Source organism: Gymnodraco acuticeps, unplaced genomic scaffold (genome assembly GCF_902827175.1).
Source record: "Gymnodraco acuticeps unplaced genomic scaffold, fGymAcu1.1, whole genome shotgun sequence".
In the NCBI taxonomy this organism is placed as follows: Eukaryota; Metazoa; Chordata; class Actinopteri; order Perciformes; family Bathydraconidae; genus Gymnodraco; species Gymnodraco acuticeps.
In genome coordinates this window covers 1-144,179 of record NW_022990081.1, presented here as the reverse complement: position 1 = coordinate 144,179, position 144,179 = coordinate 1, and the positions used below count along the sequence as shown (strand labels likewise).

General features: G+C 41.4%; 5 protein-coding genes and 2 pseudogenes across 5 annotated transcripts; 6 read left to right on the top strand and 1 right to left on the bottom strand.

Annotated features, from left to right (window-relative positions):
• The first annotated feature begins 2,774 nt into the window (after positions 1-2,774).
• Positions 2,775-13,669, top strand: LOC117546091 (nuclear factor 7, ovary-like). Its single transcript, XM_034216179.1, has 3 exons — positions 2,775-2,791; positions 11,141-11,248; positions 11,358-13,669. Exon 3 carries the CDS (start codon positions 11,654-11,656, stop codon positions 13,082-13,084), a length of 1,431 nt encoding a protein of 476 aa, XP_034072070.1. The 5' UTR covers positions 2,775-2,791; positions 11,141-11,248; positions 11,358-11,653; the 3' UTR covers positions 13,085-13,669.
• Positions 11,596-36,085, top strand: LOC117546090 (annotated as a pseudogene).
• An 18,323-nt stretch (positions 36,086-54,408) lies between these two features.
• LOC117546093 (nuclear factor 7, ovary-like) lies at positions 54,409-57,073 on the top strand. The gene is made up of 2 exons (XM_034216181.1): positions 54,409-54,517; positions 54,627-57,073. Exon 2 carries the CDS (start codon positions 54,923-54,925, stop codon positions 56,348-56,350), a length of 1,428 nt encoding a protein of 475 aa, XP_034072072.1. The 5' UTR covers positions 54,409-54,517; positions 54,627-54,922; the 3' UTR covers positions 56,351-57,073.
• On the top strand, positions 54,834-108,912 carry LOC117546087 (vacuolar protein 8-like). Its single transcript, XM_034216176.1, has 14 exons — positions 54,834-54,880; positions 86,341-86,589; positions 88,588-88,707; positions 89,001-89,120; positions 93,078-93,197; positions 93,371-93,490; positions 95,542-95,750; positions 95,900-95,945; positions 103,247-103,380; positions 105,818-105,949; positions 106,023-106,137; positions 106,257-106,391; positions 106,474-106,599; positions 108,164-108,912. Exons 2-14 carry the CDS (start codon positions 86,394-86,396, stop codon positions 108,322-108,324), a joined length of 1,734 nt encoding a protein of 577 aa, XP_034072067.1. The 5' UTR covers positions 54,834-54,880; positions 86,341-86,393; the 3' UTR covers positions 108,325-108,912.
• On the top strand, positions 77,377-79,935 carry LOC117546094 (nuclear factor 7, ovary-like). The gene is made up of 2 exons (XM_034216182.1): positions 77,377-77,517; positions 77,627-79,935. Exon 2 carries the CDS (start codon positions 77,923-77,925, stop codon positions 79,333-79,335), a length of 1,413 nt encoding a protein of 470 aa, XP_034072073.1. The 5' UTR covers positions 77,377-77,517; positions 77,627-77,922; the 3' UTR covers positions 79,336-79,935.
• LOC117546088 (golgin subfamily A member 6-like protein 22) lies at positions 100,310-102,750 on the bottom strand. Its single transcript, XM_034216177.1, has one exon. The coding sequence runs from the start codon at positions 102,212-102,214 to the stop codon at positions 100,577-100,579; it is 1,638 nt and encodes a 545-aa protein (XP_034072068.1). The 5' UTR covers positions 102,215-102,750; the 3' UTR covers positions 100,310-100,576.
• Positions 108,913-126,711: 17,799 nt separating the features above from the next.
• LOC117546095 lies at positions 126,712-128,915 on the top strand (annotated as a pseudogene).
• Positions 128,916-144,179: the final 15,264 nt, after the last annotated feature.

The window sequence follows — 144,179 nt, the reverse complement described above, 5'->3', positions numbered from 1 at the left end:
TCAACCAACAGCAATGTGCGTAGAACGGCTACGTTTGTGCACATTTTCATCTTATACATGTCACCTGACATATAGTACATAACATATTCTGTGTGTGTAGATGTCCAATCAGTGACTGACTCCAAATCTTTAACGATTGGATCCAAATCCCTCTATCTATCAGTGGGCCCCCTGGCTAGTGAAATGTGTGGACCGCCCCTGGGATTTGACACAGTTTGTATTGTGTGGGTGTGAGTGCAACAGGAACCAGCTGCGCAGCGAAACCCCAAGCTTAGTTTTAAGCATGAGCTCCTCATTCACACATTCTAACAGAAAAACTCATCATAGCATTTACACAGATTAACAACATTAACAACGTTAGCACGTATAATGCAAATGAGAAGCCTCCATGAACACAGCAGGTGGAAAAACACGTTGATCAGTCAAACGCAACAACGCCTGAGAATCAGGATATGTCAGCAGCCATTTAATACACATTCACACAGTTCTTTATCATCAAAAGTTTTTGAACCATCGTAGGAGATGGCTGCCGGACTTTAAACCCCTCATTTGTGGAATAAATTAGGCCTAAGCCGAACCGGAGTTTCAGATCTCTGCCCAGTGAATGTATTAGGCAGACGGAGGATAAAATAAACTGTTTTTTTTACTGATGTGGGAAATGGATTGACTATCATCACCGTTATCTCTACTGTGAAGTGATACAAAAACTTCTCCTTTACAGTCACCCCAGCCGCTCCCATTGAGTGCATTAGTTAATGAGTGCATACATCTACCACTAAATTTGCAATCAGGCAAATCATATTTCAAATATGTACCCTCTTTAACCACAGGCATGTCTTCTACATTTTCCAATTTTCAAAAGCATGATGTGTGTGTATGTATTCACTTCCCTGGTTCGATGATGCTGGCTGAATTTCCATCTCGCTCGATCGGGTCCCCTCCTCCCCATCTGGTGTAGGTCAGTCTGATTGTGAATGACGTCCTTGCTGTCCCCCTCTCTGCCTCCACTCGCCAGTGTTCTGTGAGCAGTCCCATAATCCAATGTTCAACACTGCCACACTTGAAACATCTTTCTCAAATGAAGGTCTTGCTTCTCGTCTTCTGCCTCGGAAAACCTCTTCTGCCTCTCCCTCGGTATTGTGACCGGCCAGCATTCTGCGTAGCTTGCGCTGTGTCTGTGAGTCCGTTGAGAAAGGCATTACTGAGGTGTGTTGCCCAAACACTTGCTTGGGCTTGGGTTTGTTTATCCCGCTGTTGTCCCCATCTACTTGGGCTGATGGGGGTGGCGAGCTTGGAGTTGACTGCATGGCTGGGGCTTGTAGTGGCGGTGGAGGTGGAGGTGGGCCAGCCGGATTGCCAGGGTTGTACCCCGGGGGAGGGAAAGGATACCCAGTCGAGGAGAGGTCATTCAGGCCTGCAATGGAAGAACACAGAGATGTCGGGTTTACATGGTTTTGGAAATAATTTATTTTCCTTCTTTTCTTCACATTCATCTTCAACCTTAATATTTTCTTTAATGCCCAATGCCAACTGCCTTCTTTCACGGCATTCTGCTTAATCCTCCCAGTATTTATTATAAACACTTTCTGTGAGTGTCCAGTTTTCTATATAAGTCTTTTACTTTAACTTTATTTGTATCTCTACTTCTTTCTTGAAGAATAAATGTATTCTTTAGTTTCTTGATTTTTAATTTACTCAAAAACCTCCCTTTGGAAATCCGAACATTTCCGTCCATATATGTAATTTAGACAGACTGTTTTCACCATATTTTACTCTCATGACGTCTACAATCGGGCCCTCAGGAGGGTGTACAAGCCCCCTACTTTGCCTTGCTCCCATGACAAAATCACCATTTGTTTCACAGTACAAATCGTGCAAAAAACTAATCGTAAACCCACTTTCTACGACGGGATAACCCCTATGTGATGTTTGTTTCACAGTACAACTCACGTAAAAAACTAATCGTAAACCCACTATCTACGACGGGATAACCCCTATCTTCGAGCAGCCCCTTTCATAAACGTCATGGAGTTTTAATTACGTTTAACTTTAAACAATTTAGACATTGTACATCTCACCCAGTATTGGAAAGCCTTTCTAAGTCCGTTTGGTCTCGTGAAGTCAATCAGTTCCACCCCCGCCGCTGGTCCTCTCGTCCCGTACTGTTTTTGTCGCGGGGTAGAGGGAATCCGAGGATCCTGTAGCTACCAACCAGCGTCCGGAGGTGTTCCCAATCGAACTTGCAGAGACCCTGCTCGCAGCGCCAATTGTTATGGAAATCTAAAAACCCCAATACTGTAGAGTACAAGTCAGAAAACAAATAAATGGTGAATCCAACAGAGTTGTCTTTCTGGTGATGTTTATTCGAGGCCTCAAACAAACATCAGATACAATAAAATATAGACACAGGTCTCACAGAGTATAGGATAGTCTGCGCGAGTGTGCGCAGTTTAATATAATAGCAAAGCAATATAAAGGGAGAGTAAAAAGGTGGGGAGGAGAAGAAATCTTCACACGGTCACATTGTTATTAGACACCTGGCCTTGAGCTGTAGAAGTTCTCGTGTGACTTTGTGTGAGTCAACTCAGTAGCCAAAACAGCTCTGTGGCCTTGAAGTAGAGAAGATAGAGGAAAACAGCACAGTAACCAAATGAGAAGCATTTGGTTACTTTGAACATATCAGGATATAATACAATTTCCACTACAGGGTCGACACGTGACTTCAGGAGGCTGGGGATCTGCAGGGAGAGGCTTTTGAGGAGGACCTGAAGAGAGAATAATATCACCTTTTGTAAGAGCCATTTAATAAAGTGTCATGTTTGGGTTCAAGTCGTCACCATTTTTTGTTTTTTCGCTGTGTGCCATTAGTGTGTTGTTATCCTACCTAGGGCACAGGTATTTAAGGTGTGTGTTGTCTCCGGATTGGGTGTGACTGACCCCGGAAGGGCATATGGTTTTTGACCGTCTTAGCGCATGTACAGTTGCAAGAAAAAGGATGTGAACCCTTTGGAATTACCTGGATTTCTGCATAAGTTGGTCATAAAATGTGTTCTGATCTTCATCTCAGTCACAACAATAGACAAACACAGTCTGCTTAAACTAATACCACACAAACAATTATATGTTTTCATGTTTTTATTGAACACACCATGTAAACATTCACAGTGCAGGGTGGAAAAAGTATGTGAACCCCTCGGCTAAAGACTTCTTCAAGAGCTACTTGGAGTCAGGAGTCAGCCAACCTGGAGTCCAATCAATGAGACGAGATTGGAGGTGTTGGTTAAAGCTGCCCTGCCCTATAAAAAATACACACCAGTTTTGAATTTGCTATTCTTAAGAAGCATTGCCAGATGTGAACCATGCCTCGCACAAAAGAGCTCTCAGAAGACCTACCATTAAGAATTGTTGACTTGCATAAAGCTGGAAAGGGTTACAAAAGTATCTCTAAAAGCCTTGATGTTCATCAGTCCAGACACATTGTCTATAAATGGAGAAAGTTCAGCACTGTTGCTACTCTCCCTAGGAGTGGCCGTCCTGTAAAGATGAGTGCAAGAGCACAGCGCAGGATGCTCAATGAGGTGAAGAAGAATCCTAGAGAGCTAGAGACTTAAAGAAATCTCTGGCACATGCTAACATCTCTGTTGACGAATCTACCATACGTAAAACACTGAACAAGAATGGAGTTCATGGGAGGACACCACGGAGGACACCACGGAGGAAGCCACTGCTGTCCAGAAAAAACATTGCTGCACGTTTGAAGTTTGCAAAAGAGCACCTGGATGTTCCACAGCACTACTGGCAACATATTCTGTGGACAGATGAAACCAAAGTTGAGTTGTTTGGAAGGAACACACAACGCTATGTGTGGAGAATCCAAAGGGTTTCACATACTTTTTCTTGCAACTGTACAAGGAGATGTTAACATCTGATCATTCACATTTACTCAGAGGTGGAAGAAGTACTCAGATCTTGTTCTTGAGTAAAAGTAGAAGTACTCAGATCTTGTTCATAAGTAAAAGTAGAAGTACTCAGATCTTGTACTTGAGTAAAAGTAGAAGTACTCAGATCTTGTACTTGAGTAAAAGTAGAAGTACTCAGATTATGAACTTGAGTAACAGTAGAAGTACTCAGGTCTTGTACTTGTGTAAAAGTAGAAGTACTCAGATCTTGTACTTGAGTAAAAGTAGAAGTACCAGAGTGTAGGAATACTCTGTTACAGTAAAAGTCCTGCATTCAAAATGTTCCTCAAGTAAAAGTAGAAAAGTATTCTCATCAAAATATAGTGAAAGTAGCAACAGTAAAAGTAGTCGTTGTGCAGATTGGTCCATTTCAGAATAATATATATGATATGTTTTATAATGATTGATCATGAAAGTGTTCTCAAAGCTGGTGAAGGTGCAGCTAGTCTGAATGACTTTGTATACTGCAGGGTAGCTGGTAGATTTACTCCAGGTGGAACTAAAGTCTGATTTAACACTTGATTATATTTCACATCATTCATCCAGATCTGTGAAGTAACTAAAGGTATTAAATACATGTAGTGGAGGAAAAGTACACCATTTACCTCAGAACTGTAGTGGAGGAGAAGAACAAAGTAGCATAAAATGGAAATACTCAAGTAAAGTACAAGTACCTCAAAATTGTACTTAAGTACAGTACCTGAGTAAATGTACTTTGTACCTATGAATTTAATGATATAATGTGATCATTTAATTTTCATTATTTTCAAATTCACACTGTATATATTTTAATAGCTAGTGATACCTGGATACTATAACTAACTTATAAAACAATGAAACGAGTTTGTGTGCTTCAACCCTTTTAGTTTTTTGTATTTAGCTATACATCACTCTAACCTTATAACAGATAAAGTATGCAATATTCAATCATGATATTGGTTGAAAAAAACACATTTAGATTTTCCATGTTTTGAATAATATTTAAAAAATGTGTCTGTGAGAGCCAACCCCTTTGTATTTATTTACAAAATAACAACAAATCAGTCTGAATCAAACAACCAATCCAACCCGGTATCACGGCAAGACGTGAACATGTGACGATTTACCACGCTGGGAGACGTGAAGATGTCACGATTTCGTCCCTTCAAACGTGACAGTTACACGGTATTGTTAACATGGCCCAACCAAGCCCCCAGGAAGTGCGCCGGAGTCTGATGAGAATATTCGTGCTGGTCAAACGGCGGTACTACACTTCCTTTTGGTTGCTGGGCCCGGAAACACTTTTTCCCATTGACTTACATGGGGAAAGAGTGGTCTGTAACTCGTTGGATAATTTTTTTTAAACTAAATAAACTACCCAGTATGAACGTTTGTATAGCCCTTATTAAAAACATTCGTTCCTCAAGTTGTACAAATGTGCTAATAACGTTATTCTGAGGTATTTCACTCGGCATTATGAACGCGCATCTAACCCACGGGACCGCGCCGCCCGGCACGTTCATGTTACGTGTTCAGTACTACATGAGTTTCTCTTTATCCATGGATGCACAATAACAACGGACCATATCGCCTTACTGCCAGCCCACGGAGCTGTAATAATGGATATATTGCACATGTTTGCTGTAATTCATCATTTGTAAAATATTATACTACATGGGCTGTATGATGTAAATCTTGTACCGTAAATGTTGTATTAAATAAAGTTAATATTACCGACGTAGATTAACGTTCCTGTAGCTTCTTATTGCACTTGCAATTGTTTTAGTTACTTGTGGGCTACTTAACATGAATAATCACAGTTACTATCCTTTTACTCCATCACATTTCAAAAAGAAATAGGCTATTGTTATTTTAACTCCACCACAGTAATCCATCATCAGCTTTACTTTTTAGATAAAGTTTTAACTCACAATTGATCATAACAGGCTTCAACATATACATTTTTATATATTACCAAGTGGTTTCATGTACAACCCACACAAGTATCATGCTAAATGAAGCTCTGTTGCTTGGATATCACTAGATCCTGATGTCAGCGTAATATAAAAGTACATAACGATTGATGTGTAACTTAGCATAATTTACTAGCTAGCCGCTAGCTGCTAACTGCCGCCTCGTTAATATAAATCCAGTACCATGCTGTCATGAACGCGCGGTGCTGTTACGTGTACGCAAATTCACGTGCTTAATGTGAACGAGCCTTTTGGGCGGCGTGGTTAAAGTTGCGCATGCTCTATGAGTGCACATACGGGTACTTCTCAGGCATGCCGGGTAATCTGTGACGTTTCGCTCTCTCAAAAGTTGGGCCATTTTGTCATCATGCGCCATTGAGCAACTCTCATAGGAATGAATGAGGCCCCGCCTCCCACGCTGTATCCAGTTCTTATTATACATCCATGGGCCCAACGAGTGGAGAAATACCCGGAAATGCCGAGCAAATAGAGAGGCGAAGTCCCTCCCTTTCCGGTGGACCTCCAAGGGACCTTATTTCGGAAAAAATTAAGTATTGAAGTCAATGGCGAGAGAAACGTTATCTTTCCATCCCGTTTGAATTGTGCCACGAATTACACATATGATGTTTGTCAATTTAAAAGATAATTTTGCAAGTAAAAAAAAAATGTTTTGCCGTAAAACTGTGAAGTAAGACTTTTTTTGTGTGAAACCGCTCAATGAACTACATCTCTGGTCTCACACAAAACACACGTCACCAAGATGGCCGTCACTATTGTCTTGCCAAACAAGGGATTGACTACCCTCACTATCACCACAATGAAACACGTCCAGAAGAATGTCATGCAAAGCTGCCTGCCTGCCTTCAATTCTTCCTGAACGGCCTGATCTTTTTAATGTTCAATGTTAACCATTTGTGCAGATAGCATGAAGTAATAAAAGATCACCAATGCTAATGTTGCATTAGCATGTCTCCCTCGGGGGGCATCCGGGCTTAAAGGTGTATTATAGAATGATCACACCGGCGTGACAGTACTCTTCAAAGGGTTCACGAAATATGACTACGACTCTTGTTAGAAATTAAAATCAATGTTTTGATGGCATAATGTACCTTAAATGTACCTTCAGTTTAAATGCTGTTTTATACTGAAAAACCAGAAAATTATTGTGCACAACCAGTTAAGCTTTTATTCTGAAAATCCTTCATCTCCGGTTAGCATGTGGCTAGTTTACCATTTCTTATAGAGGTTAATTTAGTAGCGAAATGACACCGAAACCTACTGATTTTAACACTGCAACTATAGACGTATTATTATTGCTGAATATTAAATGAAGGTATAGTTTATTTGAATAAAGTTATTGTTTACAGTAGGGCCGGGACTCGATTAAAAAAATTAATCTAATTAATTAGAGGCTTTGTAATTAATTAATCGAAATTAATCGCATTTTTAATCGCATATACATATTTGACCTAAGAACAGTGAGAAGCAATTTTTTTTCACATGGATTTTAGTATACCATTAGGCGCATTCACACCGCAGTACTTTTCCCACAAAGGTTCATGAGAACTTAGTTCATGAGAACTCTTTGAACCTGGGGGAGGATTAGGCAAATGAAGCCGCTGACGTCACTTCTTCTTCTTCTGCTTTGGGTTTACTGGCAGGCCGCAAATCACTTCACGGCGTATACTGCCGCCCAAAGTCCCCGGCCGGAAGTCCCCGGAGTTGGGGACTGGCTTCAGTAGAAGCTGCTGGGAGTCCCAGCAGCCTTCCGAGTAAATCGCCAGAACGCCGACACCTCCTCATCTCCACCGCTCCCATGTTTTATTTTGTGTTGCCATAAGTTAGTCTCTCTGCGTTTCTGCGCTGGGCTAATGCTAATAATGCTAATGCGAGGATAATAAAATGGCGGCTTCACAAAACTTTTTGGGAGTTTTACGGGGCGTGGTTTGCAATCCGCCCAGCCAATCAGAAATATAGCTCTTTTCTCACAAGAGAGCCGTACGAAAGTCCCTGCTCTCTAGCAGCTCTCTGCTCTCTAGCAGGGACTTTCGTGGGGGTAAAAAGGTTCTCATGAACTAATTTTAGTACCGGCTCTTTTTGGTGTGAACGCGATAAAAGAGGCTAGCTTCCACGCTAGCTGCTATATGTTTTGCATTGAGGTGATACTTGAGGCTTGATGTGCTGCGGTGATATGCGAATTCCGTTTTGCATAATTTGCACACAACCGTGCTCTTATCGACGCTTCCATCCGTCCGTTTTTTAAAACAACATATCCCACTGTTGTTCACTGTGGTTTGTTGTTGTCTGAAGTCATGAACGTTAGTTGGTGCTCCAGTATAATCGGTACGCCTGAAACTCATCCAGTGAGAAACGTTCCGCGGTGCAAAAATAAGTGCGATTAAAATGCGTTAATTTTTTTAACGCGTTAATGTTTGTGTAATTAATTAATCTTAATTAACGCGTTAAAGTCCCGGCCCTAGTTTACAGACGTGGGTAAGATGTGACAACATCCGGAATGACCAGAAACCAAACCAGCCGTGAAGTATTTTCTGTATTTTTTAGAATATTAACTACAATGTTTAGAATGTGTTAAAGGAAAAGTGATGAAAGACAATATGAGGAGAAGAGGCGTGTTTAAGTATGTATTGAATGTACAATGCCTGAATCCTCTGTTTAAACGTAACAACGGACATTAAGATGTGGAGGGCCGGCCCGCAGGGAGGAGCCTACAGAAGCTATATAAGAGCAGCACCTGAGCGGTTCGGGCTCTTTTCTCTGCTAGCGGGGAGCCAGAGGCAGCTGCTTTTCTGCCAGAAAATATCCTGTTTGTGACTTTACCGCGCCTTTTTTATTAATTAAAGTACCAATTTGAAAACATCTCAGAGACTCCATTTAGTCTCCTTTTTAAGCTTCTCTTTCCTGGACGCGAGAATAACCATCACAGTTAACACTCTACTGTTTAACACTTTGGTTAACTTAATGTTACTTCATGTTAAGGCTGATCAAAATTACAAGGCTAAGCCGGCTGTAATGCTAACTAACGTGCTTGCTACTAGCTAGGTAGCTAACTTGATCCAGCCAGCCACTCCTGGTCCTTTCATCAGACGGGAAGCGAAAGAACGAGTAAGACCCATTGTTGGTATGATTACAGCCTGGTACAAAGCACACAGGCATATTGTTAAAGTGATCTTATATCTCTTATATTTAGTGGAGGAAAACAATTATGACATCACTTACGGGACTCTGGGATTTGTAGTCTTTCTAGTTGCGTATTTTTCATAGTCTTTACGACAAACTCTGACTTTTTTGACATGGAAATGATTTTAAAGATTGACAAACATCATATGTGTAATTCATTGCACAATTCAAACGGGATCGAAAGATAAGTTTTCTCTCCCCATTGACTTCAATAAATAATTTTTCCGAAATAAGGTCCCATGGGGCGGAAGTAGATGGGCGGGATTACACCTTTCTATGCTCTACCACGACGGTCGGTTGTTATTGTCAATATTAATATAATAATTATTTATTTTTTAATAGTTAGACTCGATTTTGCGGATTTTCTTGTTGCCCCAGCTGGTCAACACCTCTTTTATCAGAAACAAAGGCTACATTAATGTATTAAATCGATGTTAATCTATGTGTGTGGTTGTGGAATTAACGGACGTGACGTTGTGCGATTGCGTTGTCAGGCAACAGCTTGGGTTCATGTTAATTTACAAACTCTTCAACGAGAACCCTAGTTATATCTAAAAACATTGTAGAGGGCCTCACGAAAGACTTTAATGTAAATTTAAATTTAAATGTTAAGGAATGTGTGTATAACAAAATACATCCGTCATAAACAATACCGGAAACAGACGTAGACAAGATCCTCAGCTCGGTGATTGGATGTTTGAGTCGCAATGCATGCTGGGATATGGTGTTTATGCAATGTGAAATCCGAAAACATTTTTTAAAAATGTGTGCTTGCTTTTCTCTTTGAAAGTCATCACATAACGGCATTGTAATACACGGTTCGGCTGCATTAAATATTACATATCTGCCGTAGTTCTCTATAGAGCCCTGATGAGAAGACTTCTAGACAAACAGGAAGAACTGCCGTCAAAACTGAAAATGTGACGTGGATCATAAATATAACATAAATATAAACAACATCTTACATTTCTTTTCACACAATACGTCTCCTTGCAGTATCAACACAAATTCGGCTGACTTTTATATTTGATCCAATTGGTAGATAAGCTGTATTTACACCATAACGGTGCACAGCTGATAGAAAGGGACACCTAGTGGTTAAAGCACGTTATTGAATTTTATTACAGCAAAAACACGTGGGTTTGCTATCCTGGCTCCTAAATGGTGGAATGAGCTCCCCATTGACATCAGGACAGCAGATAGCTTACACACCTTCCGGCGCAGACTGAAAACTCATCTCTTTCGACTCCACTTTCGAGCGATAGAACTATTAACAAAGCAGCACAATCAAAAATTACTGTTACAACAAATGTCATGTGTGCAGAGTAAAAATGCCGACGTTTAAGCAAGAAATAGAACTTAAATATAAAAAATAAAAGTACTATCTAAAGTGTTTACATTCAAATCATCAATACACATTTATATTTTATACACTGATCATAAATATGACATATGCATCTCAAATGAATGAAAGCAGTCATATAAGATGCACTGTAGTAAAAAAAAAACAATACATAACAGGTAAATACCTCAATCCTTCAAATGTGTACTTAAGTGCAGTACTTCCTCCACTGTAACTACATCATGTGTCATGTTGGGTAGTATATGAAGACTGATGGTAAATAAACTCTTGTATATTTAAAGTGTATTTAATAAATAGTTTTACGGTTTTTAATGCAGAATTAAAGAGAAACTTTACAGCAGGTAAGAATCTTGTTTTTGTTGACCTTCAGTGAGAAAGTTGATGGATAAGCGGATAGATCATGTGACTTCATTATGATGACTGTCCTCTAAATCCACACAACTGTAGGCCGTGAAGGAAGGAGAAAGCACAAGGCCCATTTTAATTTACTAATCATGTTCTTAGAATTATTTCAGCTTAAATTGTTGAAAAAGCTCGACTCTTTATTGTAGTTTTTTAAAAAGGACATATTATTCTCATTTCACGTTCATATTTGGATTTTGTGCTTTTACTGTGACATGTTTAAATGCTCTAATGTTCAATAAGTGCTATATTTCTCTCACTGCCAGATTCTCCTTCCATTGGAATGAAGATATAACGAAGTGAGTTTTTGTTTGTGTCTCTGAGCTGCAACCACAGCTTCTGTTCGAGCTGCCTGCAGACATTCTGGGAACAAAGTAAGAACACAAACTGTCCACTTCAAACTTTTATATATGAGCATTTTCCTTTTCATCCTACGTTGTTGTTTTTTAAACGTGTTAAATTGTATGTGTTTTTCTTCAACAGATACCTGGACAAAGTCACCGTCCTGAACTGAATACCAAAGGACATTTCCCTCTGAAAGACATCCTGACTCCATCTGCTGGTGAATAAATGACATAGCAGCATTTCCTGATGTTGATCATTCACCCTGTGACGGAGGTGAGAGAAAACGAAAGTGGATTTAGACATTGTTGAACAGCGCTGAGACGCCATTACAGGGTGTGAGATTTCTGCTTGGAGACACGTTTGGAGTATATTTGGGGAGAAGTGGAGAGACTGTAAGTTGGTGAGTCCTGCTCTAGAAATAACTTTAATACCAAATGGCTGAGAAAACCGCTCTTGTTGAAAGTTATCTGAGCTGCCATGTTTGTTCAGAGACTTTCAGAGATCCTGTGTCTCTGGGCTGTAACCACAGCTTCTGTTCGAGCTGCCTGCAGACATTCTGGGAACAAAGTAAGAACAAAAACTGTCCCATTTGTAAAAGAAAGTCCTACAAAGATCTTATTGTGGTGAACTTTGGACTGAAGGAACTGTCTGACTCCTTTGCTGAGAGACAGAAAGCTGGATCATCTGAGACAGAGAAAGGAGAGAAGAAGGTGGAGGTGGTGTGTAGTAAACATCCAGAAGAGCCTAGATTGTTCTGTATGGATGAAGAGAGAGCTGTGTGTCCTGTCTGTGAGTTTTCTCTCCACCAGAGTCACAAGGTGGTTCCTGTAGAACAAGCAGTCAGTGAGCTGAAGGACCTGCTGACATCTGACTTAGAGTCTCTGCAGGACAAGAGGGACAAATACAAAGGAGTGGAGACAACATACAAGGAAGTGATTCAAGTGTCCGAGAAGCAGCTGCTGTCCACAGAGAGGCAGATCAGAGCAGAGTTCATCAAGCTCCATCAGTTCCTGAAAGAGGAAGAGGAGTCCAGACTGGCAGCTCTGAGGGAGGAAGAGGAGCAGAAAGGGAAGACTATCAGCAGAGAGATGAAGAGCATTCAGGAGCACATCTCCTCTCTGTCACACAGTATCTCTGCTGTTGAAGAAGAGCTGCAGAAACTCAACGTGCCCTTCCTCAGCAGTTATAAAGCCACTCAGAGCAGAGCCAGAGTCCAGAGCTCACTGTCAGACCCACAGCTGCTCTCAGGAGCGCTGACAGATGTGGCCAAACACCTGAGCAACCTGTCCTTCAGAGTCTGGGAGAAGATGAAGGACCAGGTCCACTTCAGTCCTGTCCTTCTGGACCCAAACACTGCAAGCAGCTGGCTCTCTCTGTCTGATGATCTGACCAGTGTGAGACGTGGAGACAAAGATCAGCAGCTTCCTGATAATCCAGAGAGATGCACTAAGTATGCTGATGTTCTGGGCTCTGAGGGCTTCAGCTCAGGGAAACACAGCTGGGAGGTGGAGGTGGGAGATCATCCTGACTGGATTATAGGTTTGACTAAAGAGTCAGCTGACAGGAAGGGAGAGATACCAGGTGCCTCTCCAAAAGATGGAATCTGGTGTTTATCACACAGCAGTGGAAGATACTCTAATGGTGCTGGTGAGACTGTCACAGTGGAGAAGAATCCCCAGAGGATCAGAGTCCAGCTGGACTATGACAGGGGGGAGGTGTGCTTCTACGACCCTGAACACATGACTCCCATCTGCACTCTCAGAGACACTTTCACTGAGAAACTCTTCCCATATTTCAGTATTGGAAAAGCTAGTGATGCTAAAACTGCTGATATGAAAATCTGTCAAAGTGAGATTCCTCTGTGATGCTCAGGAGTGTTGGTTCAGACTTTATTCTGACTTCACTCTCCGTCTACATCTCTTTGGAACATTCAAGAAAATAATCAACAGATGATGAAATATTAATCTTTGCATGACATTTTTACGCATTATAATCAAAGAGTCAGTCAAAGACAAACAAACAACTTGATTGTTTATTGAGTTTATTTTGCATCAAACTTTATTACAGTGTGTTTATAGTTTTCATTTGACTCATTTAATGATCGATGAATGTTCACATTTTTAATCCAAGAATCTTTAAATGGATGAATTTATTTTCTGTTATTCTTTGTAATGGATGAAATGAGAATGTTTGATTAAGTTTTGTGTGAATTCTTGAAGAAATGTAAGAAGTCTGTATATCGTGCTGAAACTTCATGACATCAACCAAACTAAGAATCAAAGCTGTCAGTTCTCCTTTGATCTAGTTTCGAGTCAAACATCACGTTATAGCAGTATACGTTATCAGTTTAACTTCTAACTTCTCTTTCACTCGACCTCTCCTACTCCCAACTCTATGTCAGTAGAAGAGCTGGTCTGTTGCCTGTGTTATTAAAGTGACCGTTTACCGAACCCTTTGTGTACATTGCTAAGCTAATTTGACCTGTCTCGAGGACACGCTTTGTTTAGGAGTGAGAAACCCTCTTTTTGTTTGAACCTGTTCTTTTTGTTTACTGATAAGAGTAGGTGAGAAGCCTGTACTTTATTCCTTTTGGTTAGGCAAGTTTTAGAAAAATGTTATTGCTGCGCCTAGGTTCCCCTAGACCTGGGCCTAACATACATTTCTAATGAACCTAAAGGTAATTATAGCTGTACAAGTAAGTGTAGTATTTGTAGATATCTTGTGTTTAAATAAGCAGCAGTTTAATTCAGAAATGTGTCGATGAGGTTGTTTCTTCACGTACATCTGTCAAATAGCCATGTGACAAATTACAGAGAATATAAATGATGACAATTGTACAAAAATATAAATAAATAATCGTAATGATCTAATCTCTTATTTAATTAATTGCATCCCTTCAAACATCTGTTTTAACCTTTACATTCATAGATGCCAAACTCATGAAATCTGTTTGCTTGTGTGAAGTCATGTGACGGATGAACCTGCTGTAAACAAAGAAGCTCCCCTGATGAAGGACACTCAGCAGAAAACATGTGAGGGGTAAAGCATGGCATACTGGAGCTGTGCAACGTGTCTGATTTGATGGAGTTGTTTTGATTCTCTCTTAGAAACTGTCATGAGTCACATTCACATTATACAACTCCACTGCAGCATTATAACAAATACAAAGTAGCTTCAACACTAAAAATAGTAATGCATTACAATCATTTCCTGCAAAATACGTCTTTAACCCTCGTGTTGTGTTCGACAGCTGTTACCGTTCATGGTGGTCGCGGGTCCATTTTGACCCATGATTTATTTCAGTCCAAAACACACACAAAAAATGACTATCATCCAATATTGCTTTAACTACATCATAACTAACTTATTATGCATTCATAACCGTACAATCCTGATGTAATTTAATGTTATGGCCCCAAAACACATTACACCACATATTGCACACGTGCATGTGTGTTCAGGTTCAAGTGTTAGTGTACATATTCTTTGAGAAAGGTGGAGTTCCCGTGGGGGGAGGGGGGCAGAGGGAGGGGAGACCAGGTGCATGTTGCAAACAATTATTGTTACAGTTGATGAAGGGGGGGGGAGGGGTGTCTGAAGTCAAAGATGAATCTTGATTGGGCCAAATTTTACCCAGAGTCTCCAAAAACAATTCTGCTGGGTCTCCCCAGACCCCAACACCAAATTATACACTTTTTTTTTTAAGAGACCTTCAGACTTGGCTAAAATTGTCAAAATCAGTTTTGTAGTGTTTATATATCTGCTGTGGAGGATATCATGAAGCTTTGTTCCGGTAAAAAAAACTAGAGCGTAGTTATTATATAATTCTAGCTTGAAACGGGTCACGGGAGACCCGAACACAACATAAGGGTTAATCACTTTGATAATTTGTCGGCATTTACTTCAAACCCAAATGATCCAGTTGTTGATCAGCTGTGTTATTTAAGGTGTAATAAAACAGCCTCATTGAAGAGGACATACTGAGGGGTTATACACATAGATGACGGACTGTCTGAATGATTTGCTCTGTAGGAGAGTCTTCACTCAAGATGTACTACTTTCACTATAACATGTATTCATTGTGTAACCTCCAGTCTTCAAGGAGAACATGTACAAATGTGCAAAATGTGCTCCACATCATAATATGTGATTGCATGGTCACGTCTCACTTCCCGTAAACACCACAAGATGAAGACAAAGTCAAGATGTGTTTAACTGCTGGATCATTTTGAACACTGAACATGTCATTTCTTTCACTTATTCACATGAATATTATTGTTTCATGCACAGGTTGATCAATAGCTATCTTTATTTTAATACATATCCTTCATAGAAACACCATCCTGTTTGACAGACATACTGTATGTCCAGGGAACCTAAGAAATGAATCTCTGCTGTGGCTATCGTTGTGGCTTCATCAGGCACAAAGTGGTCAAATCCTCTCCAACACATTCTTCAGATTGCATTATATCTTAGACACGAGTCTTTCAGCTCTTCACAGTCCAACTGTTGTTTTGAGCTGCTATCATGAAACCTGGTTGTACAACTTATTAACAGAGCACTTTATAAATACTTTTTGCAACAATCTTTTCATGTTCTGTGATCTCATTCCTTCCTTTGTTAACCGGAGTTAGAGAACAACTCAGCTGCTACAAACCTACTTACAGGGCAATATAAGTATCTGTATGAGTGCAGTTTGTCTTTCCTCATGACAAACACTTTACACCACAAACATTTACTGTTAAAATACAAATCAGTGTCAGCTCCTGCACGTTCTCTTGAAGCACCGCCTCCACGAAGTAATCTCTGTTTAATGAGCCAATTAGGCTTTCCCCTCTCATCCTGAACAGGTCACCCTCCGGTCAAACGTCCGAGGAAGGCCGAAGATGGGAACTCCCTCTTGAAGTGTGCTGGTGACCTTCTGATGTGACCACTCAAGCTCTGCTATCTCCTCAGTGTAAAATAATTGTTGATCTAATTCCTTTATTCATCACTATAAACATAAAAGTATATTCAAACATTAGAGTCTATACATGTTCTGATCATAATCTCTTGATGTTAGGACACATGTAAGTACGCCTTGTTTACATATCTCTCCCTGTGTCAGATTTTTCTCTCCAAAACATAGTCACGTGACGTAGACGTGAAGAAGTGTGGGCCCACAGCTGAGAGGAGATACAGAAAGACTGGCCCAGTGTCCTCTGCCATGGCGGGGAGATAGAAAGTCTTCAGGTTCAAATCAGAGACAGTGATCATACGGCTGTCTTGCCTCTTTAGATTAAGAAGTGTATTGCTTGCCCTGTCTACATCTGTCTGCGTTTGACACTGTTGACCACAACATATTACTAGACCGACTAGAAAACTGGGTGGGACTTTCGGAAACAGTTCTAAATTGGTTTGAATCCTACTTAAAGGACAGATAATACTTTGTTTCTATAGGTAAATACACATCTGAGTTGACAAATATGACATGTGGGGTTCCTCAAGGCTCCATCTTGGGGCCTCTTCTCTTTAACATCTACATGCTACCACTGGCTCAGATAATGAAAAACAACTAAATAAGTTACCATAGCTATGCCGATGACACGCAAATGTACGTAACAATTTCACCAGGAGACTATGCTCCAATTCAAACACTGAGTAAGTGCATTGAACAAATCAATGACTGGATGTGTCAGAACTTTCTCCAATTAAACAAAGATAAAACTGAGGTAATGGTTTTTGGAGCCAAGTCAGAACGTATAAAAGTTAGCGCTGAGCTTCAGTCTGCAATGTTCAAAACAACAGATAAAGCCAGAAATCTAGGTGAAGTCATGGACTCTGACCTGAGTTTCAACAGTCACATTAAAACAGTTACTAAATCAGCCTACTATCACCTAAAGAACATATCTAGGATTAAAAGACTAATGTCACAGCAGGATTTGGAAAAACTTGTCCATGCTTTTATCTTCAGTAGACTGGACTACTGTAATGGTGTCTTCACAGGTCTCACTAATAAATATATTAGAAAGCTGCAGCTGATTCAGAACGCCGCTACTCGAGTCCTCACTAACAGGGCTGGCCTGGCCCGTAGCACTGGCGTTATAGATGTTCGCCTAGGGCACCAGATCTGTGGGGGCTCTGCGCTGGTAGAAAAACATTTTTGACCATTGGCGCTCATCCTAATTTTCGGCCTTGATGTAACAATATTCATAATTAAGTAAATGTAACACCCTTTTCATCCCGGTTACACTTTTCATTTGCCCTGTACGATGGGCGCTGTAAGTGATGAAAATGGGGGATGTTGGCTTATCTGGTGCCCCTAGCTCACAGCCAAAGTGCGAGTGAGCGTGGGAGAAAGGGAGGGTGCACCGGTACCAGCGCTGTTGTTATTAGAATCTGGTGCTAGCTGCTCTAACGGATATAAGAAGAAGATGTTTCTACAATAATGTGGAGGGAGAGTCCTCTCCAGTCAGACTGAGAGGCTGATAACTACAGCTCAGTGAGGTAAAGGACTCTCAGTGTTTAGATAGTTCACTTTAGTCTAAGTTGTCTCAGTGGGTCTCAAACGTTTTGATCACAATTTATGTAAAGAAATATTTCCAAGGCACTCCTTTATAATTATTGGGATAAAAAGGTTTGAAATCATTTCAATGTATACTATAGGACAGTAAACCAAAAATATCGTTTTAAACTGGAGAGATAAAAAAATATACACGAATAAATAAATGTTAATAGGTCAAATAAGATATGAAAGAACAACAAAATAAAATAAGTTACATTTATTTGTTATTGGCTATGGTAGGTTATTGGTTATGTTCACCTACTTATTTGATTATTAAAATGTAAACCGATCTTTTTCATATGGGTGTTTAGAGTTGTACCCCCTAGATCAGTGTTTCTCAAACTTTTTCATTCCAAGGACCACTTAACCAATAAAAAAACACTCGCGGACCACCTAACTCCACAAATATCAAAAAACACATCGTTTTTCTAGAACAGATTACAAATCGCCTGAAAATGGTACAAACAAGTGGCAACATGTGTGATGAAGGTGTTGCGCTGGGCTATATCATGTAATCGAAAGTGAAACTTAACCTCGCTCCATTGCGGAGATATTCCCGCAAGAGTGCGGAAAACTTAAATGTATTTATTTATTTCAAATGTGAAATGTTACCAATATACTCGCGGACCACTAGGGGGCGCTCACGGACCACCAGTGGTCCGCGGACCACACTTTGAGAAGCACTGCCCTAGATCTAGTAGTAATTCTGCTCAAAGTGCACCAGATTGAAGCATTTTACTTTAAAATGTTCAAAAAATTCTTCCCGGGGGATTATACCCCCGGACCCCTCTAGGATGTGACGTCCACCCCCCATTCCATTGTGTGTTCCTTGGATACTCTATTGATCTTTATATGTTATATTGTACGATTCTCTGGCTTTGGCACCAGCTCAAATTACATTTACATTTGGAAAGAGAGAGGCAGTGTTTCGGCATTGATGATGGAATATAACGTAAATGTTTATCCCCTCTTCTCCTTGTGAAAGATCCAACAATTGTCATGATTCTTGTGTTATGTCACGTTTTAGTTTTGTATGTCTTGTTATGGGTGTGTTTCTGTTCTCTCTGTCATGTTTTCCTCCTTGTGTATTGTCTGGTCCCTCTCCCTGGGTTTTTCCTCCCTGTCGTTAGTTTCCCTGGTGTGTCTAATTGTTTGATTGTGTTCACCTGTGGCCCTTGTGTTTCTCCTTCCCTGCCCGGCTGTTTCTCGTCTGGTGATTACCCCTCCCTGTATTTAGTCTGGTCTCTTCCTGTGTTCAGCGTTGGTGCTTCTTTTGTTTGTGACCTAGTTCACCGTAAAGTGTTTTGTTTGTTTCCATGTGATATGTTCGATAAGAGCCCTTGAAATTTGAAGTATTATCAGTATTATCTGCGTTTGGGTCCTACCTGCTTCACTCCGCGTATCAGAAAGCACCAACCAAGAAATGGACCCAGCGGATTTTCAGGAGTTTGAGATGGATCTGTTCGATCTAGACTCTTCTCTACAATGTTATCATGCTGAGTGGAAAGGAACTTCTTCTAGAAAGGACAAAGAGGCTATTCTCGAGAAGGCACGAATGGAGGTGGCCGAAATGCCTTGGTTGAGGAGTTCGTTGCCGGAGTGGTTACAGCTTTTCACAAGTTGTCCTGAGGATTGGTCCGACGCTTCTAACCCTTTCCTCGGATCCGACTACGGTCCTGTTGGAGGTCCACGGAGTCTCCAAAGAGCCTCTAGGAGACGCAGGGCCAGGATTCCAGCCCGTGCTCCAACAGCCATGATTCCGGTGTGGGATTCCCGGCCTGCTAGCCCCAGGCATGCTAGCTCCCTGGCTCCCAATAGACCTATCGCTAAGCCACGCCCCCTTTGAAAACTCGGACAAACAAAGCCGACCGTGAATGACTGTTGACAATGGCCGCGGGGGGAGTTCAAGTTAAAATAACATTAAAATAGAAGCAATAGCTAATAAAAGCAACAGCAGATGAAAGTTAACAGTTAAAAGCAAGAGTAAAAAGGTAGCCATGTATTTCTTTATATAAAATATCTAATCTTGTTGCCTATCGTGTGTAGTGGTGACTGTTGTGTAACCATTGAAATGATAATATGATGTTGAATGTTATCAGTGGTGGTCACTACATTAAATCTATAACTATAACTGTCCTTGTTGGTCATCATTTTCACTGTTATGCACCTGGCTGACTGTAACGTTACCTTTTTTTGGGGTGAGGGTCTGTGTATTTTCGGAGCAGCACACACGAGAGCCCGGATGGGATCTGGATATTCCAGAGTTGGCTTCCCATCTCTGAAGTGCTTTGAGGTGAAAAGACAGTTCGCAAAAGTTAGCTAAAAACACCAGCTAACTAGCGAGGACGAAAAGTCAGACAGCAAACGTTGATGTTGATAGCCAGCTAACTAGCTACAGTGTTAACAAGTTGGCAGCTAACGTTAGCTAGCTGGGCTGGATATACGCTAGCTAGTTGGCAGTCAAAGTCAATCGTTAGCAAACTAATAGTTTGGTCTACGTTTCTAATACATGCCGTCAAATACTATGTCTTTATGAATTGACCTTACCTTTGAGCAAACACAAGTGTCCTTGGTAATTGTCTTCACATTCAGTTGTGTATGTGGTCGACGACACAGCATAATCCACCGCTTGCATTTGTCGAGTTTTCTTTTGGGCTTCGGAAAAGGTACGAAATATACTCCTCCATCCAGTCTTTCAGGGTACCTGGTGTCCAAATTACAGGTACCCCACGCACAGCCTTTCACCATCAGATATTAGCTAGAAACTGAACTCTTCACAGTGGTTTCGATCACAGACGTCTGGTTTTGGTTTGATGCGCCCCACAAACGGCTTTTCTGGTGATGTCCGAGTTTTCTGCCAAGAGGGATTTTCGCTGTGATATGATTGGACAAATTATATTTGGGGCGTGGTTTAGCGATAGGTCTATTCCCAACCTGGCACCATACGCCTTGGTGGGTTCCGCCTACACTCAACCCGTGCTTCTGCTCCAGTTCCTGCTCCTGTCCAGGAGTTGTATTCCGGAACTCGGCTGGCTTATGGAGGTCCACGGAGTATTCAGGCGGCTGCTAAGAGGAGTCGTCGCAAGGCCAGGCTAGCAGCCGGAGCAGCCACAATTCCGACTCCAGTACAAGCCCCAACAGCCATGGTTCCGGCTCCAGTGCCGGACCCAGCAGCCATGCCTCCATGCTCCAGTACCGGCCCACGCAGCTTTGCGTCCATACTGGATTACCTGGCGTACACAGCCAGGGTCCAGGCTTCCACACCGGACCTTACAGTCATGTTTCCGGCTCCAGAACCGGACCTTACAGCCATGTTTCCGGCTCCTGAACCGGACCTTACAGCCATGTTTCCGGCTCCAAAACCGGACCTTACAGCCATAATTCTGGCTTCAGTACCGGCCCCAGTAGCCATGGTCCCGACTCCAGTTTCGGCTCCAGGACTGGCGTACCGGCCAACGCCAGCTCCCCGAGGCCTGTCGGTGTACCGGCCGACTCCAGCACCTCGTCTCCTGCTGACTCCCCAGCCGACGCCAGCTCCCCGAGTCTTGTCGGCGTACCGGCCGACTCCGGCACCTCGTCTCCTGTTGACTCCCCAGCCGACGCCAGCTCCCCGAGTCTTGTCGGTGTACCGGCCGACTCCAGCACCTCGTCTCCTGCTGGCTCCCCAGCCTACGCCAGCTCCCCGAGTCTTGTCGGCGTACCGGCCGACTCCGGCACCTCGGCTCCTGCTGGCTCTCCAGCCGACGCCAACTCCATGTCTTGTCCCGTTGGAGGTCCCGCAGACTACTCTTCTGCCGGGGGTCCTGCCAACCCTATGTCCTGAGCCGTTGGAGGTCCCGCAGACTACTCTTCTGCTGGGGGTCCTGCCAACTCCATGTCTTGTGTCGTTGGAGGTCCCGCAGACTGCTCTTCTGCCGGTGGTCCAGCCAACCCCATGTCCTGTGTCGTTGGAGGTCCCGCAGACTACTCTTCTGCCGGGGGTCCTGCCAACCCTATGTCCCGTGTCGTTGGAGGTCCCGCAGACTACTCTTCTGCCGGGGGGGGTCCTGGAATCCTGGAATCTTGCCGACACCTGTCCCATCGGCTCCGGATACTGTCCGGTCGACACCGGCTCCTACCCGGCCTCCGGAGCTGTCCGGTCTTCGCCCTCGAGCCCGGTCCCCTGAGTTCGCCCGCTGTGGGCTTCGCCCCTCCTCGAACTCTGCCTTGCCCCCGGGCCGTCCGCCCGAGACCCCTTCCTCGAACTCGGCCTTGCCCCCAGGCCGTCCGCCCGAGACCCCTTCCTCGAACTCTGCCTTGCCCCCGGGCCGTCCGCCCGAGACCCCTTCCTCGAACTCTGCCTTGCCCCCGGGCCGTCCGCCCGAGACCCCCTCTTCGAACTCTGCCTCGCCTTGGGCTGTCAGCCAAGGCCCGTCCACCGGACCCCCTCCACCCACCCTGCTGGACGTTGTTGGATTTTTGTTTTGGTGTTTAGGGACGTCTAGAATCCGTCCCTTGAGGGGGGGGGGGGTTCTGTCATGATTCTTGTGTTATGTCACGTTTTAGTTTTGTATGTCTTGTTATGGGTGTGTTTCTGTTCTCTCTGTCATGTTTTCCTCCTTGTGTATTGTCTGGTCCCTCTCCCTGGGTTTTTCCTCCCTGTCGTTAGTTTCCCTGGTGTGTCTAATTGTTTGATTGTGTTCACCTGTGGCCCTTGTGTTTCTCCTCCCCTGCCCGGCTGTTTCTCGTCTGGTGATTACCCCTCCCTGTATTTAGTCTGGTCTCTTCCTGTGTTCAGCGTTGGTGCTTCTTTTGTTTGTGACCTAGTTCACCGTAGAGTGTTTTGTTTGTTTCCATGTGATATGTTCGATAAGAGCCCTTGAAATAAAGGTATTATCAGTATTATCTGCGTTTGGGTCCTACCTGCTTCACTCCGCGTATCAACAATCTTTCAGGGTCAGACATCATGTCGGTTACCTGCAAGTTTCTTTGATTCTTATTACAATGCTCATTAAGATATTCCTTTACATTGAGGAGAAGACACCACTATGGTCCCCAAGCTCTCAGTAATAACACAACTATTCTCCATAAAGTCCTCAAGATGTTGAAGGGTCAAACTGAAACTTGTAGACAATGTTGGGCATGGAGGGACGAGGGGACCTCAAAGAAAGGTCAGTTCTCATCAACCAAATATCTGCTGCCTGAAGGAACTCTTCACAGTGGACGCTAGAACCAAAGTGACGGGGGACGAATGGTGTAGTGAGGCTCTCTTATATTCATTAAAGTAGTAAAAAGTACAATTTCAGAATAATATATGTTATAGTTCAGGTCCAAACTAAAGACTTATTTAAGTCTTGATTATGTTTTATATCGCTTATCTGCGAAGTAGTGGAGTAAAAGTACAATATTTACCTCTGAATTGTGGTGAGGTAAAAGTACAAAGTAGCAGAAAATGGAGATACTCTCGTAAAGTACACAAACCTCAGAATTGTAGCTTAGTACAGTACTTGAGTAAATGTACTTAGTTACTTTACACCACTGATAATATCAATGCAAAAACAAAATGTCACCTTAACTCATGTCATTAGTCAGTGCATGGTCTGGTAAAGGAACTTATCAGATGGTGATGGGGGACCCAGCTGCAGCATCCTGGTTGTGAAATACTTTATGTTGTTTGCATCAGTTCCAGTAACACGGTGGAGGGGATTGTAGTGATGGGACTCTGCGTTGATGTAGTAGCTGGTTTAGGTCTGGATCTCTGGGATGTTGTGACCTCTGGAGTGGAGCTGCTGGGTGAGGATCTTCATGTTGACCCAGTGGTTTGACCCAGGAGAGCGGAGCAGCCGGTGTCAGCGGTCTCACCTGGATCATCCTGAAGTGAAGCTGGAACCATAAAACAAGGAGGAGGTTCAGTGGAGACAGGTTTCATCAGGAGGGTTTCATGTTTCCTGTTGATGTTCTGCTGCTGATGCAAAAGAGTTCACTGTTAAAGTAGTTCAATGTGAGAGGAGGTTAAAGACGGTTGGACCTGTTGGTCTGTTTAAGCTGCTCTTCATGAATCATCCACCAGAGGGCAGAGTGTGAGAGTGACTGCTAGTTTCCTCTGTCACTTCAAATAACTGCATCAGGTCACATCAGGTGAGGTGAGTTGGTGTCAGGTTGAAAAGTGTCTCCATGTTTGTATAATGTTAAATACACGAGTTATTTAAACATCATGTCATCCAGGAATAAAGCAAGATTATACATCTATGATTTCAAGGATATGTTAGATCATGATGAATGGATACCTTTATAATATAAGGACACATCTGTTTTATTTCTTGATATCTTTAATAATAACTTGTGTTTATTAATAATGTGTTTCTTTAACAATATCAGTAGATTTTATTTGAAAGGAACATGAAGACGTGAGGCAGGATAAAAGTTGAAGGAAACTCATGTGACAGCGGTTGAAAGAAAATGATGATGAAAAACAGCCTGTTGATATGTTCCACCCTACTTCGACTCAAATACAACAACCATTTCCTTCTTGAATGCATTTGATGAGCTTTTTAGATTTTGACGATATAAAACACCAAGAAAGATGAGCTTTAAAATAAAAAGAATGTATTTAACCTCTTGTGTTTGTCTTCAACAGATACCTGGACAAAGTCATCGTCCTGAACTGAAACCAAAGAGCATTTCCCTCTGAAAGACATCCTGACTCCATCTGCTGGTGAATACATGACATTACTGCATTCCTGCTGTTGATCATTCATCCTGTGACGGAGGTGAGAGAAAACCAGAGACTGTATAAAGGAGGACACCAAAGAAGATTTAGAGATTGTTGAAGACGCCATCAGAGGAGGTGAGATCTCTGCTGGGAAACACACACTTGGAGAGAATAAAGAAGAGAAGTGGAGAGACTGTGAGTTGCTGAGTGCTGAAATATCTTTATGTTTCTTTTAACTACATCAACAGATTTGAATTGAAATAAACAATTTGATTTCCGGCAGGATGGAGGTTAATTAATTAAACTAAGATAATGAGACATCTGTATTTTCTTTAAAGAATTTGAGGCTAAATACATTTAACTTTCATTTCCTGAAAATCCTGTTTTTAAAAAACCTTTTACTCTCCTATTTATACATTCTAAATATATGCAAGACATTAACTGAACATGCGTTGTTTCAAAAACAACTAGATCATTATTTATTTTGCAGGGGTTTGTCTCTAAAAAGGAAATCCAAAAAGTGTTGAAATTAACTCGTGGTTTGATCCTTGATACCAAGGAGAGGGTGAAGATATGATCACATGAATAAATGAGAGTGAAAACGTGTCAGGAAGAAAAACACATACACTCGAGTTGATAGACTTTAGACTATATCAGGATTATGATTTCTACATTAACTGAGATAAATGTTCAACATACAATGAAGTTTGCTCTCATGCTTTGAAGAAGTATTCACAAAATGAATTGAACATATTTGAGCCACTTTGACTTTTATTGACCGATAAAACACGATAAACAAATGAAAACTGAACAACAGCTCTGGTTCCTAACAATTCACATGGAGAGAGTTTATCTTTAGTTTCCACCTGTCTCATTGAAGGTCCCGCCCTCCCCGGCCTTTGCAGTCTCACTTGGTGTTCAGCTCCTCCCATTGGTTATCTCAGTCTCCACCTGTCTCCTTTAAGGTCCCGCCCTCCCTAGCGGATAGATCATGTGACTTCATTATGATGACTGTCCTCTAAATCCACACAACTGCAGGCCGTGAAGGAAGGAGAAAGCACAAGGCCCATTTTTATTTAGTAATCATATTATTAGAATTATTTCAGTTTAAATTGTTGAAAAAGCTCGACTCTTTATTGTAGTTTTAAAAAGGACATATTATTCTCATTTCACGTATTTGGATGTTGTGCTTTTACTGTGACATGTTTAAATGCTCTAATGTTCAATAAGTGCTATATTTGTCTCTCACTGCCATCGATTCTCCTTCCATTGGAATGAAGATATAACAATGAGAGTTTTTTTATTTCTAATCATTTATCAGTTGTAAGAGTTTGGTGGAGCTGATAATTTATTCCGGCAAATTACTCAGACCTACTAATTAACCTGACAGAAGTTATTGAGTGTATGTAAGTTTACTGCTTGGCTCAGATCCACCAACAAGCTCTCACCTCTATTAACTCCTGAAGAACCAGGTTCAATTAACTGCTGTGTCAATTCAGACAACTCTCTTAAATCTGTTGAAGCGATCCCGAAGGATTTTGATATCAGTAAAGGAGATGTGGCCCTACCTAAGTGTGAGTGTGGCGGGGTGCAGTCTTACCTTTGAAGCAGGAGAGGAGAGCGCAGATGTCTTTTAAGTTGTCCCAGTCCAAAATGTGGGATCAGTTTATTTGAAGAAAAATAGGTCCAAACTAATACAGGGTTTTTACCTTCTCTCTCTTTACAACATTATAATCATACTAAACCTATCATGCTGTGATCATGTTCAAATATGAAACTTAATTCACAGTTTTACATTCATTACATTAAATTGTAATTTCAACTGCCCAATTCAGTTGTGATTTTTAAATCTCCTGATAGAATTTAGAGGCATTTCCTCATAAAAGACCGGTGATAATAAAAAGTACATTCAAACTTTCATTCACCAAATTAATTCACATCAATTCCAAACCTATGTTTTCCGACACAGGTGGCGGGAATAACATTCACAAACACATATGATCACACATATGATGTTTGTCAATTTAAAAGATAATTTTGCAAGTTAAAAAATAAAAATGTGTCGTAAAACTGTGAAGAAACACTTTGTGTGAAACCGCTCAATGAACTACATCTCCCGTCTCGCACCACACACCCAGACGGCCGTCACGTTGAAACATTTCACTCCTTTCTCTCAGAATGAGGCGGAAAGTATTAAAAGAGGTGACAATCACTCCAAGTCTGGGCACGTTGAGAGCAACACACTCTCACTCCCTAAGCGTCCAATAACGACGTTTGGTCAGTGTCCGTGGCGTCCAGTTGTGACGCTCCTAGGCTCCTTCAGCTTCATAAAGTGACGCAAATAGCTTTCAACTGATTGCAATGGATTCCCATCTGCGGCGGGATTTGACGCTCATGGAAGCACGGCATTCGTTTGTGTCGGCTGCCCTTAAAGGCAATGTGAGCGTCCATTCCCATTGGATAACGGAGAATTGTACACCCGGAAGTAAGTATTCCCCTTACTGTCGATTGATTTTACAGTGATATCTGCACTACTCATCGACTAAAAAACACCAGATTATCCTTGTTAATTACACAACATTGATTGGTTTAAATTGTGTGCAATGCTTTTGTATTTTTCCCCTTCGATTCGGAGAAACAAATATTTTTTCGGAGTAAAGGATGGCAGAAGCAACCTGATCTCACCAGAATGCGTGACTCCACCACGACTCCTTAACACCGCATTGCGTGGTGGAGTCACGCATTCTGCTACATTTACGTGTCGGCACCACGCAAAAAAAACCAATGTAAAGTGAATGAGGCTCTTTTGTCGTGGTGCACACACGCATTTCTACAAAGTCCCGCAGTGAGCTTTTATTCTATAAAACGTTTTAAAAATCTACTTTATATCTTGTAGTAACTCACAGGGAGGCTTCTTTTATTTTATTTGTATTCATAATCATCTTTATTTTTCGTCAGAATGTAAAAAATTACATTAGTTACGAATTTTTGTTCTCAAAAAACAGTGCATTGTGTGTAATACGACTGTGATTTTTATTAAATTAGTTAGTTTTTAAGGAAGGCCAGAGCTTCAGCTGTGTCAAATAGATTGTTCCCTTTAGTTAACGTTATTTAAAAGATAATGATCATGTCCCCTTTATTGTATTACGAGCGTCCATTCCCATTGGATAACGGAGAATTTTACACCCGGAAGTAAGTATTCTCCTTACTGTCGAGTGATTTTACAGTGATATCTGCACTACTCATCGACTAAAAAACACCAAGTTCTGTTTTAATTTCACAATAAAGTTAGTAGTAATAATCTGTTTTGATATTATTGTTTTTTATTAACTACTAGACCGCTGGGTCATGTTAAGACCATATTTTCTGTGTTGCTGTGGGGGTTTTCCATCGCTTTTGTTACAAATATCAAAACAATAACAAAATATATCCGTCGTAAACTAAACCAGAAACAGCAGTATATTTTATTTTGTTAACACTTTAAACTTGACAGTTTTTTAACCCGCACCTCCTACTGGTTAAAGCACGTTATTACACGTTTGGAGTAATTGCAATGCAGGTAGATTATGTTGCTTTTTAATGACTGTTTAAAATGCCTTTTTCTTAAAGTCTTTCATTTTTGTAAAGCACTTTTGAATGTGTTATATTTGATGAAAACATTTAAATATTAAGAGTACATACAAAATAGTGGGAAAGTAGAAGGTCAATGATATAAATATAGAATAGAAAATATCAAGAAGATACTGTAAATAATATCTACAATAAAAACAGTTTAGTGCCTGATAGGAGGATGTGCAAAACAAACAAACTAATAAGGCTTTATTTAAACATTAAAGAATACTTTAGGCTAAGGTCTTCTTTTAAATAAGAAAAAAGCTTTGGGGGTATCTATCTACAGATACTTATTAAGCCTGACAAAGTACTTAACGTCTAATATATATTGCATGGTTTGTTTTGGAAATTGACAATCAACTTTCCTGCAATGTTAACTATGTTGAAGCACTTATTTTAACCGATATTATACATATTTATTATACTCTTATAAGATGTTAGATAGAATCATAAATGTGCAGAATATGACAGTTTAATGGTGGAGGTATACACATATTGATAGATGTCTTGTAATGCACTGTTGAGGAACCTGTGGCCCAAGTTTTGCATTCATTGCATAACTACACCGTAGTTGTGTATATGATATGTCAATAAACCTTTGAAAATCTTGAAAGGGATGTGCAAAATATCAATTATATACTGTCTTTAATGAACGATTAGAGAATAACGAGTAATGAATATGCTTTATACGGATCTGCAGATAAATGTTTAGTCTTCTCAAGCACCAACTATCAAATATCTCTCCTGATTGTTGGCACTTGACAATCACCTTCACTGAATTTTACTCAGGTGTAACTAAAGTCTGATTTAAGGGTTGTTTATATTTCACATCATTAATCCAAATCTGTAAAGTAACTAAAATAAATGTAGTGGAGTAAAAACACCACGTTAACCTTAAAGAAAGCCCTCAGGATGATAAAAGACCCCCATCACCCCAGCCACAAACTGTTTCTGTCTGCTGCCGTCTGGCAGGCGGTACCTGCAGCATCCGGACTAAAACCACCAGACTCAGGGACAGCTTCATCCCACAGGCCAGAAGACTATTAAACACCTGAACTTAGAAACAACATCCATAACATTCATCTGGCTGCTACTTAGAAATTATTTATCTAATATATCATATTCACAATGTAGTGACTGCTTTTTTGTCTTTTGTTTTCTTAGTTATGTTCTCTTTTATGTGTGTGTTATGTGTTATGTGTAACGTTGCTGCCTTCTTGGCCAGGTCAGCATTGAAAATGAGATTGTATCTCAATGCTTTTATCTGGTTAAATAAAAAAATAAAAAGATACCAATCACTTGTATATAGACTCTTATTGCACTATTTCACTATTTTTTCTGTGTATCTGTTTTATTGTGTTGCACTGTTGGAGGAGCCTGCGACCTAAGGGGGGGGGGGATAGGACACGTTCGATTCCTGTTTTGAATAGTGTGCCGTCGATGGGTTTCATTCCATTTCAAGGTGCTTTTTGACGCTCCGTGTAAACTTCGCGCACTGCCACTCCAACATCCAATCACAGAGCTTGGGGACTGATCACGGGGTTTGTCAAGCTAAGCACATGGTGTAGTCCCAAACGATAGCTGAGGATTCTGGGTAGTGTAGTGTCTTCTGCCATCCAAAAACTCCGAACAAATATTCGTTTCTCCGAATCGAAGGGGAAAAATACAAAAGCATTGTACACAATTTAAACCAATCAATGTTGTGTAATTAACAAGGATAATTTGGTGTTTTTTAGTCGATGAGTAGTGCAGATATCACTGTAAAATCAATCGACAGTAAGGAGAATACTTACTTCCGGGTGTAAAATTCTCCATTATCCAATGGGAATGGACGCTCGTAATACAATAAAGGGGACATGATCATTATCTTTTAAATAACGTTAACTAAAGGGAACAATCTATTGACACAGCTGAAGCTCTGGCCTTCCTTAAAAAAGTAACTAATTTAATAAAAATCACAGTTGTATTACACACAATGCACTGTTTTTTGAGAACAAAAATTCGTAACTAATGTAATTTTTACATTCTGACGAAAAATAAAAAGTATTATGAATACAAATAAAATAAAAGAAGCCTCCCGTGAGTTACTACAAGCTATATAGTAGATTTTAAAAACGTTTTATAGAATAAAAGCTCACTGCGGGACGTAGAAATGCGTGTGTGCACCACGACAAAAGAGCCTCATTCACTTTACATTTTTTTTTTTTTTGCGTGGTGCCGACACGTAAATGTAACATAATGCGTGACTCCACCACGCAATGTGGTGTTAAGGAGTCGTGGTGGAGTCACGCATTCTGGTGAGATCAGGTTGGGCAGAAGACACTACACTACCCAGAATCCCCAGCTATCGTTTGGACTACACCATGTGCTCTGTTTGACAAACCCGTTTTTTTCACCATTCATTCCAATGGCTGGCGTCTATGTCACGTGATCTTCAAATTTCTCCCTGCAGAAAAATAAAACATGGCCGAACTTCGTTTTATTCTCGGTGGAAAATGCCTATTTTAAAGTTAATTTGGCCATTAAAATGCGTTTTGATATCATTTGATGCGATAAATATGAGTTGTTATTTCAGATTATGTGTGCAGTGGATGTACATGATCTTTAGTTTGCTAATTATTACGAAGATTACTTCAGGAAATCGCGACGTTTTCATTGTTACCAAGGTGGTTGCTAGGGACGCTGCTATCGATATTATTTCTGTTATGTTGTGTAACTGTTTAATGGTGTTATCTTTATTGCTACCCCCTTCCCCGTCAATGTGTAGTGTTGGTCCACAGCGCAAACACGTTATTTTCCCCTGTGCAATTCCAGTCTCACATCTCACAGCACATCGTCATTAACAAATACCGGAAACAGACCGAAAACATTTAAAAAAAAATAAAATAATACTTTATTCCGAGTGTGCTTGATTTTCTCTTTGGAAGTCATCACATAACGGCATTGTAATACACGGTTCGGCTGCATTAAATATTACATATCTGCCGTAGTTCTTTATTTATAGAGCCCTGATGAGAAGACTTCTAGACAAACATGAGGAACTGAAAACGTGACGTGGATCATAAATATATCAGCCATTAAACAACATCTTACATTTATTTTCACACAATACGTCTCCTTGCAGTATCAACACTAATTCGGCTGACTTTTATATTTGATCCAATTGGTAGATAGGCTGTATTTACACCATAAAGGTGCACAGCTGATATAAAGGGACACCTAGTGGTTAAAGCATGTTATTGAATTTCATTATTTTTATTATTAGATATTAATAGGATCCCTATAAAGTATATTCATTACTCGTTATTCTCTACTAATAGTTCACTAAAGACTGTATATAATTACTATTTTGCACATCCCTTTCAAGATTTCAAGATGTTCTAAGGTTTATTGACATATCATATAGGCCTACACAACTATGGTGTAGTTCTGCATTGAATGAAAAACTTGGGTCGCAGGTTCCTCAACAAGACATCTATCAATATCTGTGCATACCTCCAGCAATGTTAACTATGTTGAAGCACTTATTTTAACTGATATTATACATAATGTATTATACTCTTATAAGATGTATGTAGATATTTCATCTCCGACCTTGTCAGGTATTGAACAATCAATACATAAAGAACACAGAATTGTTAAATATAAAACACAGAATTTGTGTGATTATACTAAATGATTTACAAATAAACACCACTGCATATTTAACTGTTACACATGCTGATGTAACGCAAATGTTTCCAACCTGGGATCAATAAAGTATATCTTATCTTAAGCTGATCGATGGCTACTGCCATATTTGCAAAATTTGCCTCTGAACCTTGACAAGTGCATGTTTCAGGCTTATCAATTAATGTAATGTAATGTAATGTTATCTATTAACAACAGGAGGGGTCAAAAACATAAGACCAGCTGTTAAATAAAGCTCTTCTGACCTTAGCTGGCATGTGTGTATATATATTAATGCTGCCCATTATGGGCACAAGCCATTTTCACCCATTTATTAATTATATGTTTTAAATTTGAGTGTTTCCTACCCCCTAAACCTCCAGGGATGTACACAGTTTAATACTGGCAACTTCTTATTATGGGAAATACGAAAACGTCTTTTAAAACTACAACTCCCAGTAGAGACGTGCCATAGATAGAACATGTTGCGAAACAGAATAGCCAGCATTTGTAGTTCTGGGGACGGGGTGGGGGAGGGGGGACGCGGTGGACCCGTTCAAATCCAGTTTTGGACAGTCTGCCGTGGTTCCATCCCATTTCAAGTGCTGTTCGAGAATCGGCGTAACCCTCGGAGCACACTCACCAATCACAGAGCTTGAGGACTATCACGGGGTTTGTCAAACAGAGCACATGGTGTAGTCCAAACGATAGCTGGGGATTCTGGGTAGTGTAGTGTCTTCTGCCATCCTTTACTCCGAAAAAATATTTGTTTCTCCGAATCGAAGGGGAAAAATACAAAAGCATTGCACACAATTTAAACCAATCAATGTTGTGTAATTAACAAGGATAATCTGGTGTTTTTTAGTCGATGAGTAGTGCAGATATCACTGTAAAATCAATCGACAGTAAGGGGAATACTTACTTCCGGGTGTACAATTCTCCGTTATCCAATGGGAATGGACGCTCACATTGCCTTTAAGGGCAGCCGACACAAACGAATGCCGTGCTTCCATGAGCGTCAAATCCCGCCGCAGATGGGAATCCATTGCAATCAGTTGAAAGCTATTTGCGTCACTTTATGACGCTGAAGGAGCCTAGGAGCGTCACAACTGGACGCCACGGACACTGACTAAACGTCGTTATTGGACGCTTAGGGAGTGAGAGTGTGTTGTTGAGAGCTGTACACACACACAAGGGGAGTTAGTGGGTTCCTAAGAGCCAGCATGCGGGACCGGGACTCTGGGATTTGTAGTCTTTCTAGTTGCGTATTTTTCATAGTCTTATATTTCAACAGTTTTACGACAAACTGAGACTTTTTTGACACGGAAATTATTTTTTAAGATTGACAAACATCATCTGTGTAATTCGTGGCACAATTCAAACGGGATCGAAAGATAATCTTTTTCTCTCCATTGACTTCAATACATAATTTTTCTGAAATAAGGTCCCATGGGGCGGAAGCAGATGGGCGGGACTTCGCCTCTCTATATGAATATGTGATGCCTGGTGCCACGCCATGTACTGTTCCTTACTTGGTATTCTTAAATGTTAAAAACGTATCAAATCCTACAATGTAGTTGAAAAGTTGTGCATGCATAAGTGAGTTTTGTAAGTGAATAATCTTTGGGGGAAGGGAGGAACATGAAGACGTGAGGCAGGATAAAAGTTGAAGGAAACTCACGTGACAGCGGTTGAAAGAAAATGATGTCAAACTGGTTTGACTGAACAGCCTGTTGATATGTTCCACCCTACTTCGACTCAAATACAACAACCATTTCCTTCTTGAATGCATTTGATGAGCTTTTAGATTTTGACGATATAAAACACCAAGAAAGATGAGCTTTAAAAGAAAAAGAATGTATTTAACCTCTTGTGTTTGTCTTCAACAGATACCTGGACAAAGTCATCGTCCTGAACTGAAACCAAAGAGCATTTCCCTCTGAAAGACATCCTGACTCCATCTGCTGGTGAATACATGACATTACTGCATTCCTGCTGTTGATCATTCATCCTGTGACAGAGGTGAGAGAAAACCAGAGACTGTATAAAGGAGGACACCAAAGAAGATTTAGAGATTGTTGAAGACGCCATCAGAGGAGGTGAGATCTCTGCTGGGAAACACACACTTGGAGAGAATAAAAAAGAGAAGTGGAGAGACTGTAAGTTGGTGAGTCCTGCTCTAGAAATAACTTTAATACCAAATGGCTGAGAAAACCGCTCTTGTTGAAAGTTTCCTGAGCTGCCATGTGTGTTCAGAGACTTTCAGAGATCCTGTGTCTCTGGGCTGTAACCACAGCTTCTGTTCGAGCTGCCTGCAGACATTCTGGGAACAAAGTACGAACAACAACTGTCCCATTTGTAAAAGAAAGTCCTCCAAAGATTTTGTGGTGAACTTTGCACTGAAGGAACTGTCTGACTCCTTTGCTGAGAGACAGAAAGCTGGATCATCTGAGACAGAGAAAGGAGAGAAGAAGGTGGAGGTGGTGTGTAGTAAACATCCAGAAGAGCCTAGATTGTTCTGTATGGATGAAGAGAGAGCTGTGTGTCCTGTCTGTGAGTTTTCTCTCCACCAGGGTCACAATGTGGTTCCTGTAGAACAAGCAGTCAGTGAGCTGAAGGACCTGCTGACATCTGACTTAGAGTCTCTGCAGGACAAGAGGGACAAATACAAAGGAGTGGAGAGAACATACAAGGAAGTGATTCAAGTGTCCGAGAAGCAGCTGCTGTCCACAGAGAGGCAGATCAGAGCAGAGTTCATCAAGCTCCATCAGTTCCTGAAAGAGGAAGAGGAGTCCAGACTGGCAGCTCTGAGGGAGGAAGAGGAGCAGAAAGGGAAGACTATCAGCAGAGAGATGAAGAGCATTCAGGAGCACATCTCCTCTCTGTCACACAGTATCTCTGCTGTTGAAGAAGAGCTGCAGAAACTCAACGTGCCCTTCCTCAGCAGTTATAAAGCCACTCAGAGCAGAGCCAGAGTCCAGAGCTCACTGTCAGACCCACAGCTGCTCTCAGGAGCGCTGACAGATGTGGCCAAACACCTGGGCAACCTGTCCTTCAGAGTCTGGGAGAAGATGAAGGACCAGGTCCACTTCAGTCCTGTCCTTCTGGACCCAAACACTGCAAGCAGATGGCTCTCTATGTCTGATGATCTGATCAGTGTGAGACAAGGAGACAAAGATCAGCAGCTTCCTGATAATCCAGAGAGATGCACTCACTATGCTAGTGTTCTGGGCTCTGAGGGCTTCAGCTCAGGGAAACACAGCTGGGAGGTGGAGGTGGGAGATCATCCTGACTGGAATATAGGTTACACTAAAGAGTCAGTTGACAGGAAGGGAGAGTTACCAGGTGCCTCTCCAAAATATGGAATCTGGTGTTTAGCACATAGCAGTGGAAGATACTCTAATGGTGCTGGTGAGACTGTCAGAGTGAAGAAGAATCCCCAGAGGATCAGAGTCCAGCTGGACTATGACAGGGGGGAGGTGTCCTTCTAAGACCCTGAACACATGACTCCCATCTGCACTCTCAGAGACACTTTCACTGAGAAACTCTTCCCATATTTCAGTATTGGAGAAGCTGGTGATGCTAAAACTGCTGATATCAAAATCTGTGAGTGAGATTCCTCTGTGATGCTCAGGAGTGTTGGTTCAGACTTTATTCTGACTTCACTCTCCGTCTACATCTCTTTGGAACATTCAAGAACATAATCAACAGATGATGAGATATTAATCTTTGCATGACATTTTTACGCATTATAATCAAAGAGTCAGTCAAAGACAAACAAACAACTTGATTGTTTATTGAGTTTATTTTGCATCAAACTTTATTACAGTGTGTTTATAGTTTTCATTTGACTCATTTAATGATCGATGAATGATTGATCTAGTTTCTAGTCAAACATCACGTTATAGCAGTATACGTTATCAGTTTAACTTTTTTATATCTTTGGGTCTTTTGATGAATTATTTTGAGATATGTTGTTTTACTGCAGGGAGCAAGTCATTTAATACATTTATTTGAATTCATTATTTCATTCTTACAATGTTCTTTCGTGACATTTTCAGTCCTCGATAGATGGACAATAACATTTATGGTAATTCAAAATATCAATTTCTAATCAACCTAGAGGGAATAACAGCTGTGTATAATTAAGTGTAGTATTTGTAAAGCTGCTTCAAATATCTTGTGATTAAATAACCAGCTGTTTAATTCAGAAATGTGTCTGAGGTTGATTTCTGTTTCTTTGGTACATCTGTCAAAAAGCCATGTGACAAATTACAGAGACTATAAATGATGAAAGACAATTGTTCAACAAACCTTTACAATAAAAAATAAATAATCTGAATATCTTAATGATCTAATCTCTTCTTATTTGTTGCATTGCATCCCTTCAAACATCTGTTTTAACCTTTACATTCATAGATGCCAAACTCATGAAATCTGTTTGCTTGTGTGAAGTCATGTGACGGATGAACCTGCTGTAAACAAAGAAGCTCCCACCCTGATGAAGGACACTCAGCAGAAAACATGTGAGGGGTAAAGCATGGCATACTGGAGCTGTGCAACGTGTTTGGTTTGATGGAGTTGTTTTGATTCTCTCTTAGAAACTGTCAGGAGTCACATTCACATTATACAACTCCACTGCAGCATCATAACAAATACAAAGTAGCTTCAACACTAAAAATAGTATTGCATTACAATCATTTCCTGCAAAATACGTCTTTAACCCTCGTGTTGTGTTCGCCAGCTGTTACCGTTCATGGTGGTCGGGGTCCATTTTGACCCCATGATTTATTTCAGTCCAAAACACACACAAAAAATGACTATCATCCATATTGCTTTAACTACATCATAACTAACTTATTATGCATTCATAACCGTACAATCCTGATGTAATTTAATGTTATGGCCCCAAAACACATTACACCACATATTGCACACGTGCATGTGTGTTCAGGTTCAAGTGTTAGTGTACATATTCTTTGAGAAAGGTGGAGTTCCCGTGGGGGGAGGGGGGCAGAGGGAGGGGAGACCAGGTGCATGTTGCGAACAATTATTGTTACAGTTGATGAAGGGGGGGAGGGGTGTCTGAAGTCAAAGATGAATCTTGATTGGGCCAAATTTGATCCAGAGTCTCCCAAAACAATTCTGCCCGGGTCTCCCCAGACCCCAACACCAAATTATACACTTTTTTTTTAAGAGACCTTCAGACTTGGCTAAAACTGGTCAAAATCAGTTTGTAGTGTTTATATATCTGCTGTGGAGGATATTCATGAAGCCTTGTTCCGGTAAAAAAAACTAGAGCGTAGTTATTATATATTCTAGCTTGAAACGGGTCACGGGAGACCCGAACACAACATAAGGGTTAATCACTTTGATAATTTGTCTGCATTTACTTCAAACCCAAATGATCCAGTTGTTGATCAGCTGTGTTATTTAAGGTGTAATAAAAACAGCCTCATTGAAGAGGACATACTGAGGGGTTATACACACAGATGACTGACTGTCTGAATGATTTGCTCTGTAGGAGAGTCTTCACTCAAGATGTACTACTTTCACTATAACATGTATTCATTGTGTAACCTCCAGTCTTCAAGGAGAACATGTACAAATGTGCAAAATGTGCTCCACATCATAATATGTGATTGCATGGTCACGTCTCACTTCCCGTAAACACCACAAGATGAAGACAAAGTCAAGATGTGTTTAACTGCTGGATCATTTTGAACACTGAACATGTCATTTCTTTCACTTATTCGCATGAATATTATTGTTTCATGCACAGGTTGACCAATAGCTATCTTTATTTTAATACATATCCTTCACAGAAACACCATCCTGTTTGACAGACATACTGTATGTCCAGGGAACCTAAGAAATGAATCTCTGCTGTGGCTATCGTTGTGGCTTCATCAGGCACAAAGTGGTAAAATCCTCTCCAACACATTCTTCAGATTGCATTATATCTTAGACACGAGTCTTTCAGCTCTTCACAGTCCAACTGTTGCTTTGAGCTGCTATCATGAAACCTGGTTGTACAACTTATTAACAGAGCACTTTAAAAATACTTTTTGCAACAATCTTTTCATGTTCTGTGATCTCATTCCTTCCTTTGTTAACCGGAGTTAGAGAACAACTCAGCTGCTACAAACCTACTTACAGGGCAACATAAGTATCTGTATGAGTGCAGTTTGTCTTTCCTCATGACAAACACTTTACACCACAAACATTTACTGTTAAAATACAAATCAGTGTCAGCTCCTGCACGTTCTCTTGAAGCCCCGCCTCCAGGAAGTAGTCTCTGTTTAATGAGCCAATTAGGCTTTCCCCTCTCATCCTGAACAGGTCACCCTCCGGTCAAACGTCCGAGGAAGGCTGAAGATGGGAACTCCCTCTTGAAGTGTGCTGGTGACCTTCTGATGTGACCACTAAAGCTCTGCTATCTCCTCAGTGTAAAATAATTGTTGATCTAATTCCTTTATTCATCACTATAAACATAAAAGTATATTCAAACATTAGAGTCTATACATGTTCTGATCATAATCTCTTGATGTTAGGACACATGTAAGTACGCCTTGTTTACATATCTCTCCCTGTGTCAGATTTTTCTCTCCAAAACATAGTCACGTGACGTAGACGTGAAGAAGTGTGGGCCCACAGCTGAGAGGAGATACAGAAAAGACTGGCCCAGTGTCCTCTGCCATGGCGGGGAGATAGAAAGTCTTCAGGTTCAAATCAGAGACAGTGATCATACGGCTGTCTTGCCTCTTTAGATTAAGAAGTGTATTGCTTGCCCTGTCTACATCTGTCTGCGTTTGACACTGTTGACCACAACATATTACTAGACCGACTAGAAACTGGGTGGGACTTTCGGAAAACAGTTCTGAAATTGGTTTGCAATTCCTACGTAAAGGACAGAGAATACTTTGTTTCTATAGGTAAATACACATCTGAGTTGACAAATATGACATGTGGGGTTCCTCAAGGCTCCATCTTGGGCCTCTTCTCTTTAACATCTACATGCTACCACTGGCTCAGATAATGAAAAACAACTAAATAAGTTACCATAGCTATGCCGATTGACACGCAAATGTACGTAACAATTTCACCAGGAGACTATGCTCCAATTAAAACACTGAGTAAGTGCATTGAACAAATCAATGACTGGATGTGTCAGAACTTTCTCCAATTAAACAAAGATAAAACTGAGGTAATGGTTTTTGGAGCCAAGTCAGAACGTATAAAAGTTAGCGCTGAGCTACAGTCTGCAATGTTCAAAACAACAGATAAAGCCAGAAATCTAGGTGAAGTCATGGACTCTGACCTGAGTTTCAACAGTCACATTAAAACAGTTACTAAATCAGCCTACTATCACCTAAAGAACATATCTAGGATTAAAAGACTAATGTCACAGCAGGATTTGGAAAAACGTGTCCATGCTTTTATCTTCAGTAGACTGGACTACTGCAATGGTGTCTTCACAGGTCTCACTAAAAAATCTATTAGAAAGCTGCAGCTGATTCAGAACGCCGCTGCTCGAGTCCTCTCTAACAGGGCTGGCCTGGCCCGTAGCACTGGCGTTATAGATGTTCGCCTAGGGCGCCAGATCTGTGGAGGCGCTGCGCTGGTAGAAAAATATTTTTGACCATTGGCACTCATCCTAATTTTCGGCCTTGATGTAACAATATTCATAATTAAGTAAATGTAACACCCTTTTCACCCCGGTTACACTTTTCATTTGCCCTGTACGATGGGCGCTGTAAGTGATGAAAATGGGGGATGTTGGCTTATCTGGCGCCCGCAGCTCACAGCCAAAGTGCGAGTGAGCGTGGGAGCGAGCGAGGGAGAAAGGGAGGGTGCACCGGTTCCGGCGCTGTTGTTATTAGAATCTGGTGCTAGCTGCTCTAATGGATATAAGAAGAAGATGTTTCTACAATAATGTGGAGGGAGAGTCCTCTCCAGTCAGACTGAGAGGCTGATAACTACAGCTCAGTGAGGTAAAGGACTCTCAGTGTTTAGATAGTTCACTTTAGTCTAAGTTGTCTCAGTGGGTCTCAAACGTTTTGATCACAATTTATGTAAACAAATATTTCCAAGGCACTCCTTTATAATTATTGGGATAAAAAGGTTTGAAATCATTTCAATGTATACTATAGGACAGTAAACCAAAAATATCGTTTTAAACTGGAGAGATTAAAAAATATACACGAATAAATAAATGTTAATAGGTCAAATAAGATATGAAAGAACAACTAAAATAAAATAAGTTACATTTATTTGTTATTGGCTATGGTAGGTTATTGGTTATGTTCACCTACTTATTTGATTATTAAAATATAAACCAATCTTTTTCATATGGGTGTTTAGAGTTGTACCCCCTAGATCTAGTAGTAATTCTGCTCAAAGTGCACCAGATTGAAGCATTTTACTTTAAAATGTTCAAAACATTCTTCCCGGGGGGGGTATACCCCCGGACCCCTCTAGGATGTGACGTCCACCCCCCATTCCATTGTGTGTTCCTTGGATACTCTATTGATCTTTATATGTTATATTGTACGATTCTCTGGCTTTGGCGCCAGCTCAAATTACATTTACATTTGGAAAGAGAGAGGCAGTGTTTCGGCATTGATGATGGAATATAACGTAAATGTTTATCCCCTCTTCTCCTTGTGAAAGATCCAACAATCTTTCAGGGTCAGACATCACGTCGGTTACCTGCAAGTTTCTTTGATTCTTATTACAATGCTCATTAAGATATTCCTTTACATTGAGGAGAAGACACCACTATGGTCCCCAAGCTCTCAGTAATAATCAATCAATCAATCAATCAATGTTTATTTATATAGCCCAATATCACAAATGTTACATTTGTCTCAGTGGACTTTACAGTTTGTACAAAATATCAGTATGACAATACGACACCCTCTGTCCTTACACCCTCACATCGGACAAGGAAAAACTTCCGAAGAAAACCCACAGTTTAAAGGGAAAAATGGGAGAAACCTCAGGGAGAGCAACAGAGGAGGGATCCCTCTCCCAGGACGGACAGACGTGCAATAGATGCCGTGTGTAAATTGAAAAGATAATACATTTGCAACATAGGTAGTCCAAATGTTTGGAAATGCCTGTGTGTATAATAGGAAGATGAATCCACGAGGATATCCATCCAGGACCTATGATCCAGGACCACAGCCACGACTCAAGATCCAGGACAGAGGAGCGCAGGATCATCCATGACTCCGGATCCCGGCGTATATAGACACCAAAAAGAAAGACATTTGGGGAAGCTGGGTTAATCGGAACATGAGAGTACACAGGTATAGACAGAGAGAAGGAAGAAGTAAGATGTCCCCCGACAAACTAAGCCTATATCAGCAAAACTAGGGGCTGAATCTAATCAGCCCTAACTATAAGCTTTATCAAAAAGGAAGGTCTTAAGCGCACTCTTAAAAAACGGATAGGGTGTCTGCCGCCCGAACACAAACTGGAAGCTGATTCCACAAATGTGGAGCTTGATAAGAAAAGGCTCTGGCTCCCATTGTACTTTTAGAGACTCTAGGAACAACCAACAACCCTGCATTCTTGGAACGCAATGCCCTAGTAGGACAGTAGGGTATAATGAGTTCTTTAAGGTAAGATGGCGCCTGCCCATTAAGGGCTTTGTAGGCGAGAAGAATAATTTTAAATTCTATCCTGTGTTCTATAGGGAGCCAGTGTAAGGCAGCCAGAACAGGAGTAATGTGGTCCCTTTTCCTAACTCTGGTTAGTACACGAGCTGCAGCATTTTGAATCAGCTGAAGCGACTTAACTGACTTCTTGGTACACCCTGATAATAAAGAGTTACAATAATCCAGCCTTGAAGTAACAAATGCATGGACTAGTTTCTCTGCATCGTTTTGAGGCAAGATATGCCTGATTTTTGCAATGTTACGTAGATGGAAGTAGGCGGTCCTTGAAATTGATTTTATGTGGGCGTTAAAGGATAAATCCTGATCAAATATAACACCAAGATTCCTTACAGTCTCACTGGAGGCCAAATTAATGCCATCCATAGTTAGTATATCTTTAGATAATTTGTTTCGTAGATTCTTTGGGCCAAGTACAATAACTTCAGTTTTGGTCGTGTTTAACATCAAAAAGTTTAAGGTCATCCACGTTTTTAAGTCCTTAAGGCAGTCTTGAATTTTATTTAGATGATTAATTTCATCAGGCTTGATTGATAAATATAGTTGAGTATCATCCGCATAACAATGAAAATGTACAGAATGATTCTGTAGGAGCCATTTTGTGGGTGTTGTTGGTGTGTCAGTTTATTTAAGTTATATGTATAGTGCAATATTATTTATGAACACTGGGTGGGGGGTTTAGCTGCACCGGGTGTATATAAAGAGGTCATAGGTGACAGGAGATGGGTGGACACAGTAGGAGAAGAGCATACCGATTCCACCAGCCCGGCAGATGCTCATAGAATCACTAGAACGCTAAATTAACCCTGGTATGTAAAGACGAATAAACATCATCATAAACCACAACTAAGGACCGGAAAATCATCTGTTTGTGTCTGCGTCTGGATCACTTTTCAACCTTTCTGTGAAAGTAACGGCAAAAATATATAGGACATAGGAAAAGGAAATTGCCATTACATTAAGTGGAATCGTACTTTTGAGTGAAACTGGACAATTGGATTCACTTCAAATTGGATTAAGGATCGTTTTCGGGGAAAACAAATAATTGGATTATTGCACCATCGACTTCTCATCACGGATCAGCTGCACACGCCACAATCAGCTGGAGATTGTTCCCACCTGCGAGGACCGAAGAGGCTGAGAGAGGACTGGGAAAGCGGCCGGGTATGTGCACCGTGCAGCGTGATAAGTAGATTGTAAAGGAGATATTAAGCTGTATTGGACAATGGCTTAGGAAATGGATGTGGAGCTGCAACATTGTCAGCTGTTTGAAACAGCGCGCTGTCAGCTAACGGACAATTCCTGAGAACGAAACTTAAAGGGACAGTGAACATTAATCATGTCTGTGACATCTGACGTCACGTCACAAGATGGCGCTGTTGGACTGCAATCTGTGAGAGAAAAAAGGATTATCACTCACACTGCCAAAGGATTGGAATTGTTTATTGCAAACTGCCAAAAAGCAAGAAACTTCAGTTACAAACAAGTAAAGAAGTTAATGGAAGTACTGAAAGAGCTTATGAGCTCAGAAGACAATGCAAAGGAAATACAGTTAGAACTGGTTGAATTTAAGAAGTTGTGTGATGAACTTAAAGAAAATCACAAATCATTAACTGACCTTCAACTGCCTGAAGAAGAAATGGGAAAGCAAAGGCAGTGGCTGCAAGAAAAGATGCATATATTTGATGGATTTATACAAGATGCAAATGTGTGGTTATCTGAGAGTGGACAGGCAATTAGACACTCTATTGTGGGAAGTGCCATAGAACAAAGTGTCAGCTCAGATGACATCGGACCTGATGACAGCATTTCAAAGGCATCACACCCTCAGTCAAAATACAAACCTGGTTCATCACACGCATCATCTACCTCTTCTGCTCGAATTAAAGCCCAGGCAGAAAGGGCGGCTTTAATCGAAAGGGCGGCAGCACTGAACAAACAACATGAGCTTGAAGTAGAAGGGGAACAATTAAAACACCAGAAACAACAGTTGGAACAACAGAAACAACAGTTGGAACAACAAACAACAGTTGGAACAACAGGAAGAACAGGTGAAACGGAAAAAGGAACAACTGGATATACAAACTAAGCTGGCAGAAGCCAATGCCAGGCTAAACGTGCTCAGCATGGGATCAAGACACACCTCTAGAGCATCAGATGGGTTGAGCTCTTACTACAGAAACCCTACAGCAAGATTTAATGTACAGGCCACTGAATTCTTGCCTCATCAAGCCCAAACCTCTATTCCCAGACAAAGTATACAGACACATGTGCGGGGACATGTTGACATCACACCACCTGTAATCAACTATGGTAATCAAGGTGACATCTATAACCTAATCCAGAGGCAAAATGACAACACTGCTATGCTGGCTCAACAACATCTCACTTCTACTTTACCTCCAAGAGACATTCCTGTTTATGACGGTGACCCATTGCAGTTTGAAGCTTTCATCCGTGCATTTGAAAGAGGAGTAGAGCGGAAAACTAATGATGAAAGTGACTGCCTGCATTACCTAGAGCAATACACTAGAGGACAACCACAGGAACTAGTGCGCAGCTGCCAACATCTGCCTCCAGCTCAAGGTTATCAAAGGGCAAAACAGCTGCTTAAAGAGCACTTTGGTAATGAACATAAGATCGCCACTGCATACATGAACAAAGCATTTACCTGGACAATGATCAAAGCCGAAGATGTGGAAGCACTGCAAGCCTTCTCTTTGTTCCTAAGAGGTTGTTGCAATGCAATGGAACATCTCACCTATATGGATGAAATGAATGTTGTTTCAAACATGAAACACATACTTCAGAAACTACCCTACAAATTTAGAGACAAGTGGAGGAATAGAGCATGTCAGCTACAGGAAGAGCGTGGGCATCGAGCTACATTTCCTGACCTTGTTAGCTTCATAGAGAGGCAAGTGAAGATACTGTCAGATCCTCTGTTTGGAAGCATCCAGGATGATAAACCAACTGCAGCTATCAAAACTGTTATCTCTACCTTTTCAAAGGGAAACCCAAGCCTAAGGGGAAGTAGTTTTTGCAACAATTATTACCTGCCCAAGAACACCAGTGCTAGAACATGCAACAACGAATGGAATGAAAATACCTCCATCAAGCCACAACTCCCTACATTTGTGTTTGTTCTGCAGAAGAAGTGGTCACTCATTGGAGCAGTGTCCACACATCCTGAAGAAAACACACAGAGAAAAAATGGACTTCTTGAAAGGAAAAGGGGTGTGTTTTGGATGCCTAAAAATAGGACACATGAGCAAACACTGCCACAGTCGTTTGACATGTTATGTGTGCAATCAAAGTCATCCTGAAATACTCCACATTGAACAAAAAGGCAAAAGAGAGGAAGCAGAACACACAAAACAGAATGGGAAGCCAATGGAAAGTAATAGTGTCATCTCACCTCATACATGTGGTCACATTGGGGCCGGTGATGAAAACTCCATCTTCTCCATTGTACCAGTACAAGTAAAGAGCCACAAAGGGGACAAAGTGTTACAAACTTATGCATTTCTGGACCATGGAAGTTCATCTACCTTTTGCACAGAAAGTTTAATGAGGAGGCTAAACCTTACAGGACAAAGGACTAACATTCTCCTAAAGACAATGAATCAGAACAAAATTGTGTCTAGTCATCATATCTCAGGTTTGGAAATATCGAGTCTGGACGAAAACAATTTCCTTCAACTATCCGATGTCTTCACACATAAAATCATGCCTGTTTCCAAGCACAGTATTCCTCTACAAGAAGATCTGGAAAATGGCCTTACTTAAAGGACATCAAAATTAATGAAATTGCTTCTGGCATTGACCTACTCATTGGGACAAATTCTCCTAAGGTATTGGAACCTTGGGAGCTGATCAATAGCCAAGGAGAAGGACCGTACGCTGTAAAGACCCTACTGGGGTGGGTCTTCTATGGTCCCCTAAAAGGAAGCAATGACAGCAGAGATGCTAATGGCCACCCTGTTGCTGCTGTCAATCGGATAGCCATTGTACGCCTAGAGGAGCTATTGGTCAAACAATACAATCATGACTTCAATGAAAATACAAGTAAGGAAACAGAGGAAATGTCCAGAGAAGACAAACAATTCCTGAACATTATGAATCACTCTGCAAAAACCACAGATGGACACTACTGCCTAGACTTACCATTTAGACAAGAAAATCCTAGCATGCCAAATAACCGATGCGTCGCTGAGCAGCGTATCCAAGGCCTGAAACGCAAGTTTGGAAAAAATGAGAAATTTCACAATGAATACACTTCCTTTCTGACGGAAATGATCAACAACGATTATGCTGAAATGGTACCAGTAAACCAGCTAAAGCCAAGTGATAACAAGCGTTGGTATATACCTCACCATGGGGTATATCACTCGAAGAAAGGAACATTAAGGGTGGTCTTTGACTGTGGTGCTGTCTTCAAAGGAACATCACTTAACTGCCAACTGCTTCAGGGTCCACATCTAACAAACTCACTCATTGGAGTCCTTATCAGATTTAGACAAGAACCAGTTGCCTTAATGGCTGACATCAAAGCAATGTTTCATCAGGTTAAGGTGTCAAAGGGGCATATTGACTATCTGCGATTCCTGTGGTGGCCCAACGGTGATGTGCAACGGGATCTTGCTGAATACCGGATGAAGGTACATCTTTTTGGAGCAGTATCATCACCCAGTTGTGCAAACTTCACATTGAGAAAGACTGCCGAGGACAACAAAGATAACTTTACAGCAGATGTGGTAGACACAGTTAAAAATAACTTCTACGTGGACGATTGCCTAAAATCCATGCCCTCTGAGTCAGAAGCAGTAAAAATGGTAGGAGACCTGATTGCTCTCTGTCGAAAGGGAGGATTTATGCTGTCAAAGTGGATCAGCAACAGCCGTGCAGTATTAGCATCCATTCCACAACAAAGCAGAACCAAAGAGACCAAGGACTTGGACTTGGATAGGGACAAGCTACCAATGGAAAGAGCACTGGGATTGCACTGGTGTGTTGAAACGGATGTGTTCAAGTTCAAAATTGCTGCACAAGAACGACCATATACAAGACGTGGCATCTTGTCTGTTGTCGGCTCTATATACGACCCCTTGGGATTTCTGGCACCATTCACCCTACCAGCCAAACTGATCATGCAGGAGCTTTGTAGGAAGAAACTTGGATGGGATGAAAACATACCACAAGCTTTAGTTCAGCAATGGTCAGGATGGCTAGCAGACATCAATAAGATGGCAGAGTTTCAAGTGGACCGGTGCATGAAGCCAACAAGCTTTGGTCATGTCAGACATGCACAACTGCACCACTTTTCTGATGCTAGTGAAAGCGGCTACGGCACTGTTTCATATCTAAGACTGGAGAATGATAACAAAGAAGTGCATGTTTCATTCATAACAGGAAAATCCAGAGTGTCACCATTGAAACAAGTTACAATTCCCAGAATGGAACTTACAGCAGCAGTCCTGGCTGTCAAAATTGACACAATGCTGAAGAACGAATTACAGCTGCAACTGGACCAATCCGTCTTCTGGACTGATAGCACTACCGTGCTAAAATACATAAAAAACGAAAACAAACGCTTTCAAACATTTGTAGCAAACAGGATCTCTCTTATAAGGGATGCCACGGATGTATCACAATGGAGGTATATTGGAACAAAGGAAAATCCTGCAGATGAAGCCTCTAGAGGACTAAAGGCAGACCAATTCTTAAACTGTAGGAGATGGATCAAGGGACCTGAGTTTCTCTCCAAGCCAGACAGAGAATGGCCAAACTCTCATGTGGATTCAGATATCCCTGGCAATGATCCAGAAATCAAGCAGGACATCACAATGAACGTCATTGTCAAAGATTCATTGAGCCCCACAAACTCTCTGATAAACCACTTCTCATCATGGAGAAAACTGAAGACTGCTGTAGCCTGGCTTCTTAAAGTAAAAACAACACTCTTGAAGCTGATTCAAAGGAGAAAGGAGATTCAGACTACTGTGAATGGCTCTGAAAAGGATCCTAGAAGATTAAAGGAAAAGGTCGAAAGGAAGATACTGGCCTTTAAAGGAACACTCCGCAGACAATGTTTATGTCCTGAAGATCTTGTTCAAGCAGAAAATGCAGTCATTTCTTTTAGTCAAAGGCAACGGTTCAAAGAAGAACTATCTTTACTAGAAGCTGGTAAACATAATGTGAAAGGAAGTAGTTGCTTGTACAAACTGGATCCAATATTGGATCATGGACTCCTGAGACTGGGTGGTCGCTTGAAACGACTAGCAATGCCTGAAGAGCCCAAACATCCGATCATTCTCTCAAAGGATCTTCACATATCCACACTATTGTTACGAGATATTCATGAAGACCTTGGACATGGAGGAAGGAATCAGATGCTGTCTCGACTCCGTACAAAGTACTGGATAATCAAAGCTAACTCTGCGGCAAGAAAGATTATATCAAACTGTACTGTGTGTAAACGGCATCGTGGAAAACTTGGAGAACAGAAAATGGCAGACTTGCCCTTGGAAAGGATTCTACCAGATACACCTCCCTTCACAAATACAGGAGTAGACTACTTCGGTCCTATTGAGATCAAGAGAGGACGAAGTCTTGTCAAAAGATATGGGGTAATCTTCACTTGCATGGCAAGCAGAGCAGTACATCTTGAAGTTGCATACGCACTTGACACAGACTCCTGCATCCATGCACTACGACGATTTATTTGTCGACGAGGTCAAGTTTCCTCTTTAAGGTCAGACAATGGCGCAAATAGAGAGCTAAAGGAATCACTCAATGGTTTGAATCAAGACAGAATTCAGAGTGCTATGCTTCAGCGAGGGATAAGGTGGTATTTTAACCCCCCAGCAAGAAGCCATCACGGAGGTGTTTGGGAACGATTGATCCGTATGGTTCGAAATGTGCTGTGTTCTATTCTAAAGCAACAAGTTCTGGACGACGAAGGATTGCAAACCTTTCTTTGTGAAGTCGAAGCGATTCTGAATGATCGACCAATTACAAAATCTTCTGACGATCCGATGGACCTAGAGGCCCTCACGCCTAACCATCTTCTTCTGATGAAAACCAAGCCAAAACTACCACCTGGACTCTTTGTAAAGGAAGACTTGTACATCAAACGCAGATGGAGACAAGTGCAATATATGGCAGAGCTCTTTTGGAAAAGGTGGACACAGGAATACCTGCCTCTAATCCAAAATAGACAACGGTGGTTAAAGGAAAAAAGAAGCTTTGCTCCAGGTGACATTGTTGTAGTGGCTGATTCCACTGCTCCACGTGGCTCCTGGTTAATGGGCAGAATACTGGAGACAAAACCAGACGCACAAGGTATTGTGCGCACAGTTCGACTTCAAACCAAGAGCAACATCTTAGTGAGACCAATAACAAAGATATGTCTGCTCCAGGAAGCTGAGACATAAAGAACAGCAAAGACCGATGACCCTTAAAATAAGGGAGAAGAAGAGAAGAAAAGAAACTACAAATTCTTTAAGAATTACATGCTAACACATACACACCTTTTGTATAGCTCCTTTATTATTTATTGGTAATTGTCTTTTTTCCCATACTAAAGCCAATTAGGGGCCGGTGTGTAGGAGCCATTTTGTGGGTGATGTTGGTGTGTCAGTTTATTTAAGTTATATGTATAGTGCAATATTATTTATGAACACTGGGTGGGGGGTTTAGCTGCACCGGGTGTATATAAGGAGGTCATAGGTGACAGGAGATGGATGGACACAGGAGGAGAAGAGCATACCGATTCCACCAGCCCGGCAGATGCTCATAGAATCACTAGAAGGCTAAATTAACCCTGGTATGTAAAGACGAATAAACATCATCATAAACCACAACTAAGGACCGGAAAATCATCTGTTTGTGTCTGCGTCTGGATCACTTTTCAACCCTTCTGTGAAAGTAACGGCAAAAATATATAGGACATAGGAAAAGGAAATTGCCATTACACTCCATTTAGTCTCCTTTTTAAGCTTCTCTTTCCTGGACGCGAGAATAACCATCACAGTTAACACTCTACTGTTTAACACTTTGGTTAACTTAATGTTACTTCATGTTAAGGCTGATAAAAATGACAAGGCTAAGCCGGCTGTAATGCTAACTAACGTGCTTGCTACTAGCTAGGTAGCTAACTTGATCCAGCCAGCCACTCCTGGTCCTTTCGTCAGACGGGAAGCGAAAGAACGAGTAAGACCCATTGTTGGTATGATTACAGCCTGGTACAAAGCACACAGGCATATTGTTAAAGTGATCTTATATCTCTTATATTTAGTGGAGGAAAACAATTATGACATCACTTACGGGACTCTGGGATTTGTAGTCTTTCTAGTTGCGTATTTTTCATAGTCTTTACGACAAACTCTGACTTTTTTGACATGGAAATGATTTTAAAGATTGACAAACATCATATGTGTAATTCATTGCACAATTCAAACGGGATCGAAAGATAAGTTTTCTCTCCCCATTGACTTCAATAAATAATTTTTCCGAAATAAGGTCCCATGGGGCGGAAATAGATGGGCGGGATTACACCTTTCTATGCTCTATCAGTGTTTCCCAACCGGGGGTACGCGTACCCCTAGTGGTACGTGGGTGGTCCCCAGGGGGTACGTGAAAAGTAAAAAATAAAAAAATAAAAATTTGATTTTAGATTTTTTTTTTATTAAACATTTTACAGGAAAACTGTACACAAATAATGAATAATGCATAATCTGTAATAATGTAACCAAAATTGGGAGCATTCAAATTAAGTAATAATTTTGGCTATATATTATTATTGGCGCGGCGTTCAGCTTCCCGCCGGACTGTCAGGTGTTTCATCATCATCATTGTAGTGGCGCGCTGGTTTTCTTGCTAGCTAGCAAAATATCAACATCCTATCAAGTGAATGCGCTGGTGTTTATTGAGATCAAAATTTCTGTTAACATAAACATTATGGATCAATGGCTGAGTCGAGCTGGTTCATCCAGAAACAACAGCACAGGTGATACTGCTGAATCAGGAGAACCCGTTCTCAAGAAAATGAAAACAGAGAAGGTGAAGAATCGTCAGTTTGGTGAACATTATGTGCTCTCCGGGTTTACGGTCACAACTACAGAGCCACCGCAGCCAATGTGTTTCATCTGTGGCGACGTGCTTTCTAATAATAGCATGAAACCATTCCATTTACATCGGCACCTTAGTACTAGACATCCCGCCTGTGTGGGTAAGCCTGCAGAGTTTTTCCAAAAGCTGGCTGAATTTAAGGGAAGCCAAGAAAAACTAAAGAAAGCGACATCGGTCTCAACCAAGGCCTTGGAGGCATCTTATGCCGTGTCGCTACTCGTTGCTAAATCGAAAAAGCCATTTACCATAGCCGAAGAGCTAATCTTGCCTGCAGCTATATTTCTCGCAGAAACTATGCTCGATAAGAAAGCAGCTGATGTCCTGAAGAAAGTGTCGTTGTCAAATAATACTGTGTGCCATCGGATCGACGACATGGGAATTGACATCATTGACCAAGTGGTGGAAAAATGTAAAGCGTCTGGTACGTTCGCTTTGCAGTTGGACGAATCAACGGATGTCAGTGGGGAAGCACAACTGATTGCGTTTGTGCGTTACAAAGACACTTTGGAGATAAACGAGCACATTCTGTTTTGCAAGAAACTCACGGGGAGAACTACCGGACAGGACGTTTTTAACGTTATTGACAATTTTTTCTCTCAACACAAGCTGGATTGGAAATCCTGCTCTCATGTGTGCACAGACGGCGCTGCGGCGATGACCGGCAGAGTAAATGGATTAATGGCCCACATAAAAAAGGTAAATCCTGACGTTACATGGACGCACTGCATGGTTCACCGAGAAGCATTAGCTAGCAAGAGAATGAGTCCAGAGTTAAACGATGTTTTGAATGATGCCGTAAAAGTGATCAATTTCATACAGTCCAGGCCTTTGAATCATAGACTGTTTCAGTCACTTTGTGAAGACGGTGGGTCAGAACATACACAGCTCTTGCTTCACACTGACGTCCGCATGGTTATCCCGAGGGAAGACGTTACAGCGGCTGTTCGAGCTACGCAATGAAGTGAGGGCATTTCTGTCGGAGCACACACACCCACGTGGCTATGTTCGACGACGCTGACTGGGTAGCTCGGCTGGGATACCTCTCTGATGTTTTCAGCAAACTCAACCAGCTGAATCTCTCTCTTCAAGGTAAAGACACACATGTTCTTAGCTTGTATGACAAAGTGTGTGGATTCATGGAGAAGATCAAGCTCTGGCAGAGCAAATGTGAAAAAAAGGATACAAGTTGTTTCCTGCAGCATACATTGCTACTGGTGAATGTGACAGAGCTCCAATTGTGAAAATAGTACACACACATTTGTCCAAGCTCAAGAATGAGTTCAACTCCTACTTCCCTGATATTGACAAGTCATCCACACTGGACTGGGTGCGTAATCCATTTGTGACGTGCATTAAAGCAGCATTCCCGCCAGACTGCAAGAAGACCTCATAGATGTGTTCTCAGATAGGAGCCTGAAGATGAGGTACTCAAGCACACCACTGACACAGTTCTGGTGTGGTGTGGAGAAGGAGTATCCTGAATTGGGGAAACATGCCCTGAATGAACTGTTGCCTTTTGGGTCCACATACCTGTGTGAGGTGACATTCTCCGCCATGACCCACATCAAGACTAAACACAGGAACAGACTCAACTTGGAGAATAACCTGGTCACAGCTGTTGCAACAATCTCCCCCAGACTCACAAAACTGATGAGGGAGAAACAGGCTCAAGTGTCACATTAATTGGTGAGTTACCTTACTTTTTGTTTTAAGTCTTTAAACAATGGCTATTATAATGTTTATGATTGAATATGATTTAAGTGTCATATTAATTGTCGCATTGGGTCACACAGACACAAATATCCTCCTCTTCTCTATCTCTCCTCGTCACTTCTCTCCTTCTTCCACTCCCAGGTTTCACCTTAGCTACACACAGGGCCGTATCCAGGCCCCGCCCCCCGGCCCGGGTCTGATATGTGCTGCCACTGCACACACACACACACACACACACACACACACACACACACACACACACACAGAGCCGGTCTGCCACAATATATAGACTATTAATATATCCTGGGGATCACCACGATTGATTGCGTAGTAGGGGGTACTTTAGGTTGGCTTGAAATGCTTTGGGGGTACAGTACTCAAAAAAGGTTGGGAACCACTGCTCTACCACGACGGTCGGTTGTTATTGTCAATAGTAATATAATAATTATTTATTTTTTAATAGTTCGACTCGATTTTGCGGATTTTCTTGTTGCCCCAGCTGGTCAACACCTCTTTTATCAGAAACAAAGGCTACATTAATGTATTAAATCGATGTTAATCTATGTGTGTGGTTGTGGAATTAACGGACGTGACGTTGTGCGATTGCGTTGCCAGGCAACAGCTTGGGTTCATGTTAATTTACAAACTCTTCAACGAGAACCCTAGTTATATCTAAAAACATTGTAGAGGGCCTCACGAAAGACTTTAATGTACATTTAAATTTAAATGTTAAGGAATGTGTGTATAACAAAATACATCCGTCATAAACAATACCGGAAACAGACGTAGACAAGATCCTCAGCTCGGTGATTGGATGTTTGAGTCGCAATGCATGCTGGGATATGGTGTTTATGCAATGTGAAATCCGAAAACATTTAAAAAAAATGTGTGCTTGCTTTTCTCTTTGAAAGTCATCACATAACGGCATTGTAATACACGGTTCGGCTGCATTAAATATTACATATCTGCCGTAGTTCTCTATAGAGCCCTGATGAGAAGACTTCTAGACAAACAGCAAGAACTGCCGTCAAAACTGAAAACGTGACGTGGATCATAAATATAACATAAATATAAACAACATCTTACATTTCTTTTCACACAATACGTCTCCTTGCAGTATCAACACAAATTCGGCTGACTTTTATATTTGATCCAATTGGTAGATAGGCTGTATTTACACCATAACGGTGCACAGCTGATAGAAAGGGACACCTAGTGGTTAAAGCACGTTATTGAATTTTATTACAGCAAAAACACGTGGGTTTGCTATCCTGGCTCCTAAATGGTGGAATGAGCTCCCCATTGACATCAGGACAGCAGATAGCTTACACACCTTCCGGCGCAGACTGAAAACTCATCTCTTTCGACTCCACTTCGAGCGATAGAACTATTAACAAAGCAGCACAATCAAAAATTACTGTTACAACAAATGTCATGTGTGCAGAGTAAAAATGCCGACGTTTAAGCAAGAAATAGAACTTAAATATAAAAAATAAAAGTACTATCTAAAGTGTTTACATTCAAATCATCAATACACATTTATATTTTATACACTGATCATAAATATGACATATGCATCTCAAATGAATGAAAGCAGTCATATAAGATGCACTGTAGTAAAAAAAAAACAATACATAACAGGTAAATACCTCAATCCTTCAAATGTGTACTTAAGTGCAGTACTTCCTCCACTGTCCATCATGTGTCATGTTGGGTAGTATATGAAGACTGATGGTAAATAAACTCTTGTATATTTAAAGTGTATTTAATAAATAGTTTTACGGTTTTTAATACAGAATTAAAGAGAAACTTTACAGCAGGTAAGAATCTTGTTTTTGTTGACCTTCAGTGAGAAAGTTGATGGATAAGCGGATAGATCATGTGACTTCATTATGATGACTGTCCTCTAAATCCACACAACTGTAGGCCGTGAAGGAAGGAGAAAGCACAAGGCCCATTTTAATTTACTAATCATGTTCTTAGAATTATTTCAGCTTAAATTGTTGAAAAAGCTCGACTCTTTATTGTAGTTTTTAAAAAGGACATATTATTCTCATTTCACGTTCATATTTGGATTTTGTGCTTTTACTGTGACATGTTTAAATGCTCTAATGTTCAATAAGTGCTATATTTTTCTCACTGCCAGATTCTCCTTCCATTGAAATGAAGATATAACGAAGTGAGTTTTTGTTTGTGTCTCTGAGCTGCAACCACAGCTTCTGTTCGAGCTGCCTGCAGACATTCTGGGAACAAAGTAAGAACACAAACTGTCCACTTCAAACTTTTATATATGAGCATTTTCCTTTTCATCCTACGTTGTTGTTTTTTAAACGTGTTAAATTGTATGTGTTTTTCTTCAACAGATACCTGGACAAAGTCACCGTCCTGAACTGAATACCAAAGGACATTTCCCTCTGAAAGACATCCTGACTCCATCTGCTGGTGAATAAATGACATAGCAGCATTTCCTGATGTTGATCATTCACCCTGTGACGGAGGTGAGAGAAAACGAAAGTGGATTTAGACATTGTTGAACAGCGCTGAGACACCATCACAGGGTGTGAGATTTCTGCTCGGAGACACGTTTGGAGTATATGTGGGGAGAAGTGGAGAGACTGTAAGTTGGTGAGTCCTGCTCTAGAAATAACTTTAATACCAAATGGCTGAGAAAACCGCTCTTGTTGAAAGTTTCCTGAGCTGCCATGTTTGTTCAGAGACTTTCAGAGATCCTGTGTCTCTGGGCTGTAACCACAGCTTCTGTTCGAGCTGCCTGCAGACATTCTGGGAACAAAGTAAGAACAAAAACTGTCCCATTTATAAAAGAAAGTCCTCCAAAGATCCTGTGGGGAACTTTGCACTGAAGGAACTGTCTGACTCCTTTGCTGAGAGACAGAAAGCTGGATCATCTGAGACAGAGAAAGGAGAGAAGAAGGTGGAGGTGGTGTGTAGTAAACATCCAGAAGAGCCTAGATTGTTCTGTATGGATGAAGAGAGAGCTGTGTGTCCTGTCTGTGAGTTTTCTCTCCACCAGGGTCACAAGGTGGTTCCTGTAGAACAAGCAGTCAGTGAGCTGAAGGACCTGCTGACATCTGACTTAGAGTCTCTGCAGGACAAGAGGGACAAATACAAAGGAGTGGAGAGAACATACAATGAAGTGATTCAAGTGTCCGAGAAGCAGCTGCTGTCCACAGAGAGGCAGATCAGAGCAGAGTTCATCAAGCTCCATCAGTTCCTGAAAGAGGAAGAGGAGTCCAGACTGGCAGCTCTGAGGGAGGAAGAGGAGCAGAAAGGGAAGACTATCAGCAGAGAGATGAAGAGCATTCAGGAGCACATCTCCTCTCTGTCACACAGTATCTCTGCTGTTGAAGAAGAGCTGCAGAAACTCAACGTGCCCTTCCTCAGCAGTTATAAAGCCACTCAGAGCAGAGCCAGAGTCCAGAGCTCACTGTCAGACCCACAGCTGCTCTCAGGAGCGCTGACAGATGTGGCCAAACACCTGGGCAACCTGTCCTTCAGAGTCTGGGAGAAGATGAAGGACCAGGTCCACTTCAGTCCTGTCCTTCTGGACCCAAACACTGCAAGCAGATGGCTCTCTCTGTCTGATGATCTGACCAGTGTGAGACAAGGAGACAAAGATCAGCAGCTTCCTGATAATCCAGAGAGATACACTCACTATGCTACTGTTCTGGGCTCTGAGGGCTTCAGCTCAGGGAAACACAGCTGGGAGGTGGAGGTGGGAGATCATCCTGACTGGCTTATAGGTTACACTAAAGAGTCAGCTGACAGGAAGGGAGAGTTACCAGGTGCCTCTCCAAAATATGGAATCTGGTGTTTAACACATAGCAGTGGAGAATACTCTAATGGTGCTGGTGAGACTGTCAGAGTGGAGAAGAATCCCCAGAGGATCAGAGTCCAGCTGGACTATGACAGGGGGGAGGTGTGCTTCTACGACCCTGAACACATGACTCCCATCTGCACTCTCAGAGACACTTTCACTGAGAAACTCTTCCCATATTTCAGTATTGGAGAAGCTGGTGATGCTAAAACTGCTGATATCAAAATCTGTCAACGTGAGATTCCTCTGTGATGCTCAGGAGTGTTGGTTCAGACTTTATTCTGACTTCACTCTCCGTCTACATCTCTTTGGAACATTCAAGAACATAATCAACAGATGATGAGATATTAATCTTTGCATGACATTTTTACACATTATAATCAAAGAGTCAGTCAAAGACAAACAAACAACTTGATTGTTTATTGAGTTTATTTTGCATCAAACTTTATTACAGTGTGTTTATAGTTTTCATTTGACTCATTTAATGATCGATGAATGATTGATCTAGTTTCTAGTCAAACATCACGTTATAGCAGTATACGTTATCAGTTTAACTTTTTTATATCTTTGGGTCTTTTGATGAATTATTTTGAGATATGTTGTTTTACTGCAGGGAGCAAGTCATTTAATACATTTATTTGAATTCATTATTTCATTCTTACAATGTTCTTTCGTGACATTTTCAGTCCTCTATAGATGGACAATAACATTTATGGTAATTGAAAATATCAATTTCTAATCAACCTAGAGGGAATAACAGCTGTGTATAATTAAGTGTAGTATTTGTAAAGCTGCTTCAGATATCTTGTGATTAAATAACCAGCTGTTTAATTCAGAAATGTGTCTGAGGTTGATTTCTGTTTCTTTGGTACATCTGTCAAAAAGCCATGTGACAAATTACAGAGACTATAAATGATGAAAGACAATTGTTCAACAAACCTTTACAATAAAAAATAAATAATCTGAATATCGTAATGATCTAATCTCTTTTTATTTGTTGCATTGCATCCCTTCAAACATCTGTTTTAACCTTTACATTCATAGACGCCAAACTCATGAAATCTGTTTCCTTGTGTGAAGTCATGTGACGGATGAACCTGCTGTAAACAAAGAAGCTCCCACCCTGATGAAGGACACTCAGCAGAAAACATGTGAGGGGTAAAGCATGGCATACTGGAGCTGTGCAACGTGTTTGGTTTGATGGAGTTGTTTTGATTCTCTCTTAGAAACTGTCAGGAGTCACATTCACATTATACAACTCCACTGCAGCATTATAACAAATACAAAGTAGCTTCAACACTAAAAATAGTAATGCATTACAATCATTTCCTGCAAAATACATCTTTAACCCTTGTGTTGTGTTCGACAGCTGTTACCGTTCATGGTGGTCGGGGTCCATTTTGACCCATGATTTATTTCAGTCCAAAACACACACAAAAAATGACTATCATCCAATATTGTTTTAACTACATCATAACTAACTTATTATGCATTCATAACCGTACAATCCTGATGTAATTTAATGTTATGGCCCCAAAACACATTACACCACATATTGCACACGTGCATGTGTGTTCAGGTTCAAGTGTTAGTGTACATATTCTTTGAGAAAGGTGGAGTTCCCGTGGGGGGAGGGGGGCAGAGGGAGGGGAGACCAGGTGCATGTTGCGAACAATTATTGTTACAGTTGATGAAGGGGGGGGAGGGGTGTCTGAAGTCAAAGATGAATCTTGATTGGGCCAAATTTGACCCAGAGTCTCCCAAAACAATTCTGCTGGGTCTCCCCAGACCCCAACACCAAATTATACACTTTTTTTTTTAAGAGACCTTCAGACTTGGCTAAAATTGTCAAAATCAGTTTTGTAGTGTTTATATATCTGCTGTGGAGGATATCATGAAGCTTTGTTCCGGTAAAAAAAACTAGAGCGTAGTTATTATATAATTCTAGCTTGAAACGGGTCACGGGAGACCCGAACACAACATAAGGGTTAATCACTTTGATAATTTGTCTGCATTTACTTCAAACCCAAATGATCCAGTTGTTGATCAGCTGTGTTATTTAAGGTGTAATAAAACAGCCTCATTGAAGAGGACATACTGAGGGGTTATACACATAGATGACGGACTGTCTGAATGATTTGCTCTGTAGGAGAGTCTTCACTTCACAGGGGGGGGACAGAGAGAGGGAGGAGAGAGAGAGGGGGGACAGAGAGAGGGGGGGGAGGAGAGAGAGAGGGGGAGTGTCAAATTACATACTGAAGACCACAGGAGCAACACTGTGAGCGCATACATTTACGTACACAGCGTGGGGATGTCATAGTAATGCACCTTCATACATGGAGTAAAGGTCACCATCACAAAGTAATTCTTAACAATAACAACAACCGTAATGCTTTAGCATTAAAAACACCATAGACTGTAAATATAAGGAAAACACAGACACTCATCATCGAGGTCACAATATCAATCGATCCAGCAGAGGCAAAACACAGAAGATCAACAAAATATATGACATAAATGAACTTACCAAAGCTGAAGGCTCACTTGAAAAGAAAAGCGGCACGGCGGTCCTTCCTCTGACAGAATGTGTCTATCACTTTGGGGATGAAGTCCTGTAGTTGCTGGATCAACTGGCTTTCAATTGAAAGCATGGCCAATGCGTTAAGTCGCGGCTGTCCCATGGTGTTGCGAGTGAAAGTCTTTATCCTTTTGAGGGTGGAAAAGTTCCTCTCTGACTCGGATGTCGTCATCGGAGTTGTCACTATTATTTTGACCAAAATAACAGTCTCAGCAAACGTTTCCTCCAAGTTGTTCTCGTGAATGGATTTCATAGAGACAGGGCAGTGTTTCCAGTGTGAAGCTCACTGTGGCGGTAGAGCGTGGTCAGCTCAGACTTCAACTTCTCCTTGTTTCCCAACGCAGGCCACAGTTTAACGGCGCAGTCAAGCTCAGGTGTAGGAAATGACAGGACATGCTGTGGGAAGAATGAGCTGTCAACAAGCTTTGCAGCGATCAAATGGTCACTCTGTGAGAACCTCTGTTCCACCTGTGAGATGACTGTGTCACAAGCCTCCTTCATCACCGGCGCTGTGCTGCTGACTCGTCGGCCTGGCTCGTCTGTTCCATCATGAGCAGTGGCGGCCAATGCATCAGTTTTCTGCCTCATTTTCTGAACATTTTCCTTGAAACGGCAGAGCGCGCTGTTGATCCCAGGTGCATCGATGCTTCGTTTTTGCAACTCCAGGAGCTGCATAAATGCTCGGTCCCGCAGTTTCTTTGACAGGCCGTATGCCTCACTTATGGTGACCGCATCCCATCCTGGTTGTGCGCGTATATGCTTCATACACTGAAGTAGTGCATCTCGGGTCTCCCAAACCGCGTTCACAGTTCTGCTTTTAAAGTTCCATCTCACAGCCGGTGGCCGTGGGATGCGTCTCTGTGTTGCCTCTGCAAGAGCTGCAACACGTTTTGGAGCACCGGAGAAAAAAGTGGAAAAAGCAGTTAGATCTGCAAAAAACCCCTTCAGGATGCTCATCCTTGCTGAACACAGTTGCTGCAGGGTCAGGTTCAGTTGGTGGGCGTAGCAGTGAACAAACTGAGCGTTTGGGTACGTCTCCTTCATCACCGTCTGTACCCCGCGCACGTTACCGCTCATGACGGCCGCTCCGTCATAGGTCTGAGCGATTAGCTTTTCTTTCAGCTTCAGGGGTTCCAGAACAGCCTTGATGCTGTTAGAGAGACCTACACCAGTTTTGTCCTTTACTTCCACAAACTCCAAAAAACGCTCTGTAACTGTGAGGTCAGGCATAATGTATCGCAGCACAATCACCATTTGCGATTTACAGGAGACATCGGTTGTCTCGTCGGCCTGAACGGCAACAAATGATGTGGTTGTCCACTTGCTTGGCTATTTCCTCCCTGTACACATCATACATGCAGTCCAAGAGTTCATTCTGTATGGTGCTTGATGTCCCTTTGAAAACAAGCTGAGCTTCGTAGTGCCGTTGAAGCCTGGAATCGCCCTCACACATTGTCTCGAAAATTGACCTGAATATCCCTGGATTCAGAGAGTCCGCCGACTCGTTGTGGCCCCGCAGTGCTGTCTCACATTTCCCACACAGTTTAATACAGGTGATGATCCGACCAAGCACGTACCTGTTTTCTTCCACCTTCCTATTATGAGAATCAATGCCGCGTCTGTAGGCGCTGTCAATCTGAGCTGCAACATTCACCCTTCCAAGTAATCCCAATTTTACGGCATTTTCCAAATGACTGTTGCTGCTCTCATGCTTCATTGTCCTCTCCGAAAGATGCTTTAAGTCCTTGTAACCTGTCCTCGACCAAGTACCTTGATCTTCACCAAAAAGCAGGCAAGGAAAGCAAAAGAGGGAATTCTTCTGGATGCTCGCCGTTAGCCATTTCTTTTTAGCAAACCACTCAGCGTTAAACCAACGTTTAACTTTGCCCGCAGTCTGGACCATTTGGAAATCCGGTGGATGGTGGGCAACGAGGCGCTTTACCTCCAGTTTCTCTCCGAGACTAAGTGTCTCAAATGTGTGCTCCAGTAAATGGTCAACTTCATTCATTTTCTTTCAGTTTTTTACTTCTTTTAATCGCTGGTGATGTTAGCTATATGCTGCTCTCTCGTCTCCTCTTCAAACTACACGTGACGTTTCGCAGCACTGCACACGTGAGTACTAACAGCCAATCAATTCTGAATTATGTGAGATGACGTATGGTGGGGATGGGAGCACTATGCCCCTACGGTCATTATTTTTTTGCCACACACATTAAATAGAAAAATACTCTGAGCATGCGCAGTGTAGTTTTTACAATCACCGTTCACTTAGACTGTGAGAGGGAGGGGCAGGATCGGGTTTTGTCCCACATGGCTCTAAACAGCTCAAAACGGAACTCTAGACACTAATTAGAAGAACACAGACTAAAACAGAAATGTACAGACGAATCAGATTATTAAACATGACCTTAAAATATATTTTATATGTTTTTTAATTTATTTTTTAGTATTTTTTTGTAATCATTATTTGTAATACTTTCTTCTGACACTAGGTGGGGCTGTGCCCCACCTGCCCCTAATGACCCGCCGCCACTGATTAGGAGGTCAGAGTAATTTACCGGAATAAATTATCAGGACCTCTCATACTCTAAACACTATAAACATAAAAGTATATTCAAACATTAGAGTCTATACATGTTCTGATCATAATCTCTTGATGTTAGGACACATGTAAGTACGCCTTGTTTACATATCTCTCCCTGTGTCAGATTTTTCTCTCCAAAACATAGTCACGTGACGTAGACGTGAAGAAGTGTGGGCCCACAGCTGAGAGGAGATACAGAAAGACTGGCCCAGTGTCCTCTGCCATGGCGGGGAGATAGAAAGTCTTCAGGTTCAAATCAGAGACAGTGATCATACGGCTGTCTTGCCTCTTTAGATTAAGAAGTGTATTGCTTGCCCTGTCTACATCTGTCTGCGTTTGACACTGTTGACCACAAAATATTACTAGACCGACTAGAAAACTGGGTGGGACTTTCGGAAACAGTTCTAAATTGGTTTGAATCCTACTTAAAGGACAGAAACAACTTTGTTTCTATAGGTAAATACACATCTGAGTTGACAAATATGACATGTGGGGTACCTCAAGGCTCCATCTTGGGGCCTCTTCTCTTTAACATCTACATGCTACCACTGGCTCAGATAATGAAAAACAACTAAATAAGTTACCATAGCTATGCGGATGACACGCACATTTACGTAACAATTTCACCAGGAGACTATCCAATTCAAACACTGAGTAAGTGCATTGAACAAATCAATGACTGGATGTGTCAGAACTTTCTCCAATTAAACAAAGATAAAACTGAGGTAATGGTTTTTGGAGCCAAGGCAGAACGTATAGAAGTTAGCGCTGAGCTTCAGTGTGCAATGTTCAAAACAACAGATAAAGCCAGAAATCTAGGTGTAGTCATGGACTCTGACCTGAGTTTCAACAGTCACATTAAAACAGTTACTAAATCAGCCTACTATCACCTAAAGAACATATCTAGGATTAAAAGACTAATGTCACAGCAGGATTTGGAAAAACTTGTCCATGCTTTTATCTTCAGTAGACTGGACTACTGCAATGGTGTCTTCACAGGTCTCACTAAAAAATCTATTAGAAAGCTGCAGCTGATTCAGAACGCCGCTGCTCGAGTCCTCTCTAACAGGGCTGGCCTGGCCCGTAGCACTGGCGTTATAGATGTTCGCCTAGGGCGCCAGATCTGTGGAGGCGCTGCGCTGGTAGAAAAATATTTTTGACCATTGGCACTCATCCTAATTTTCGGCCTTGATGTAACAATATTCATAATTAAGTAAATGTAACACCCTTTTCACCCCGGTTACACTTTTCATTTGCCCTGTACGATGGGCGCTGTAAGTGATGAAAATGGGGGATGTTGGCTTATCTGGCGCCCGCAGCTCACAGCCAAAGTGCGAGTGAGCGTGGGAGCGAGCGAGGGAGAAAGGGAGGGTGCACCGGTTCCGGCGCTGTTGTTATTAGAATCTGGTGCTAGCTGCTCTAATGGATATAAGAAGAAGATGTTTCTACAATAATGTGGAGGGAGAGTCCTCTCCAGTCAGACTGAGAGGCTGATAACTACAGCTCAGTGAGGTAAAGGACTCTCAGTGTTTAGATAGTTCACTTTAGTCTAAGTTGTCTCAGTGGGTCTCAAACGTTTTGATCACAATTTATGTAAACAAATATTTCCAAGGCACTCCTTTATAATTATTGGGATAAAAAGGTTTGAAATCATTTCAATGTATACTATAGGACAGTAAACCAAAAATATCGTTTTAAACTGGAGAGATTAAAAAATATACACGAATAAATAAATGTTAATAGGTCAAATAAGATATGAAAGAACAACTAAAATAAAATAAGTTACATTTATTTGTTATTGGCTATGGTAGGTTATTGGTTATGTTCACCTACTTATTTGATTATTAAAATATAAACCAATCTTTTTCATATGGGTGTTTAGAGTTGTACCCCCTAGATCTAGTAGTAATTCTGCTCAAAGTGCACCAGATTGAAGCATTTTACTTTAAAATGTTCAAAACATTCTTCCCGGGGGGTTATACCCCCGGACCCCTCTAGGAAGTGACGTCCACCCCCCATTCCATTGTGTGTTCCTTGGATACTCTATTGATCTTTATATGTTATATTGTACGATTCTCTGGCTTTGGCGCCAGCTCAAATTACATTTACATTTGGAAAGAGAGAGGCAGTGTTTCGGCATTGATGATGGAATATAACGTAAATGTTTATCCCCTCTTCTCCTTGTGAAAGATCCAACAATCTTTCAGGGTCAGACATCACGTCGGTTACCTGCAAGTTTCTTTGATTCTTATTACAATGCTCATTAAGATATTCCTTTACATTGAGGAGAAGACACCACTATGGTCCCCAAGCTCTCAGTAATAATCAATCAATCAATCAATGTTTATTTATATAGCCCAATATCACAAATGTTACATTTGTCTCAGTGGACTTTACAGTTTGTACAAAATATCAGTATGACAATACGACACCCTCTGTCCTTACACCCTCACATCGGACAAGGAAAAACTTCCGAAGAAAACCCACAGTTTAAAGGGAAAAATGGGAGAAACCTCAGGGAGAGCAACAGAGGAGGGATCCCTCTCCCAGGACGGACAGACGTGCAATAGATGCCGTGTGTAAATTGAAAAGATAATACATTTGCAACATAGGTAGTCCAAATGTTTGGAAATGCCTGTGTGTATAATAGGAAGATGAATCCACGAGGATATCCATCCAGGACCTATGATCCAGGACCACAGCCACGACTCAAGATCCAGGACAGAGGAGCGCAGGATCATCCATGACTCCGGATCCCGGCGTATATAGACACCAAAAAGAAAGACATTTGGGGAAGCTGGGTTAATGGGAACATGAGAGTACACAGGTACAGACAGAGAGAAGGAAGAAGTAAGATGTCCCCCGACAAACTAAGCCTATATCAGCAAAACTAGGGGCTGAATCTAATCAGCCCTAACTATAAGCTTTATCAAAAAGGAAGGTCTTAAGCGCACTCTTAAAAACGGATAGGGTGTCTGCCGCCCGAACACAAACTGGAAGCTGATTCCACAAATGTGGAGCTTGATAAGAAAAGGCTCTGGCTCCCATTGTACTTTTAGAGACTCTAGGAACAACCAACAACCCTGCATTCTTGGAACGCAATGCCCTAGTAGGACAGTAGGGTATAATGAGTTCTTTAAGGTAAGATGGCACCTGCCCATTAAGGGCTTTGTAGGCGAGAAGAATAATTTTAAATTCTATCCTGTGTTCTATAGGGAGCCAGTGTAAGGCAGCCAGAACAGGAGTAATGTGGTCCCTTTTCCTAACTCTGGTTAGTACACGAGCTGCAGCATTTTGAATCAGCTGAAGCGACTTAACTGACTTCTTGGTACACCCTGATAATAAAGAGTTACAATAATCCAGCCTTGAAGTAACAAATGCATGGACTAGTTTCTCTGCATCGTTTTGAGGCAAGATATGCCTGATTTTTGCAATGTTACGTAGATGGAAGTAGGCGGTCCTTGAAATTGATTTTATGTGGGCGTTAAAGGATAAATCCTGATCAAATATAACACCAAGATTCCTTACAGTCTCACTGGAGGCCAAATTAATGCCATCCATTGTTAGTATATCCTTAGATAATTTGTTTCGTAGATTCTTTGGGCCAAGTACAATAACTTCAGTTTTGGTCGTGTTTAACATCAAAAAGTTTAAGGTCATCCACGTTTTTAAGTCCTTAAGGCAGTCTTGAATTTTATTTAGATGATTAATTTCATCAGGCTTGATTGATAAATATAGTTGAGTATCATCCGCATAACAATGAAAATGTACAGAATGATTCTGTAGGAGCCATTTTGTGGGTGTTGTTGGTGTGTCAGTTTATTTAAGTTATATGTATAGTGCAATATTATTTATGAACACTGGGTGGGGGGTTTAGCTGCACCGGGTGTATATAAAGAGGTCATAGGTGACAGGAGATGGGTGGACACAGTAGGAGAAGAGCATACCGATTCCACCAGCCCGGCAGATGCTCATAGAATCACTAGAACGCTAAATTAACCCTGGTATGTAAAGACGAATAAACATCATCATAAACCACAACTAAGGACCGGAAAATCATCTGTTTGTGTCTGCGTCTGGATCACTTTTCAACCCTTCTGTGAAAGTAACGGCACAAATATATAGGACATAGGAAAAGGAAATTGCCATTACATTAAGTGGAATCGTACTTTTGAGTGAAACTGGACAATTGGATTCACTTCAAATTGGATTAAGGATCGTTTTCGGGGAAAACAAATAATTGGATTATTGCACCATCGACTTCTCATCACGGATCAGCTGCACACGCCACAATCAGCTGGAGATTGTTCCCACCTGCGAGGACCGAAGAGGCTGAGAGAGGACTGGGAAAGCGGCCGGGTATGTGCAGCGTGATAAGTAGATTGTAAAGGAGATATTAAGCTGTATTGGACAATGGCTTAGGAAATGGATGTGGAGCTGCAACATTGTCAGCTGTTTGAAACAGCGCGCTGTCAGCTAACGGACAATTCCTGAGAACGAAACTTAAAGGGACAGTGAACATTAATCATGTCTGTGACATCTGACGTCACGTCACAAGATGGCGCTGTTGGACTGCAATCTGTGAGAGAAAAAAGGATTATCACTCACACTGCCAAAGGATTGGAATTGTTTATTGCAAACTGCCAAAAAGCAAGAAACTTCAGTTACAAACAAGTAAAGAAGTTAATGGAAGTACTGAAAGAGCTTATGAGCTCAGAAGACAATGCAAAGGAAATACAGTTAGAACTGGTTGAATTTAAGAAGTTGTGTGATGAACTTAAAGAAAATCACAAATCATTAACTGACCTTCAACTGCCTGAAGAAGAAATGGGAAAGCAAAGGCAGTGGCTGCAAGAAAAGATGCATATATTTGATGGATTTATACAAGATGCAAATGTGTGGTTATCTGAGAGTGGACAGGCAATTAGACACTATTGTGGGAAGTGCCATAGAACAAAGTGTCAGCTCAGATGACATCGGACCTGATGACAGCATTTCAAAGGCATCACACCCTCAGTCAAAATACAAACCTGGTTCATCACACGCATCATCTACCTCTTCTGCTCGAATTAAAGCCCAGGCAGAAAGGGCGGCTTTAATCGAAAGGGCGGCAGCACTGAACAGTCAACATGAGCTTGAAGTAGAAGGGGAACAATTAAAACACCAGAAACAACAGAAACAACAACAGGAACAACAGTTGGAACAACAGGAAGAACAGGTGAAACGGAAAAAGGAACAACTGGATATACAAACTAAGCTGGCAGAAGCCAATGCCAGGCTAAACGTGCTCAGCATGGGATCAAGACACACCTCTAGAGCATCAGATGGGTTGAGCTCTTACTACAGAAACCCTACAGCAAGATTTAATGTACAGGCCACTGAATTCTTGCCTCATCAAGCCCAAACCTCTATTCCCAGACAAAGTATACAGACACATGTGCAGGGACATGTTGACATCACACCACCTGTAATCAACTATGGTAATCAAGGTGACATCTATAACCTAATCCAGAGGCAAAATGACAACACTGCTATGCTGGCTCAACAACATCTCACTTCTACTTTACCTCCAAGAGACATTCCTGTTTATGACGGTGACCCATTGCAGTTTGAAGCTTTCATCCGTGCATTTGAAAGAGGAGTAGAGCGGAAAACTAATGATGAAAGTGACTGCCTGCATTACCTAGAGCAATACACTAGAGGACAACCACAGGACCTAGTGCGCAGCTGCCAACATCTGCCTCCAGCTCAAGGTTATCAAAGGGCAAAACAGCTGCTTAAAGAGCACTTTGGTAATGAACATAAGATCGCCACTGCATACATGAACAAAGCATTTACCTGGACAATGATCAAAGCCGAAGATGTGGAAGCACTGCAAGCCTTCTCTTTGTTCCTAAGAGGTTGTTGCAATGCAATGGAACATCTCACCTATATGGATGAAATGAATGTTGTTTCAAACATGAAACACATACTTCAGAAACTACCCTACAAATTTAGAGACAAGTGGAGGAATAGAGCATGTCAGCTACAGGAAGAGCGTGGGCATCGAGCTACATTTCCTGACCTTGTTAGCTTCATAGAGAGGCAAGTGAAGATACTGTCAGATCCTCTGTTTGGAAGCATCCAGGATGATAAACCAACTGCAGCTATCAAAACTGTTATCTCTACCTTTTCAAAGGGAAACCCAAGCCTAAGGGGAAGTAGTTTTGCAACAATTATTACCTGCCCAAGAACACCAGTGCTAGAACATGCAACAACGAATGGAATGAAAATACCTCCATCAAGCCACAACTCCCTACATTTGTGTTTGTTCTGCAGAAGAAGTGGTCACTCATTGGAGCAGTGTCCACACATCCTGAAGAAAACACACAGAGAAAAAATGGACTTCTTGAAAGGAAAAGGGGTGTGTTTTGGATGCCTAAAAATAGGACACATGAGCAAACACTGCCACAGTCGTTTGACATGTTATGTGTGCAATCAAAGTCATCCTGAAATACTCCACATTGAACAAAAAGGCAAAAGAGAGGAAGCAGAACACACAAAACAGAATGGGAAGCCAATGGAAAGTAATAGTGTCATCTCACCTCATACATGTGGTCACATTGGGGCCGGTGATGAAAACTCCATCTTCTCCATTGTACCAGTACAAGTAAAGAGCCACAAAGGGGACAAAGTGTTACAAACTTATGCATTTCTGGACCATGGAAGTTCATCTACCTTTTGCACAGAAAGTTTAATGAGGAGGCTAAACCTTACAGGACAAAGGACTAACATTCTCCTAAAGACAATGAATCAGAACAAAATTGTGTCTAGTCATCATATCTCAGGTTTGGAAATATCGAGTCTGGACGAAAACAATTTCCTTCAACTATCCGATGTCTTCACACATAAAATCATGCCTGTTTCCAAGCACAGTATTCCTCTACAAGAAGATCTGGAAAATGGCCTTACTTAAAGGACATCAAAATTAATGAAATTGCTTCTGGCATTGACCTACTCATTGGGACAAATTCTCCTAAGGTATTGGAACCTTGGGAGCTGATCAATAGCCAAGGAGAAGGACCGTACGCTGTAAAGACCCTACTGGGGTGGGTCTTCTATGGTCCCCTAAAAGGAAGCAATGACAGCAGAGATGCTAATGGCCACCCTGTTGCTGCTGTCAATCGGATAGCCATTGTACGCCTAGAGGAGCTATTGGTCAAACAATACAATCATGACTTCAATGAAAATACAAGTAAGGAAACAGAGGAAATGTCCAGAGAAGACAAACAATTCCTGAACATTATGAATCACTCTGCAAAAACCACAGATGGACACTACTGCCTAGACTTACCATTTAGACAAGAAAATCCTAGCATGCCAAATAACCGATGCGTCGCTGAGCAGCGTATCCAAGGCCTGAAACGCAAGTTTGGAAAAAATGAGAAATTTCACGATGAATACACTTCCTTTCTGACGGAAATGATCAACAACGATTATGCTGAAATGGTACCAGTAAACCAGCTAAAGCCAAGTGATAACAAGCGTTGGTATATACCTCACCATGGGGTATATCACTCGAAGAAAGGAACATTAAGGGTGGTCTTTGACTGTGGTGCTGTCTTCAAAGGAACATCACTTAACTGCCAACTGCTTCAGGGTCCACATCTAACAAACTCACTCATTGGAGTCCTTATCAGATTTAGACAAGAACCAGTTGCCTTAATGGCTGACATCAAAGCAATGTTTCATCAGGTTAAGGTGTCAAAGGGGCATATTGACTATCTGCGATTCCTGTGGTGGCCCAACGGTGATGTGCAACGGGATCTTGCTGAATACCGGATGAAGGTACATCTTTTTGGAGCAGTATCATCACCCAGTTGTGCAAACTTCACATTGAGAAAGACTGCCGAGGACAACAAAGATAACTTTACAGCAGATGTGGTAGACACAGTTAAAAATAACTTCTACGTGGACGATTGCCTAAAATCCATGCCCTCTGAGTCAGAAGCAGTAAAAATGGTAGGAGACCTGATTGCTCTCTGTCGAAAGGGAGGATTTATGCTGTCAAAGTGGATCAGCAACAGCCGTGCAGTATTAGCATCCATTCCACAACAAAGCAGAACCAAAGAGACCAAGGACTTGGACTTGGATAGGGACAAGCTACCAATGGAAAGAGCACTGGGATTGCACTGGTGTGTTGAAACGGATGTGTTCAAGTTCAAAATTGCTGCACAAGAACGACCATATACAAGACGTGGCATCTTGTCTGTTGTCGGCTCTATATACGACCCCTTGGGATTTCTGGCACCATTCACCCTACCAGCCAAACTGATCATGCAGGAGCTTTGTAGGAAGAAACTTGGATGGGATGAAAACATACCACAAGCTTTAGTTCAGCAATGGTCAGGATGGCTAGCAGACATCAATAAGATGGCAGAGTTTCAAGTGGACCGGTGCATGAAGCCAACAAGCTTTGGTCATGTCAGACATGCACAACTGCACCACTTTTCTGATGCTAGTGAAAGCGGCTACGGCACTGTTTCATATCTAAGACTGGAGAATGATAACAAAGAAGTGCATGTTTCATTCATAACAGGAAAATCCAGAGTGTCACCATTGAAACAAGTTACAATTCCCAGAATGGAACTTACAGCAGCAGTCCTGGCTGTCAAAATCGACACAATGCTGAAGAACGAATTACAGCTGCAACTGGACCAATCCGTCTTCTGGACTGATAGCACTACCGTGCTAAAATACATAAAAAACGAAAACAAACGCTTTCAAACATTTGTAGCAAACAGGATCTCTCTTATAAGGGATGCCACGGATGTATCACAATGGAGGTATATTGGAACAAAGGAAAATCCTGCAGATGAAGCCTCTAGAGGACTAAAGGCAGACCAATTCTTAAACTGTAGGAGATGGATCAAGGGACCTGAGTTTCTCTCCAAGCCAGACAGAGAATGGCCAAACTCTCATGTGGATTCAGATATCCCTGGCAATGATCCAGAAATCAAGCAGGACATCACAATGAACGTCATTGTCAAAGATTCATTGAGCCCCACAAACTCTCTGATAAACCACTTCTCATCATGGAGAAAACTGAAGACTGCTGTAGCCTGGCTTCTTAAAGTAAAAACGACACTCTTGAAGCTGATTCAAAGGAGAAAGGAGATTCAGACTACTGTGAATGGCTCTGAAAAGGATCCTAGAAGATTAAAGGAAAAGGTCGAAAGGAAGATACAGGCCTTTAAAGGAACACTCCGCAGACAATGTTTATGTCCTGAAGATCTTGTTCAAGCAGAAAATGCAGTCATTTCTTTTAGTCAAAGGCAACGGTTCAAAGAAGAACTATCTTTACTAGAAGCTGGTAAACATAATGTGAAAGGAAGTAGTTGCTTGTACAAACTGGATCCAATATTGGATCATGGACTCCTGAGACTGGGTGGTCGCTTGAAACGACTAGCAATGCCTGAAGAGCCCAAACATCCGATCATTCTCTCAAAGGATCTTCACATATCCACACTATTGTTACGAGATATTCATGAAGACCTTGGACATGGAGGAAGGAATCAGATGCTGTCTCGACTCCGTACAAAGTACTGGATAATCAAAGCTAACTCTGCGGCAAGAAAGATTATATCAAACTGTACTGTGTGTAAACGGCATCGTGGAAAACTTGGAGAACAGAAAATGGCAGACTTGCCCTTGGAAAGGATTCTACCAGATACACCTCCCTTCACAAATACAGGAGTAGACTACTTCGGTCCTATTGAGATCAAGAGAGGACGAAGTCTTGTCAAAAGATATGGCGTAATCTTCACTTGCATGGCAAGCAGAGCAGTACATCTTGAAGTTGCATACGCACTTGACACAGACTCCTGCATCCATGCACTACGACGATTTATTTGTCGACGAGGTCAAGTTTCCTCTTTAAGGTCAGACAATGGCGCAAATAGAGAGCTAAAGGAATCACTCAATGGTTTGAATCAAGACAGAATTCAGAGTGCTATGCTTCAGCGAGGGATAAGGTGGTATTTTAACCCCCCAGCAGGAAGCCATCACGGCGGTGTTTGGGAACGATTGATCCGTATGGTTCGAAATGTGCTGTGTTCTGTTCTAAAGCAACAAGTTCTGGACGACGAAGGATTGCAAACCTTTCTTTGTGAAGTCGAAGCGATTCTGAATGATCGACCAATTACAAAATCTTCTGACGATCCGATGGACCTAGAGGCCCTCACGCCTAACCATCTTCTTCTGATGAAAACCAAGCCAAAACTACCACCTGGACTCTTTGTAAAGGAAGACTTGTACATCAAACGCAGATGGAGACAAGTGCAATATATGGCAGAGCTCTTTTGGAAAAGGTGGACACAGGAATACCTGCCTCTAATCCAAAATAGACAACGGTGGTTAAAGGAAAAAAGAAGCTTTGCTCCAGGTGACATTGTTGTAGTGGCTGATTCCACTGCTCCACGTGGCTCCTGGTTAATGGGCAGAATACTGGAGACAAAACCAGACGCACAAGGTATTGTGCGCACAGTTCGACTTCAAACCAAGAGCAACATCTTAGTGAGACCAATAACAAAGATATGTCTGCTCCAGGAAGCTGAGACATAAAGAACAGCAAAGACCGATGACCCTTAAAATAAGGGAGAAGAAGAGAAGAAAAGAAACTACAAATTCTTTAAGAATTACATGCTAACACATACACACCTTTTGTATAGCTCCTTTATTATTTATTGGTAATTGTCTTTTTTCCCATACTAAAGCCAATTAGGGGCCGGTGTGTAGGAGCCATTTTGTGGGTGATGTTGGTGTGTCAGTTTATTTAAGTTATATGTATAGTGCAATATTATTTATGAACACTGGGTGGGGGGTTTAGCTGCACCGGGTGTATATAAGGAGGTCATAGGTGACAGGAGATGGGGGGACACAGGAGGAGAAGAGCATACCGATTCCACCAGCCCGGCAGATGCTCATAGAATCACTAGAACGCTAAATTAACCCTGGTATGTAAAGACGAATAAACATCATCATAAACCACAACTAAGGACCGGAAAATCATCTGTTTGTGTCTGCGTCTGGATCACTTTTCAACCCTTCTGTGAAAGTAACGGCAAAAATATATAGGACATAGGAAAAGGAAATTGCCATTACACTCCATTTAGTCTCCTTTTTAAGCTTCTCTTTCCTGGACGCGAGAATAACCATCACAGTTAACACTCTACTGTTTAACACTTTGGTTAACTTAATGTTACTTCATGTTAAGGCTGATCAAAATGACAAGGCTAAGCCGGCTGTAATGCTAACTAACGTGCTTGCTACTAGCTAGGTAGCTAACTTGATCCAGCCAGCCACTCCTGGTCCTTTCATCAGACGGGAAGCGAAAGAACGAGTAAGACCCATTGTTGGTATGATTACAGCCTGGTACAAAGCACACAGGCATATTGTTAAAGTGATCTTATATCTCTTATATTTAGTGGAGGAAAACAATTATGACATCACTTACGGGACTCTGGGATTTGTAGTCTTTCTAGTTGCGTATTTTTCATAGTCTTTACGACAAACTCTGACTTTTTTGACATGGAAATGATTTTAAAGATTGACAAACATCATATGTGTAATTCATTGCACAATTCAAACGGGATCGAAAGATAAGTTTTCTCTCCCCATTGACTTCAATAAATAATTTTTCCGAAATAAGGTCCCATGGGGCGGAAATAGATGGGCGGGATTACACCTTTCTATGCTCTATCAGTGTTTCCCAACCGGGGGTACGCGTACCCCTAGTGGTACGTGGGTGGTCCCCAGGGGGTACGTGAAAAGTAAAAAAAAAAAAAAAAATTTGATTTTAGATTTTTTTTTTATTAAACATTTTACAGGAAAACTGTACACAAATAATGAATAATGCATAATCTGTAATAATGTAACCAAAATTGGGAGCATTCAAATTAAGTAATAATTTTGGCTATATATTATTATTGGCGCGGCGTTCAGCTTCCCGCCGGACTGTCAGGTGTTACATCATCATCATCATTGTAGTGGCGCGCTGGTTTTCTTGCTAGCTAGCAAAATATCAACATCCTATCAAGTGAATGCGCTGGTGTTTATTGAGATCAAAATTTCTGTTAACATAAACATTATGGATCAATGGCTGAGTCGAGCTGGTTCATCCAGAAACAACAGCACAGGTGATACTGCTGAATCAGGAGAACCCGTTCTCAAGAAAATGAAAACAGAGAAGGTGAAGAATCGTCAGTTTGGTGAACATTATGTGCTCTCCGGGTTTACGGTCACAACTACAGAGCCACCGCAGCCAATGTGTTTCATCTGTGGCGACGTGCTTTCTAATAATAGCATGAAACCATTCCATTTACATCGGCACCTTAGTACTAGACATCCCGCCTGTGTGGGTAAGCCTGCAGAGTTTTTCCACCAAAAGCTGGCTGAATTTAAGGGAAGCCAAGAAAAACTAAAGAAAGCGACATCGGTCTCAACCAAGGCCTTGGAGGCATCTTATGCCGTGTCGCTACTCGTTGCTAAATCGAAAAAGCCATTTACCATAGCCGAAGAGCTAATCTTGCCTGCAGCTATATTTCTCGCAGAAACTATGCTCGATAAGAAAGCAGCTGATGTCCTGAAGAAAGTGTCGTTGTCAAATAATACTGTGTGCCATCGGATCGACGACATGGGAATTGACATCATTGACCAAGTGGTGGAAAAATGTAAAGCGTCTGGTACGTTCGCTTTGCAGTTGGACGAATCAACGGATGTCAGTGGGGAAGCACAACTGATTGCGTTTGTGCGTTACAAAGACACTTTGGAGATAAACGAGCACATTCTGTTTTGCAAGAAACTCACGGGGAGAACTACCGGACAGGACGTTTTTAACGTTATTGACAATTTTTTCTCTCAACACAAGCTGGATTGGAAATTCTGCTCTCATGTGTGCACAGACGGCGCTGCGGCGATGACCGGCAGAGTAAATGGATTAATGGCCCACATAAAAAAGGTAAATCCTGACGTTACATGGACGCACTGCATGGTTCACCGAGAAGCATTAGCTAGCAAGAGAATGAGTCCAGAGTTAAACGATGTTTTGAATGATGCCGTAAAAGTGATCAATTTCATACAGTCCAGGCCTTTGAATCATAGACTGTTTCAGTCACTTTGTGAAGACGGTGGGTCAGAACATAAACAGCTCTTGCTTCACACTGACGTCCGCATGGTTATCCCGAGGGAAGACGTTACAGCGGCTGTTCGAGCTACGCAATGAAGTGAGGGCATTTCTGTCGGAGCACACACACCCACGTGGCTATGTTCGACGACGCTGACTGGGTAGCTCGGCTGGGATACCTCTCTGATGTTTTCAGCAAACTCAACCAGCTGAATCTCTCTCTTCAAGGTAAAGACACACATGTTCTTAGCTTGTATGACAAAGTGTGTGGATTCATGGAGAAGATCAAGCTCTGGCAGAGCAAATGTGAAAAAAGGGATACAAGTTGTTTCCTGCAGCTGAACGCATACATTGCTACTGGTGAATGTGACAGAGCTCCAATTGTGAAAATAGTACACACACATTTGTCCAAGCTCAAGAATGAGTTCAACTCCTACTTCCCTGATATTGACAACAAGTCATCCACACTGGACTGGGTGCGTAATCCATTTGTGACGTGCATTAAAGCAGCATTCCCGCCAGACTGCAAGAAGACCTCATAGATGTGTCCTCAGATAGGAGCCTGAAGATGAGGTACTCAAGCACACCACTGACACAGTTCTGGTGTGGTGTGGAGAAGGAGTATCCTGAATTGGGGAAACATGCCCTGAATGAACTGTTGCCTTTTGGGTCCACATACCTGTGTGAGGTGACATTCTCCGCCATGACCCACATCAAGACTAAACACAGGAACAGACTCAACTTGGAGAATAACCTGGTCACAGCTGTTGCAACAATCTCCCCCAGACTCACAAAACTGATGAGGGAGAAACAGGCTCAAGTGTCACATTAATTGGTGAGTTACCTTACTTTTTGTTTTAAGTCTTTAAACAATGGCTATTATAATGTATATGATTAGTTATGATTGAATATGATTTAAGTGTCACATTAATTGTCGCATTGGGTCACACAGACACAAATATCCTCCTCTTCTCTATCTCTCCTCGTCACTTCTCTCCTTCTTCCACTCCCAGGTTTCACCTTAGCTACACACAGGGCCGTATCCAGGCCCCGCCCCCCGGCCCGGGTCTGATATGTGCTGCCACTGCACACACACACACACACACAGCCGGTCTGCCACAATATATAGACTATTAATATATCCTGGGGATCACCACGATTGATTGCGTAGTAGGGGGTACTTTAGGTTGGCTTGAAATGCTTTGGGGGTACAGTACTCAAAAAAGGTTGGGAACCACTGCTCTACCACGACGGTCGGTTGTTATTGTCAATAGTAATATAATAATTATTTATTTTGTAATAGTTAGACTCGATTTTGCGGATTTTCTTGTTGCCCCAGCTGTTCAACACCTCTTTTATCAGAAACAAAGGCTACATTAATGTATTAAATCGATGTTAATCTATGTGTGTGGTTGTGGAATTAACGGACGTGACGTTGTGCGATTGCGTTGCCAGGCAACAGCTTGGGTTCATGTTAATTTACAAACTCTTCAACGAGAACCCTAGTTATATCTAAAAACATTGTAGAGGGCCTCACGAAAGACTTTAATGTAAATTTAAATTTAAATGTGAAGGAATGTGTGTATAACAAAATACATCCGTCATAAACAATACCGGAAACAGACGTAGACAAGATCCTCAGCTCGGTGATTGGATGTTTGAGTCGCAATGCATGCTGGGATATGGTGTTTATGCAATGTGAAATCCGAAAACATTTTAAAAAAATGTGTGCTTGCTTTTCTCTTTGAAAGTCATCACATAACGGCATTGTAATACACGGTTCGGCTGCATTAAATATTACATATCTGCCGTAGTTCTCTATAGAGCCCTGATGAGAAGACTTCTAGACAAACAGCAAGAACTGCCGTCAAAACTGAAAATGTGACGTGGATCATAAATATAACATAAATATAAACAACATCTTACATTTCTTTTCACACAATACGTCTCCTTGCAGTATCAACACAAATTCGGCTGACTTTTATATTTGATCCAATTGGTAGATAGGCTATATTTACACCATAACGGTGCACAGCTGATAGAAAGGGACACCTAGTGGTTAAAGCACGTTATTGAATTTTATTACAGCAAAAACACGTGGGTTTGCTATCCTGGCTCCTAAATGGTGGAATGAGCTCCCCATTGACATCAGGACAGCAGATAGCTTACACACCTTCCGGCGCAGACTGAAAACTCATCTCTTTCGACTCCACTTCGAGCGATAGAACTATTAACAAAGCAGCACAATCAAAAATTACTGTTACAACAAATGTCATGTGTGCAGAGTAAAAATGCCGACGTTTAAGCAAGAAATAGAACTTAAATATAAAAAATAAAAGTACTATCTAAAGTGTTTACATTCAAATCATCAATACACATTTATATTTTATACACTGATCATAAATATGACATATGCATCTCAAATGAATGAAAGCAGTCATATAAGATGCACTGTAGTAAAAAAAAAAACAATACATAACAGGTAAATACCTCAATCCTTCAAATGTGTACTTAAGTGCAGTACTTCCTCCACTGTACATCATGTGTCATGTTGGGTAGTATATGAAGACTGATGGTAAATAAACTCTTGTATATTTAAAGTGTATTTAATAAATAGTTTTACGGTTTTTAATGCAGAATTAAAGAGAAACTTTACAGCAGGTAAGAATCTTGTTTTTGTTGACCTTCAGTGAGAAAGTTGATGGATAAGCGGATAGATCATGTGACTTCATTATGATGACTGTCCTCTAAATCCACACAACTGTAGGCCGTGAAGGAAGGAGAAAGCACAAGGCCCATTTTAATTTACTAATCATGTTATTAGAATTATTTCAGCTTAAATTGTTGAAAAAGCTCGACTCTTTATTGTAGTTTTTAAAAAGGACATATTATTCTCATTTCACGTTCATATTTGGATTTTGTGCTTTTACTGTGACATGTTTAAATGCTCTAATGTTCAATAAGTGCTATATTTTTCTCACTGCCAGATTCTCCTTCCATTGGAATGAAGATATAACGAAGTGAGTTTTTGTTTGTGTCTCTGAGCTGCAACCACAGCTTCTGTTCGAGCTGCCTGCAGACATTCTGGGAACAAAGTAAGAACACAAACTGTCCACTTCAAACTTTTATATATGAGCATTTTCCTTTTCATCCTACGTTGTTGTTTTTTAAACGTGTTAAATTGTATGTGTTTTTCTTCAACAGATACCTGGACAAAGTCACCGTCCTGAACTGAATACCAAAGGACATTTCCCTCTGAAAGACATCCTGACTCCATCTGCTGGTGAATAAATGACATAGCAGCATTTCCTGATGTTGATCATTCACCCTGTGACGGAGGTGAGAGAAAACGAAAGTGGATTTAGACATTGTTGAACAGCGCTGAGACGCCATTACAGGGTGTGAGATTTCTGCTCGGAGACACGTTTGGAGTATATTTGGGGAGAAGTGGAGAGACTGTAAGTTGGTGAGTCCTGCTCTAGAAATAACTTTAATACCAAATGGCTGAGAAAATCGCTCTTGTTGAAAGTTTCCTGAGCTGCCATGTGTGTTCAGAGACTTTCAGAGATCCTGTGTCTCTGGGCTGTAACCACAGCTTCTGTTCGAGCTGCCTGCAGACATTCTGGGAACAAAGTAAGAACAAAAACTGTCCCATTTGTAAAAGAAAGTCCTCCAAAGATCTTGTGGTGAACTTTGGACTGAAGGAACTGTCTGACTCCTTTGCTGAGAGACAGAAAGCTGGATCATCTGAGACAGAGAAAGGAGAGAAGAAGGTGGAGGTGGTGTGTAGTAAACATCCAGAAGAGCCTAGATTGTTCTGTATGGATGAAGAGAGAGCTGTGTGTCCTGTCTGTGAGTTTTCTCTCCACCAGGGTCACAAGGTGGTTCCTGTAGAACAAGCAGTCAGTGAGCTGAAGGACCTGCTGACATCTGACTTAGAGTCTCTGCAGGACAAGAGGGACAAATACAAAGGAGTGGAGACAACATACAAGGAAGTGATTCAAGTGTCCGAGAAGCAGCTGCTGTCCACAGAGAGGCAGATCAGAGCAGAGTTCATCAAGCTCCATCAGTTCCTGAAAGAGGAAGAGGAGTCCAGACTGGCAGCTCTGAGGGAGGAAGAGGAGCAGAAAGGGAAGACTATCAGCAGAGAGATGAAGAGCATTCAGGAGCACATCTCCTCTCTGTCACACAGTATCTCTGCTGTTGAAGAAGAGCTGCAGAAACTCAACGTGCCCTTCCTCAGCAGTTATAAAGCCACTCAGAGCAGAGCCAGAGTCCAGAGCTCACTGTCAGACCCACAGCTGCTCTCAGGAGCGCTGACAGATGTGGCCAAACACCTGGGCAACCTGTCCTTCAGAGTCTGGGAGAAGATGAAGGACCAGGTCCACTTCAGTCCTGTCCTTCTGGACCCAAACACTGCACACAGCTGGCTCTCTCTGTCTGATGATCTGATCAGTGTGAGACAAGGAGACAAAGATCAGCAGCTTCCTGATAATCCAGAGAGATGCACTAAGTATCCTGATGTTCTGGGCTCTGAGGGCTTCAGCTCAGGGAAACACAGCTGGGAGGTGGAGGTGGGAGATCATCCTGACTGGATTATAGGTTTGACTAAAGAGTCAGCTGACAGGAAGGGAGAGATACCAGGTGCCTCTCCAAAATATGGAATCTGGTGTTTATGGCATGGCAGTGGAAGATACTCTAATGGTGCTGGTGAGACTGTCACAGTGAAGAAGAATCCCCAGAGGATCAGAGTCCAGCTGGACTATGACAGGGGGGAGGTGTGCTTCTACGACCCTGAACACATGACTCCCATCTGCACTCTCAGAGACACTTTCACTGAGAAACTCTTCCCATATTTCAGTATTGGAGAAGCTGGTGATGCTAAAACTGCTGATATCAAAATCTGTGAGTGAGATTCCTCTGTGATGCTCAGGAGTGTTGGTTCAGACTTTATTCTGACTTCACTCTCCGTCTACATCTCTTTGGAACATTCAAGAACATAATCAACAGATGATGAGATATTAATCTTTGCATGACATTTTTACGCATTATAATCAAAGAGTCAGTCAAAGACAAAAACAAACAACTTGATTGTTTATTGAGTTTATTTTGCATCAAACTTTATTACAGTGTGTTTATAGTTTTCATTTGACTCATTTAATGATCGATGAATGTTCACATTTTTAATCCAAGAATCTTTAAATGGATGAATTTATTTTCTGTTTTTCTTTGTAATGGATGAAATGAGAATGTTTGATTAAGTTTTGTGTGAATTCTTGAAGAAATGTAAGAAGTCTGTATATCGTGCTGAAACTTCATGACATCAACCAAACTAAGAATCAAAGCTGTCAGTTCTCCTTTGATCTAGTTTCGAGTCAAACATCACGTTATAGCAGTATACGTTATCAGTTTAACTTCTAACTTCTCTTTCACTCGACCTCTCCTACTCCCAACTCTATGTCAGTAGAAGAGCTGGTCTGTTGCCTGTGTTATTAAAGTGACCGTTTACCGAACCCTTTGTGTACATTGCTAAGCTAATTTGACCTGTCTCGAGGACACGCTTTGTTAGGAGTGAGAAACCCTCTTTTTGTTTGAACCTTTTCTTTTTGTTTACTGATAAGAGTAGGTGAGAAGCCTGTACTTTATTCCTTTTGGTTAGGCAAGTTTTAGAAAAATGTTATTGCTGCGCCTAGGTTCCCTAGACCTGGGCCTAACATACATTTCTAATGAACCTAAAGGTAATTATAGCTGTACAAGTAAGTGTAGTATTTGTAGATATCTTGTGTTTAAATAAGCAGCAGTTTAATTCAGAAATGTGTCGATGAGGTTGTTTCTTCACGTACATCTGTCAAATAGCCATGTGACAAATTACAGAGAATATAAATGATGACAATTGTACAAAAATAAATAATCTTAATGATCTAATCTCTTATTTAATGAATTGCATCCCTTCAAACATCTGTTTTAACCTTTACATTCATAGATGCCAAACTCATGAAATCTGTTTGCTTGTGTGAAGTCATGTGACGGATGAACCTGCTGTAAACAAAGAAGCTCCCACCCTGATGAAGGACACTCAGCAGAAAACATGTGAGGGGTAAAGCATGGCATACTGGAGCTGTGCAACGTGTTTGATTTGATGGAGTTGTTTTGATTCTCTCTTAGAAACTGTCAGGAGTCACATTCACATTATACAACTCCACTGCAGCATCATAACAAATACAAAGTAGCTTCAAAATGAAAAAGAGTGATGCATTATTTATTCACTTTGATACTGTGTCTTCATTTGCTTCAAACCCAAATGATCCGGTTGTAGAAAAATAAGTAAGTAGAAGTACCAGAGTGTAGGAATACTCTGTTACAGTAAAGGTCCTGCATTACAAATGTTCCTCAAGTAAAAGTAGAAATTAGCATCAAAATATACTTAAAGTAGCAAAAGCAAAAGTACTTATGATGCAGATTGGCCTATTTCGGGAGTAATATAACATATTTCAAATATCATTTTTGATTAAAAAAAAAAAAATGTTTATCCTTGCATGAAGTCATTTTTATTTACTTTAGTGTAGTTTGTGAATTTAGCTTAGTACAGTACTTGAGTAAATGTACTTAGTTACTTTACACCACTGGTAATATCAATGCAAAAACAAAATGTCACCTTAGCTCATGTCATTAGTCAGTGCATGGTCTGGTAAAGGAACATATACGATGGTGATGGGGAACTGCGATGTCCAACTCCTCTCCATATTTGAAATATGAAGTTGAAGTGTACGCTCTGACCCAGCTGCAGCATCCTGGTTGTGAAATACTTCATGTTGTTTGCATCAGTTCCAGTAACACGGTGGAGGCGATTGTAGTGATGGGACTCCGCGTTGATGTAGCAGCTGGTTTAGGTCCGGATCTCTGGGATGTTGTGACCTCTGGAGTGGAGCTGCTGGGTGAGGATCTTCATGTTGACCCAGTGGTTTGACCCAGGAGAGCGGAGCAGCCGGTGTCAGCGGTCTCACCTGGATCATCCTGAAGTGAAGCTGGAACCATAAAACAAGGAGGAGGTTCAGTGGAGACAGGTTTCATCAGGAGGGTTTCATGTTTCCTGTTGATGTTCTGCTGCTGATGCAAAAGAGTTCACTGTATATGTGACGTTCGCGAACGATCCGATTCTTTTGAACCGGCTCTTTGGTACGAACGAAGGGAACCGAGTCGTTCTTGGTGAGAGCCGTTCTTTTTATCGTTGGTTCACTGCCTGCCATAAATCCACTCACCTTTAAAGCAGGGGCGGTTATAGGGGGGGCAGGGTGGGGGGGGGCAGTGCCCCCCTAACACTGCCTTTGGACCCCCCTGTGGCCCCCCTGAAAAAGAAAAAAAAAGGTTTATGATTAAACGATTTCTTGGCTGACGGAATAGGTGGAACTAACAATATTTGTAATTCTAGTCGGACCCATTCGAGAGAGCACACCTTTATCTATTTCATATAGTTGTACAAAAATAAAGTAAGAAATCATTCCAATGTGTACTATAAGACAGAAAGTTAAAAAAATTAAAAACAGTTTAAAAGGGGAGTGATTGGTCAAATATATATAAATAAAAAGAAAGAATGCTAACTAGGTAACATCAGATAAGAATAAACAAGTTTAAATGATTTGTTATTGGTTGTAATCATATTCCAAAGATTTTTGGATTATTGAAAAGTATACAGCTCCCTTTCATCTGAGTGTTGAGAGCTGTATCCATACATTCATTTTGTGCTCAAAGTGCACCAGATTGATGTATTTCGCTTCAACATTTAAAAGCAAATCTTCCTGGGGGTGCATGCCCCCGGACCCCCCTAGAGGAGGTGAGGTCCACCCCCCAAATAAAGCAGGTTAAAATAATTAAATTGCATACATTTTCTTGACACTGAAAACGGGTCCCACAGACCCAAACAGCACACAACGTTTAAAGGTAAGAATATAATAATGTTAAAATGTGCTAAATATATACACTGCAAAAAACAACAAAAGAGGAATAAAAGCAGCTCACGACTTGTTTTATATTTTGAAAGTAGCTCTCATCCTGAAAAAGGTTGGAGACCCCTGCATTAGAGCGTAAAAACTGTAACTATAAGTATCTGAAATAAATATGTGTAATGAAACAAATACCAATAACTGTATTGCTTTGTCTTCTTATGCGCAATTACTTCATACTGTCTTTTTCGTCCTGCATTTATTGGGCCCCCCTCAGAAAATAACTGGCCCCAGCCTGGCCCCCCCAGTCAAATTGGTCTAGAACCGCCACTGCTTTAAAGGAACTTGCTTTCCTGAATGCACATTTTCCATAGATGATGGCATAACGCATGCTGCTTGAGTAGTAGTTTGGCTGGCTGAGAGATTAAGCAAGTTATACATTTTCTGTGAGTAAAAGTAGATTTCTGGCAAAACAGTCAATCATTATCCTGGTGATTATTTCGCAGATAAACCTATTAACCCCGCCCAGGTAAAAAAAACAAGATCCGGCTCTTTTCAAAAAGCCGTAATTCCCATCACTACGAACATCTTTTTATTTTATATTTTAATATCTGTTTTTCATTTGTTCATATCAAGCGGCAAACTGTGGGGTAGAGCCAGAAAGCCAATACGGAAGTGCCACACACTGCAGTTCATATATTGGCCGATAGGCGATGGCTCCAGAAAGGAGCAATTTCCATAGACCCCCATGTTAAAATGCCCAACTTTACAGCAGAAAAAAACATGTTTCTACCCCTGGCTCCATACATTTTATTATCGATATAGTTAGATTCCACCTTCATGATTATGGATCTGTGAGTGAATTGTTTTCTAACACGACCCTTTCATTTATATTAGGTCTTAACGTTTTTGCATAAATTAGGGCGTGGTCACATTGAGTGACGGCTCTGTCAAGTGCCTGCCGCTGTTAGCTTCTTGTCTCTCTGCTAGCTGCTCCGTGAAGCTAGCTACAGGGACTCTGCCTGCTCAGCTCATCCAGGAAACACAACTTGTAGCCGGCCGTGGTTGTTTGTTCTTCATGCTTATATATCGGACTATTGTGACTCGCTCTGCGGTTAAAACAGACGGTGCATGAATGCGGTTTTGCTGTAAGTAAAATTCGAGTGCTTTATTTATGTGTTAATGATTTTAATCAGCTACGTAATGAATGGTAAGGCTTGGGTTAGTTAGTGGCTAGTGGTAGCTACATCGGTGCTAACGATTGTAATCGTAGCCTCCAAGTTAAAATCATAGACTCTATATATAAAGGTTAAAACTAAATGGACAAGTGTTTAAGTGGGATAATACTGTTGAACAAACGGCTTCTGTTTGAGGTTGATAAAATAAGGTTACATCCTTGTAACTTAGAGATATTTTATTATGTAGGTAGAACTGTATGCATCTAAGGTTAATTTAAATTGGCTATGCTCAAGTATGTAGACAAGTTAACGTCGAAGTAGTGTATGTGAAATCAACCTCACAATAAGATGTGTGTATATTACAATTATTAATGTCTTATTTCAAGATGATTACTTGGATATTACAATATGGTTGGTTGAGCTGGAGTTCATTATTGAGCTTACACGTTAACGTCACAGTCATCTGAAGAACGAATCCAAACCTTGTTGTTTTTATTAATGTCATTACCAAATGGGTATCAAATCAACAGTAAGCATTGGTAACACAACTTCCAAAGTTACAGTAAAATAAAAAGGACCCTGACTCGGACAATACACAATCCAACATGTTCAACAGAAGAGAATCAGTTATATTGTTTGTGCACATGGTACTTTACATATATATCTGTTTGTTTAAGGTGTCCAGGTGATGCAGACAGGCTGGACCAGAGAGTGAGAGACAGAACTGGACTCCTCACAGCAGTGAACTTCAGCACAGGTACAAAGACTCTTTTTTCATACTGTACAAAGAATCAAGAAAGATATTGGTTTAAATGAATGAAGTATTGACTTGAATACACTGATATACATTCCATTAAACAATACTAAATACTAGATCACCTACACATCAGATAAGTTGAGGGTTTTTTCCATGCAAAAAGTTACATTTAGATGATAACAAGCAATATGAGCTTTCTAATTTAATGTATTGAAGGCAAAGATATTTAACACATAGTGAGAACTGCTACTATTTATCTCTCAATATTGTCTGTAAAAAACGTGGTAAAAGTTATTCTTTCAGTGAGACAACAGAGCAAGCTTCTACAGTTGCACTACGTTTTGATAACAGTTCAATATTATTTTGATAATAACATATATTTCAATGTTGATGAACTTCATACTGTTCATTCATAATCTGATTGTCTTTGTAGCTCACTGTTGAAATAAAAAAACAACATTACAATTGCAAAATAATTATATCTACAGCCCCTAAACACACAAACACACCGCTTTCATAAATAACACACTTGTCCTGCAATAATATGTTTTATGTTTCCTGTCATTTTTGTTAGGAAAGGACATGCCTGAAAGACACGACATGTTCTCCTTCTCTGAGGGTCAAGAAGAACATCCAAGAGGAACATTAAAAGCTGATGTTATGAGATTTTAAGACCAGTACAGGACATTCACTAACTACTTTTATTGTTAAAACACAGTCAGCTGATCGAATGCAGCTATTTCCACATCTACACTCCATCAGCTGATTATTTCTATTTGCCTCACTTTATGAGCTTCACAACATGTACCTTGTTTTGCAACGTCACAAATAAATGGGGCCAATCTTCAGTCAGATGTGAATGTGTAATCTAACATTTTCAGTAAGAATAATGGACAAAAGGAGAGCAAATACAAATACAATTTATTGAAATGTGAACCAAAAGTTAATCAAATGTTTTAAATAAAAAGCACATATGGACAGAAGGTGTAAACCTATTAAATGTATTAAACACATTTAGTCAAATAAAGTGACCGACTAGGCCTGTGCAGTTGGTATCAGCTTTGCCCAGCATGGGCTCCTCCATCAGGCCTGGTCCTCCTCGCAGAGGAAAGACCCTCAGTCCTCTCCAAACCAACAGACAGGACGTCCATCACACGGAGGTTTCTCCCTGAAGTCTCTCCTGCTCTCTGGACACCAGACTGTCTCAATCCGTCCACACTGAATATGAGATTGGGAAAATGAAAATAATAAATGCTTTAGACAATAAGAAACATAAAGTTGACTGTTGAGTTGCTCAGTTTTTTTAGATTGTCAATACTATTACTGTATAACTAATATCTCAGGTTAAGAGGCACATTCAAATAAAGATTGGTCTTTAAATACATTTTGTCTTTTGAATTGTTTGTCTAAAGTCAAGGATCTAGAATTGGTACTTAGTTTTAATGATATAGTCTGGTTATTATGCTGTTTGGAGGAGGCCTCACAGGTAAGAGCACTAACTAGCTACCATCACATGTACCTTAGCTTGACTTAAATGTATTAAACGTATAGTTAAGTGATATCAAAATATAAATAACTAATGTCATGCAAACATATTAATATTTGCTTGATTCCAGTGTTGAATTTAGCACAATTGCATACAAACGTTAAGGGGTTTTAAGATTCTGAAGCATTATATTAAAACTCAATAACTTAGATTATTATTTAGAGTTTCATGTCCGCTTACCTTAGAAACGTAAAATGCGACGGCAGTGTGCAGATGGGGAGCATGTTAGCTTAGCTTGGTAGCTTCAGCTAGCTCTGGAACTTTCAGCTCGGTGGCAGCAGGTCCCGCCTCTTTACCCTTATTTGGAGAAGGCGGGAGTTGAACTCTAACGTCACTGTTGAGCCGTTAGTGGCCGACTCCGCCTACTAAGGGCTTCTCGGCAACTCTGCAGAATCATATGGGTGACGTAACGGATCCTACGTCCATTTATATATACAGTCTATGGTTCATATATGTATTTTGAAACCTGACGTCACAGTGGGCGTGTCTCCCTGCAGCTCTGCGTCACGCGGCACAGGTGCCTTCTTTCTTCTCTGCAGGAGAAACGGTCATGGCTTCGGGTTTCTGTGAGGATTGCTCCAGACTTCTGGAAGAATTCAACTTCCATCTGAGGAAAGTCTGCAGAGAGTTTGAGCGGAAAATAAAACCCATCTTCAGGGAGCTGTGTGAGTGCACGTGCTTCAGTGTCTCACCTGAGAGCAGTTACCTGAGGAGGAAGAGGAGGAAGAGGAGTCTCTCTCTGAACGGTAAGAACACTTGTGGATTGTCTTTGTTCTGGACGACAAACACGCCTTTAGTGCTGCAATGTCCCCAAGAGCATTTACTGTAGATACTTGATATTAGATCAGATATACTTTTTTAAATCCAAATATTGGGAACGTTTTCTTTGTTATAGCATGTAAACAGGCATTGCACACTAAATACACACACGATAGAAAGATAGAGAACAATGTAAAAATATACAAAAGTCAGAAAACACTATAGTTATCTAACATACTAAAATCCAGCTTTGATAACACTTTAATGATCAATCATTATAACACATATCATTATTCTGAAATGGACCAATCTGCACAATGACTACTTTTACTGTCGCTACTTTAACTATATTTTGATGATAATACTTTTCTGGTTGAGGAACATTTTGAATGCAGGACTTTTACTGTAACCGAGTATTCCCTACAGTACACTCTGGTACTTCTACTTTTACTCAAGAACAAGATCTGAGTTCTTCTACTTTTACTCAAGTACTAGATCTGAGTACTTCTACTTTTATTCAAGTACTAGATCTGAGTACTTCTACTTTTACTCAAGTACCAGATCTGAGTACTTCTACTTTTATTCAAGTACTAGATCTGAGTACTTCTACTTTTACTCAAGTACCAGATCTGGGTACTTCTACTTTTACTCAAGTACCAGATCTGAGGACTTCTACTTTTACTCAAGTACTAGATCTGAGTACTTCTACTTTTACTCAAGTACCAGATCTGAGTACTTCTACTTTTACTCAAGTACTAGATCTGAGTACTTCTACTTTTACTCAAGTACCAGATCTGAGTACTTCTACTTTTACTCAAGTACTAGATCTGAGTACTTCTACTTTTACTCAAGTACTAGATCTAAGTACTTCTACTTTTACTCAAGTACTAGATCTGAGTACTTCTACTTTTACTCAAGTACTAGATCTGAGTACTTCTACTTGTACTCAAGTACTAGATCTGAGTACTTCTACTTTTACTCAAGTACTAGATCTGAGTACTTCTACTTTTACTCAAGTACCAGATCTGAGTACTTCTACTTTTACTCAAGTACTAGATCTGAGTACTTCTACTTTTACTCAAGTACTAGATCTAAGTACTTCTACTTTTACTCAAGTACTAGATCTGAGTACTTCTACTTTTACTCAAGTACCAGATCTGAGTACTTCTACTTTTACTCAAGAACAAGATCTGAGTTCTTCTACTTTTACTCAAGTACTAGATCTGAGTACTTCTACTTTAACTCAAGTACTAGATCTGAGCTGAGTACTTCTACTTTAACTCAAGTACTAGATCTGAGTACTTCTACTTTTACTCAAGAACAAGATCTGAGTTCTTCTACTTTTACTCAAGTACCAGATCTGAGTACTTCTACTTTTACTCAAGTACTAGATCTGAGTACTTCTACTTTTACTCAAGAACAAGATCTGAGTTCTTCTACTTTTACTCAAGTACCAGATCTGAGTACTTCTACTTTTACTCAAGTACTAGATCTGAGTACTTCTACTTTTACTCAAGTACCAGATCTGAGTACTTCTACTTTTACTCAAGTACTAGATCTGAGTACTTCTACTTTTACTCAAGTACTAGATCTGAGTACTTCTACTTTTACTCAAGTACTAGATCTGAGTACTTCTACTTTTACTCAAGTACCAGATCTGAGTACTTCTACTTTTACTCAAGTACTAGATCTGAGTACTTCTACTTTTACTCAAGTACTAGATCTAAGTACTTCTACTTTTACTCAAGTACTAGATCTGAGTACTTCTACTTTTACTCAAGTACTAGATCTGAGTACTTCTACTTTTACTCAAGTACTAGATCTGAGTACTTCTACTTTTACTCAAGTACTAGATCTGAGTACTTCTACTTTTACTCAAGTACCAGATCTGAGTACTTCTACTTTTACTCAAGTACTAGATCTGAGTACTTCTACTTTTACTCAAGTACTAGATCTGAGTACTTGTCCCTCCTCTCTTCCTACAGATGAGGAACTTCAGCTCCATGAAGAGGAAAGTCTTCAGACTCTGAGCCGACTCTCAGCTTCAGAGGACATTGAGCTGCAGAAGACAGCGGCCATGTTTTATCTACAGCTCAGTCATCACTGTGAGTAAAGAATCCAAACAGATGTGTATGTTGCTTCACTATCTTCTTCTTTATAGCAATGGTTTACAGATAAGTGGAGCAGGTAATGAGACGTGTGTTCGCTCTCGTCTGTAGAGATAAGCTCTAACGGACAGCGCGGTTATTATGCAAATGATCAACTGTAATTTTCTTTCTAGGGTTGGCAGATAATTCCCTGCATGTGTGGCTTAAGTGCCGTTATTCACAGCACTACTATCCCAAAGCGCTGCTTCTTCACCCACAATAACCAGTGTTTCCTGCTCTGTGTGTTTCAGTGAACTCTCCTCTCCCAGACGCATTGTTGGAGCCGGTCATGAACTTACTGCTATCATCTGACCTGGATGTTCAGAAGACCATCTCTCTGTCTTTAGTCAATCTGTTAGTGAAGAACAACGGTGAGAGATACGAAATCACAAGGTGTTTTAAAAAGTCCTCTCTACTTGAAAGAGTCCTCTCCTGCTGATGTTCAGGTGTATATCAGCATGTAGTGTCTCTACTTTAAAGAGTCCTCTCCTGCTGATGTTCAGGTGTATATCGGTATGTAGTGTCTCTACTTTAAAGAGTCCTCTCCTGCTGATGTTCAGGTGTATATCAGTATGTAGTGTCTCTACTTTAAAGAGTCCTCTCCTGCTGATGTGCAGGTGTATATCAGTATGTGTCTCTACTTTAAAGAGTCCTCTCCTGCTGATGTCCAGGTGTATATCAGTATGTAGTGTCTCTACTTTAAAGAGTCCTCTCCTGCTGATGTCCAGGTGTATATCAGTATGTAGTGTCTCTACTTTAAAGAGTCCTCTCCTGCTGATGTTCAGGTGTATATCAGTATGTAGTGTCTCTCCTTTAAAGAGTCCTCTCCTGCTGATGTCCAGGTGTATATCAGTATGTAGTGTCTCTACTTTAAAGAGTCCTCTCCTGCTGATGTTCAGGTGTATATCAGTATGTAGTGTCTCTACTTTAAAGAGTCCTCTCCTGCTGATGTTCAGGTGTATATCAGTATGTAGTGTCTCTACTTTAAAGAGTCCTCTCCTGCTGATGTCCAGGTGTATATCAGTATGTAGTGTCTCTACTTTAAAGAGTCCTCTCCTGCTGATGTTCAGGTGTATATCAGTATGTAGTGTCTCTACTTTAAAGAGTCCTCTCCTGCTGATGTTCAGGTGTATATCAGTATGTAGTGTCTCTACTTTAAAGAGTCCTCTCCTGCTGATGTTCAGGTGTATATCAGTATGTAATGTCTCTACTTTAAAGAGTCCTCTCCTGCTGATGTTCAGGTGTATATCAGTATGTAGTGTCTCTACTTTAAAGAGTCCTCTCCTGCTGATGTTCAGGTCTATATCAGTATGTAATGTCTCTACTTTAAAGAGTCCTCTCCTGCTGTTGTTCAGGTGTATATCAGTATGTAGTGTCTCTACTTTAAAGAGTCCTCTCCTGCTGATGTTCAGGTGTATATCAGTATGTATTGTCTCTACTTTAAAGAGTCCTCTCCTGCTGATGTTCAGGTGTATATCAGTATGTAGTGTCTCTACTTTAAAGAGTGCTCTCCTGCTGATGTTCAGGTATATATCAGTATGTAGTGTCTCTACTTTAAAGAGTCCTCTCCTGCTGATGTTCAGGTGTATATCAGTATGTAGTGTCTCTACTTTAAAGAGTCCTCTCCTGCTGATGTTCAGGTGTATATCAGTATGTAGTGTCTCTACTTTAAAGAGTCCTCTCCTGCTGATGTTCAGGTGTATATCAGTATGTAGTGTCTCTACTTTAAAGAGTCCTCTCCTGATGATGTTCAGGTGTATATCAGTATGTAGTGTCTCTACTTTAAAGAGTCCTCTCCTGCTGATGTTCAGGTGTATATCAGTATGTAGTGTCTCTACTTTAAAGAGTCCTCTCCTGCTGATGTTCAGGTGTATATCAGTATGTAGTGTCTCTACTTTAAAGAGTCCTCTCCTGCTGATGTTCAGGTGTATATCAGTATGTAGTGTCTCTACTTTAAAGAGTCCTCTCCTGCTGATGTTCAGGTGTATATCAGTATGTAGTGTCTCTACTTTAAAGAGTCCTCTCCTGCTGATGTTCAGGTGTATATCAGTATGTAGTGTCTCTACTTTAAAGAGTCCTCTCCTGCTGATGTTCAGGTGTATATCAGTATGTAGTGTCTCTACTTTAAAGAGTCCTCTCCTGCTGATGTTCAGGGTGTATATCAGTATGTAGTGTCTCTACTTTAAAGAGTCCTCTCCTGCTGATGTTCAGGTGTATATCAGTATGTAGTGTCTCTACTTTAAAGAGTCCTCTCCTGCTGATGTTCAGGTGTATATCAGTATGTAGTGTCTCTACTTTAAAGAGTGCTCTCCTGCTGATGTTCAGGTATATATCAGTATGTAGTGTCTCTACTTTAAAGAGTCCTCTCCTGCTGATGTTCAGGTGTATATCAGTATGTAGTGTCTCTACTTTAAAGAGTCCTCTCCTGCTGATGTTCAGGTGTATATCAGTATGTAGTGTCTCTACTTTAAAGAGTCCTCTCCTGCTGATGTTCAGGTGTATATCAGTATGTAGTGTCTCTACTTTAAAGAGTCCTCTCCTGATGATGTTCAGGTGTATATCAGTATGTAGTGTCTCTACTTTAAAGAGTCCTCTCCTGCTGATGTTCAGGTGTATATCAGTATGTAGTGTCTCTACTTTAAAGAGTCCTCTCCTGCTGATGTTCAGGTGTATATCAGTATGTAGTGTCTCTACTTTAAAGAGTCCTCTCCTGCTGATGTTCAGGTGTATATCAGTATGTAGTGTCTCTACTTTAAAGAGTCCTCTCCTGCTGATGTTCAGGTGTATATCAGTATGTAGTGTCTCTACTTTAAAGAGTCCTCTCCTGCTGATGTTCAGGTGTATATCAGTATGTAGTGTCTCTACTTTAAAGAGTCCTCTCCTGCTGATGTTCAGGTGTATATCAGTATGTAGTGTCTCTACTTTAAAGAGTCCTCTCCTGCTGATGTTCAGGTGTATATCAGTATGTAGTGTCTCTACTTTAAAGAGTCCTCTCCTGCTGATGTTCAGGTGTATATCAGTATGTAGTGTCTCTACTGCAGTGGTTCTCAAACTTTTTATTTTCCCTTTGGAGAAAAAAAAAAGTCGGGCCCCCCCAACACAAATAGTCAGGCTCAGTGGCGGCGCCAGAGATTTATTTTGGGGTGCTGTGGGGTAGCTTGACGTTTCATAGAGGGGGCTCAAACATTTAGGGTTTCCCATTAATGTACCGGTCGCTACAGAGGAATGTTCTACTGCAACATTCCCCACGCAGATACACAGAGTGACTGTTACAATGAAGGCTCGATAATCAGCTCACGGCATATAGGTTTAAGCAGGGGTAAAGTGCTATTTTTATAGGTGGTGTGTGGACCTCACATAGGGGGTCCGGGGGCAAGCTCCTCCGGGAAGATTTTTAAATATTGAAGTTAAAAGCATCAATCTGGTGCACTTTGAGAGCAACATGAAGAGATCTATGGATACATCTCTCAACACCCATTTGAAACAGAACTGGAAACAGATTTACTATTTCTTTATGGATATTTTACAAATCACTCCCCTTTTAAACTTTATTCTTGTTTTACTGTCATATAGTATTTCATACCTGTTTTTCATTTATTCTCTTATTTTTGTATAACTATAATGATCATATAAATGTGTGCCTCGGAAATAATTGTTTACATTAATGGTGACCAAAACGTTTGAGACCCACTGAGATAACACTGAGAGAGTCCTTTAGCTCACTGAGTCTCTCAGTCTGACAGGAGAGGACTCTCCTCCACTTTGTTGTTGAAAAAACTCCTTATATCCGTTAGCGTAGCTCGCTAGCACCAGAAGCTAACAACTACGATCTCCGGTACCGGTGCGCTCTCTCTCTCTCTATGAGTGCATGCACACAAAATGGCTCGTTCCACACACACACACAGACACACACACACACACACACAGAGCCGAGCTTTAATGAAACACAGAGAACCAGACGTAATAGTACTGTATTATATTATTTTCAATCAATAATTTTCAAAATATGATTATTATTTTTTTATCTTTTTTTTTTTTTTTAATAACCATTTCCCCCCCTGGTCTCTCGCGCCCCCCCTGTCATGCCTCTGCGCCCCCCTGGGGGAGCGCGCCCCCCACTTTGAGAACCACTGCTCTACTGTGACATGTCTGTCTCTGATTGGTTAGCTGGCTGGCTCTGTTGTTATTGGTCAACATCTTAGAGATGTCCCCCTCATGGAATCATGTTTTTAATATTGCTTTTTTAAATCTAATTGTTTTCCACAATCACATCTTAAACTGACCCGATGAATAGGGTCATAATAACCGTGCATTAACTCTGGTGTCAGTGTGCAGAGCCTCTGTGGTTGAGATGGGGATGCTGGTTCCACTCCTGGATCTGATCCGGTCCGGAGACTCCAGCGCTCAGAGCCACTCCTGCGCCTGCGTCTGCCTCCTCGCCTCCTCAGGTGGGTGCAGAAGGATTTAAGGTCTTTAAATTGTTTAATAATTATTATTCTCTCGGTGTCTGGCTGTTACATATTTGTACAGATATCTTTATTGTGGGAAGCAGTATTTCAATCTCTCTGTCTGTACACACAAACTGAAAGATTGACAATAAAGTTCACTTTTTTTGGTGCAGAGTCGAACAGAGAGGCTGTCATGTTGGAGGGAGTGAAGCCTCTGCTGGCTTTAGCCAAATCCTACGACCCTCGAGAGCAGCAGGTGGCCTCCTGGGCTCTGCTGCTCCTCACACACTCAGGTGGGTCACTTCCTTTAAAGGTCCCCTATTATACTGTTTTTCATCAATATATTATAGGTCTCAGATATATACAGAGCCTGTCTCTGATTGGCTGAAACACCAAACAGATCATTGTAGCATTACCCATAATCCCCTCTGTTTCAAAAGTGCTGATTCTCTGTCTGTTACTTCAGATGAAAATAAGAAGCCCCTCCCCACGCCCCTCTGAGAGACATTTGGTTACAAAGAACTCAATGGTGCTCTAGGAGGAGATTCAGGTGATAAGGTGGGGGGGGGGGGGGGGTTACCTTGGTTGCTGATTGGCTAATGGTTACACAAGACAAAACATCGTTATGACATCATAAAGTGGCCAAAATCTGATCAGCTCATTTTCAGACAGGTTTTTATAGAACTGGATCAAAAAGAGAGAGAATCTTTGTTCCTGAAACTTTCAGAGTCTCTTTCCACAGAGGGGACACATGTTGATGTAGAAGAGACATGAAGAAGAGGGGACACATGTTGATGTAGAAGAGACATGAAGAAGAGGGGACACATGTTGATGTAGAAGAGACATGAAGAAGAGGGGACACATGTTGATGTAGAAGAGACATGAAGAAGAGGGGACACATGTTGATGTAGAAGAGACATGAAGAAGAGGGGACACATGTTGATGTAGAAGAGACATGAAGGAGAGGGGACACATGTTGATGTAGAAGAGACATGAGGAAAAGGGGACACATGTTGATGTAGAAGAGACATGAAGAAGAGGGGACACATGTTGATGTCGAAGAGACATGAAGAAGAGGGGACACATGTTGATGTAGAAGAGACATGAAGAAGAGGGGACACATGTTGATGTAGAAGAGACATGAAGAAGAGGGGACACATGTTGATGAAGAAGAGACATGAAGAAGAGGGGACACATGTTGATGTAGAAGAGACATGAAGAAGAGGGGACACATGTTGATGTAGAAGAGACATGAAGAAGAGGGGACACATGTTGATGTAGAGGAGACATGAAGAAGAGGGGACACATGTTGATGTAGAAGAGACATGAAGAAGAGGGGACACATGTTGATGTAGAAGAGACATGAAGAAGAGGGGACACATGTTGATGTAGAAGAGACATGAAGAAGAGGGGACACATGTTGATGTAGAAGAGACATGAAGAAGAGGGGACACATGTTGATGTCGAAGAGACATGAAGATGAGGGGACACATGTTGATGTAGAAGAGACATGAAGAAGAGGGACATTAAGAGACATGAAGAAGAGGGGACACATGTTGATGTAGAAGAGACATGAAGAAGAGGGGACACATGTTGATGTAGAAGAGACATGAAGAAGAGGGGACACATGTTGATGTAGAAGAGACATGAAGAAGAGGGGACACATGTTGATGTAGAAGAGACATGAAGAAGAGGGGACACATGTTGATGTAGAAGAGACATGAAGAAGAGGGGACACATGTTGATGTAGAAGAGACATGAAGAAGAGGGGACACATGTTGATGTAGAAGAGACATGAAAGAAGAGGGGACACATGTTGATGTAGAAGAGACATGAAGAAGAGGGGACACATGTTGATGTAGAAGAGACATGAAGAAGAGGGGACACATGTTGATGTAGAAGAGACATGAAGAAGAGGGGACACATGTTGATGTAGAAGAGACATGAAGAAGAGGGGACACATGTTGATGTAGAAGAGACATGAAGAAGAGGGGACACATGTTGATGTAGAAGAGACATGAAGAAGAGGGGACACATGTTGATGTAGAAGAGACATGAAGAAGTGGGGACACATGTTGATGTAGAAGAGACATGAAGAAGAGGGGACACATGTTGATGTAGAAGAGACATGAAGAAGAGGGGACACATGTGATGTAGAAGAGACATGAAGAAGAGGGGACACATGTTGATGTAGAAGAGACATGAAGAAGAGGGGACACATGTTGATGTAGAAGAGACATGAAGAAGAGGATATTGCATAATAGGTGAGCTTTTAATCCTCACAGATTTAACAAAAGCAGATGTGTTTTTCTGTTGTTGCTCCTCTCTCTCTCTCTTCCTCCAGATTGGTCCAGGAGGCTGCTGGGTGATGCGGGGGGGTTCCCGGTTCTGGTTCTGCTGCTGCAGGGCTCAGACTCAGAGGTCCAGTTCTACAGCTGCTCCGCCCTCTGCAACATCTCTTCTGCTCGGGAGCTCCACCGGAAGCTGCTGAGCATCGGGAGTCACTTCCTGTTGAAGTCCCTGCTGACGCTCGCCTCCTCCTCCGTGCAAAAGGTAACGTTGAGTTTCTCCTTCCTGATTACAATTGGCAAGTCTTATGTATATCTGTAAATGATATACTATCATATGTATATACAGTATATTATAAGCCTATATTCCTGCTACTGCAACATGTTTATAAATGGTGTTTTGTTGTTGTTTAGAACTCGATGCAGGCGTGCAGATGCCTTCAGACTCTCTCACAGAATGGTACATATGTTCCCATTACACTTTGCTGATGCTTTTACCATTTAAATAACAATAAGTGCATGTAACCATGAAGATGCAAACTCAAAAAGTGTCTATACTAGATGTGAGAAAATGAATATAAATACATTTTTACCACTGAAGATAGTACTTTTTAACTAAAGTAACTTTTTTAATTTCCCATAATATGTGTATTTAGCGTGGACTGTGTGTTGTTGTGTGGAGTGTTTTTCGAGCAAGGCAAGTTTATTTATAAAGCACCTTTCAACACAAGGCAATTCAAAGCGCCCTCCAAAAAAACAAAACAAGCTAATATAGAATAACACAGATATTAAATACATGGATACAAGTTACAGTGCAGTGTAAGATATGAATAGTTCAATTATAAGCAGCGTCAAAAAGAAAAGTCTTCATCCTTGATTTAAAAGTACTCAGTGTTTCAGCAGACCTGCAGGTTTCTGGGAGTTTGTTCCAGATATTTGGAGCATAATAACTGAACTCCTCCATGTTTGGTTCTGACTCTGGGGACAGAAAAGTGCACCGTACTTTAACAACAAACTCCTCCTAGGGATTTTATCCAATCGTCTTCAAATCTTGACAGTAGCATCTCAAGACCTGGCAGATGAAAAGTTAGTGGCGCCCATTTTGACTCTCGCCTGATGGCTATGTGATCCCTTTCCATGGAAGGTGATTATCTCCTAACGCCAGCTGACAGGCTCCAAACGGCCCAAACGTCACATGATGGTTAATGCTTCGGCCCCGAACAGCTCATCTCCAAATCTGAGGGGCCGAAACACGATATTGCTGTGACACCAATGGTGTCAACAGTCTTTACGTTTGGTGTCAATGATGATGAAGTCCAAGCTCTGTAACATGAATGGCATGTCCCCCAAAGAGTTTATGGAAATCAGAAACAGTCATAATTGTCTTTGATAAACTGTGTAGCCATAATAGAGGCACTCAGAGACTTAATGTCCCCTTTAAACCCACCGTATGTAATCCCACAGCCGTGACCGCATACAATAATGTACTGTATTATAAACACTTTGTAATCTAGAGCCTTGGCTATTAATCATAATATTATAATATCATATTTTCCAGTGTTCCCTAAGTGATATACTTAAGTAGAAAATAAAAGTACTTAAGTATTTCCATCTTATTCATCTTTATACTTTTCTAAATCACTTCATCTCACAGGTAAATATTTTACTTTTTACTCAGTTACGTTTTTCTTACCGCTTTAGTGACTTCTTTTAGATATACTGTACACTTTGTACTAACCCTAACCTTAACCCTATCATACCATAATTAGGTGATTTTAAATGTGAGTTTTCATTAACTTGTGTCCGTTAATGGGTTTAGAAATCTTCCTACTTCTCAAGATAAATAAACTATTTGTTAGTGAAACCCTGACAGCGAGGATTTTTTACCAAAGTTTTGCAGATAATAATTACGCATTTCTATTTAAGTGAGGTTTTAAATGTTTGTGTTGTTGAATTAAAAGCACATCACATAAGGCATATATACATTTTCAGTTTTTATTTGACTCTATTGAGGTGAGTGGCACCATGTTTCAGTCAATACAATTACATGTTCCGCTCTTCACCTACACATTCTGAGTATTACAGTCCCAGAATATTTGACCAGCTTGTATGAACACATTAAAAAATATAAACATATATAATGGAATTGAATGTGTACAGTGAGACAAATATAAAAACACAATTTTATATTTCATACCATGGGTTGTTTTATTTATGAAAGTGTTGATTAAACATACAATGAATAAATAGAAGTACTTTAGTAACAAAATGTGATACAGTAAATCATGTATACTGTATATGTTTACACAGTGAGGCACACACGTACAAAAATAGATTTGAATTTTTATTTTATTTTTAAATCAAATCTTTCTAATCCTAATTTTAATCCTAATTGTATCAGGAAAATTAGTTGCGGGCGAACCTGAGCTCCAGGAGAAAACCCAAAAGTGGAAGGGGGGTACGGTGGCCCTGAAGTGCAAGTCAAAACAACATTTCACAAAACACTTCAACATTTCACATTTTACGGAAAGGGTATTCCTTTAGGGAGAACACTTCTTGTTTGTGATTGGACAGAGCCAGCCAGAGAAGAACTGCTGTGATTGGTTGTTTTTGCTGCCAGTCAAGAAATGACGCTTCGTGATTGGTCAGCACCCGGCCGACAGCACCACGTATTTCCTGTTTGGTACTGTTCAGCTGTTTCTTCACGAATTGTAAACTGAGTTGGAAAGAATGGAAGAAGAGATGGAACGAAGGATATACATACGATGTTATCCTCGACATGCTGTCAACCCATCACGACATCTACATGTCCCTTAGAACCAGGGGTGTAGTGCTGCCGGATCGCCGCTCCGGTTGTTAGCATCTGGTTAGCTAGCTATGCCAACGTACATAAGGAGTTGTTTCTACAACAAGGTGGAGGAGAGTCCTCTCCTGTCAGACTGAGAGGATCTTATAACTACAGCTCAGTAATAATAATAATAATAATATTAATAATAATAATACATTTGATTTATATAGCACACTTTAAACATAAAAGGATCAAATAAATAAAGTCAGTGAGGTGTCCTCAGTCCTAACTCTTTAAACCGCGCTTTCAGGGTTCTAAGCAGGGGTGTAGTGCTATTTTTATAATTGCAGGAGCGCACCTAGACCAACAAAACAGCAACATATGGACATAGGTTACTATATCAAAAGTGTGCAAATGTATTTAGAATCCTGTCCATGTGACCCTTTTGTTAGTGGGTGGTGGACCTCACATCCTCTAGGGGGGTCCGGGGGCATGCTCCCCCGGGAAGATGATTTTTTAAAAGTTGAAGTTAAATTCAATCTGGTGCACTTTGAGAGCAAAGTTAGGGACTAAATCTATGGATACATCTCTCAACAACACCCATGTGAAACAGTACTGTAACCAGAAGTACTTTTTCTTTAAGCATATCTTACTAATCACTCCCCTTTTAAACTGTATTTTAGTTTTACTGTCCTATAGAATGAGTTGGAATTATTTCATACCTATTTATTCTCTTATTTTTTATAATGATAATAAAAAGGTGTGCTTTGGAAATACTTGTTTACATAAATGGTGACCAAACCGTTTGAGACCCACTGAGATAGCTTAGACTAAAGTTATCTATCTAAACACTCAGAGAGTCCTTTAGCTCACTGAGCTGTAGTTATAAGATCCTCTCAGTCTGACAGGAGAGGACTCTCCTCCACCTTGTTGTAGAAACAACTGCTTATGTACGTTAGCATAGCTAGCTAACCAGATGCTAACAACCGGTAAAGCGGTGCTCCGGCAGCTGTGACTACCTGATTTGCATCTCTGCCCGATTTGCATTGCGCAAGTGCGAGATGGTCCGCTATATTAGACAGCTACATACGGCAACCCAAATAGGACATTTGTTTCGCAAAGCAGACATTTTTCTTCCAAAAAACCCGACAACATTAATCTGAACGAGAGAGAGAGTTATTGTTATTACAACGTGACTTCACTATTATTTAACAAATACTTTTATTGGGTTGATTACATTCTTGGAATAAGTGAGAAATTGATTTATTGACAGTTATCATACTGAAGAAATATTTACTGTGAATGTATGCAAAAATGTTTGGCATTAATAATTTATATGTAATTACATTAACTATGAATGTTAACATTTTATTTCAAATTAAATACAATTACATAAAAGATTTTCCATTTAAAAAAAAAAAAAGTTGATTCAAGAACACATCTCTGTTAGATCAGTAGTTTTCTTATATTACAATTATTGCTAAATTTGAAAGGTCTTTACCAGCTTTGGAATTATATATATATATCATTGAGATTAATGTTGTCAAGTTTTTTTAGTTTTCTTTTTCTGCTTTGCCAAACGCCACTGTCAAGTGTCCTATTTGGGTTGCCGTATGTAGCTGTCCAATATGGCGGACCATCTCGCGCTTGCGCAATGCAAATCGGGCAAAGATGCAAATCAGGTAGTCACAAGCACTACACCCCTGGTTCTAAGGGACATGTAGATGTCGTGATGGGTTGACAGCATGTCGAGGAGAACATCGTATGTATATCCTTCGTTCCATCTCTTCTTCCATTCTTTCCAACTCAGTTTACAATTCGTGAAGAAACAGCTGACCAGTACCAAACAGGAAATACGTGGTGCTGTCGGCCGGGTGCTGACCAATCACGAAGCGTCATTTCTTGACTGGCAGCAAAAACATCCAATCACAGCAGTGCTTCTCTGGCTGGCTCTGTCCAATCACAAACAACAAGTGTTCTCCTTAAAGGAATACCCGTTCTGTAAAATGTGAAATGCTGTAGTGTTTTCTGAAATGTTGTTTCGACTTGCACTTCAGGAACACTGTATGCGGGGGAAGATCCAACAATACATTACATTTATATAGCGCTTTTCTTGAATTCAAAGACGCTTTGGAGGGTGGAGTGAGGTGAGGGAAATGGAGGAGGGACTTATTGTTGATGTGTTTTTTTTAATCCTTATTAATATGGATTTCTGGAAAACCTGAGCTCCAGGAGAAAACCCTATCTGAGCAAAAAGTGAAGGAGGGGGTGAGGAAGGAGGTGAGGGAAATGGAGGCAGGGAGTTACTGTTGTCCAGCTGGAGCTGAATCACCAGAAGCTTTCTCCATCTTCTCTGAGGAGGTGTTTCTCGTGCCTTTGGCTTTCTTCCTCATCTCCTTCTCTTGCATCTTGCTTATCATTTTCTGCAAGGCAACGTCTCTATCCTCAGTCTCCCCCCTTCTGTGAGAGAAGAAACCTCTGCTCTTATTCTTCATGTGAAGACAGAGGTCTTCCAGAAGTTTCTTTTCCTCCTCCATCTTTTTCTCAGTCGTTGCCCAGCTCAGTCTTCTATGAGCCAGGTCGTCCCTCTGCTCCTCCACCTGTTTCAGTTGTGTCTCCGTCAGATGAAGCTTGGTCTCCATGCTCTGGTGTTTCTGGGCCAGGTCTTTGGAGAGCTTCTTCTTCTGCTCTTCCAATTGGTTTTCCAACTGCTTGACATCCGTCTCCTTGCTTTGGACAAACTGCTCCCAGTTCAGCTGTTTTTCAGCCAGGTCTTTGGAGAACTTCTCCTCCTGCTCTCTCATCTGTTCTTTCAGCTGTTTGACGTCCGTCTCCCAGCCCAGGTTATTCTCGGCCAGGCGATCTTTCTCCTTTTCCACCTGCTTTAATTTAGCCTCCACCTGTTTGAACTCAGTCTCCAAGGTCAGGGTTACCTTGGCCATGTCGTTCTTTTCCTGAGTCACCTCATTTAGTGTTGTCTCCATCTGTTGCTTCTCAGTCTCCCAGGTGTGACTCTTATCGGCCAGGTCTTTAGAGAACTCTTCCTCTTGCCTTTTCAACTGGGCCTCCATCTGTAGGAATTCCGTCTCCAAGGTCTTGTTTCTACTGGCCTGGTAATTGTTCTTCTTCTCCACCTCTTTCAACTTCATCACCATCTCTTGCTTCTCACTCTCCCAGGTGAGAGTCTTTTCGGCCAGGCTCTTGGTGACCTTTTCCTCGCATTGAAGGAGTTGTTCCTCTCTTCTCTGCAGCAGGTTTAAAGTCACCAGGTTGGCCTCGCTGTGTTGGTCTGAGAGCTTCTGTTTCTGTGTCTCATACCATGCCACTGTGTCTTCCAGCTGCTCTTTGTGTTGAAGCTCTGCAGCTTCCATCTTCTCCTCCAGACCGCTGTTTCTATCCTCCAAGATGGTCACACACTCAAGGAGTTCTTCCCCTTTTCTTATCAGCTCTTTCATGGTCTCCCCTTTCCTCATCCTCAGTTTGATGATCTCTGGGTCACACTGCAGGGGAACATCATTGTTCTCGCTGTCAGATGTCGCCTGGTCCTTCTCGTCCGAGACATTTCCTTTCTCTGCCTCATGCCTTGCCACAATTTGGTCCAGCTGCCTCTTGTGTTGGCATTCTGCATTTTCAATATTCCCATTCAGACGTGAGATTTCTGCCTCATGCTCCATGATGGTGTCAACCAGCCTTTTGTTCTCTTTGTGGAGCCCTGAGTCCCTGTAGCTCAGGAGCTCCTCGAGACGTTTGACCTTGTCTTTTTGTTTGCGCATACTGTGGCAAAATGTCGTCCTCTCCTCCTGAAATGCCCCACGATACTCCTCCAGGCCGTTTATCTGGCCGTTTCTGCAGTGGACCTGCCTGTAAGCTCGATCCGCTTCAGCTCCATGGTCGAATGGCCTGGGGTTTCCCCTGTTGTTCTGGTGGCTTCTTCTATCCATGGCACCGTCTGTAGACTTGTGTTGTGCGTAGGTAGAATAATATATTTCTCTTTGGAAGAAGTGTTCTGTGTAGAAGTCTGCGAAGGTGGTCTGAATGCGTGTCACCACTTACAGCTCTGGAGTGAAGAGTGTGGAGTGAATGCACATCACAGCCCTTGCAGTCTTCCTTCAGACTCCTGTGACATCATCATGACATCACAGATCTCTTTGATCTCCTGTGACATCATCATGACATCACAGATCTCTTTGATCTTCTGTGACATCATCATGACATCACAGATCTCTTTGATCTTCTGTGACGGAACATTCATCAAAGCCAATGATGTCATCGCTTCAGTGTGTCAGGATGTCATAAGTGATGTCACTGAAATAGTTTGGTTTAGACTTATGGTGTTGCCATGGAAACACAAACTCGCAATAATCATTATAAAAACAGAAACAGTACAAACTAAACAAAACAATAAACAACAATAAAACCCGATGTTGTCACAAGTCAAAAGTACATAGTCCAAACGTCACATGATAGTTAACGCTCCGGCCCTGAACAGCTCTACGTCAAATCTGATCATCTCATCATATTGCCACGGAAAGACGAACTCGCCATGAAGCACGATGTCGACGTAACTCAATGGTAAATGGTCCAAACACCACCAAACTTCAGATGGCCGTTAATGTTAGAGCCCTCAACTCCTCTCTGATAACGAGGCAGCCCTCCAGACATCTGAGCCAATTGTGAGTCTTCACCGCACGCCGTAGCCGTGATGTGGCGCCCATTTGGAGGCTCGCTTGAAGGCTATGTGATGGAGCTGGACTGTGTGTTGTTGTGTGTAGATCTGATCCAGGAGCAGCTGATGGATCCGGACTGTGTGTTGTGCGTAGATCTGATCCAGGAGCAGCTGATGGAGCTGGACTGTGTGTTGTTGGATGTAGATCTGATCCAGGAGCAGCTGATGGAGCTGGACTGTGTGTTGTTGTGTGTAGATCTGATCCAGGAGCAGCTGATGGAGCTGGACTGTGTGTTGTTGTGTGTAGATCTGATCCAGGAGCAGCTGATGGAGCTGGACTGTGTGTTGCCTCTGCAGCCCCTGCTGAAGACATCCTCTGCTGAGTGGAGAGAGTCGGCCGTCACACTGCTGTCTGCGCTGACTTCACACACACCGAACAAAGTGAGGTTTCCTCCACAGCGGGATCATTATAATATTCATTGTTAAACATTAGTGGTTAGATCATGGTGTCGGAGCCAATTAACACGGTCACTATAAAGGTACGAACCTATGTTTGTGGTTAGAGGTTCCGCCGGAAGGCCATACAGTTTTTGACCACACACGGAGCGCACACACACACACACACACACACGGAGAACACACACACACACTGAGAACTCACACACACGCGGACCACACACACACATGGAATTACAAACATGGAAAAGGTATTGTATGAACCGTAATATCGTGTACGGTGAATGAGAGAAAGAAGCAAGTTAAATGGAAACCAGTGAAAGGAAATGCATGGACTGTATCGAACTGGAAACTTTGTTTCAGACTTTTATTCAGCAGCAAACTTTGTGTCAATTGCGCAACATAGCGGATCCTCAGAGGCTGAAAGCGTTGGCTTGGCCTCTACACACGCATGTGGTTACGACCATAGACTGTATATATAAATGGACATAGTGTCCGTGACGTCACCCATAGGATTCTGCAGAGTTGCCGTGAAGCCCTTAGTAGGCGGAGTCGGCCACTAACGGCTCGACAGTGACGTCAGAGTCTAATCCCGCCTTCTCCAAATAAGGGCAAAGAGGCGGAGCCGAGGCGGGACCTGCTGCCTCCGAACTGGAAGTAAACAGAGCTAGCTCAGGCTAAGAAGCTAAGCTAACATGCATACCAAGTTACTGCTAACAGTGTAGTTCCCCTATATAAACGTTACCTTCATAATCAAATGAGACAATCTGCAAGAGAATTAGCTCTATTTTGTTATTCTTAATGCTTGTCATTCACACGTTGAGAAAAGACGGACTCCACCGCCCGGACCTAACGGAGCCGCAGGGGGCTAGCTCCGGGACGCCGGCTGGAGATAGCCCCCTGCGGCTCCGTTAGCTCCAGCGGCCACCACTGGGATAATTGGGTCCCCTATAAACATTTGCTCCCGTTTAGCATTATGGGCATCATAGCCATAGACTATAAAAGTCTTACCCAAGGCTGAATCATAAACTAAAATGTATATGTATGCATAAAGTGTTACGTCCTTAGCTGGCTAATAAGTAACAAGCTAAGCTACCAAGCACACAAACACCTGTGAACGGGGTTAACATGTATAATATTATCATTTTAGACTTCTTGGAAGTTCTGTTAGTACATTCAAGCGCACAGCACAACATTTTAATTGTCTGGTATTTGTAACAATATTCCCTAAAAAGCACAATCACCACGAACACGGCTAAAGCTAAAGGGTCAAGTACAGTACTATGACTAACTAACGTTGTAGCCTCTATGGTTGTAGCCTAGCAGAGTGGACAAGTTGCTGTTAGCTGACAGTGAGGCATGTACGTGTCCATCAAAGTGACCACACCCTAATTTATGCAAACACTTTAAGAGCTAATATAAATAAAAGGGTCGTGTTAGAAAACAATTCACTCACAGATTCATAATCATGAAGGTGGAATCTAACTATATCGATAATAATATTTATTGCATCCATGGGTAGAAACATGTTTTTTTCTGCTGTAAAGTTGGGCATTTTAACATGGGGATCTATGGAAATGGCTCCTTTCTGCAGCCAGTCCCTAGTGGCCCATGTATGAACTGCAGTGTGTGGCACTTCCGTATTGGCGTCCCGGCTGTTCCCCAGAGTTTGCCGCTTGGCCTCTACACATGGATTAATAACGACACAATGGGCTTCAGACGTGAACGCCTCCTACCTAACAAGGGCCACAGATTCAAGACGTTTATATGATGTCTTTGTCGATGTTTGGCGACCCCTTGTGGCGGTTTAGTGTCTCTTGTTTGTCATATTCTGTCTTTTCTGTTGTTTCTCTCTTTTTGGTCATTCTGTCTCTTTTTAGACTTTGTCTTTTTTGGTTGTGTTAATAGACATTTTTCGCCTCTTTGTGACTTCTCGTTGTTGTGTCTCATTTCGGTGGTTCTGCATCTCTTTGCAGTCGTTTTGTTTCTCTTGGACTTTTTAAATGTTGCATATCTTTGTAGAACATCGTCCTCTTAGAATCATATTCTCTTTCGTTTGTTCTTTGATCTAGTTTTTGCATATTTTTTCGGCCATTCTGAATCTTTTTGTAGACATTTGTGTTTCCTATCATTTGTGTTGTCTTGTGCCTTGTTTCAGTCGCTGTAGTCATTCGGAGTGTCTGTTCTGCATCCAGACATGTGGTTTTCCTAATGAGTTGTGTCCCTTAGTGACTTACCAACAAGAACTGTGAGCAATAGCTTCAAGCAGAGGTCATTCCAAAGAACAAGGATATTTCTTTGCCGGACATTCCTTCCTTTTTCATGACCTTGAACTAGTAATCAGTCGATGTCCAATCAAAACCATCATTTGCTGCTCTGTTTTTATCCCAGTTTTGATAACATCTCCCTGGTTTGATTGCAGGCCGTCCTGGTGAGCGAGGGTCTGCTGGAGGAAGTGGGTCAGCTGCTTCTTCATCCCACATGCAGCTCCGTCATCATCACACACAGCTGCAGGATCATCACTGACCTGAGCAGCTGCAGCGAGGGTCAGCAGGTAAAACTCATGATTTAACGCCTGCAGTAAAAATACACAACGCGCCTGAGTATAATCCGTCTTTGTTATCCAGGCTGTGATGGAGGCTCGCTGTTTGTCAGGACTCCTCGGCGCTCTTCTGTCTCCGTCTCTGACTGATGACACTTTAATACATCTGACGTCATGCTTGCAAAACCTCATGACACAACGTGAGGGACCTGGACTCAAACTAGTATTGGTCTGTTTAGCTCTTTCTATGTGGGATCAAACCCAAAGACATCCTTTATCTGTTTTGTAATCAGCCATAATCCTTCACTTTCTTCTTCAGATCCACTTCAGTCGGAGTTGTCGGTCATGATAACATCAGAGCACGTTTCCAGACTTGTGAAGTTATCGGGACGATCACAAAACCCTCAGTTATCGTACAACAGTGCGGCCGTCATCAGCAGACTGGAAATGACAGGTAATGTTCTGTGAAAGTATGACGACCTGATAGAAGTAAACAGATTGGTTTATGAAACGGTGTCTTCATACTCTTCATCCAGGAGAGACGCTCCAGCTGCTGAAGCCTCACTACGTCGCCATGTTGGAGTACCTGTCGGTGCTTCTCCAAAATAAAGATTTAAAGTTCCAGCAGCTTGGCTTAGTGACGATATCCAACCTCAAGACAGGTTTGTATTCGTTCTACCCTCGGGCGTCACTTTGTGTTGAAGTTCTTTTGGACTCTTTTGGACTCATGTGTTTTACTGTGTTCTAATCCTGGCTCCTTCTGGATGTTTTGCACTGTAGACATTCTGCATCCTTTTCTGGTCAATTTCTCTTTCATTTTTGGTGTTTTGTTCATTGTTTTGTTCCTTTTTAGTACTTTTGCATTTCTTTTTGGTCATTTTGCATCTCCTATTAGACTTTGTGTCTTTATGGTTATATCCGGTCTCTTTTTGGTTGCTTTACGCTTTGGCAGACATTTTGCATCTCTCTTTGTTATTGTATTCCCTTTTCCTACTTCGGTCTTGTTTTGGCCTTTTTGGTAAACCGTTAAAGGTCCCAGGTCGTGGCCATTTCTACTGATCATAATTCCATTGTTGAGGTCTACTAGAATAGATTTAAACTCACATTGGTTTCTCATCCAGCGTCTCTGTAAAGTACACTGAACAAAAATATAAACGCAACACTTTTGTTTTTGCTCCCATTTCTCATGAGATGAACTCAAAGATCTAAAACATTTTCTATAAACACAAAATAACCATTTCTCTCAAATATTGTTCACAAATCTGAAGAAATCTGTGATAGTGAGCACTTCTCCTTTGCCGAGATAATCCATCCCACCTCACAGGTGTGGCATATCAAGATGCTGATTAGACAGCATGATTATTGCACAGGTGTGCCTTAGGCTGGCCACAATAGAAGGCCACTCTGAAACGTGCAGTTTTGCTTTATTGGGGGGGTCCGAAAACCAGTCAGTATCTGGTGTGAGGGGTAGGGTTAGGGTAATGTTGTGAATCGAGTGGCCCGTGGTGGTGGTGGGGTTATGGTATGGGCAGGCGTATGTTATGGACGACGAGCACAGGCCACTCGATTCACAACATTACCCTAACCCTACACCGACTCACAGCCTCGCCGCGTCCCGCCGTCTCAGGGAGGAGAAATCGGCGGAGCTGCAGCTGAGAAAAGATTGAGGGTGTGTGTGTGAGGAAGTCCGTGGATTGGTCCATTTGGACCAATCCACGGAGGGGTCGTCCTTACGTCACTTGGTTCCAGGAAGAAACAAATGGAAAAAGAGAAATGTCCAAGGAGGCGTTCTGGGGCAGCACAGACAGGTCTTCTCTGTGTTAGAGTTTTACTCGCTACAGGGTGTACTTTGAGGGTTTGTGACTCTGCAGACCGTTACATGCAGAATAAGGGGACGGGTGATAACCAGAAAAGCACGACATGGGACCTTTAATAATCAGTAGGCTAGGGTTTTCCCCTTTTCTCTGTTACTTTTTTAGACGAAGTAAATGTGTTTCTCCTACATTTTTAAATTGTCTGCTGTGCGAAACAACCTTTCTAAAAGCGTCCTCATTATTTAGTGAACATTTCTTGATCCATTTTAAACCGTAGTGGGGACAAGATCCACCAAAAGCAGCTCAAAGTACTGCAGCCATTCACACCATCTTATCATAGTAGATATCTTAACAAATGAATCACTACCAGGCCTTGAGATCCAGGAGGTTTGAGTCTTGTGTTTCCCTGCAGATGGAGACTTCTCCTCTCTGTTGTCTGGCGGCGAGGTGGAGGATCAGCTCCGGACGGTTCATGATCAGACGGAGGAAACCAGACGGCTGCTGCAGACGATCCAGCCTCTCTCTCCATCTCCTGTTCACCCTTTACAGCCTCCACACCAGTGGTTGCGTTAGACTTTTTCGTTGTCCGTCATTTTGACGGACAGGATCGTAACATTTCCGTCATAAGCCATTATTACCCGTCATTTTATTTTTCATGTTTTAATGATGAGATGAGACATATTTAATATTTATGTTTGGGTACTGAGCAGCAAACGCTCATTCATTCATTTTTTTTTAATGATTCATACAGAACTTTTAAGGGCATGGAGAAAAAAAAGATGAACAGAGACACCGACCGTGTGGTCACTTTTCATGTCAACACGAACATGAATGATTTCCTGCACTGACGGCACAGCAGAGGGGGCAGAGGCCGCTAAAAACACCACGACCATTGTGCCTAAACAGGCAAATATGAACAATGCCATCGTTTGAAATGAGACAATTACAATCAGAATATGAACAAAACATTTACAAGAACAACTCAATTGACCTGCTGTAGCCTGAACGCTGATTTCTGCATCGCCGTGCACCAGAGGCGGATCTACGGGGGGGCAAGGGGGGGCAGCTGCCTTGCCCCCCCAGCTGCCCCCCTAACTTTTGTTTCCCTAAAACTGTACTAAAACAAACCTACACTATTTCCACAAGCTTCTCAAGCAACAAAACAAGCATTACATTAGTTAAAATTGAATCATTTTAAATATCATTTTAGGCCCGTTAAAAACGCAGCTACGGCCCTGCATTAAACTGCGGAGCGGCGTTCACACAGACCGCGGCTCACACCGCTGTAGAGAGGGAGCGAGCTGTCCCAGCACCTATGGATCAGCTTCCCCTGGGAGCATTTCCCTTTCCACTAGTTTTGTTTTTACTAAGGACGAGAGCTTGAAACTAAATATTAATAAAACGCTGCCGTTTGAATCGATAGCGTTTAACAGACGGGCGCTGTTTGGGGCATTACGTTACAAAATACTGCGCAGACAGCGTTAGCTGGGAGATCGATCACTTTGCTAAACTACGCGGTAGCCTACTATTAAATCCACGTAAACTACACATCACAGCCATGAGGCCAGATCAATGAAACCAAGATACATCCTTTACCGTAAAAACTGGATCCAAACACAGCTGCCTATGTGCGCTTGATCAATACTTTCTGATGTTATATTTATGATATGCTACATATTAGCTAGGCTACATGGCCCTAACGTGTAAAGTTATACAAGCATTTGTACCAGTGCTTTTCACAAGTAGACTCTTGCAGGCCAGAGTATAGGAGTGATTTAACAACAACAAAAAAACATTTATGAGAAGTGATCAGGACGAACAGAAAGAGGAAAAGGAAAAGAGAGATGAAGAGACCAGGAGGGTCAGAGCAGGAGGAAGAGGAGGAGATGAAGAGACCAGGAGGGTCAGAGCAGGAGGAAGAGGAGGAGATGAAGACATTAGTGAAGAAGAAGAAATATATGTGAGGAATAAAGATGAAGTATCAGAAAGAGGGCCAGAGGCAGGGATCAGGAGGCAGAGGAGACTCCAGCTGGACCACATGGTATGTTCTTATTCTCCTTACATATTCCATTACAGCAGCACAATCTAGCAGCTCTTAGTATTGACAAATATTGATTGAAATGTGTTGCTGCACAGGTCACCTGTAGCTCTCTGAAGAGATGGGTGATGTCATTTGTGTACTTAATTATAATTAAGTACAGTATGCATAATTCTGAGTATTCTCTGAATCGGGTGACTTTTGGGTCTTTATATCTTTGAAAAATGAAACCAAAATGTTTGGTCATAACATCTGGTAGTGGACTACTTACATGTTCCCACCTCAGGCTCAAAATATAAATAATTACTAGGAACTACAAAAAATGTAACAGGGTTGAAGTTTTTGACAAAAAGTAGCATGAGACCTTGTTTAGCTAAGATATGGCACCACATGGAAGTCAAGGACATTACAAAATTGTAATATTTTTCAAAACTATTAATTATTTACTATTATTAATTCATACAACATATTGAAATGTTGAGTTTATCAATCTTAATCTGAAAATACAAAAACTGAAATATAGGTAAGAGAAGAAACTTTTGTGATGTAATTCCCTCAATGCAGATCACACATGGACTGATCCATTATTTTAATAGGAGGGTAAATGGTATGGCGTGACGGGGTTGAAACAAACTGAGGGACAATATTGCAATTTCATAGATAATTCAAGTATTTATTCAGAATAGATTTTTGATCAGTTAAAGTTGACAAGCATATGATTATATTAGCAGCAACATTTTGGGATAATTGGCCATTTTGATTTGTTTAATATTAAATTAATATGTAATAATGCTTAGTGAGGACATGCAAATATATCTGTCTAAGACAGGGGTGCCCAACCTTTTTTGAACCGAGAGCTACTTTTAAAGTTGCCAGTCTGCCGAGATCTACCAGTCCAAATAGAGAGGACATTACTGATAGCCTGCTACCAGGTAAATACACACTTCTACTTGTATAAAACTGACCTTTGTACGATGAATACTTCATAAAATCCTGCAGATCCTTTATCTTACCTCTTTCTAATCTACACACATACAAGTATTTAACTGAAGTTACACAACAGTGTTGTTGATACAGAGTTGGAGTTTATTCACACGTCACTACAGTGGGTAATGTTTTCAAGAAACATTGAACAGTGCTGCCACATATGACACAGGGAAAAAAGGAAAGACTCTGAACCCTTTCTTTGCCATTATATAAAAATAGTTTTGCTACAAAAGTATAAATGAGGCTTACTAATAAGACAACTCAGATCTGAAGCTACACAGGAATCTGCTGCCAAAGTGCAATAAAAAAGACAACATTAATAGAATCAAACCCTTTTTTGTTGCATTTTAGTAGATTATAAAAAGAAATGCCTTTAAAATAGGATGCAAGCAACACTCGTTTCTTAACCCGAATTGATAATAGACTATAATCAATTTAAGTTTGCATTCTTATACCATTTTGTACAATAATTATAATGAATAAGTTCAAACAAACTCAAACTTACAGCTGATCAATAACGGTATCTAACTTGAGTTTTTATTATATCAAAAACCTGTTGAAATGCTACCGTTTTTTACTGTCCCCAAAAAGCGTGTCGGCAGCCTCCAGGAATGCTTCTTTCACAACTTCGTCGTCTAGTTTAGTACTGCATCATATTATTTTTGAATAAATCATTTTTCAAATTATGACTTTTTTTTTAATCTTTTTTTTTTTTTTTCTAACAATTTTTCCTCCATGTCTCTCGCGCCCCCCCTGGCATGACTCTGCGCCCCCCACTTTGAGAACCACTGCATTAGGGGGACATGCAGGGAAAGGAGAGGCTGTCCACACACCATGGAGCTTTATTACTTTGAACACTGTCAGGTGTTGTGTGACGAAGACTTGGTAAGATAACATTTCGCATTAATAATAACTTGGAAGAAAACGTACTGATATTTTGTGTCTTGTTTTGTCCCTATTTTAGTAGTTTAGCATCTATTTTTGGTAATTTAGCAATTTCTCTCCTTAGACTTTGTGTCTCTTTGAGGTTAAAACGTACTCGTTCATTTGACAAGAGTTGTTAACTACGGAAGAGCATAAGGGTCACGTGTGAATATGTTGGTACGATCTGACCAATAGTGAACTTTTTGTATTAGTTCTGCGATTAAAGTCTTATAAAAATGAAATCACATGTTGCCCTAATCCTCTAATTAATGATGGTGTTGAAACAAATGGACAACTGTTTGAATCAAGTCGTTAGCGGACCGGTTGAGATGCAATTTGGATGGAATGAATCTACCGTGACGCTGTCATTTACTCTCAATAAACCCTTGTTCAAGTTGGACATGTCCCTGGGGGTCTTCACTAAGTGTTATGGAGTCAGAACCAAAATACCCTGCAGACTGCAAGTGTCCTAGGATCTTGGTACATTGGATTCACTGACATTACATGCTTATAGCCTAACGTTAGCCTTTTACTTCAAAAATCATAAAGATGTGGAGATCATCCTGCTGAACAGAACATGTCAGTATCATAAACATGCTTATTTTAAGAAACATTCCTAAATTAAATGGAAAAATCTCATTGCTTTTTGTAGAGGTAGCCCTTGCGACGCTTACTTCTGGGTCAGCCTACTAAAATACATCATGCCTGCCCCACTCTACAGTGTTTCTGTATCTTTAGTGGACATATTCCTCACCTCTCTGCCTCCTCTCTCTGCAGGTGCTCCTGCTCCTCTCTCTCTCGTTGTTGTCGCTCCTCTCTCTCTCGTTGTTGCCTCGCCTCTCTGCCTCCTCTCTGTGCTCCTGCTCCTCTCTCTCTCTCTCTCTCTCGTTGTTGTCGCTCCTCTCTCTCTCGTTGTTGCCTCGCCTCTCTCCTCCTCTCAGCCAGGAGACGAGAGGCCTGCCTGGCGTCTGTGGTCCCGGCTGAGGGTCGACACGTGACTTCAGGAGGCTGGGGATCTGCAGGGAGAGGCTTTTGAGGAGGACCTGAAGAGAGAATAATATCACCTTTTGTAAGAGCCATTTAATAAAGTCATGTTTGGGTTCAAGTCGTCACCATTTTTTGTTTTTTCGCTGTGTGCCATTAGTGTGTTGTTATCCTATTACCTAGGGCACAGGTATTTAAGGTGTGTGTTGTCTCCGGATTGGGTGTGACCAGGCCCGGTTCCAGAACAAAATGACTCAGGGTGCATCTGAGATTAGAGAGGGTGCAGTGGTAAAGTGCTATTTTTATAAGCGGGGAGTGGACCTAACACCCTCTAGGGGGGTCCGGGGGCATGCCCCCCGGGAAGACTTATTTTATTTTTATATTGAAGTTCAAAGCATCAATCTGGTGCACGTTGAGAGCAAAATGAAGAGATCTATGGATCTGTGCTCTTTGCATGATTCATGCCTTCCCAGTCCCTTATCACGTACAACAGCATGGCGCCAGTTGTTGTAGCCAGTTGTGGTGAAGGCATCTGACTTACTTGAACCGAAATGTCTACATGCATAGCAGAAGATGGCATCTTTTTTACAGCCAATCTCTGTTTTGAAACCATGAGCTGCAAAATGAGCGCCTTACCCCACTGTAGTGTACAGGCGAGTTGGGTACTTTTTAAAATATACCTTGGCAGGCTCTGTTTTGCCGAGGTCCTCTGGCACTTGCGGGCCGCTGAGGGGTGGCGGTGTTTGGGGCAACGAAGACGGCTGCTCCGCCTCCGTGGGCGAGGCGGGCAAAGCCGGCGAGTCGGACGGGAGGACGTTAGTGTCCATGACAGTGGCCGCGGGTAACGTAATGTCCCCATGATCTGAAATGAAGCTTAGCGCAAGTTCAAGAAGGAAGACCATACCCCTGGTGTTACACGTCACTGCAAGCTCCTCTCCCATTAAGTAATCAGGGGCGGTACTCCCCAGCTAGCAATCATTGCACCTGCTAAACCCTTTAAATCTGTTCTTCCCTCTCTGTCAGTTGTCATTTCAGGTGTCAACGCACAAGTGTACGCGTCACGGTGTTCATGGTTAAGCCAAGCAGCAGCAGGGCTTTGGCCCAGCTGAGGGCTTCGTTCCAGCTCCAGGCATTTATTCATCAGCTCCGCAGTATCGCGGATTAAGCTACAGGCTGCGTTCCCCAGTCGGGTAGCGGGTCAGCCGGCCGTCCCGCAAGCCCGGACGCGGGAGGAAAAGACAAGGAAATCTGGCTCCATGGAAGTTCCTCCGGCCTAATGGGAATGGCTACTTCACGCAAACAACTGACGTACGCTTCAGTCTCTTGAGAAGGCATCACTGGCATCAGGGCCGCCTAATGCAGCGCTTCCGGCTAAACGCGGAACGGGTCCTCATCACATGCGGAGTTTTACCCATTCTGACTTCAACTACAACCCCTCCTGCAGGCAGGCAGGCAGGGCTTAAGCTATCCCATTGAAGCTATTCCTCCTGCGCTCACTTCAACAGGCGTCAGGGTAACGTTGGCAAAGGCAGTTGCAACAAATTCACGAGATGTTTCGTATATTGTTACGACATTTGGGTCATGCAGAGTGAGATCGCTACCCCTTAAGAGAGGGGTGTGGCGTGTGCATGTGTGCGTGGGCATGGTATGAGCGAGCGGGATACATGTTTTTAGAAATAAACGAGGCAGCAGAAAAAAGGAAGGTCTGCGATCTTGCGAAATCTATCTTGCGAAACAGGAGAGCTAAATAATGCAACGACCTCCCAAGAAGAGCTCGCCTCTCTCCAGTCTTTCCGATAAAATGGGTTATTGAACCAGAAGCGTGTTGCTTCTGCCCTGGGAGAGGACAGAGAGTCACCCCCCCCCCCCCCCCCCGTTTCCTCGACTACAGTCTGGGAGCCGACAGGAAGTTCAACACTATGCATTGCTACCTCTAGTCAGGGTTAAGGTGAGCTTCAGGCAGTGTTGGGGGTAACGTGCTACAGTATGGAGTTTCAGTAACGTATTACTTGCATTACTAATGCAGTCGGGTAATTACTCATTACAATGCTCAGTAACTAAACGCAGGTTCAAGCTTCAACACAGCGTTTCCTGAAATGAATGGCGTTCCGTAGGGCTTCTTTTCCTCAATGAACAAGTCGCTGCACATTATCCTGTTTATGACCAGATACTAAATAAATTAGGAATTCACTCCCAATATTAATTTAATGATTATTGACTAAATGATCGGTTTTCTCTTTTTGTTCTCCACTAAGAATATTCCGTTTCTTGGTGCACCAACGGCTAGATCTGCGACAACATCTCCTTGGCAGCAAGGCAAGTTTATTTATATAGCACTTTCAATACAAGGCAATTCAAATTGCTTTAAAAAATGAAAGACATTAAGAAATGGCATTTAAAATCAGTCATTTAAAAGGAAGCTAATAAAATAAACATTAAAAGAAAAAGTACATGGATCAAAGTACAGTGCAGTCTAAGATATGAATAGTTCAATTAAAAGCAGCGACAAAAGAAAAGTCTTCAGCCTGGATGTAAAAGTAGTCAGAGTTGCAGCGACTAAGGGTGCAACAACTAATCGACTAATCGATCAAATCGATTACCAAATTAGTTGCAACTAATTCAGTCGTCGATTCACTGTGACGTCAGCAGTGTGTTTACGTGCGTAAGCTCCAACGTTATTGGTCTTTTTATCAGTACCGGAGACATTTATAAATATATGTCATGTTTATTGCTACAAAAACATTATATCGCAGTCTAGTGTCACAACTCGTTCTAATATGCAAAGGACAAACAAATGCGCCTATGAGTTATTTTCGATCAGATGAGATCTCTCTCCCCCATCTGTGTGCGAGGGGACGGGGCAGTTTACACACACAGCTGCTACATGCAGCGGAGCACACTGCGGAGGTGGCGGAGAGAACGCGCTCCGAGGCGTGGTTAACTTCACCCGCTTCGATGTGGAGAATGCTCGTTGCCAAAGTGCAATAAGAGTTTATCATGTAAGGGCGGTAACACGAGCACTTTGTCTAAACATTTAGCAAAAGTGCTCCACATCCAGACGGAGGAATGCACCGGGTTCCACTGTCTTTCTAGCAGCTCCGTAGCTCCATTCACGAGTAACGTTCCCACGTCAGATGTTATGTATGCTAGCAGCAACACACAGAGTAACTACATTATACAAACTCGGTTAATGATTAGAGGTAACTGAGTATTTATTAGTTTCAATTTCAGCTTTTCTGTTTACAGCCTGTCGACAGATTACTTAATACAATTCGGTAAATGCTCAGGGCAATCTCGATGACAAGGTCAATGTTCCCCCCTTTCTACGCACGGAGATAATGTAATCTAATAGCGTGCAGGCCAAGGCTGGCTCTTCAAAGCAGATATTACGACGCGCTTTAAAGTTCCCATCATCGTTCAGCGGAACTCTTTCAGCCTTAAGTCAAGTAGGAGAAACTATGCGTGCACCGGCTATTCGGGTAATAATATTAAGAGCGTCTCTCCCCAGTTCAAATCACCCACTGCTCAGGGAGATCTCCTAATGCGTTGCCTTCACGCATCTAGCGTTCAAATACAACATTACTAAACTATAACTCCGCTCAACTGGGAAAAGGAGCACAACGTTCCTAATCATGAGGAACTACAGGCCCAGTCTCACACCGGAGTTCCTAGCCATCACATCAAGCTCATGGTATTATCGTTCCTCTAACCAACTGCGTGCATCCACATAAACGTCTTCAACGACAGTTGCTCTTCCTCACCGGGCAACCGTACTTTGCATGCGGATTCTTCGGCACGCATCATCTCCCGTTTCCTGGACGTGGCATCCGCCGGCCTCACGACGACCGTGGTTTCCCCGATTTAAGGACGTGCACTGCACATCCTCCGTTTTGGGGGGGATATCTGCATGAGATCATTCGCATAGCGGCACACTCAGATTTCCACTATTTCTACACATTTATTATCACACTTGCTGGATCTAACACTAGCGTCCCTCCATCATCCTCACTTCAGATGATAGAAGACAGTCTTAATCACTCAATCAGCTCATCAGCATCTATGACTCATCCCGACACACTTAACGCTAATTAAGATATACTATATCATGGGTCATGTCTCAGTATTTAACTAAGTGTACGTCTTTTCTGCGTGCATCCTGCACTTCATTCATATTCTCGGGTTCATGCTCACTTGGCTCGTGGTAAACCAGGTTACGATATTCATGCATCACCGTACTCAAGCTAACAGCTCTCGGGCATTATATCGTCTACATCTCCCTCTTCACCGGACATCGGCTCGTGCCGCCAATCAAGATCTCTTCAGTTTACCTATGGTAAATATGCATATAACTGGTGGTGGCGTCTAATAGCATATCAGGGCTTTCGTTCAGACAGGTGCAGCCATTCAAGGCATATCTCCCTCCTCCCTGCCAACTCGGACGGTGGTCCTCCTCCGCCTTCATATCCCACATTCGCCCGGACATCCGTGCGTGCTGGCTATCCAAGGTCCGAACACTAAACGGTATTTATACATACAACTGGTGGTGGTCTTAGCAAGTCAGCACATGTACGTGTCACCGTGTTCATGTTTAAACACTTCATATCGTCGTGACCTTCAGGTTCGCTCGTATTGAATCCTGCCGCGCAGATTGCGGCCAGTGGGTCCGCATTATGTTTAAACCCTGCACGTGCAGGGCGAGTAGGTCAGTGTCATGTTTAACCCTGTGTGTACAGGTTGCGGCCTATGGGTCAGCATTTGTTTAACCCTGTGTGTGCAGGTTGCGGCCTATGGGTCAGCATTTGTTTAACCCTGTGTGTACAGGTTGCGGCCTATGGGTCAGCATTTGTTTAACCCTGCGTGTGCAGGTTGCGGCCTATGGGTCAGCATTTGTTTAACCCTGGGTGTACAGGTTGCGGCCTATGGGTCAGCATTTCGTTTAACCCTGTGCATACAGGTTGCGGCCTATGGGTCAGCTTTTGTTTAACCCTGTGTGTACAGGTTGCGGCCAGCGGGTCAGCGTCATGTTTAACCCTGCGCGTGCAGGTTGCGGCCGGTGGGTCAGCGTCATGTTTAACCCTGCGCGTGCAGGTTGCGGCCAGTGGGTCAGCATCGTCTAATCCAACATGCAGGCGCTAAGCATGGTTGGCGTTCACTTAACCCTACAGTTATTCCGACATTCTCATCATGTCCCCGTGTTATCTCATTTCATCCACAGATCTCCTCAATCAGCCAGCAAGGTAAGAAATGCTTCACATCTTAGTGTAGAGGAAACTTCTGTGTAGCTATGCAGTGGGAGTCACCGACTCAGGAAGGAGACACGGGAAGAGCAGTAGCTTTGATGTCAAACACATGATGGTTTATTTGGAGTTAACGGCCGGAGGATTCACATCACAAGTCCAAGAGTCAGAGGTTCTGACTTCACGGTAGAGTTGCCACGTCAATTCTGAAGAACTCTACCCCAGACCCATGTATTTAGCTAGTTCAGAGAGCATCATCAACATGCTGCATAACAAGATAGAATGATAACACCTCTATCAGCTGACGCCAACAGGCAGGAACAGGGAGACAAAACACTGAGAGCACAGCAGCCAAGGTTACAGGTGCCTGTGCTCAGTCAGGACAGTTTGAACTGATGCACTGGGTCAAAGTTATGGGCCTTGGAAAATATTCCACAACACTCAGCACTTCTCACTTCTCTTCTCTTTGGGGGTTCATCGGAGCGGTTTTCCCCTCCCGAATGATTATCCTACAAACCGGGGCCTAATCTCCAAACATCAGTTGATTCATTGTTGTAATCTGTCATCATAATTTTCTATACCACGTGTCCGGTATTAAACATGTATTTCATACATCACGTCTCTCATGATTGAAATGAAGCTTAGCGCAAGTTCAAGAAGGAAGACCATACCCCCTGGTGTTACACGTCACTGCAAGCTCTTCTCCCATTAAGTAATCAGGGGCGGTACTCCCCAGCTAGCAATCATTGCACCTGCTAAACCCTTTAAATCTGTTCTTCCCTCTCTGTCAGTTGTCATTTCAGGTGTCAACGCACAACCCGCCTCCACCCCTTCGCCTCCTGTATCCTAATTCAGGGCCAAGCTAATCCTTCTTCCTCCAGACCAGACCGAACCATTATCACCACCACCAGTGTCTAGACCCCGGGGGGGTTCATCGGAGCGGTTTTCCCCTCCCGAATGATTATCCTACAAACCGGGGCCTAATCTCCAAACATCAGTTGATTCATTGTTGTAATCTGTCATCATAATTTTCTATACCACGTGTCCGGTATTAAACATGTATTTCATACATCACGTCTCTCATGATTGAACTGTTATTACCTGCAGTAGATGCAGTGTTATTGCTGGCGTTTTGTTGTTCTGTTGTTTTAACCATTTTCTGATGTCCATCACCGACTGCTGTGTAAGCACTTTGCAGATGACAAACGCGCAGCGGCACAGGTCACGCGCACCTGACATAATAACGTTACTTACTGTTTAAATTGACCAAATAAATGCAGCAGACAATGTTATTTAACCACAATTACAATTTATTTTATTTCAACTATATTCTTCTTATTATTATTATTATTATTATTATTACTACTATTATTATTGTTGTTGTTATTATTATTGTTATTATTATTGTTATTATATATGTAATATTTTTTACTTTAATTTTTTTGACTTTTCATTTTTTTTTACTTTTCATTTTTCAAATGAGGGTGCATAACGACTCAACTGACCCTTATGCACCCCCGTAGAACCGGGCCTGGGTGTGACTGACCCCGGAAGGGCATATGGTTTTTGACCGTCTTAGCGCATGTACAGTTGCAAGAAAAAGGATGTGAACCCTTTGGAATTACCTGGATTTCTGCATAAATTGGTCATAAAATGTGTTCTGATCTTCATCTAAGTCACAACAATAGACAAACACAGTCTGCTTAAACTAATACCACACAAACAATTATATGTTTTCATGTTTTTATTGAACACACCATGTAAACATTCACAGTGCAGGGTGGAAAAAGTATGTGAACCCCTAGGCTAAAGACTTCTTCAAGAGCTACTTGGAGTCAGGAGTCAGCCAACCTGGAGTCCAATCAATGAGACGAGATTGGAGGTGTTGGTTAAAGCTGCCCTGCCCTATAAAAAATACACACCAGTTTTGAATTAGCTATTCTTAAGAAGCATTGCCAGATGTGAACATGCCTCGCACAAAAGAGCTCTCAGAAGACCTATTAAGAATTGTTGACTTGCATAAAGCTGGAAAGGGTTACAAAAGTATCTCTAAAAGCCTTGATGTTCATCAGTCCAGACACATTGTCTATAAATGGAGAAAGTTCAGCACTGTTGCTACTCTCCCTAGGAGTGGCCGTCCTGTAAAGATGAGTGCAAGAGCACAGCGCAGAATGCTCAATGAGGTGAAGAAGAATCCTAGAGAGCTAGAGACTTAAAGAAATCTCTGGCACATGCTAACATCTCTGTTGACGAATCTACGATACGTAAAACACTGAACAAGAATGGAGTTCATGGGAGGACACCACGGAGGACACCACGGAGGAAGCCACTGCTGTCCAGAAAAAACATTGCTGCACGTTTGAAGTTTGCAAAAGAGCACCTGGATGTTCCACAGCACTACTGGCAACATATTCTGTGGACAGATGAAACCAAAGTTGAGTTGTTTGGAAGGAACACACAACGCTATGTGTGGAGAATCCAAAGGGTTCACATACTTTTTCTTGCAACTGTACAAGGAGATGTTAACATCTGATCATTCACATTTACTCAGAGGTGGAAGAAGTACTCAGATCTTGTTCTTAAGTAAAAGTAGAAGTACTCAGATCTTGTACTTGAGTAAAAGTAGAAGTACTCAGATTATGAACTTGAGTAAAAGTAGAAGTACTCAGGTCTTGTACTTGAGTAAAAGTAGAAGTACCAGAGTGTAGGAATACTCTGTTACAGTAAAAGTACTGCATTCAAAATGTTCCTCAAGTAAAAGTAGAAAAGTATTCTCATCAAAATATAGTGAAAGTAGCGACAGTAAAAGTAGTCGTTGTGCAGATTGGTCCATTTCAGAATAATATATATGATATGTTTTATAATGATTGATCATGAAAGTGTTCTCAAAGCTGGTAAAGGTGCAGCTAGTCTGAATGACTTTGTATACTGCAGGGTAGCTGGTGGATTTACTCCAGGTGGAACTAAAGTCTGATTCAACACTTGATTAGATTTCACATCATTCATCCACATCTGTGAAGTAACTAAAGGTATTAAATACATGTAGTGGAGGAAAAGTACACCATTTACCTCAGAACTGTAGTGGAGGAGAAGAACAAAGTAGCATAAAATGGAAATACTCAAGTAAAGTACAAGTACCTCAAAATTGTACTTAAGTACAGTACCTGAGTAAATGTACTTTGTACCTATGAATTTAATGATATAATGTGATCATTTAATTTTCATTATTTTCAAATTCACAGTGTAGATATTTTAATAGCTAGTGATACCTGGATACTATAACTAACTTATAAAACAATGAAACGAGTTTGTGTGCTTCAACCCTTTTAGTTTTTTGTATTTAGCTATACATCACTCTAACCTTATAACAGATAAAGTATGCAATATTCCATCATGATATTGGTTGAAAAAAACACATTTAGATTTTCCATGTTTTGAATAATATTTAAAAAATGTGTCTGTGAGAGCCAACCCCTTTGTATTTATTTACAAAATAACAACAAATCAGTCTGAATCAAACAACCAATCCAACCCGGTATCACGGCAAGACGTGAACATGTGACGATTTACCATGCTGGGAGACGTGGAGATGTCACGATTTCGTCCCTTCAAACGTGACAGTTACACGGTATTGTTAACATGGCCCAACCAAGCCCCCAGGAAGTGCGCCGGAGTCTGATGAGAATATTCGTGCTGGTCAAACGGTGGTACTACACTTCCTTTTGGTTGCTGGGCCCGGAAACACTTTTTCCCATTGACTTACATGGGGAAAGAGTGGTCTGTAACTCGTTGGATAATTTTTTTAAAACTAAATAAACTACCCAGTATGAACGTTTGTATAGCCCTTATTAAAAACATTCGTTCCTCAAGTTGTAAAAATGTGCTAATAACGTTATTCTGAGGTATTTCCCTCTGCATTATGAACGCGCATCTAACCCACGGGACCGCGCCGCCCGGCACGTTCATGTTACGTGTTCAGTACTACATGAGTTTCTCTTTATCCATGGATGCACAATAACAACGGACCATATCGCCTTACTGCCAGCCCACGGAGCTGTAATAATGGATATATTGCACATGTTTGCTGTAATTCATCATTTGTAAAATATTATACTACATGGGCTGTATGATGTAAATCTTGTACCGTAAATGTTGTATTAAATAAAGTTAATATTACCGACGTAGATTAACGTTCCTGTAGCTTCTTATTGCACTTGCAATTGTTTTAGTTACTTGTGGGCTACTTAACATGAATAATCACAGTTACTATCCTTTTACTCCATCACATTTCAAAAAGAAATAGGCTATTGTTATTTTAACTCCACCACAGTAATCCATCATCAGCTTTACTTTTTAGATAAAGTTTTAACTCACAATTGATCATAACAGGCTTCAACATATACATTTTTATATATTACCAAGTGGTTTCATGTACAACCCACACAAGTATCATGCTAAATGAAGCTCTGTTGCTTGGATATCACTAGATCCTGATGTCAGCGTAATATAAAAGTACATAACGATTGATGTGTAACTTAGCATAATTTACTAGCTAGCCGCTAGCTGCTAACTGCCGCCTCGTTAATATAAATCCAGTACCATGCTGTCATGAACGCGCGGTGCTGTTACGTGTACGCAAATTCACGTGCTTAATGTGAACGAGCCTTTTGGGCGGCGTGGTTAAAGTTGCGCATGCTCTATGAGTGCACATACGGGTACTTCTCAGGCATGCCGGGTAATCTGTGACGTTTCGCTCTCTCAAAAGTTGGGCCATTTTGTCATCATGCGCCATTGAGTAACTCTCATAGGAATGAATGAGGCCCCGCCTCCCACGCTGTATCCAGTTCTTATTATACATCCATGGGCCCAACGAGTGGAGAAATACCCGGAAATGCCGAGCAAATAGAGAGGCGAAGTCCCTCCCTTTCCGGTGGACCTCCAAGGGACCTTATTTCGGAAAAAATTAAGTATTGAAGTCAATGGCGAGAGAAACGTTATCTTTCCATCCCGTTTGAATTGTGCCACGAATTACACATATGATGTTTGTCAATTTAAAAGATAATTTTGCAAGTAAAAAAAAAATGTTTTGCCGTAAAACTGTGAAGTAAGACTTTTTTTGTGTGAAACCGCTCAATGAACTACATCTCTGGTCTCACACAAAAACACACGTCACCAAGATGGCCGTCACTATTGTCTTGCCAAACAAGGGATTGACTACCCTCACTATCACCACAATGAAACACGTCCAGAAGAATGTCATGCAAAGCTGCCTGCCTGCCTTCAATTCTTCCTGAACTGCCTGATCTTTTTAATGTTCAATGTTAACCATTTGTGCAGATAGCATGAAGTAATAAAAGATCACCAATGCTAATGTTGCATTAGCATGTCTCCCTCGGGGGGCATCCGGGCTTAAAGGTGTATTATAGAATGATCACACCGGCGTGACAGTACTCTTCAAAGGGTTCACGAAATATGACTACGACTCTTGTTAGAAATTAAAATCAATGTTTTGATGGCATAATGTACCTTAAATGTACCTTCAGTTTAAATGCTGTTTTATACTGAAAAACCAGAAAATTATTGTGCACAACCAGTTAAGCTTTTATTCTGAAAATCCTTCATCTCCGGTTAGCATGTGGCTAGTTTACCATTTTTTATAGAGGTTAATTTAGTAGCGAAATGACACCGAAACCTACTGATTTTAACACTGCAACTATAGACGTATTATTATTGCTGAATATTAAATGAAGGTATAGTTTATTTGAATAAAGTTATTGTTTACAGACGTGGGTAAGATGTGACAACATCCGGAATGACCAGAAACCAAACCAGCCGTGAAGTATTTTCTGTATTTTTTAGAATATTAACTACAACGTTTAGAATGTGTTAAAGGAAAAGTGATGAAAGACAATATGAGGAGAAGAGGCGTGTTTAAGTATATATTGAATGTACAATGCCTGAATCCTCTGTTTAAACGTAACAACGGACATTAAGATGTGGAGGGCCGGCCCGCAGGGAGGAGCCTACAGAAGCTATATAGAGCAGCACCTGAGCGGTTCGGGCTCTTTTCTCTGCTAGCGGGGAGCCAGAGGCAGCTGCTTTTCTGTCAGAACATATCCTGTTTGTGACTTTACCGCGCCTTTTTTATTAATTAAAGTACCAATTTGAAAACATCTCAGAGACTCCATTTAGTCTCCTTTTTAAGCTTCTCTTTCCTGGACGCGAGAATAACCATCACAGTTAACACTCTACTGTTTAACACTTTGGTTAACTTAATGTTACTTCATGTTAAGGCTGATAAAAATGACAAGGCTAAGCCGGCTGTAATGCTAACTAACGTGCTTGCTACTAGCTAGGTAGCTAACTTGATAACCTGGGACGGGTGGTGCAGTGGTCTGTACATCCGATCATCAGATCAAGGGGGAGTGCTGGGGAACTCTAGTTCGAAACCCGCTCCTGCCGCCACTGCGTCAGGCCGTTGTGTCCTTGGGCAAGACACTTCACCTGAACTTGCTCCTGTGGGTATTGTCCACAGTATCTGACCATTGCATGTATCATATATGTGTAATGTGTGTATATGTAAAGCGCTTTGAGTCATTGATAAAGCGCTATAATAAATGTAAGGAATTATTATTATTAATTATTATTACTTGATCCAGCCAGCCACTCCTGGTCCTTTCATCAGACGGGAAGCGAAAGAACGAGTAAGACCCATTGTTGGTATGATTACAGCCTGGTACAAAGCACACAGGCATATTGTTAAAGTGATCTTATATCTCTTATATTTAGTGGAGGAAAACAATTATGACATCACTTACGGGACTCTGGGATTTGTAGTCTTTCTAGTTGCGTATTTTTCATAGTCTTTACGACAAACTCTGACTTTTTTGACATGGAAATTATTTTAAAGATTGACAAACATCATATGTGTAATTCATGGCACAATTCAAACGGGATCGAAAGATAAGTTTTCTCTCCCCATTGACTTCAATAAATAATTTTTCCGAAATAAGGTCCCATGGGGCGGAAGTAGATGGGCGGGATTACACCTTTCTATGCTCTACCACGACGGTCGGTTGTTATTGTCAATATTAATATAATAATTATTTATTTTTTAATAGTTAGACTTGATTTTGCGGATTTTCTTGTTGCCCCAGCTGGTCAACACCTCTTTTATCAGAAACAAAGGCTACATTAATGTATTAAATCGATGTTAATCTATGTGTGTGGTTGTGGAATTAACGGACGTGACGTTGTGCGATTGCGTTGCCAGGCAACAGCTTGGGTTCATGTTAATTTACAAACTCTTCAACGAGAACCCTAGTTATATCTAAAAACATTGTAGAGGGCCTCACGAAAGACTTTAATGTAAATTTAAATTTAAATGTGAAGGAATGTGTGTATAACAAAATACATCCGTCATAAACAATACCGGAAACAGACGTAGACAAGATCCTCAGCTCGGTGATTGGATGTTTGAGTCGCAATGCATGCTGGGATATGGTGTTTATGCAATGTGAAATCCGAAAACATTTTTTAAAAATGTGTGCTTGCTTTTCTCTTTGAAAGTCATCACATAACGGCATTGTAATACACGGTTCGGCTGCATTAAATATTACATATCTGCCGTAGTTCTCTATTTATAGAGCCCTGATGAGAAGACTTCTAGACAAACAGGAAGAACTGCCGTCAAAACTGAAAATGTGACGTGGATCATAAATATAACATAAATATATACAACATCTTACATTTCTTTTCACACAATACGTCTCATTGCAGTATCAACACAAATTCGGCTGACTTTTATATTTGATCCAATTGGTAGATAGGCTATATTTACACCATAACGGTGCACAGCTGATAGAAAGGGACACCTAGTGGTTAAAGCACGTTATTGAATTGTATTACAGCAAAAACACGTGGGTTTGCTATCCTGGCTCCTAAATGGTGGAATGAGCTCCCCATTGACATCAGGACAGCAGATAGCTTACACACCTTCCGGCGCAGACTGAAAACTCATCTCTTTCGACTCCACTTCGAGCGATAGAACTATTAACAAAGCAGCACAATCAAAAATTACTGTTACAACAAATGTCATGTGTGCAGAGTAAAAATGCCGACGTTTAAGCAAGAAATAGAACTTAAATATAAAAAATAAAAGTACTATCTAAAGTGTTTACATTCAAATCATCAATACACATTTATATTTTATACACTGATCATAAATATGACATATGCATCTCAAATGAATGAAAGCAGTCATATAAGATGCACTGTAGTAAAAAAAAAACAATACATAACAGGTAAATACCTCAATCCTTCAAATGTGTACTTAAGTGCAGTACTTCCTCCACTGTACATCATGTGTCATGTTGGGTAGTATATGAAGACTGATGGTAAATAAACTCTTGTATATTTAAAGTATATTTAATAAATAGTTTTACGGTTTTTAATGCAGAATTAAAGAGAAACTTTACAGCAGGTAAGAATCTTGTTTTTGTTGACCTTCAGTGAGAAAGTTGATGGATAAGCGGATAGATCATGTGACTTCATTATGATGACTGTCCTCTCAATCCACACAACTGTAGGCCGTGAAGGAAGGAGAAAGCACAAGGCCCATTTTAATTTACTAATCATGTTATTAGAATTATTTCAGCTTAAATTGTTGAAAAAGCTCGACTCTTTATTGTAGTTTTTAAAAAGGACATATTATTCTCATTTCACGTTCATATTTGGATTTTGTGCTTTTACTGTGACATGTTTAAATGCTCTAATGTTCAATAAGTGCTATATTTTTCTCACTGCCAGATTCTCCTTCCATTGAAATGAAGATATAACGAAGTGAGTTTTTGTTTGTGTCTCTGAGCTGCAACCACAGCTTCTGTTCGAGCTGCCTGCAGACATTCTGGGAACAAAGTAAGAACACAAACTGTCCACTTCAAACTTTTATATATGAGCATTTTCCTTTTCATCCTACGTTGTTGTTTTTTTAAACGTGTTAAATTGTATGTGTTTTTCTTCAACAGATACCTGGACAAAGTCACCGTCCTGAACTGAATACCAAAGGACATTTCCCTCTGAAAGACATCCTGACTCCATCTGCTGGTGAATAAATGACATAGCAGCATTTCCTGATGTTGATCATTCACCCTGTGACGGAGGTGAGAGAAAACGAAAGTGGATTTAGACATTGTTGAACAGCGCTGAGACGCCATCACAGGGTGTGAGATTTCTGCTCGGAGACACGTTTGGAGTATATTTGGGGAGAAGTGGAGAGACTGTAAGTTGGTGAGTCCTGCTCTAGAAATAACTTTAATACCAAATGGCTGAGAAAATCGCTCTTGTTGAAAGTTTCCTGAGCTGCCATGTTTGTTCAGAGACTTTCAGAGATCCTGTGTCTCTGGGCTGTAACCACAGCTTCTGTTCGAGCTGCCTGCAGACATTCTGGGAACAAAGTAAGAACAAAAACTGTCCCATTTGTAAAAGAAAGTCCTCCAAAGATCCTGTGGGGAACTTTGCACTGAAGGAACTGTCTGACTCCTTTGCTGAGAGACAGAAAGCTGGATCATCTGAGACAGAGAAAGGAGAGAAGAAGGTGGAGGTGGTGTGTAGTAAACATCCAGAAGAGCCTAGATTGTTCTGTATGGATGAAGAGAGAGCTGTGTGTCCTGTCTGTGAGTTTTCTCTCCACCAGGGTCACAAGGTGGTTCCTGTAGAACAAGCAGTCAGTGAGCTGAAGGACCTGCTGACATCTGACTTAGAGTCTCTGCAGGACAAGAGGGACAAATACAAAGGAGTGGAGAGAACATACAATGAAGTGATTCAAGTGTCCGAAGAAGCAGCTGCTGTCCACAGAGAGGCAGATCAGAGCAGAGTTCATCAAGCTCCATCAGTTCCTGAAAGAGGAAGAGGAGTCCAGACTGGCAGCTCTGAGGGAGGAAGAGGAGCAGAAAGGGAAGACTATCAGCAGAGAGATGAAGAGCATTCAGGAGCACATCTCCTCTCTGTCACACAGTATCTCTGCTGTTGAAGAAGAGCTGCAGAAACTCAACGTGCCCTTCCTCAGCAGTTTATAAAGCCACTCAGAGCAGAGCCAGAGTCCAGAGCTCACTGTCAGACCCACAGCTGCTCTCAGGAGCGCTGACAGATGTGGCCAAACACCTGGGCAACCTGTCCTTCAGAGTCTGGGAGAAGATGAAGGACCAGGTCCACTTCAGTCCTGTCCTTCTGGACCCAAACACTGCAAGCAGATGGCTCTCTCTGTCTGATGATCTGACCAGTGTGAGACAAGGAGACAAAGATCAGCAGCTTCCTGATAATCCAGAGAGATGCACTCACTATGCTAGTGTTCTGGGCTCTGAGGGCTTCAGCTCAGGGAAACACAGCTGGGAGGTGGAGGTGGGAGATCATCCTGACTGGAATATAGGTTACACTAAAGAGTCAGCTGACAGGAAGGGAGAGTTACCAGGTGCCTCTCCAAAATATGGAATCTGGTGTTTAGAACATAGCAGTGGAGAATACTCTAATGGTGCTCGTGAGACTGTCAGAGTGGAGAAGAATCCCCAGAGGATCAGAGTCCAGCTGGACTATGACAGGGGGGAGGTGTGCTTCTACGACCCTGAACACATGACTCCCATCTGCACTCTCAGAGACACTTTCACTGAGAAACTCTTCCCATGGTTCAGTATTGGAGAAGCTGGTGATGCTAAAACTGCTGATATCAAAATCTGTGAGTGAGATTCCTCTGTGATGCTCAGGAGTGTTGGTTCAGACTTTATTCTGACTTCACTCTCCGTCTACATCTCTTTGGAACATTCAAGAACATAATCAACAGATGATGAGATATTAATCTTTGCATGACATTTTTACGCATTATAATCAAAGAGTCAGTCAAAGACAAACAAACAACTTGATTGTTTATTGAGTTTATTTTGCATCAAACTTTATTACAGTGTGTTTATAGTTTTCATTTGACTCATTTAATGATCGATGAATGATTGATCTAGTTTCTAGTCAAACATCACGTTATAGCAGTATACGTTATCAGTTTAACTTTTTTATATCTTTGGGTCTTGTGATGAATTATTTTGAGATATGTTGTTTTACTGCAGGGAGCAAGTCATTTAATACATTTATTTGAATTCATTATTTCATTCTTACAATGTTCTTTCGTGACATTTTCAGTCCTCTATAGATGGACAATAACATTTATGGTAATTGAAAATATCAATTTCTAATCAACCTAGAGGGAATAACAGCTGTGTATAATTAAGTGTAGTATTTGTAAAGCTGCTTCAGATATCTTGTGATTAAATAACCAGCTGTTTAATTCAGAAATGTGTCTGAGGTTGATTTCTGTTTCTTTGGTACATCTGTCAAAAAGCCATGTGACAAATTACAGAGACTATAAATGATGAAAGACAATTGTTCAACAAACCTTTACAATAAAAAATAAATAATCTGAATATCTTAATGATCTAATCTCTTCTTATTTGTTGCATTGCATCTCTTCAAACATCTGTTTTAACCTTTACATTCATAGACGCCAAACTCATGAAATCTGTTTGCTTGTGTGAAGTCATGTGACGGATGAACCTGCTGTAAACAAAGAAGCTCCCACCCTGATGAAGGACACTCAGCAGAAAACATGTGAGGGGTAAAGCATGGCATACTGGAGCTGTGCAACGTGTTTGGTTTGATGGAGTTGTTTTGATTCTCTCTTAGAAACTGTCAGGAGTCACATTCACATTATACAACTCCACTGCAGCATTATAACAAATACAAAGTAGCTTCAACACTAAAAATAGTAATGCATTACAATCACTTCCTGCAAAATACGTCTTTAACCCTCGTGTTGTGTTCGACAGCTGTTACCGTTCATGGTGGTCGGGGTCCATTTTGACCCATGATTTATTTCAGTCCAAAACACACACAAAAAATGACTATCATCCAATATTGCTTTAACTACATCATAACTAACTTATTATGCATTCATAACCGTACAATCCTGATGTAATTTAATGTTATGGCCCCAAAACACATTACACCACATATTGCACACGTGCATGTGTGTTCAGGTTCAAGTGTTAGTGTACATATTCTTTGAGAAAGGTGGAGTTCCCGTGGGGGGAGGGGGGCAGAGGGAGGGGAGACCAGGTGCATGTTGCGAACAATTATTGTTACAGTTGATGAAGGGGGGAGGGGTGTCTGAAGTCAAAGATGAATCTTGATTGGGCCAAATTTGACCCAGAGTCTCCCAAAACAATTCTGCCGGGTCTCCCCAGACCCCAACACCAAATTATACACTTTTTTTTTTAGAGACCTTCAGACTTGGCTAAAATGGTCAAAATCAGTTTTGTAGTGTTTATATATCTGCTGTGGAGGATATCATGAAGCCTTGTTCCGGTAAAAAAAACTAGAGCGTAGTTATTATATAATTCTAGCTTGAAACGGGTCACGGGAGACCCGAACACAACATAAGGGTTAATCACTTTGATAATTTGTCTTCATTTACTTCAAACCCAAATGATCCAGTTGTTGATCAGCTGTGTTATTTAAGGTGTAATAAAACAGCCTCATTGAAGAGGACATACTGAGGGTTTATACACACAGATGACTGACTGTCTGAATGATTTGCTCTGTAGGAGAGTCTTCACTCAAGATGTATTCATTGTGTAACCTCCAGTCTTCAAGGAGAACATGTACAAATGTGCAAAATGTGCTCCACATCATAATATGTGATTGCATGGTCACGTCTCACTTCCCGTAAACACCACAAGATGAAGACAAAGTCAAGATGTGTTTAACTGCTGGATCATTTTGAACACTGAACATGTCATTTCTTTCACTTATTCGCATGAATATTATTGTTTCATGCACAGGTTGACCAATAGCTATCTTTATTTTAATACATATCCTTCACAGAAACACCATCCTGTTTGACAGACATACTGTATGTCCAGGGAACCTAAGAAATGAATCTCTGCTGTGGCTATCGTTGTGGCTTCATCAGGCACAAAGTGGTAAAATCCTCTCCAACACATTCTTCAGATTGCATTATATCTTAGACACGAGTCTTTCAGCTCTTCACAGTCCAACTGTTGCTTTGAGTTGCTATCATGAAACCTGGTTGTACAACTTATTAACAGAGCACTTTAAAAATACTTTTTGCAACAATCTTTTCATGTTCTGTGATCTCATTCCTTCCTTTGTTAACCGGAGTTAGAGAACAACTCAGCTGCTACAAACCTACTTACAGGGCAACATAAGTATCTGTATGAGTTGCAGTTTGTCTTTCCTCATGACAAACACTTTACACCACAAACATTTACTGTTAAAATACAAATCAGTGTCAGCTCCTGCACGTTCTCTTGAAGCCCCGCCTCCAGAAGTAGTCTCTGTTTAATGAGCCAATTAGGCTTTCCCCTCTCATCCTGAACAGGTCACCCTCCGGTCAAACGTCCGAGGAAGGCTGAAGATGGGAACTCCCTCTTGAAGTGTGCTGGTGACCTTCTGATGTGACCACTAAAGCTCTGCTATCTCCTCAGTGTAAAATAATTGTTGATCTAATTCCTTTATTCATCACTATAAACATAAAAGTATATTCAAACATTAGAGTCTATACATGTTCTGATCATAATCTCTTGATGTTAGGACACATGTAAGTACGCCTTGTTTACATATCTCTCCCTGTGTCAGATGTTTTCTCTCCAAAACATAGTCACGTGACGTAGACGTGAAGAAGTGTGGGCCCACAGCTGAGAGGAGATACAGAAAGACTGGCCCAGTGTCCTCTGCCATGGCGGGGAGATAGAAAGTCTTCAGGTTCAAATCAGAGACAGTGATCATACGGCTGTCTTGCCTCTTTAGATTAAGAAGTGTATTGCTTGCCCTGTCTACATCTGTCTGCGTTTGACACTGTTGACCACAACATATTACTAGATCCGACTAGAAAACTGGGTGGGACTTTCGGAAACAGTTCTAAATTGGTTTTCAATCCTACTTAAAGGACAGAGAATACTTTGTTTCTATAGGTAAATACACATCTGAGTTGACAAATATGACATGTGGGGTTCCTCAAGGCTCCATCTGGGGCCTCTTCTCTTTAACAATCTACATGCTACCACTGGCTCAGATAATGAAAAACAACTAAATAAGTTACCATAGCTATGCCGATGACACGCAAATGTACGTAACAATTTCACCAGGAGACTATGCTCCAATTCAAACACTGAGTAAGTGCATTGAACAAATCAATGACTGGATGTGTCAGAACTTTCTCCAATTAAACAAAGATAAAACTGAGGGTAATGGTTTTTGGAGCCAAGTCAGAACGTATAAAAGTTAGCGCTGAGCTTCAGTCTGCAATGTTCAAAACAACAGATAAAGCCAGAAATCTAGGTGAAGTCATGGACTCTGACCTGAGTTTCAACAGTCACATTAAAACAGTTACTAAATCAGCCTACTATCACCTAAAGAACATATCTAGGATTAAAAGACTAATGTCACAGCAGGATTTGGAAAAACTTGTCCATGCTTTTATCTTCAGTAGACTGGACTACTGCAATGGTGTCTTCACAGGTCTCACTAAAAATCTATTAGAAAGCTGCAGCTGATTCAGAACGCGCTGCTCGAGTCCTCTCTAACAGGGCTGGCCTGGCCCGTAGCACTGGCGTTTATAGATGTTCGCCTAGGGCGCCAGATCTGTGGAGGCGCTGCGCTGGTAGAAAAATATTTTTGACCATTGGCGCTCATCCTAATTTTCGGCCTTGATGTAACAATATTCATAATTAAGTAAATGTAACACCCTTTTCACCCCGGTTACACTTTTCATTTGCCCTGTACGATGGGCGCTGTAAGTGATGAAAATGGGGGATGTTGGCTTATCTGGCGCCCCTAGCTCACAGCCAAAGTGCGAGTGAGCGTGGGAGCGAGCGAGGGGGAGAAAGGGAGGGTGCACCGGTTCCGGCGCTGTTGTTATTAGAATCTGGTGCTAGCTGCTCTAATGGATATAAGAAGAAGATGTTTCTACAATAATGTGGAGGGAGAGTCCTCTCCAGTCAGACTGAGAGGCTGATAACTACAGCTCAGTGAGCTAAAGGACTCTCAGTGTTTAGATAGTTCACTTTAGTCTAAGTTGTCTCAGTGGGTCTCAAACGTTTTGATCACAATGTATGTAAACAAATATTTTCCAAGGCACTCCTTTATAATTATTGGGATAAAAAGGTTTGAAATCATTTCAATGTATACTATAGGACAGTAAACCAAAATTATCGTTTTAAACTGGAGAGATTAAAAAATATACACGAATAAATAAATGTTAATAGGTCAAATAAGATATGAAAGAACAACTAAAATAAAATAAGTTACATTTATTTGTTATTGGCTATGGTAGGTTATTGGTTATGTTCACCTACTTATTTGATTATTAAAATATAAACCAATCTTTTTCATATGGGTGTTTAGAGTTGTACCCCCTAGATCTAGTAGTAATTCTGCTCAAAGTGCACCAGATTGAAGCATTTTACTTTAAAATGTTCAAAACATTCTTCCCGGGGGGGCATACCCCCGGACCCCTCTAGGATGTGACGTCCACCCCCCATTCCATTGTGTGTTCCTTGGATACTCTATTGATCTTTATATGTTATATTGTACGATTCTCTGGCTTTGGCGCCAGCTCAAATTACATTTACATTTGGAAAGAGAGAGGCAGTGTTTCGGCATTGATGATGGAATATAACGTAAATGTTTATCCCCTCTTCTCCTTGTGAAAGATCCAACAATCTTTCAGGGTCAGACATCACGTCGGTTACCTGCAAGTTTCTTTGATTCTTATTACAATGCTCATTAAGATATTCCTTACATTGAGGAGAAGACACCACTATGGTCCCAAGCTCTCAGTAATAATCAATCAATCAATCAATGTTTATTTATATAGCCCAATATCACAAATGTTACATTTGTCTCAGTGGACTTTACAGTTTGTACAAAATATCAGTATGACAATACGACACCCCCTCGTCCTTACACCCTCACATCGGACAAGGAAAAAACTTCCGAAGAAAACCCACAGTTTAAAGGGAAAAATGGGAGAAACCTCAGGGAGAGCAACAGAGGAGGGATCCCTCTCCCAGGACGGGACAGACGTGCAATAGATGCCGTGTGTAAATTGAAAAGATAATACATTTGCAACATAGGTAGTCCAAATGTTTGGAAATGCCTGTGTGTATAATAGGAAGATGAATCCACGAGGATATCCATCCAGGACCTATGATCCAGGACCACAGCCACGACTCAAGATCCAGGACAGAGGAGCGCAGGATCATCCATGACTCCGGATCCCAGCGTATATAAGACACCAAAAAGAAAGACATTTGGGGAAGCTGGGTTAATCGGAACATGAGAGTACACAGGTACAGACAGAGAGAAGGAAGAAGAAGTAAGATGTCCCCCGGACCAACTAAGCCTATATCAGCAAAACTAGGGGCTGAATCTAATCAGCCCTAACTATAAGCTTTATCAAAAAGGAAGGTCTTAAGCGCACTCCTTAAAACGGATAGGGTGTCTGCCGCCCGAACACAAACTGGAAGCTGATTCCACAAATGTGGAGCTTGATAAGAAAGGCTCTGGCTCCCATTGTACTTTTAGAGACTCTAGGAACAACCAACAACCCTGCATTCTTGGAACGCAATGCCCTAGTAGGACAGTAGGGTATAATGAGTTCTTTAAGGTAAGATGGCACCTGCCCATTAAGGGCTTTGTAGGCGAGAAAGAATCATTTTAAATTCTATCCTGTGTTCTATAGGGAGCCAGTGTAAGGCAGCCAGAACAGGAGTAATGTGGGTCCCTTTTCCCTAACTCTGGTTAGTACCACGAGCCGCAGCATTTTGAATCAGCTGAAGCGACTTAACTGACTTCTTGGTACACCCTGATAATAAAGAGTTACAATAATCCAGCCTTGAAGTAACAAATGCATGGACTAGTTTCTCTGCATCGTTTTGAGGCAAGATATGCCTGATTTTTGCAATGTTTACGTAGATGGAAGTAGGCGGTCCTTGAAATTGATTTTATGTGGGCGTTTAAAGGATAAATCCTGATCAAATATAACACCAAGATTCCTTACAGTCTCACCTGGAGGCCAAATTAATGCCATCCATAGTTAGTATATCTTTAGATAATTTGTTTCGTAGATTCTTTGGGCCAAGTACAATAACTTCAGTTTTGGTCGTGTTTAACATCAAAAAGTTTAAGGTCATCCACGTTTTAAGTCCTTAAGGCAGTCTTGAATTTTATTTAGATGATTAATTTCATCAGGCTTGAATTGATAAATATAGTTGAGATCATCCGCATAACAATGAAAATGTACAGAATGATTCTGTAGGAGCCATTTTGTGGGTGTTGTTGGTGTGTCAGTTTATTTAAGTTATATGTATAGTGCAATATTATTTATGAACACTGGGTGGGGGGGTTTAGCTGCACCGGGTGTATATAAAGAGGTCATAGGTGACAGGAGATGGGTGGACACAGTAGGAGAAGAGCATACCGATTCCACCAGCCCGGCAGATGCTCATAGAATCACTAGAACGCTAAATTAACCCTGGTATGTAAAGACGAATAAACATCATCATAAACCACAACTAAGGACCGGGAAAATCATCTGTTTGTGTCTGCGTCTGGATCACTTTTCAACCCTTCTGTGAAAGTAACGGCAAAAAAATATATAGGACATAGGAAAAGGAAATTGCCATTACATAAGTGGAATCGCTACTTTTGAGTGAAACTGGACAATTGGATTCACTTCAAATTGGATTAAGGATCGTTTCGGGGAAAACAAATAATTGGATTATTGCACCATCGACTTCTCATCACGGATCAGCTGCACACGCCACAATCAGCTGGAGATTGTTCCCACCTGCGAGGACCAAAGAGGCTGAGAGAGGACTGGGAAAGCGGCCGGGTATGTGCACCGTGCAGCGTGATAAGTAGATTGTAAAGGAGATATTAAGCTGTATTGGACAATGGCTTAGTAAATGGATGTGGTGCTGCAACATTGTCAGCTGTTTGAAACAGCGCGCTGTCAGCTAACGGACAATTCCTGAGAACGAAACTTAAAGGGACAGTGAACATTAATCATGTCTGTGACATCTGACGTCACGTCACAAGATGGCGCTGTTGGACTGCAATCTGTGAGAGAAAAAAGGATTATCACTCACACTGCCAAAGGATTGGAATTGTTTATTGCAAACTGCCAAAAAGCAAGAAACTTCAGTTACAAACAAGTAAAGAAGTTAATGGAAGTACTGAAAGAGCTTATGAGCTCAGAAGACAATGCAAAGGAAATACAGTTGAAACTGGTTGAATTAAGAAGTTGTGTGATGAACTAAAAGAAAATCACAAATCATTAACTGACCTTCAACTGCCTGAAGAAGAAATGGGAAAGCAAAGGCAGTGGCTGCAAGAAAAGATGCATATATTTGATGGATTATTCAAGATGCAAATGTGTGGTTATCTGAGAGTGGACAGGCAATTAGACACTCTATTGTGGGAAGTGCAATAGAACAAAGTGTCAGCTCAGATGACATCGGACCTGATGACAGCATTTCAAATGCATCACACCCTCAGTCAAAATACAAACCTGGTTCATCACACGCATCATCTACCTCTTCTGCTCGAATTAAAGCCCAGGCAGAAAGGGCGGCTTTAATCGAAAGGGCGGCAGCACTGAACAGTCAACATGAGCTTGATGTACAAGGGGAACAATTAAAACAACAGTTGGAACAACAGGAACAACAGGTGTGAAACGGAAAAAAGGAACAACTGGATATACAAACTAAGCTGGCAGAAGCCAATGCCAGGCTAAACGTGCTCAGCATGGGATCAAGGACACACCTCTAGAGCATCAGATGGGATGAGCTCTTACTACAGAAACCCTACAGCAAGATTTAACGTACAGGCCACTGAATTCTTGCCTCATCAAGCCCAAACCTCTATTCCCAGACAAAGTATACAGACACATGTGCAGGGACATGTTGACATCACACCACCTGTAATCAACAATGGTAATCAAGGTGACATCTATAACTTAATCCAGAGGCAAAATGACAACACTGCTATGCTGGCTCAACAACATCTCACTTCTACTTTACCTCCAAGAGACATTCCTGTTTATGACGGTGACCCATTGCAGTTTGAAGCTTTCATCCGTGCATTTGAAAGAGGAGTAGAGCGGAAAACTAATGATGAAAGTGACTGCCTGCATTACCTAGAGCAATACACTAGAGGCCAACCACAGGACCTAGTGCGCAGCTGCCAACATCTGCCTCCAGCTCAAGGTTATCAAAGGGCAAAACAGCTGCTTAAAGAGCACTTTGGTAATGAACATAAGATCGCCACTGCATACATGAACAAAGCATTTACCTGGACAATGATCAAAGCCGAAGATGTGAAAGCACTGCAAGCCTTCTCTTTGTTCCTAAGAGGTTGTTGCAATGCAATGGAACATCTCACCTATATGGATGAAATGAATGTTGTTTCAAACATGAAACACATACTTCAGAAACTACCCTACAAATTCAGAGACAAGTGGAGGAATAGAGCATGTCAGCTACAGGAAGAGCGTGGGCATCGAGCTACATTTCCTGACCTTGTTAGCTTCATAGAGAGGCAAGTGAAGATACTGTCAGATCTTCTGTTTGGAAGCATCCAGGATGATAAACCAACTGCAGCTATCAAAACTGTTATTTCTACCTTTTCAAAGGGAAAACCAAGCCTAAGGGGAAGTAGTTTTGCAACAATTATTACCTGCCCAAGAACACCAGTGCTAGAACATGTAACAACGAATGGAATGAAAATACCTCCATCAAGCCACAACTCCCTACATTTGTGTTTGTTCTGCAGAAGAAGTGGTCACTCATTGGAGCAGTGTCCACACATCCTGAAGAAAACACACAGAGAAAGAATGGACTTCTTGAAAGGAAAAGGGGTGTGTTTTGGATGCCTAAAAATAGGACACATGAGCAAACACTGCCACAGTCGTTTGACATGTTATGTGTGCAATCAAAGTCATCCTGAAATACTCCACATTGAACAAAAAGGCAAAAGAGAGGAAGCAGAACACACAAAACAGAATGGGAAGCCAATGGAAAGTAATGGTGTCATCTCACCTCATACATGTGGTCACATTGGGGCCGGTGATGAAAACTCCATCTTCTCCATTGTACCAGTACAAGTAAAGAGCCACAAAGGGGACAAAGTGTTACAAACTTATGCATTTCTGGACCATGGAAGTTCATCCACCTTTTGCACAGAAAGTTTAATGAGGAGGCTAAACCTTACAGGACAAAGGACTAACATTCTCCTAAAGACAATGAATCAGAGAAAGATTGTGTCTAGTCATCATATCTCAGGTTTGGAAATATCGAGTCTGGACGAAAACAATTTCCTTCAACTATCCGATGTGTTTACACATAAAACCATGCCTGTTTCCAAGCACAATATTCCTCTACAAGAAGATCTGCAAAAATGGCCTTACTTAAAGGACATCAAAATTAATGAAATCGCTTCTGGCATTGACCTACTCATTGGGACAAATTCTCCTAAGGTATTGGAACCTTGGGAGCTGATCAATAGCCAAGGAGAAGGACCGTACGCTGTAAAGACCCTACTGGGGTGGGTCTTCTATGGTCCCCTAAAAGGAAGCAACGACAGCAGAGATGCTAATGGCCACCCTGTTGCTACTGTCAATCGGATATCCATTGTACACCTAGAGGAGCTATTGGTCAAACAATACAATCATGACTTCAATGAAAATACAAGTAAGGAAACAGAGGAAATGTCCAGAGAAGACAAACAATTCCTGAACATTATGAATTACTCTGCAAAAACCACAGATGGACACTACTGCCTAGACTTACCATTTAGACAAGAAAATCCTAGCATGCCAAATAACCGATGCGTCGCTGAGCAGCGTATCCAAGGCCTGAAACGCAAGTTTGGAAAAAATGAGAAATTTCACGATGAATACACTTCCTTTCTGACGGAAATGATCAACAACGATTATGCTGAAATGGTACCAGTAAACCAGCTAAAGCCAAGTGATAACAAGCGTTGGTATATACCTCACCATGGGGTATATGACTCGAAGAAAGGAACATTAAGGGTGGTCTTTGACTGTGGTGCTGTCTTCAAAGGAACATCACTTAACTGCCAACTGCTTCAGGGTCCACATCTAACAAACTCACTCATTGGAGTCCTTATCAGATTTAGACAAGAACCAGTTGCCTTAATGGCTGACATCAAAGCAATGTTTCATCAGGTTAAGGTGTCAAGGGGCATATTGACTATCTGCGATTCCTGTGGTGGCCCAACGGTGATGTGCAACGGGATCTTGCTGAATACCGGATGAAGGTACATCTTTTTGGAGCAGTATCATCACCCAGTTGTGCAAACTTCACATTGAGAAAGACTGCTGAGGACAACAAAGATAACTTTACAGCAGATGTGGTAGCCACAGTTAAAAATAACTTCTACGTGGACGATTGCCTAAAATCCATGCCCTCTCAGTCAGAAGCAGTAAAAATGGTAGGAGACCTGATTGCTCTCTGTCGAAAGGGAGGATTTATGCTGTCAAAGTGGATCAGCAACAGCCGTGCAGTATTAGCATCCATTCCACAACAAAGCAGAACCAAAGAGACCAAGGACTTGGACTTGGATAGGGACAAGCTACCAATGGAAAGAGCACTGGGATTGCACTGGTGTGTTGAAACGGATGTGTTCAAGTTCAAAATTGCTGCACAAGAACGACCATATACAAGACGTGGCATCTTGTCTGTTGTCGGCTCTATATACGACCCCTTGGGATTTCTGGCACCATTCACCCTACCAGCCAAACTGATCATGCAGGAGCTTTGTAGGAAGAAACTTGGATGGGATGAAAACATACCACAAGCTTTAGTTCAGCAATAGTCAGGATGGCTAGTAGACATCAATAAGATGGCAGAGTTTCAAGTGGACCGGTGCATGAAGCCAACAAGCTTTGGTCATGTCAGACATGCACAACTGCACCACTTTTCTGATGCTAGTGAAAGCGGCTACGGCACTGTTTCATATCTAAGACTGGAGAATGATAACAAAGAAGTGCATGTTTCATTCATAACAGGAAAATCCAGAGTGTCACCATTGAAACAAGTTACAATTCCCAGAATGGAACTTACAGCAGCAGTCCTGGCTGTCAAAATCGACACAATGCTGAAGAACGAATTACAGCTGCAACTGGACCAATCCGTCTTCTGGACTGATAGCACTACCGTGCTAAAATACATAAAAAACGAAAACAAACGCTTTCAAACATTTGTAGCAAACAGGATCTCTCTTATAAGGGATGCCACAGATGTATCACAATGGAGGGTATATTGGAAAAAAGGAAAATCCTGCAGATGAAGCCTCTAGAGGACTAAAGGCAGACCAATTCTTAAACTGTAGGAGATGGATCAAGGGACCTGAGTTTCTCTCCAAGCCAGACAGAGAATGGCCAAACTCTCATGTGGATTCAGATATCCCTGGCAATGATCCAGAAATCAAGCAGGACATCACAATGAACGTCATTGTCAAAGATTCATTGAGCCCCACAAACTCTCTGATAAACCACTTCTCATCATGGAGAAAACTGAAGACTGCTGTAGCCTGGCTTCTTAAAGTAAAAACGACACTCTTGAAGCTGATTCAAAGGAGAAAGGAGATTCAGACTACTGTGAATGGCTCTGAAAAGGATCCTAGAAGATTAAAGGAAAAAGGTCGAAAGGAAGATACAGGCCTTTAAAGGAACACTCCGCAGACAATGTTTATGTCCTGAAGATCTTGTTCAAAGCAGAAAATGCAGTCATTTCTTTTAGTCAAAGGCAACGGTTCAAAGAAGAACTATCTTTACTAGAAGCTGGTAAACATAATGTGAAAGGAAGCAGTTGCTTGTACAAACTGGATCCAATATTGGATCATGGACTCCTGAGACTGGGTGGTCGCTTGAAACGACTAGCAATGCCTGAAGAGCCCAAACATCCGATCATTCTCTCAAAGGATCTTCACATATCCACACTATTGTTACGAGATATTCATGAAGACCTTGGACATGGAGGAAGGAATCAGATGCTGTCTAAAAAGTAAAAAGTAAAGTAAAAAGTACTGGAAAATCAAAGCTAACTCTGCGGCAAGAAAGATTATATCAAACTGTACTGTGTGTAAACGGCATCGTGGAAAACTTGGAGAACAGAAAATGGCAGACTTGCCCTTGGAAAGGATTCTACCAGATACACCTCCCTTCACAAATACAGGAGTAGACTACTTCGGTCCTATTGAGATCAAGAGAGGACGAAGTCTTGTCAAAAGATATGGCGTAATCTTCACTTGCATGGCAAGCAGAGCAGTACATCTTGAAGTTGCATACGCACTTGACACAGACTCCTGCATCCATGCACTACGACGATTTATTTGTCGACGAGGTCAAGTTTCCTCTTTAAGGTCAGACAATGGCACAAATTTTGTCGGCGCAAATAGAGAGCTAAAGGAATCACTCAATGGTTTGAATCAAGACAGAATTCAGAGTGCTATGCTTCAGCGAGGGATAAGGTGGTATTTTAACCCCCCAGCAGGAAGCCATCACGGCGGTGTTTGGGGAACGATTGATCCGTATGGGTTCGAAATGTGCTGTGTTCTGTTCTAAAAACAACAAGTTCTGGACGACGAAGGATTGCAAACCTTTCTTTGTGAAGTCGAAGCGATTCTGAATGATCGACCAATTACAAAATCTTCTGACGATCCGATGGACCTAGAGGCCCCTCACGCCTAACCATCTTCTTCTGATGAAAACCAAGCCAAAACTACCACCTGGACTCTTTGTAAAGGAAGACTTGTACATCAAAGCAGATGGAGACGAGTGCAATATATGGCAGATCTCTTTTTGGAAAAGGTGGACACAGGAATACCTGCCTCTAATCCAAAATAGACAACGGTGTGGTTTAAAGGAAAAAAGAAGCTTTGCTCCAGGTGACATTGTTGTAGTGGCTGATTCTACTGCTCCACGTGGCTCCTGGTTAATGGGCAGAATACTGGAGACAAAACCAGACGCACAAGGTATTGTGCGCACAGTTCGACTTCAAACCAAGAGCAACATCTTAGTGAGACCAATAACAAAGATATGTCTGCTCCAGGAAGCTGAGACATAAAGAACAGCAAAGACCCGATGACCCTTAAAATAAGGGAAGAAGAAGAGAAGAAAAGAAACTACAAATTCTTTAAGAATTACATGCTAACACATACACACCTTTTGTATAGCTCCTTTATTATTTATTGGTAATTGTCTTTTTTCTCATACTAAAGCCAATTAGGGGCCGGTGTGTAGGAGCCATTTTGTGGGTGATGTTGGTGTGTCAGTTTATTTAAGTTATATGTATAGTGCAATATTATTTATGAACACTGGGTGGCGGGGTTTAGCTGCACCGGGTGTATATAAGGAGGTCATAGGTGACAGGAGATGGGTGGACACAGTAGGAGAAGAGCATACCGATTCCACCAGCCCGGCAGATGCTCATAGAATCACTAGAACGCTAAATTAACCCTGGTATGTAAAGACGAATAAACATCATCATAAACCACAACTAAGGACCGGAAAATCATCTGTTTGTGTCTGCGTCTGGATCACTTTTCAACCCTTCTGTGAAAGTAACGGCAAAAATATATAGGACATAGGAAAAGGAAATTGCCATTACACTCCATTTAGTCTCCTTTTTAAGCTTCTCTTTCCTGGACGCGAGAATAACCATCACAGTTAACACTCTACTGTTTAACACTTTGGTTAACTTAATGTTACTTCATGTTAAGGCTGATAAAAATGACAAGGCTAAGCCGGCTGTAATGCTAACTAACGTGCTTGCTACTAGCTAGGTAGCTAACTTGATCCAGCCAGCCACTCCTGGTCCTTTCATCAGACGGGAAGCGAAAGAACGAGTAAGACCCATTGTTGGTATGATTACAGCCTGGTACAAAGCACACAGGCATATTGTTAAAGTGATCTTATATCTCTTATATTTAGTGGAGGAAAACAATTATGACATCACTTACGGGACTCTGGGATTTGTAGTCTTTCTAGTTGCGTTTTTTCATAGTCTTTACGACAAACTCTGACTTTTTTGACATGGAAATGATTTTAAAGATTGACAAACATCATATGTGTAATTCATTGCACAATTCAAACGGGATCGAAAGATAAGTTTTCTCTCCCCATTGACTTCAATAAATAATTTTTCCGAAATAAGGTCCCATGGGGCGGAAATAGATGGGCGGGATTACACCTTTCTATGCTCTATCAGTGTTTCCCAACCGGGGGTACGCGTACCCCTAGGGGTACGCGTACCCCTAGTGGTACGTGGGTGGTCCCCAGGGGGTACGTGAAAAGTAAAAAAAATTTGATTTTAGATTTTTTTTTTATTAAACATTTTACAGGAAAACTGTACACAAATAATGAATAATGCATAATCTGTAATAATGTAACCAAAATTGGGAGCATTCAAATTAAGTAATAATTTTGGCTATATATTATTATTGGCGCGGCGTTCAGCTTCCCACCGGACTGTCAGGTGTTACATCATCATCATCATTGTAGTGGCGCGCTGGTTTTCTTGCTAGCTAGCAAAATATCAACATCCTATCAAGTGAATGCGCTGGTGTTTATTGAGATCAAAATGTCTGTTAACATAAACATTATGGATCAATGGCTGAGTCGAGCTGGTTCATCCAGAAACAACAGCAGGTGATACTGCTGAATCAGGAGAACCCGTTCTCAAGAAAATGAAAACAGAGAAGGTGAAGAATCGTCAGTTTGGTGAACATTATGTGCTCTCCGGGTTTACGGTCACAACTACAGAGCCACCGCAGCCAATGTGTTTCATCTGTGGCGACGTGCTTTCTAATAATAGCATGAAACCATTCCATTTACATCGGCACCTTAGTACTAGACATCCCGCCTGTGTGGGTAAGCCTGCAGAGTTTTTCCACCAAAAGCTGGCTGAATTTAAGGGAAGCCAAGAAAAACTAAAGAAAGCGACATCGGTCTCAACCAAGGCCTTGGAGGCATCTTATGCCGTGTCGCTACTCGTTGCTAAATCGAAAAAGCCATTTACCATAGCCGAAGAGCTAATCTTGCCTGCAGCTATATTTCTCGCAGAAACTATGCTCGATAAGAAAGCAGCTGATGTCCTGAAGAAAGTGTC

Bases quoted from the DNA above. Each gene is read 5' to 3' on its own strand.
- LOC117546094 (XM_034216182.1), top strand. From the start codon at position 77,923: ATGGCTGAGAAAATCGCTCTTGTTGAAAGTTTCCTGAGCTGCCATGTG.
- LOC117546091 (XM_034216179.1), top strand. From the start codon at position 11,654: ATGGCTGAGAAAACCGCTCTTGTTGAAAGTTATCTGAGCTGCCATGTT.
- LOC117546088 (XM_034216177.1), bottom strand. From the start codon at position 102,214: ATGGATAGAAGAAGCCACCAGAACAACAGGGGAAACCCCAGGCCATTC.
- LOC117546087 (XM_034216176.1), top strand. From the start codon at position 86,394: ATGGCTTCGGGTTTCTGTGAGGATTGCTCCAGACTTCTGGAAGAATTC. The intron at 88,708-89,000 runs GTGAGTAAAGAA...TGTGTGTTTCAG, and splicing joins TCTACAGCTCAGTCATCACT to TGAACTCTCCTCTCCCAGAC. The intron at 95,946-103,246 runs GTACATATGTTC...TGTTGTGTGTAG, and splicing joins TCAGACTCTCTCACAGAATG to ATCTGATCCAGGAGCAGCTG.
- LOC117546093 (XM_034216181.1), top strand. From the start codon at position 54,923: ATGGCTGAGAAAACCGCTCTTGTTGAAAGTTTCCTGAGCTGCCATGTT.